At 44.1% G+C, this 115,536-nt stretch overlaps 1 protein-coding gene across 1 annotated transcript; it reads right to left on the minus strand.

Annotated features, from left to right (window-relative positions):
* Positions 1–51,678: 51,678 nt before the first annotated feature.
* Positions 51,679–100,678, minus strand: NOL6 (nucleolar protein 6). The gene is made up of 26 exons (XM_069963272.1): positions 100,593–100,678; positions 96,208–96,444; positions 93,897–94,013; positions 93,621–93,800; positions 93,204–93,372; positions 91,484–91,618; positions 90,456–90,625; positions 90,225–90,345; positions 89,507–89,565; positions 87,951–88,052; positions 87,696–87,811; positions 87,157–87,334; positions 86,313–86,435; positions 84,482–84,630; positions 84,006–84,081; positions 83,761–83,898; positions 83,314–83,431; positions 82,525–82,679; positions 81,728–81,891; positions 81,111–81,263; positions 80,419–80,516; positions 75,089–75,213; positions 67,727–67,816; positions 56,302–56,502; positions 53,468–53,569; positions 51,679–52,139 (listed from the first exon to the last, which is right to left on the minus strand). The coding sequence occupies exons 1-26, from the start codon at positions 100,617–100,619 to the stop codon at positions 51,990–51,992; spliced, it is 3,453 nt and encodes a 1,150-aa protein (XP_069819373.1). The 5' UTR covers positions 100,620–100,678; the 3' UTR covers positions 51,679–51,989.
* Positions 100,679–115,536: the final 14,858 nt, after the last annotated feature.

The following is a 115,536-nucleotide window of genomic DNA, read 5'->3' on the forward strand; positions in this document are numbered from 1 at the left end:
TCTTGTATATAGGAGGCAGTATTTTAGTAGTTATATTCTTGTATATAGGTGTCAGTATTATAGTAGTTATATTCTTGTATATAGGAGCAGTATTATAGTAGTTATATTCCTGTATATAGGAGCAGTATTATAGTAGTTATTGAGTGGTAGAGGAGAAAAACGCAGTAGCACTCACCCTTAGACTATTCAGCTAGCGGCTTTATTTCAATTCACATGCTGTGGGGAGGGAGAGGGTTCAGGTGTGTACGCGTCCTGGGACGGCCGTTTCGGGGACACGCCCCCTTTGTCGACCAGGTCACCTGGTCGACAAAGGGGGCGTGTCCCCGAAACGGCCGTCCCAGGACGCGTACACACCTGAACCCTCTCCCTCCCCACAGCATGTGAATTGAAATAAAGCCGCTAGCTGAATAGTCTAAGGGTGAGTGCTACTGCGTTTTTCTCCTCTACCACTCAAGTACTTCTCACCTCCGTAGTGTGCACCCCCTTTACAGCAGCCATATTCACAGCTTAAGTTCGGCTTCAAGACTGTTCCCTGGTGCTCATCTAGACAGTGCACAGTTCTGGAGCGGTGCAGGCTTCTATATCTCACTATTGACTATTATAGTAGTTATATTCTTGTATATAGGAGCAGTATTATAGTAGTTATACGAACTGGAGAGAATGGAACAGCTGCACATCCCATCCATGGCTGATACTAATGCCGCTAGGCCTATATTAAAAATCAACACCAGAGTGTCTGTATATGAATTGATCAAGCCATATTGCCCCGTGTACCACCGCGCAGGTCCTCTGGTCCACACGGGGTCCCTACGCTAACTCCACACCGTGTCGGTCGGCGACCGCCAACCCCGCAAAGCGTGCACATGCAGGGAAGGGAGGCCATGGAACGGCCCTGCAACCCCAATGTCACAGGACCAGACCCAAAAAGCCCCACCAAAACCCAGCCAGCTCCACCGGCGGGGAAGGCTGCCCCCAAACGACACAAGTATGGATATGGTATTACACTTACCATTGCTGCTCTCACAGAATGGGGAAGACATAGGGTCCAGACATGTGAGCACAGGCATCTCCTGCCAATTTTGGTCATGTGGGTCTTATAAAGGAGTGCTAGCTGTTCAGAGAGGGAGAATTGCAAAACACGAACTGGAGAGAAAGGAACGGCTGCACATCCCATCTATGGCTGATACTAATGCCGCTAGGCCTATATTAAAATTCAACACCAGAGTGTCTGTATATGAATTGATCAAGCCATATTGCCCCGTGTACCACCGCGCAGGTCCTCTGGTTCACACGGGTCCCTACGCTAATTCCACACCGTGTCGGTCAGCGACCGCCAACCCCGCAAAGCGTGCACATGCAGGGAAGGGAGGCCATGGAACGGCCCTGCAACCCCAATGTCACAGGACTGTGATCAAGTATGGCTTGATCAATTCATACACAAAATTCTGATGTGTTTTTTATTTAGCCTAGCGGCACTAGTATCAGCCATAGGTGTGAGGTGCAGCACTCTGTTTCTTCCCTGAACCGCATTATAGTAGTTATATTCTTGTACATAGGGAGCAGTATTATAGTAGTTATATTCTTGTACATGGGGGGCAGTATTATAGTAGTTATATTCTTGTATATAGGAGCAGTATTATAGTAGTTATAGTCTTGTATATAGGAGCAGTATTATAGTAGTTATATTCTTGTATATAGGAGGCAGTATTTTAGTAGTTATATTCTTGTATATAGGAGCAGTATTATAGTAGTTATATTCTTGTATATAGGAGGCAGTATTTTAGTAGTTATATTCTTGTATATAGGTGTCAGTATTATAGTAGTTATATTCTTGTATATAGGAGCAGTATTATAGTAGTTATATTCCTGTATATAGGGGCAGTATTATAGTAGTTATATTCTTGTACATGGGGGGCAGTATTATAGTAGTTATATTCTTGTATATAGGAGCAGTATTATAGTAGTTATAGTCTTGTATATAGGAGCAGTATTATAGTAGTTATATTCTTGTATATAGGAGGCAGTATTATAGTAGTTATATTCTTGTATATAGGAGCAGTATTATAGTAGTTATATACGAACTGGAGAGAATGGAACGGCTGCACATCCCATCTATGGCTGATACTAATGCCGCTAGGCCTATATTAAAAATCAACACCAGAGTGTCTGTATATGAATTGATCAAGCCATATTGCCCCGTGTACCACCGCGCAGGTCCTCTGGTCCACACGGGTCCCTACGCTAACTCCACACCGTGACGGTCAGCGACCGCCAACCCCGCAAAGCGTGCACATGCAGGGAAGGGAGGCCATGGAACGGCCCTGTAGTAGTTATATTCTTGTATATAAGAGCAGTATTATAGTAGGTATATTTTTGTATATAGGAGATATTTTCAAGATCTAATACATAACTATCAGTTTTACAAGCGAGAACCTCTCAGTGTATTTGCAGTGATCTTTCACTCCTCTCGGCCTATGTACACTACTTCAGTGGGGATGATTGTACAGGATAACATAAAGAGAATATAAAGTCTGTACTTTATCCTGTGGCCGGATGGGAAGAACATTCTATATAAAAAGCATTTATAACCTATATTTAAACACCCAGCATGAGATTTATTACTGTATCGTTGACTTTTATAACATGAGTGACTGGAGCTGCTACAACGCTCATATTATTAAGGCCGATGAGTGACAGACTGCGCCATTGTAACTGGATCAGAGTCCGAGATGAGTTTCCTGATGCTACAATGGATGTGTAACAAGTCAGAATTGTTCTATGTTTTTCTAGAGAATACTTGGCTCGAACCTGACTCGTCTTTGTCTGCACTTCCAGTTAATGTGTTTCTTTATGTTACGAGAAGTCTACTATTGGGAGAGCGATTGACTCACATAGGAATATGACCTGATCCCCTGATCTTGTCCCTTGATATAACTCTCTATGAGCGGTCCCGTGAGTGAAGCACACTTCATGCCGCCAGGTTTACTCAGAACAATGCAAACTATGGAGAAAATGTTGTGAAACTCCTGTAAAGAACAAACCACAGTATGTTGCAACCGCACAATGGTGCCATCTTTAATGAATTCACTCGTGTTTGGTTTGCTAGCTCTTCAGGCCAGGAATGTGCCTGTGACATCACTATAGGGGTTTCATCTATTTAGTTTGAGGTACTAATAGCATTATGTAAAAAAAAAAAATATATATATATATATATATATATATATATATATATATATATTGATACCTCTGTTTATTCTTGAACTTGGACTTTGTAATTTACTTCTATTTAAAAAATATCCAGTACTTATCAGCTGCTGTATGTCCTGCAGTAAGTGGTGGAGTTATTACAGTCTGACACAGTGCTCTCTGCTGCCACCTCTGTCCATGTCAGGAACTGTCCACAGGAGCAACAAATCCCCATAGAAAACCTCTCCTGCTCTGGACAGTTCCTGACATGGACAGAGGTGGCAGCAAAAAGCACTGTGTCAGACGGTGATAACTCCACCACTTACTGCAGGACATACAGCAGCTGATAAGTACTGGAAGACTGGAGATTTTTAAATAGAAGTAAATTACAAATCTATATAACTTTCTGAAACCGGTGGATTTGAAAGAAAAAGATTTTCACCGGAGTGCCCCTTTAGTTGGTTCAGGAAGGCAGTTAGAGAACCGAGCAGTGTTTTCCCATTGGAAATAATGTAAATGTGAATAATTGGTTCCAGCACCAACCGATAATTACCTACAGTATAATTTACCACATCAATAAGTACCCAGTATAATCACTGCAGTATAGTACAGAACAGCAATAGGCTAGGTTCACACTATGTAACTGTGCGGCTGTATTTTTTATGCGGCTGTAAATGTGCGGATGAAACTACGGCCGTGGGAAAAAATAGACATGCGGCTGAAAACATACGGTCATTTACTTGGAAATCTGGTTCAACTAAAAATAACAAATAAAATCTTAAGAAAGTGATGCAAACACCTCTGGATGCATCTGGGAAAGCAGGGAAACAGTTTACATGAATTGCTATTACCGGGGTTTGCGATCCTCTGCAGTAATGCCGATGTCTCTCATGGTTAATCTATTAAAATAATAAAACACATTTTCGTTGTAATAAAGTCCCTTTCGTTTGGTTTTTAACCCGGCTGGTTATAAAAATAGGGGGGACCCTATGCGTTTTTTTTTTTTAAAATAAATAAATAATTTTAAAAAAACACATAGGGTCCCCCCTATTTTTATAACCAGCCGGGTTAAAAACGAAACGACAGCAGTCTGGTAACACCAGGGTGGGAAGAGCCATTGGTTTAGGCCCTCCCCAGCCTAAATCTTACCAGCCTGCTGCCGCCCGGTCCAGGAGCGCCAATTTTGACGCTCCGGGACCACTGGCACCCGGCTCTTCCCAGTACCCCTGGTGGCATTGGGTACTGGGGTAATAATAGGGGGTTAGTGTTAGCCATTTTATACCGGCTAACACTAGGCCCCAACTTAGTAATGGATTCCGTCTATTAGACGGCTTCCACTACTAAGTCTATAAAGTAAAGAAATAAAGACAAGACACAAGTTAAAAAAATTTTTTATTCAAATAAAAACACCCCCACACCCCTCATTGACCATTTTATTAAAAAAAAAAAAAAAAACACGCTGGTCATCGACGTAGTCCACGGAATCCGACGTAATCCCCAGGATACCGATATCTGAAAAACAAAAAACACACAAACAGGAGCACAACACCCATCATTGTGAGCGGTGTTGTGCTCCTTACAGTATGCAGCATCTTTACAGATCGCTGCTTACAGTCTGGCCCCCAAGGGGTTAAGGGAGGATGTATTGCATCCCCCTTAACCCCTTGGGGGCCAGACTGATGTCAGACTGCACCCATCCCAGCAAGGAAGGGGTTAACTGACCCCCCCCTTCCTTGCTGGGAGGGGTGCAGTGCTGGGGAGGGGGTGGGGAGAGCTCTATACTCACCCCGATGTTGTCTCTTCGCTGGTCCGCAGCACAATGAAGTGACTGTACTGCGGACCGGCTCTTTATATGTGCGCTGAGCCGATCAGCCAATCAGCTGAGCGCACATATAATTCTAAATGTTTCTTCTAATAATGCTATTGTGATAACATAATTAGAAGAAACATTTGATGTTTTCATTAAAGTAAAGTGATGATTAGTACAGAATGCTCTATTGCCGGCAATATGAATTAACGGCTTATAGAGCTTCCTGTACTAATTAATATTTAATTAATAAAACACATTTTCGATGAAATAAATTCAGTTTCGTTGTTCAATAATTTAATTCTAACGAATCCATTATTGTGCAATTAAATATACTGTCAAAAAATAAATATATATATATAAATATACATTTATTTATATATCTATTTATTTTAACAGTATATTTAATTGCACAATGATGGATTTGTTAGAATTAAATTATTGACCAACGAAAGGGACTTTATTACAACGAAAATGTGTTTTATTAATTTAATATATTAACTATTAGAGGCATCGGTATTCGGCATCATTGCCGGCTATTTTTGAAGTACTCCGTACGGACCGCCTGTCAATCCACGGCCGCATGTCCAGCCGCAAACAACGGTCTTGTTCATTTTTTACGGGTCCGTTTACGATCAGGCCGTAGATTCATACATAGTGTGCACTGTGCAGCCGTATATCCTATACTTTCCAGCGTACGCATGAACCACCAAAAATACCGCCGCACAATTACAGCCGCAAATACAGCCGCACAGTTACATAGTCTGAACCTGGCCATATACTGCATAGGACATTATACACAAGACACGTTCAACAAGGCCAGCATTTATAGTACAGTAGGCACTAAAGGCCCTGTTCCACAGAGAGATTATCTGCCATTACGGCTGATAATCGTCTCGTGGAATAGGAGGCAACGATCAACGATGAATGATGTCAGCTGATTGTTGAAGTCGTTTGTCTTTCAACATGTTGAAAGACGAACGACTTTTATAGCAACGATCTGCTGCCCCCACTCCGTGGAATAGGAGCAGCGGCAGCAGACCACCGCTATATCCTATGGGCTGCCCGGACGATCTAGCGATCAACCAGGCAGCTCCCCGGACTCACCTGCTCGCTGCTGCCGTGCAGAGTAGCGGCGGCAGCGAGCGGGGAACGAGGAGCAAACTAGCTCTAATAGTGCTGGTTTGCTCCTCACTGTCGGCCCGTGTAATAGGGACTTAACTCCTCACTTATCCTTTACTGTATAGAGTCGCCCCCCTCCCCCTCCATCCCAGCACTGTAACTGATAGGAGATGGTGGTGCACTGACTGTACTACTACTGTACTGTATATGTACTCCAGCAATCTTATACAGTACAGGTTGGAAGATGGTGGTGCACTGACTGTACTACTACTGTATATGCACTCCAGCAATCTTATACAGTACAGGATGGGAGATGGTGGTGCACTGACTGTACTACTACTGTACTGTATATGCACTCCAGCAGTCTTATACAGTACAGGATGGGAGATGGTGGTGCACTGACTGTACTACTACTGTGCTGTATATACACTCCAGCAGTCTTATACAGTACAGGATGGGAGATGGTGGTGCACTGACTGTACTACTACTGTACTGTATATGCACTCCAGCAGTCTTATACAGTACTGTACAGGATGGGAGATGGTGGAGCACTGACTGTACTAATACTGTACTGTATATGCACTCCAGCAATCTTATACAGTACTGTACAGAGTGGGAGATGGTGGTGCACTGACTGTACTACTACTGTACTGTATATGCACTCCAGCAGTCTTATACAGTACAGGATGGGAGATGGCGGTGCACTGACTGTACTACTACTGTACTGTATATGCACTCCAGCAGTCTTATACAGTACAGGATGGGAGATGGTGGTGCACTGAATGTACTACTACTGTACTGTATATGCACTCCAGCAGTCTTATACAGTACAGGATGGGAGATGGTGGTGCACTGACTGTACTACTACTGTACTGTATATGCACTCCAGCAGTCTTATACAGTACAGGATGGGAGATGGTGGTGCACTGACTGTACTACTACTATACTGTATATACACTCCAGCAGTCTTATACAATACCGTATGGGAGATGGTGGTGCACTGACTGTACTACTACTGTACTGTATATACACTCCAGCAATCTTATACAGTACAGGATGGGAGATGGCGGTGCACTGACTGTACTACTACTGTGCTGTATATGCACTCCAGCAGTCTTATACAGTACAGGATGGAAGGTGGTGGTGCACTGACTGTACTACTACTGTACTGTATATACACTCCAGCAATCTTATACAGTACAGGATGGGAGATGGCGGTGCACTGACTGTACTACTACTGTACTGTATATGCACTCCAGCAGTCTTATTCAGTACTGTACAGGATGGCAGATGGTGGTGCACTGACTGTACTACTACTGTACTGTATATGCACTCCAGCAATCTTATACAGTACAGGATGGGAGATGGTGGTGCACTGACTGTACTACTACTGTACTGTATATGCACTCCAGCAATCTTATACAGTACAGGATGGGAGATGGTGGTGCACTGACTGTACTACTACTGTACTGTATATGCACTCCAGCAGTCTTATACAGTACAGGATGGGAGATGGTGGTGCACTGACTGTACTACTACTGTACTGTATATGCACTCCAGCAGTCTTATACTGTACAGGATGGGAGATGGTGGTGCACTGACTGCACTACTACTGTACTGTGTATACACTCGAGCAATCTTATACAGTACTGTACTGTATGTGAAGCCTGACCAGCGCTAAACTCACCAGTTCCAGGTACAACCCACTATCCTTTGGATACCAAGCAACCTTTGAATTACCAATGTTTCTTCCGGGCAAATTTTCGCTCATATACCAAACAGTTCGAGTATGAAAGTTTTCGAACACTATATAACACATTAGATATATATATATATAAATATGATGTCCTATGTGATCTGACATCTATCTCTTATATCCAGCACCCATTTTGGAATTGTCTTGACTCTATCATCTAGATCAGTGATTTTCAACCAGTGTTCCGGGGCACACTGGTGTGCCGCGACACATGGTCGGGTGTGCCGTGGGGAAAGTTCCCCAAACTATGGTGCCCCTGTGAAACAGGAGAAAACAATGGGGGAGAGAAACCTGGGGATGGGGGAAAAACAGGGGAGAGAAGCAGGGGGGAGAGAAACATGGGGATGGGGGAGAGAAACAGCGGAGAAAAGCAGGGGGGGGAGAGAAGTTTGGTGGAGAGAAGCATGGGGGAGAGAAGTATGGTGGAGAGAAGCATGGGGGAGAGAAGCACAGGAGAGAAGCAGGGGGGAGAAGTATGGTGGAGAGAAGCACAGGAGAGAAGCAGGGGGGAGAAGTATGGTGGAGAGAAGCAGGGGGGAGAAGTATGGTGGAGAGAAGCACAGGAGAGAAGCAGGGGGGAGAAGTATGGTGAAGAGAAGTATGGTGGAGAGAAGCACAGGAGAGAAGCAGGGGAGAGAAGCACAGGAGAGAAGCAGGGGGGAGAGAAGTATGGTGGAGAGAAGCAGGGGAGAGAAGCAGGGGAGAGAAGCACAGGAGAGAAGCAGGGGGGAGAAGTATGGTGGAGAGAAGCACAGGAGAGAAGCAGGGGGGAGAAGTATGGTGGAGAGAAGTAGGGGGAGAAGTATGGTGGAGAGAAGCACAGGGGGGAGAAGAAAACAGGCCCAGGTTTCACACTGAGTGAGTATAAATACATTTAGAATCTATATTATTAACTATATGTATAATATGTACTGTTTTAGTGTCATTTTGGTTGGTGGTGTGCCCCGGGATTTTTTTAAGTATAAAAAGTGTGCCTCGGCTCAAAAAAGGTTGAAAATCACTGATCTAGATGACCTAAATGACATTGTCCAGGGCCAGAATACCTGTCATTTTAGCTGTACTGACCCTTTAACACCACTTCCTGATGAGAGTAATTGTATAAGCCTGCCTGTAATGACTAATAATGAATATTTCTGTAACTGTACCTAGCACAATGCCCTGCTCACCAGTCACACCCCTGGCACCCTCAAGGATTAGTGATAGATACAAGATGATAAGACGCCTCACCGCACAATACCTGGCAGCTCACCCACAAGATACGCAAAACACATCGGTGACTCAGTGACCAACGTAAGATAACATAGATGAAATATTCATGATCCCGACAGTCATGTGATGCGGGTTTTAGCGCTGACACTCATGTTACCGACTAACAGGAGAAAAGGTAATTTCCATAGGAGATTCCGTAAGAGATGCTTCCGGAATTCCTCTTCGAGAATAGACTGGATGTTAGGATTGATGACTGTACTTTTAATTCCACATACAGTGGCACAGAATCTTGTTGGGTGCAGATACTTAGAGTGGTACAATAAACTTGACGGTTACAGAACATCAACATAAACGGTACGCTTGGTAGTTAGAACACACATGGTGGGCCAAGAACTAGAACAATGGTTCTCTTCTTGAGCGGATCTTTGCTAGGGCCAAGCACTGGGCAGATCTGTACTGGTCTGTCAAGAGTCAGGTTAGTTCTCATCCATCTGTTGGCCCTCACTGGGATGCCACCCCTATCGTCAGCCTTTCCCATCTGGATATCACTCATGGAGTCGCACCAGCCCCTCTTGATATGTCCTGTACTTCTGAAGAACCCACTGTGGAATTACTCCCAACTACCCTTGGCCCCCTAAACCAACTTGCAATATCAACACTGCAGAACAATTGAACTTCTCCAGATTAATATTCACAGACCAGAACTCCTGCTAGGCCAACTATTCAAGCCCAGTCCATCAGCTCCAAGATCGAGACACACACCATAGCCTAGAGTTAGGATCCCATTAGATTGGGCGCCATAATATAGATCGGCACTCGTTTACTGAGCCTATTACACGGGTCGATGTTCGTTTAGTGATGTACGTGCAGCCCTTGTCCTAAACTGTGAATACATTACGCCACCATGTTACCGGTGTTCTCCTGGCCTCTGCTTGCTTCCAGGATCCGTGGATGTAGCTTCAAAGTGGTCTCTGAGCTGACAGGCTGCTCAGCCAATCACTGGCCGGCTACGGGAAGCAAGAAGAGGGCAGGAGAAGACCGGGAACGTGGAAAGGTAATGTATAAATGTATAAAATTCAGTTTATTCAATCGTTGGCCATTGGCTGCACATGACTATTACATGTTGCAATGCGGTCGATGATATTAGATCCGCACCTAAAGACACAATCAACCAATGATCGTTGTCATCGGCTGATCATTATCTCTATTACACAGAGCGATAATTGGCCGAATCAGCCTCAATCAACCGATTATTGCTCCGTGTAATAGGGCCCTTAGTCTCCTCTAAGGAAAAAGCCTCCCCAAAGCTCAACATTACGTAGTATATATCCATTAACCAGCTCACCAGCTCTGTGACGTTACTGTACAGCACTGTCTCCAGTCCTCTATGTATCCCATGGTGGACATTCTTCTATAGATTTTAGTCCAGCCAATCCCCCCTACCAACCAGCCTCCTAACGTTATCTCGGTGGACAGAGCCAGAACTTCTCTCTTTACCTCACACCTCATGCATCACACTGCATCGGATAGCTTCCCTCTAGCCCCTTCTACCATCAATGTAGTGCAGCATCTAGCTCCTCATGGACCTTATACATGGAAGCCTGGTAAACTACAATCCCAGCCTATGGCTGTGTCCATGTTTTCCAGTACTACCTAGAGCTGCAACCTTTTCAGCCACCGGTAATTAGTGGGGTAGCTACCATAAAGGCAGACCATGCAACTGCTATGGGGCCCAGGCAGATAGAGGTGGACCCCTGCCCCAGCGTGGTAAAGGCTCACAACACATTGTATGGCACCACACTGTGGGTCTCTCAGCATTGCACCTCCAGCCACAAGAGCCCCCCAGGACAGCGTTCCTTAGTTCTCCCAGCTCCTTGGAGCACAAGTGACACCCCGAGCCTGGTGAGTATGTTGGGGGTAGGGCCATACAGTTTTTTGCTATGGGGCCCCATGAATCCTAGACCTTAATAGTTATCAGTATCGCAGCAGATTTCACTGCAAAAAAACGTCCTTAATCCGGTTCGTGTGAATGGACCCTTATAGCTCAAAATTTCCACCTCAAAAATTCTATCCGGAGATCCCTCGTGAACTTTTCTTACACAAATCTTACCATGTTAGATAACTAATGAGTCGGCATTGTGTAAGGGTGTTTGGCAGTAGCACAGGCTGAGCATTGCACAATCCAGGCCTACTAACCCACTTTGGCTCCAGGGAGAGTGAACACCTTGAAAGATTAATTAAAAGATACAATTCTACGGCGAATGGCTGAGGGAGTGAAATAAACAAGTCCCATCCCCGTGGGTTGCTGTGACTCTGAGAACGAGAGTGCCAGTTTAATAAGGGGCACACCCTGATGCACAAAAAAGAGTTAATGCAATAGTTCACGAACCTTTTATAACCAGTCATGTCAGGACTGGCACCTTATGGGCACTTGACACTAATGACTAGGTGGCACATTGGTCCAAGAGGCAGAAAAAGTTCACCTTGTTGAAGCTGGGACATGCTACAGAGAGTCTGATGATACTGGGACGCAGGTACTATCACGTGGAAAGGGTCAAGTTGAAACCCACAAAGTCACTCATTGTAGGCAACAGCAATACAGTTAACGGCCACATGTGCTTCATGGGAACATTAGATGCAAGGTGCCGAATCTGTCTAGCAACCCCCGATCCCCCACCCACCTATACACACATGTAATCACAGGTTCCTAACTGGTTGCCATGGTAACATAGGACCTTCTGAAGACCTCGGTGGCTGCCCAGTGGCACCGATGTACAGGAGTAGAGTCTTCTATTCACAGTGTCGGACTGGGGTACCTTGGGCCCACCAGGGAATATTTTATTCTAGGGGCCCACCCTACATACACCAGATATACCCAGCGCCAAACCTTTCACATTACTATAGCGACTTTGCACAATGATGTGTATGTGGCCGGCAATGCTCGCTCACTGTTAGTAACTGGGCAAACACTCTATGCCAGGGATAGGGAACCTTCGGCCTTTCAGCTGTTGCAAAACCACAATTCCCAACATGCCTGGACAGCCGAAGGCTGTCCAGGCATGATGGGAGTTGTAGTTTTGCAACAGCTGGAAGCCCGAAGATTCCCCATCCCTGTTCTAGTGTATAGGAGCTGTCCAGGCATGATGGGAGTTGTAGTTCTGCAACTGCTGGAAGGCCGAAGGTTCCCCATCCCTGCTCTATGCAAACAGCACAGCCGTCCACTTAAGTTTCTGGAAAGGTGAAGTCCCATGAAACTAACTGAGGGATTATATGTCATCCTGAAGCTGCTAAACAGGGATGCAGACCTCCTGCTCAGGGGCCCACCAATGGGTAGGGCCCACCGGGGGATTCCACTGCTCCCCTGTGGGCCAGTCCGAGCCTGTCTATTCATCTTAATATTCACAGAAGCTGCAGTACACCGCCGCCACTACACGGAACAGAGCCAACTGGGCACCAAACAGCTGATCGGCCGTAGGGACAGGTATTGGCACCCCACCGTCAACTTTATAAAGGATTCTGTCAAACACAAATTTTGCTTGGGTTTTTTTTTTCTGCCTGCTTTTTGGGTTTTATTTATTTATTTATTTATATTTATATATTTAGTTTTCATTTTAGTGTCTATTAGTCTAGGCATTTTTGCTGATGTTTTATCTTGCTCTTTTTTTTAAATTTCATTATAAGGCTAGGTTCACATCACGATTTTGCTAACCATTTAATGTATCCGCTCTATGAAAAAAACGGATGGTAAAAACGGATACTGTTGTATGCCATCCGTTTTGATCCGTTTTCCATTGACTTACATTATTAAAAAAAAGGATCAAAATGGATCCGTTTTTCTTTTTTACATTTTAAAACGTACACAAAAATATGGTTCACCACAATTTTCTGTATGTTTCGTAAAATGTACACAGTGAGACGGATTGCAAAATCGGGATGTGAACCTAGCCTAAGTGATATGGTTGTTGGAAAAAAGATGCCAGAAAAAAACACAAGCCATAACCGCTTAGGTCAACACATACACGGGTCAGAGTTGCCAATGCAAAGAAATTTTCAAAATGATTTTTATTCTCTAAAAAAATAAAATTGAATTTTATTACATCCCCCACCACTCTGTGCTGCAACAAGCTCACACACGCTACCTTCACAATCCCACACTCTCTAACAAGAAAAAACCATCATGACACAAAACCCCTTCTTGACACTTATATACAAGGTCAGGCGAAGTGGCAGCTGATCGCCATTCAAAACAGATAATCTCCCAACTTTTATTGGAGATCACAGGACTATGTTGGAAGAAAACATCTCCCCGAGGGACCTCTTTTACAAACTAAAGGCAACAAGACACCCAGCCCCAATGGATTCTCAAAGAAGTATAAGGCCTATTACACTGAGCGATTATCTGCCCATGTAATAGAGACAACAATCAGACAACATCAGCCGAGGAGCAACACCATTTCCACAATCCTTTTCCCCAAACCAAACAGAGACCCAGCTCTTCCTTCTTCTTACCACCCCATTGCCCTCATAAACCAGGATTACAAATTACATGCCAAGATTCTCAGAATGCAAGTGGAATTTCCTTGCAGACTTTCCGGTCGGAAATGTGGGAGGGAGACAAAGGGCCCTATTCCACCGGACGATTATCGTTCAGATTATCGTTAAAACGTTCGAATCTAAACCATAATCGTTCGGTTGAAATGCAGTTAACGATCGTTGATCGCTTTATAAGGGCCCTATTCCACCGGACGATTATCGTTTGCATAATCGTTAACGATTAACGATCTCAAACGACCGCTATTGCGAAAGACCTGAAAACGTTCAGTCATTTCCATGGAACGATAATCGTTATTTATGATTGTAATTGCGATCGTTTATTTTCCGCTATTTATTCGCTATTGCGTTCGTATCTATTGTGAACGACCGAACGATGTCTTATTCAATGCGAACGATTTGCGAACGAGCAACGATAAAAATAGGTCCAGGACTCTTAAAGCGATCAACGATTTCTCGTTCGGTCGTTAATCGTTAACTGCATTTCAACCGAACGATTATCGTTTAGATTTGAACGATTTAACGATAATCTGAACGATAATCGTCCGGTGGAATAGGGCCCTAATGGGCCTATTACACGGGTCGTTTAGAGGAGCAAACGAGCGCTCTCAGCGCTCGTTTTCTCCTTGTTCCCCCCTCGCTGCCACCGCTATTCAACGTTTCTATCCAACAGACTCTAACTTGTCCTTGTCCTGTATGTACACCCCGCACCACCATATCAGTCACAATTGAGGCCCTGAACGGCCACACTCCACCATCCATGTTACTGAGCCTTGACGTGATCAAGTGTCTTGGCCATTTTTATACATAAATTTGTTGGATAGGGGCTTTGGTGGCTTTTTGTAAATTTGTATAATTGACCCATGACCAGGCCCATACCCATACCATGCTCATAATCTATGGGAAAAATAAACCTCAAATAGATACTTTCTGATAACCTGATAGGGCCTCCACCACTCCCCATTATTTTTGAGTATTGCCATAGATCCCCTTCTAAGACATCGCCAACTCACCACCACCTTTTCGGGCATAGCATTGGGAACCTTCCCAGCCAAAGTCTTAGCCAATGATGTATTGCTAGCCTTCACTGACCCTTAAGCACATGCTTCCACATCTACTACAGGAAATCAAGAAATTACAGACACTGTCGGGATTCTCGATCAACATAGACTAAACCGAGGCCCCGTTACTCAAAGGCCCAGGCAAACCTTTGTGGTCTTCCCTGAATAGCCATCACATGGCAAATCAAGACCCTCACATATTTAGGAGTCAGCATCCCCAGACTGCCATCTACCTTATACAGACTCAACATTGACTGATATATTTCCCACGTGGAGACCTCTCTTCTTACCTCGTTCTTTCTTTCCATCATATGGGGGGGGGGGAATCTTCCAAATACCCCTTAACATTCTCCATCAACCCCGCTCTTTTGGGGTCTTAATCTCCCCGACATTAACACACATAACCACAGTCTAAGGACTGACAACTCTAAACCACCAGGTATGCAGACTACAATATAGAACAAGCATTTTCCATAAATGTCTTCCACACGACTCTACGCAAACCCTATAGTTCTCTTCCACCCACTGCTACTTCTAACCCACTTCTCCTGACCATTTGGAAGGCTTGGCAATTATTGAGACAAAAGAACCACCTATCGCCCACTTACTCGCTATCTTAAACATTTGTCCGTAACCCAGCCTTCCAGGGAGGTAAGGCAGACATAATCTACTCTGCACGGGGTAAACAAGAGATTTATCACCTTTGCCACCTGACAAACATAACACACAGATAACTTCTCACAATGGAGGAACTCAGGTCCAAACATACTCACATACTTTCAAATCCGCAGTTATGTCAATTCAGTGCTCCCAGTGTCATAAATGCATAATGAGACCAAGTCCTTCAAGGGACATATCACTCAACTATATAAACTCTTACTACCAAATCATGATTATGCAAAAACTAACTTGGGTCTAACTCGATGGTCTCACAACATCCCAGATCTGGATAATAAAACCATACTTCATATGTAGAATATACATATGAGGTGTGGCCCTCTGTCAGATGACTCTGAAAGTACCACATAGGGGATACCTAATGGACATTCATTTGACAGATGCATGGCGTGATGAACGTATTAAAAGCGGTAACACGCTGCCCCTGAGAGACCAGCATTTCCCAAAGCTGCAGATAACTAGTCACTACTGCCAGCCCATACAAGTTCCTACAACCTTCTTTAGTCCAGGGTTGGAGAATCGTGCTCAAAGGCCCCCTGGCATCTACTTTTCTCCTAGTAGGTTTCCAGTCAGTGGTGCTTATCTTCCACAGTGGTAATCCTACTCCTGCATGCGTCCCTCCAGGTATTGTGTATCAGATCTCCAGAGTTCTTCTGTGAGTATGAATATTCCTGATGAGTGCCACTGTTCATTATCTTTATGTATATGTTACATTTGACTGACTTTGCCACTATAGCTGAGCACCATCGATACCTTGCCAAGCAGCATTGACTTCCGGGTTCTAACTATATGGGCTCTATGGTAGCGCCACAGCTACCTTTCGTGTTTTTAAAAAAAAAAAAAACATATCATTCAAATTTAAGCGATAATCTTTCCGTATTTATTGGGGCAATGATCAAACGACTAACGAAAATTCTTTTGTGTGTTGTTGATCGCATCTTTTGCGCTGGGTCCGCTGCATTTATAATTTATCACTCTGGGTCCGCTGCATTTATCATTTTTTGCGACGAAAAATGATACTGAAACCTACACCAGCTCTGAGCTGGCATAGGTTTAAAAATTTTCGCAGGGAGAGGCTCCATGAAATCGGGATTTATGTAGAGGCAATGCGCCTTTACATAAATCCCCTGAGCTCCGGAGACATTTTTACGACCGGCGTTAAAAACGCTGGACTTAATAAATGTCCCCCAATGTTCCCAGTACGGAGAAATGTCTGCGACACCCATCACTTATGAAATTTGCTTTGGAACACTGGTTGTTCTTAATAAGTTATCCCCTATTCCATAATTTAGTAGGGGATAACTTCTAGTTCAGGGGGGCTCCAAACACTGGGAACCCCCAATAATCACTAGATTGGATGTACCAAGTGCTCATATTCTCTACTGCTTTGTTAGAACTCTAAGGAGCTGGCCAACCATTGTCCTCAACTAACATCAGCAGTCCTGCAGACCTTAAATGGAGGAGCAGCTTATTTGCTTGGATGGACAATCTTCACAGAGTGGGGCACAGGATTCCCATTTTAGCAATTAAGGCCACTTCACACGGAGCAAAAGCAGCAGAATCAGCGAGGAAAGTGTACCGCCCGGAATGAGTTCTCGCGGAATTCTGTGCTGGATTCTCAGAATGCAAGTGAAATTTCCTTGCAGACTTTCCGCGCGGAAATGTGGGAGGGAGACAAAGATATTTTTTTTTTGACAATTCTACGCGGAATCGCCGGAAATTCTGTGCCGATTCTGCACTTAAAAATCTCACAAAGGAAAATCAAAGCCCCATTGCTTTCTATAGGATTCCGCCAGCAGAAGAATGAACATGTTCAATCTTCTGGCAGAAAGCAGATTTGCCGCAAAAATTCCGCCCTGAGTGGAATTTCCAATGAATTCAATGAAAAATTGGCTCTGCAGCAATTTTATGGGCAGAATTTTCAGCGCGGATTCAACGCTGAAATTCTGCCACTCTTGCTCTGTGTGAACTGGCCCTTAATGGGGCTCCCATTGGTCAGACTCCATGATCTAGTAGTTATTCAGTGGAGAGGGGATATCAATATACAAATAAAAATCTGTGTGTGAGCTTTTCACTCCTTCTTTCTCTCCTCCCCCCTCCCTTCTGAGACAGCTGATGTAAACAAGTCCGTGGCAGGCTGTATCTGCAACAATGTAGCTTTTTTGTTATGCTGGGAGGATTAATCACAGTGAGTTCATCAGCAACTTGACCTCAGATTAACCCTCCCTGCATTACAAAGAAGCTACAAAGTTGCAGATAAAGCCTGCCATGGACTTGTTTACATCAGCCACCTCACAAGGGAGACGGAGAAAGAGAGAAAAACATACACACAGATTTTTATGTCTTCAGCAGAAAGCAGCAGCTTAGAACGGGGGGAAGGAGACTGAATAAATAATAACAAGTATGGAAGGAATTGTTAGTCTTACCATGGGCAGCAACATATCAAAAGTTATGTTTGCGTTGGAAAAATTAATTAAAACATTTATTAAAAAAAAGTTATGTTTGAGCAGAATACCCCTTTAAGGCGTTGACCCCAGTGCGGCCTATTCTGCACGTAACTACTGAGGCCTTCAGCTATATTCAGCTTGAAGCTATATTTACGTTAATCTTGCGAAATTCTACACGACTATCTTTCCTACTGTCATAATATTCAGATTTTCGTAACAATGAAATTTAGGTGATGCCCTTTAAGGCTTTCCTATTACCTCTTAGATATAGCCCTAAGAAACGTATTCATATAATAGACTGACTTGTAGCACACAAACATATTAACAGACACGTGAGGATGTTGCACTAACAAGCCGACACCTTCCCCGGGACGCACCCTTGAAATTAAAGTCACCCGACACCGCACTTATATTAATCTGTTATACAACCAGTAGTTACGGCAATAGAATAACACAGCATAATGCTGCACCTTCATGACTTCACTGGCGGGTTACAACATCTCAGTCATTTGCACAAATGAAAAGTTTTCTCATTAAATGTTTATTTCCATAGCATCATTACGAGGCTACTTCAAGGGATCTGATCATGGTCCAGAAAAGATTATCATCTCTGGGAAGCTCGGCTGGAGGTTCATTGTCTCGTGAAAACTGGGTCAGGATTGCTAGAATATATGGGTCACCGAGCAATAACATTTATGAATATAGGATGTATACATGTAAGAATAGATTAAAAATCCATCTAAAAATAATAAAGGGCAGGAAATGTAATGTAAGGAGTATATATTTATACCATAGAAAGCAGTAGGTGAATCATAGGGATGAGCTATGGATATGGGAACTGGGACTGCAGATCCCATCTCCCCTTTATAGCCCAACCTTAGGAGCAGAAGCAATACGGAGGACATTACAGAGCAATACTGAGCAGTGTAAACTGTAAATCCATGACTGGCGTAAGGTATAACACTGACTACAAGCCCCTAAAGTCTCTTTGTGGCTTTATCTGCTTGTTTCTCCAGCCACTCTCCCCCCTCTCAATAGACTTGTATGGGCATCTGTATCCTGATACTAATTAATAGGATGGTGTTGATGAATTTTGAAGGAAAGGAGTCGGATAAGGGAAAGAAGAGGCATTATTTCTCTTATAAGATATATAGCAATGTTTCGACTTAAAGTGCAATCTGTATTTAAATGTCACTTTTTTTTTTTATAAATGCTTAACTATTGACGATTTTAAGGAACTCTGTAGTAGGTTTTATTAAGCAAAAGAGTTTCCTTCTCTACTCAAAAGCTGTTTTGCAGCCTCCCCCCTCATTTCAGAAGAAGGGTTTCTGTGTCCATTATGGTCTATAGAAGGTGGGGCAGTGTGACCGGTGAATCCAGCGTTTTATGTGCCCAGACAGTCTCCAAACTGCACAGCTGCTTCTCTGCTCTTCCTGCTCATTCATCCCCCTCCGCCCCTCCATAGGTTATAATGGACTCAGCAAACCCGCCCCCCTCTGTAATAATACACAGATAAGAAGTGAGGGAAGGGGGCTGCAAAACAGCTTTTTGAGTATAGAAAGAGGCTTTTTTGCCAAATAAAACCTATTACATAGTTTCTTAAAATCGCTTTTACTAGTGATTTCTTCAAATTATTTTAAATGACAGTTACACTTTAAGCAAATTTTGTTGAAAGTGTATTGACTACACACCTTCATCCGTACACCACTGGCTGCAATAAAATTATAACCTAGATCCTATAACCTATAACCTTTCCTTGTCTGGTAATACTGTTTCCTAACCAGACTTCAATAACAACATAATAGCAGTAACTTCTTTCATTTCCATCCGTTGTGAGCGGTCAATGTCCCATCTCCTCTGCTTTCATCCTGCGGTGGAAGTGACATGGCGGCCCCCTTGATCAGAAAGACTATGGGTATTATTGAGCCGGGTGTCCCTGTGTCAGCACATTCCCGGATGAGCTCTATTCTTCATGTGTTTACTTTGGTTCCTGGGCATCTTTCAGTCCTCTGTATAGTGGGACTGTTCGTCTGTTCACCTTTAACCTGACTCAATCCAGCCGGAGAGCTTCCTGCAGCCTCTGAGCGGCCTCAAAACTGAGCAGCCTCAAAACTGCTACAACCAGGGTTTCATTCTGTCTGTAGAGTAAGATCTATTTACATGGAGGAGAACAGCGGCGTCAGCAGAGACATAGGGAAATCACTGTTATCCAAGGATGTGGAGGACACAAAGCTGAATAAAAACATGAATAATTGTCTCAATGATGCCAATAGTCCACAGCATCCGTCTGCAAAACCACAACTCCTATCATGAACTGTTATCAGGGCATGATGGGGATTGTAGTTTTAGGGATAATCTCACATGTCCAGCTTCCTGCTCTCCTCTGGGTGTTCTGGGCTCCTTTGTTTAGGTCTGGTTGCTGTGTGTGGGGGCGGAGCTAATCCCTTTGCTCCTCATTACACTGAGCAGAAGACATAAGGTAGGAGAGGGAGCCCTGGGCTCCTGCTAGCAGTATATTTAGCTGTATCAGCTGATATAACTAAATAGGAAGGTAGAGCAGCCTTCAGGCCTCCTCAGTGCAGTTCTCCCGCACCAACTGCCATTATCACAGCTGATTCAGGAGAACTGCAGACTGACAGGAAGTGGTGAGGGGGCTTATTTATACTTCTGACGTCAAAATCCGAGTGCTAGATAATTTGAACTGTCCCATTAAAGTGAATTTTACTAGAGATGTTGAGGCCCCGGCATCTAGAGATGAGCGAACCAGCCGGATTTCTGGTTCGTATGAATCAGAAATCTCGGTGGCTGACTCCCGCTGTCTGCTCGCTCCGTGCAGCGGGTGGATACATCGTAAGGAACGCCTGGAAAACTGTATCCCAGTTTTGCAGGCGTTCCTTATGATTTGAAGGGGACGTGACATTCCAAGCCCGCTCAGCAAATCAACGGCTGTGGCAGTGTCGCACCTCTGCTGCTGACTGGCAAAGGGGGCCTGACATGTCCCGTCTAGGACCAGGAACCGGAACTGGGGACAGCAGACATCAGGGCTGGAGACAGGGAGGTTAGTGCATGCTATTTTTTATAATTGGTTAAATCGGCGAACGACTGTTTACGCGGAACGATCTGCGAATTTTTTGCGAACGATGAACGACGATTTTAGAACAAGTTGTAAGATCAAAATGAATGATTTCTCGTTCGTCGCTTGATCATTCGCAGCGTTTACACATACGATTATCGTTCGAATTCAATCGTTATCGTGCGAATTCACACGATAATCGTTCCGTGTAAACGCAGCATCAGATACTAAAACGTGTTCTCTTATTCTAATCTGTTTCTATTTTCTGGCTGTAATTTTTATTATTTCACTTTTTGTACATTGTTATGGGGGCAGCCATCTTGCTTGGGCTGTTTATTTAGTAACATACTTTACAGCAAGACTCGTGGACATAGACGGCAATAGTCAGACTCTATACCCTTGAGATGGATGTGAAACATTACTGAGCAATCTGTGACCTGTGAAGAGGTAATTTCACAGGAAGCTGCTATTGTCTCCTTTATCTCCTGGTGTCACATGACGCTGCAATGCTGTACAGATCACTTTACAGCAGCCTCGTGTCCTGTCCAGCCTAGCCCAATCTAGTTTAGTATACACTCCAAAAGCTGTTTTCTTTTATTTGTCCTTGCTGACCTCACTAATGGCCTGCTGAGCACCAAGAGGGGCAACTACCATTTAAGAGTGGTCCCAACATGTCTACATTGAGGGGGGAAAGGAAGTCCTTTCTGCTGACCAATGACTACTTTATAGCAGTTGGAGAAGTTGCTTGTTCTGCCGATGTGCCCTGCTGACTACTGCTCGATCATCTTGGGTAATCTTGGGATTAGCTCTATCCGGTTGTACAATCCCGGGGCCCATATTCCTGGACCTGGCACTCTGTGATCTCTTCCAGCATTAGCCAGTTTCTCATTGTCAGAGTTCAGTCCTAATAGTTAGGCCCCTTCTTTGGTAGTAGCACCCCTAGCCTTTACTACATATCTTTTTGACTGTGGGGGTCCCAATCATTTTAACTCCTTGAGGTCAACCAGCATCCTTATGCATGCACTTACTAGGCATTGCTCCCACTAGCCACACTTACTCCACACTGATGAGGGGCAAATACCCTGAAACAGCTGTCTGTGGATGGATACCTTGCTTTGGTGGTTTCCTTGATTGGAGACATTCCTTGGCTTAGTTGTTCCTTCCCGGAGGAAGGTCTGGCTAGTTCACTGACGTCGAGACACGTGATGGTGTCTCTGCAATGTTCTTTCGCATATACAATCATTTTAACTGACTGCCTGAGTTCTCTTACCATCCTCTCGGTACTCAGTTCCGCGATCCTCTGATAGAGTCTGCCACAGGCAGGATCGCAGATAACACTGGTCAATGCTATGCTATGGCATAGCATTGATCAGTGTTAGTAATGTAACATATAAATGTAATAGTCTCCTAGAGTGACTTAAAAGTGTAAAATAATTTTAAAAAAAAAGTTTCAAAGTGTCCCTGTCGTTATAACTTTCAAAATCTAAATCAAATCAAAAGAAGATGTGATATAAAGCAATTTGTAATTTACATTATTATTAATTTGGAGGACACAGCACTTCCTGTTTTCTGACTTTTTTTCTCAAAAAAACAGGAAGCAGTCAGAAAACAGGAAGTCCTGTGTATCCCAGGTCATCTGAGCGCTCACAGAGAGAAGGCAGTCATGTGACTGATGGGCACATTGAGCCGTGACTCTCTGTATTGGCTGGAATTCCTGGGTTTAGTCTCTTTTTTTCAACCAGCACAAGTCAGAAAATCTGCCTTCAGGAGACTGGACCTGGATACAGTAAGTATAGCTGTTATATAGCAGCCTTCAGGAGACTAGACCTGGATACAGTAAGTATAACTGTTATATAGCTGCTTTCAGGAGACTGGACCTGGACACATTAAGTATAGCTGTTAAATAGCTGCCTTCTGGAGACTGGACCTGGATACAGTAAGTATAGCTATTATATAGCAGCCTTCAGGAGACTGGACCTGGATACAGTAAGTATAACTGTTATATAGCTGCCTTCAGGAGACTGGACCTGGACACATTAAGTATAGCTGTTATATAGCTGCCTTCAGGAGACTGGACCTGGATACAGTAAGTATAGCTGTTATATAGCTGCCTTCAGGAGACTGGACCTGGATACAGTAAGTATAGCTGTTATATAGCAGCCTTCAGGAGACTGGACCTGGATACAGTAAGTATAGCTATTATATACCAGCCTTCAGGAGACTGGACCTGGATACAGTAAGTATAGCTATTATATACCAGCCTTCAGGAGACTGGACCTGGATACAGTAAGTATAGCTGTTATATAGCAGCCTTCAGGAGACTGGACCTGGATACAGTAAGTATAGCTATTATATACCAGCCTTCAGGAGACTGGACCTGGATACAGTATGTATAGCTGTTATATAGCTGCCTTCAGGAGACTGGACCTGGACACAGTAAGTATAGCTGTTATATAGCTGCCCTCAGGAGACTGGACCTGGATACAGTAAGTATGGCTATTATATAGCTGCCCTCAGGAGACTGGACCTGGATACAGTAAGTATAGCTGTTATATAGCTGCCTTCAGGAGACTGGACCTGGATACAGTAAGTATGGCTGTTATATAGCTGCCTTCAGGAGACCGGACCTGGATTTCTGGTAAGTATACCTGTTATATAGCAGCCTTCAGGAGACCGGACCTGGATTTCTGGTAAGTATAGCTGTTATATAGCAGCCTTCAGGAGACCGGACCTGGATTTCTGGTAAGTATAGCTGTTATATAGCTGCCTTCAGGAGACTGGACCTGGATTTCTGGTAGGTCATCTTTGCTTTACAGTCTGATAACAACAACAAAAAAAAAAAATGTAAATTGCAAACTTGCTTTAAATGACATCTACTGCTGATTTAGAAAGTTATAACGACAGGGACACTTTAACTAATATAACATAGCCCTTCCCCTAATAAGCGTTAAAATCACCTCTCTTTCTTATTTAATATATTAAAAAAATAAATAAATAAAAATAAGCATATTATATATCGTACCACGTGTAATTGTCAGATCTAATAAAATATAACAACTGTGTTACTCTGCGGTGAACGGTGTAAATGGAAAAAGCAAAAAAGCGCCAGAATTGCTGATTTTTTTGTTACATTATATATCAAGAAAAAAATAATAAAGAGCGATGATAAATACCTCCCACCTACCTGAATATGGTACCAATGAAAACTATGAGATCGTGGCACAAAAATTAAAACCCCAAACAGTCCTTTAGGTTGAATAAAATAAAAGTGCTATGGCTCCTAAAAGGTGAGGAGGAAAAAACGAAAAGGCAAAAATGAAAATCAGACCTGGTTCTTTAAGGCTGCGTTCACACGTAACGGATCGTGTAGCGGATTTATCGCAATATCCGCTGCGGATCCCTGCCCTAGACACTTAAGGGCAGACAAACATGCACATCCCGCTGCAAGTTTGTCAGTAGCCTGCCTGTCAACCCCCCTACCGCCGGAGCGTATACATCACCTGCTCCCCGCTCTGGCTTGCTTCGGGGTCCCGGCGTCTTCACGTCCCACTCAGCCAATCAGTGGGCTGCGGCGGGGCAGCGCACTGATTGGACCGAGCGGGAGCCCCGAAGCAAGTGTCCCTGCGTTTTTGTCTGCCCATAAGTGTACAGGGCAGGGATCCGTAGCGGATCTTGCTGCGAATTCACGGCGAGAAATCCGGTACGTGTGAACGCACCCTAAAGGATTATCCAGTGCTAAAAAATATGGCTGCTTTCCTCCACAGACAGCACTGCTCTTGTCTCCAGGTCAGGTGTAGGTTTGCAATTAAGCTCCATTCCCTTTAACGGAACTGAGTTACAAAACCTGCACCCAAACTAGAGACAAAAGTGGTGCTGTCTCTGGAAGAAAGTAGCCATGTTTTTGTAACGCTGGAGAACCCCTTTAAAGCCAAAATCCACTGTGTCTTTAAGGTGTTAAAAAAAACTGCATGTAAACTTGCTATGGACTCTGCTTTACTTTCTTGGAATACACTGCCAGGACAACAGGGACCACCTATTAATGGGTGTGTGTTGGGACCTAGGGCTTATACCGCTCCGAGCCCAGTGACAAGTGCTGCAGCGGGAATGCAACACCAGTCCATGCTAACAACCCCTGGCACCCCAGGGTCATCACAAGGACATCAATCATGGAGGGGTAGCCTACCCCCACCCCTGCCGCCGCCAATGACCCTCCATGTATTACATCGCTACCTATTAGGGGAGATGCATAATGGCCGTGTGTGGCTTTCCTACCAATACCAGCTAACGGCCAGGGTTTAAAGGAGCCGGTCCTGTGCAATCAGTGGGTCACCATGCTGACCGGCCTCTAGTTTTTGCTGCATATATTATTTTATTGAGAGTATCATGGCGGACGTTCCCACACTTGCAGCATTTCGCAATTGTTTATCTAGCGCTTTATATAAGTTTTACGCTCGGCTTATACAACCACATGTTTCTCAATCCTCTCCCCATCCCCTTTGGCCTGATTCTTTCTGTCTGAGGTTGATGACATGACATTAATGTCTGGTAGGTGTGAATTCTGCCATTGGGCTTTTCATTACTGAGCCGGATGAGGGGAATTCTCTGCGCTGACTTGTCAATCAAAAAGTGATTCACTAATCCAGGGGTAGGGAACCTCGGCTCTCCCGCTGCTGCAAAACTACAACTCCCATCATGCCTGGACAGCCAAAGCTAAAGCTTTGGCTGTCCAGGCATGATGGGAGTTGTAGTTTTGCAACAGCTGGGGGGCCAAGGTTACCTATCCCTGCACTGAGCTCTGTATATGAGTGAAAAGAACAGATATGGGAGAATATGGTCGGAATAACTGGATATAATAAGGAAGGCCAGCTTAGTATAAGTCACAATAACACCACCGCCATTTTTATTTTTTTTTTACATGCAATGACATTAAGTAAATAAATAAACAGCGGCAAAACATACAAACCACAAGTAAACTGCACGTGATAGACAGCCGGGCTCAGTATAGTATATAATAGGGTTTTCCCATTGACAACAGGTATTATTTATATTGTGGTAGATCACCGATGTGGTTATTCCCTGAAAAATATTGTGCGTTTCAACAGGATGTATGATAATAAATATTTCATCCATAGCCAATCTATTTCTGTTATTAGATACCGTACTTTGATGTTAGTGGTTGGGCCAACGCTTGAGTTCCCCTTTAAAGGGGTAGTCCAGCGAATAAAATTTTCTTTTAAATAAACTGGTGCCAGAGATTTGTAATTTACTATTATTTAAAAAAAATCGCCAGTCTTCCAGTACTTATCAGCTGCTTTATGTCCTGCAGGAAGTGGTGTATTCTCTCGTCTGACACAGTGCTCTCTGCTGCCATCTCTGTCCATGTCGGGAACTGTCCAGAGCAGGAGAGGTTTCTATGAGGATTTGCTCCTGCTCTGGACAGTTCCTGACACGGACAGAGGTGGCAGCAGAGAACACTGTGTCTGACTGAAGAGAATACACCACTTCCTGCAGGACATACAGCAGCTGATAAGTACTGGAAGACTGAAGATTTTTTAATAAAAGTAAATTACAAATATCTGGCTCTTTCTGGCACCAGTTGATTGGAAAGATTTTTTTTTGCTGGAGTTCCCCTTTAAAACAAATGGTACAAGACAGAAAGTAAAAAGATTTTCTCACTTCCTCATCAAGATTTGTAATAGGGTTAACTACTTCTCTGGTGATCACAAGGGACACTTGAGGTCCAGTGAGGGTTCAGATGAGCAGCATGTATACTATGGAGGACATGGAATCAGCAAGTTCATTCCATGTTACTGATCCAACAGCTGATACTCACATGCCTGTAATATTTCATGCCGCCAGGTCAGCCTGTCAGTATTCAGGGTCATGTGTTCTGCTATAGTCCATAATGCATTCATGTATAGGCCTGTAGGATTCCTCTATATATAAGGGAACACTAGGGTAAGATACCAGACAATACAAGACATTAAAATGTGATAAATACAGAAAAAAGCTGTCAGAATAATCACATAATACCGACATGAATAACACAATACCGACATGAATAACCATATAATACCGACATGATAACCACACAATACCGACATGATAACCACATAATACCGACATGATAACCACATAATACCGACATGATAATCACATACTACCGACATGAATAACACAATACCGACATGATAACCACATAATACCGACATGATAATCACATAATACAGACATGATAACCACACAATACCGACATGATAACCACATAATACCGACATGATAACCACACAATACCGACATGATAACCACATAATACCGACATGATAATCACATAATACCGACATGATAACCACATACTACCGACATGATAACCACATAATACCGACATGATAATCACATACTACCGACATGAATAACACAATACCGACATGAATAACCATATAATACCGACATGATAACCACACAATACCGACATGATAACCACATAATACTGACATGAATGACCACATAATACCGACATGATAACCACACAATACCGACATTATAACCACACAATACCGACATGAATAACCATATAATACCGACATGATAACCACATAATACCGACATGATAACCACATAATACCGACATGATAACTACATAATATCGACATGATAACCATATAATACCGACATGAATGACCACATAATACCGACATGAATAACCACATAATACCGACATGAATGACCACATAATACTGACATAAATAACCAGGTAATACCGACATGAATGACCACATAATACCGACATGATAACCACACAATACCGACATGAATAACCACATAATACCGACATGAATAACCACATAATACCAACATGAATAACCACATAATACCGACATGATAACCACATAATACTGACATGAATGACCACATAATACCGACATGAATAACCACATAATACCAACATGAATGACCACATAATACCGACATGATAACCACACAATACCGACATTATAACCACACAATACCGACATGAATAACCATATAATACCGACATGATAACCACATAATACCGACATGATAACCACATAATACCGACATGATAACTACATAATATCGACATAACCATATAATACCGACATGAATGACCACATAATACCGACATGAATAACCACATAATACCGACATGAATGACCACATAATACCGACATGAATAACCACATAATACCGACATGATAACCACATAATACCAACAGGAATAACCAGGTAATACCGACATGAATGACCACACAATACCGACATGAATAACCATATAATACCGACATGAATAACAACACAATACCGACATGAATAACCATATAATACTGACATGATAACCACATAATACCGACATGAATGACCACATAATATCGACATGAATAACCAGGTAATACTGACATGAATGACCACATAATACCGACATGATAACCACACAATACCGACATGATAACCACATAATACCGACATGAATGACCACATAATACCGACATGATAACCATATAATACCAACATGATAACCATATAATACCGACATGAATAACAACACAATACCGACATGAATAACCATATAATACTGACATGATAACCACATAATACCGACATGAATGACCACATAATATCGACATGAATAACCAGGTAATACTGACATGAATGACCACATAATACCGACATGATAACCACACAATACCGACATGATAACCACATAATACCGACATGAATGACCACATAATACCGACATGATAACCATATAATACCAACATGATAACCATATAATACCGACATGATAACCACACAATACCGACATGATAACCACACAATACCGACATGATAACCACATAATACCGACATGATAACCACATAATATCGACATGAATGACCACATAATACCGACATGATAACCACATAATACCGACATGATAACCACATAATACCGACATGAATGACCACATAATACCGACATGATAACCACATAATATCGACATGATAACCACATAATACCGACATGATAACCACATAATACTGACATGATAACCACATAATACCGACATGATAACCACATAATACCGACATGATAACCACATAATACCGACATGAATAACCACCTAATACTGACATGATAACCACATAATACCGACATGATAACCACATAATACCGACATGATAACCACATAATACTGACATGATAACCACATAATATCGACATGAATAACCACATAATACCGACATGATAACCACATAATATCGACATGATAACCACATAATACCGACATGATAACCACATAATACTGACATGATAACCACATAATATCGACATGAATAACCACATAATACCGACATGAATAACAACACAATACCGACATGAATAACCATATAATACTGACATGATAACCACATAATACCGACATGAATGACCACATAATATCGACATGAATAACCACATAATACCGACATGAATAACCATATAATACCGACATGATAACCACACAATACTGACATGAATAACCATATAATACCGACATGATAACCACATAATATCGACATGAATAACCAGGTAATACCGACATGATAATCACATATTACCGACATGAATAACCACGTAATACCGACCACACAGCAGACAGGAAGCAATTTTTCTAATTATCGGTCTTAACTAAATTACATATTCCTAATGATTTTCTTTATATTTTTGCCTCTGGCCGTCTAGGACTACAATCTTGAAGAAACAATTACACACAAGTTTATTTACCCTGTGACCTTGTAGGTTATTATACTTATATACTATGCTCCTCGTAGCAGTGTCCATTACAAGAAATGTAAACCAGAGATGTGTGTCATTGCAGCAAGTGACCCAGTCACCCTATTTCGGTAGACAGAGTCAGTGGACGGTGCTGCTCCTCTGCCTGTCACCTCCTGCCACCTGGCGTTACATGACTCACCGCCTCACCTGTGCCTTGTCCTGCCACAAGGGCATCATATGTCTAATAACAAACTACAGCTACAGCAAAGACTTGTAAATTCTCTACTGAGCCCTCAGCAATATATGGGAGATAGCGTGTTCTGTAGCATGGTGTATGATAAGGAACGACAAATACCATGCTGTGCCCTATAGGACGGCATTAAGGGACTCTTTAGGGTAAGCTGTTCTGTGTGTGTACATAAGGGGCAGCACTATTGTCTGCCCATTATATTTATTTAATATGACATCGTTCAGCAGATTTGTGTTCTGCAAGTTGCCTTTTAGCTGTCGTTCTCTATCTGTGCAGTATGTGTGTGTTCCCAGGCACTCCCCCTCCCTTCTCCCCCTCTATAGACTTGTATTGCTTATAATCTGGTTCCTGAGTTGGGGAGAGGAGAGATGAGCGACTATATTGGGTACCCGAAAGCACTCGATATTGGAACAAATACCACATGGTGCCCGAAAAAAAATTGATAGGCTCCTCCCCACATGTTTGCCGGCTCCTCCCCACATGTTTACTTAGCCAATAAACATGCAAGGAAGGGACTGGCAGGTCCTGGTGCGTAGCAGCCATGTTGGCTGTTGTCATAGCAGTGATTAGACAGCTGCATCAGGTGACCTGGGTGTATATACAGCTCTCGTCCTCTAGAGGGTCATCATCCTGTCATCCACAATTTTTTTGAGGGTCACAACCAGCTCTCGTCCACATGATTTTTTTAGGGGGTCGCAATCAGCTCTCACCCACAATTTTTTTTGAGGCTCACAACCAGCTCTTATCCAGAGTTATAACGAGCGTCACAACTGCCTGTTATGCACAATTATAATAAGGGTCACAACCGCTTCTTATCCACAATTATAAGGGTCACAACCGCCTCTTATCCACAATTATAAGGGTCACAGCCGCCTCTTATCCACAATTATAATGAGTATTATAACCGCCTCTTATCCACAATTATAATAAGGGTCACAACCGCCTCTTATCCACAATTATAATTAGGGTCACAACCGCCTATTATCCACAATTATAATGAGGGTCACAACCGCCTCTTATCCACAATTATAAGGGTCACAGCTGCCTCTTATCCACAATTATAATGAGGGTTATAACCACCTCTTATCCACAATTATAATAAGGGTCACAACCGCCTCTTATCCACAATTACAATTAGGGTCACAACCGCCTCTTATCCACAATTATAATGAGGGTCACAACCGCCTCTTATCCACAATTATAAGGGTCACAGCTGCCTCTTATCCACAATTATGATAAGGGTCACAACCGCCTCTTATCCACAATTACAATTAGGGTCACAACCGCCTCTTATCCACAATTACAATTAGGGTCACAACCGCCTCTTATCCACAATTATAATGAGGGTCACAACCGCCTCTTATCCACAATTATAATGAGGGTTACAACCGCCTCTTATCCACAATTATAATAAGGGTCACAACCGCCTCTTATCCACAATTATAATAAGGGTCACAACCGCCTCTTATCCCCAATTATAATGAGGGTCACATCCAGTTCTTAGCCACAATTATAATAAGGGTAACAACCGCCTCTTATCCACAATTACAGTTAGGGTCACAAGCGCCTCCTTTTGACAGGGGTGGGTGTAATTTGAGTTCCCTCTCGTAACAGTATCTATGGTTGTTAGAGATGGTAGTAACTAAGAGATGGGCCAGCTTTTAAATGGTTTTTTCCTTTTTTGTTTGGTTTTTTGATTTTTTTTTTCCTTTTTGGTTTCTCTACAAGTAAATATACAGGAAATAGTGTTTTCTTACTTTTTCCCCACTTTAAATTGGACTTTATCTTGGGATGGGTGCACAATATTGTCAGACTGTAAAAGTGGCGTAATTCTATATAATTTCTGAAACCAGCTAATTTGAAAGAAAAAGATTTTTGCCAGTGTACCCCTTTAAATTAAACAATTTAGTCTCACTTTACCACTAGTCAGGCAGTTCAGGAGACAATCAGATTATATGAACTACAAAATGCAATCTGTGCTATAATCTCTAGAACGTGACGACTTTTCATGAATTAGATAGGAATCTTCATGTTCAGTCTCTGCCCTCTATACATACATTATCTATTCTAATTAATTAAGAGAAATTAATATAATTAACCAGTGACACTACCGTAATGTGACCTGTATACCTGACATGCCTACTGAGCTATAGAATAAGAATGGTACTACTCCAGTCCTGTCATCTACAGTATGTCTCCTCTTCATTTAGATATATATGTCTATTACTGTGCATAGGAGCAGTATTATAGTAGTTATATTCTTGTATATAGGAGCAGTATTATAGTAGTTATATTCTTGTATATAGGAGCAGTATTATAGTAGTTATATTCTTGTATATAGGAGCAGTATTATAGTAGTTATATTCTTGTATATAGGAGCAGTATTATAGTAGTTATATTCCTGTATATAGGAGCAGTATTATAGTAGTTATATTCTTGTATATAGGAGCAGTATTATAGTAGTTATATTCCTGTATATAGGGGGCAGTATTATAGTAGTATATTCTTGTATATAGGGGCAGTATTATAGTAGTTATATTCTTGTATATAGGAGCAGTATTATAGTAGTTATATTCCTGTATATAGGAGCAGTATTATAGTAGTTATACACGAACTGGAGAGAATGGAACGGCTGCACATCCCATCTATGGCTGATACTAATGCCGCTAGGCCTATATTAAAAATCAACACCAGAGTGTCTGTATATGAATTGATCAAGCCATATTGCCCCGTGTACCACCGCGCAGGTCCTCTGGTCCACACGGGTCCCTACGCTAACTCCACACCGTGTCGGTCAGCGACCGCCAACCCCGCAAAGCGTGCACGTGCAGGGAAGGGAGGCCATGGAACGGCCCCGCAACCCCAATGTCACAGGACCAGACCCAAAAAGCCCCACCAAAACCCAGCCAGCTCCACCGGCGGGGAAGGCTGCCCCCAAACGACACCAGTATGGATATGGTATTACACTTACCATTGCTGCTCTCACAGAATGGGGAAGACATAGGGTCCAGACATGTGAGCACAGGCATCTCCTGCTAATTTTGGTCATGTGGGTCTTATAAAGGAGTGCTAGCTGTTCAGAGAGGGAGAACTGTGAAACACGAACTGGAGAGAATGGAACGGCTGCACATCCCATCTATGGCTGATACTAATGCCGCTAGGCCTATATTAAAAATCAACTCTAGAGTGTCTGTATGTGAGTTGATCAAGCCATATTGCCCCGTGTACCACCGCGCAGGTCCTCTGGTCCACACGGGTCCCTACGCTAACTCCACACCGTGTCAGTCAGCGACCGCCAACCCCGCAAAGCGTGCACATGCAGGGAATTATAGTAGTTATATTCTTGTATATAGGAGCAGTATTATAGTACTGGTGCTGGCCGGGTTCTGGTGTGGTGTTTTTGGGTCTGGTCCTGTGGCATGGGGGTCGCAGGGCCGTCCCATGGCCCCCGTTCCCTGACTGTGCACGCCTGCGGGGTTGGTGGCCACTGACTGGCACGGTGTGGACTTAGTGTAGGGACCCATGTGTATCAGATACCGGCACGAGGTACATGGGGCAGTATGGCTTGATCAATTCATACACAAAATAAATGTGTTTTTTATTTAGCCTAGGGGCACTAGTATCAGCCATAGGTGTGAGGTGCAGCACTCTGTTTCTTCCCTGAACCGCATTATACCGCCTGACGAAACGTGCCTGCGTGCACGTGAAACAGCCTGTCGCCCGACGCACCTGCTTCTACCTCCCTCCCCCGATTCATGCTGAAGTGAACCCCGAATAAACTGGATTATTTTTTACAGCAGACGGTGAGTGCTAGCTCTTTTTCTCATTGGGCTGTATTATAGTAGTTATATTCTTGTATATAGGAGGCAGTATTATAGTAGTTATACTCTTGTACATAGGGGGCAGTATTATAGTAGTTATATTCTTGTATATAAGGAGCAGTATTATAGTAGTTATATTCTTATACATAGAGGGCAGTATTATAGTAGTTATATTCTTGTATATAGGAGCAGTATTATAGTAGTTATATTTTGTATATAGGAGCAGTATTATAGTAGTTATATTCTTGTATATAGGAGTAGTATTATAGTAGTTATATTCTTGTATACAGGAGCAGTATTATAGTAGTTATATTCTTGTATATAGGAGCAGTATTATAGTAGTTATATTTTGTATATAGGAGCAGTATTATAGTAGTTATATTCCTGTATATAGGGAGCAGTATTATAGTAGTTATATTCTTGTATATAGGGAGCAGTATTATAGTAGTTATATTCTTCTTGTATATAGGAGCAGTATTATAGTAGTTATATTCTTGTATATAGGAGCAGTATTACAGTAGTTATATTCCTGTATATAGGAGCAGTATTATAGTAGTTATATTCTTGTATATAGGAGCAGTATTATAGTAGTTATATTCCTGTATATAGGAGCAGTATTATAGTAGTTATATTCCTGTATATAGGGGGCAGTTTTATAGTAGTTATATTCTTGTATATAGGAGCAGTATTATAGTAGTTATATTCCTGTATATAGGGGGCAGTACTATAGTAGTTATATTCTTGTATATAGGAGCAGTATTATAGTAGTTATATTCTTGTATATAGGAGCAGTATTATAGTAGTTATATTCCTGTATATAGGAGCAGTATTATAGTAGTTATATTCCTGTATATAGGGGGCAGTATTATAGTAGTTATATTCTTGTATAAAGGAGCAGTATTATAGTAGTTATATTCTTGTATATAGGAGCAGTATTATAGTAGTTATATTCTTGTATATAGGGGCAGTATTATAGTAGTTATATTCTTGTATAAAGGAGCAGTATTATAGTAGTTATATTCTTGTATGTAGGAGCAGTATTATAGTAGTTATATTCTTGTGTATACGGGGCAGTATTATAGTAGTTATATTCCTGTATATAGGGGGCAGTATTATAGTAGTTATATTCTTGTATAAAGGAGCAGTATTATAGTAGTTATATTCTTGTATATAGGAGCAGTATTATAGTAGTTATATTCTAGTACTTAGGAGGTTAATTTATAGGTTATCGGTAATTGCTCACACAAATTTTTGGAGGGGTGAGAGACTGCCCTAGAAACCTCAATTGTACCCATAACCCAATGGGTTATATTTCCATGAAATCCAAGCTTTAAGGAGAAGACAAAAAAAAAAATAATGAATGAGATAACAAATAAGCCAAGTTCTGAGCTTAAAAATATCTTCAGAGCAGCCAGCTGTGGGCAAAAAGACGGGAATAACTTGCCATTCAATACTATATTGGTTTCTGCCCATTGGCATCACTGCCCATACACAGACCAGTTAATGACCATCCTAATTGTTACCACAAAGTTCTAAACCGTTGGACTAAATGAATAGGATGAATCAATAAAATCCTATAATTGTGGTGGCACTGCAAAGATGCCAAGGGGTGATATGATACGATGCAGCTGGCACCTGGATAACAACCTATACAGAGGATCTTGGCAATGTCCTAGAGGATGTAAGTGGAGCGGCCTACATACACAGTACTGTTGGGCATAGTTATTCATGGCAACCGAGGACTGGTGTTAGGGCTGTGCAGATGGCATTATTCATGTAGTTTTGTAATCCCTCCGGGTTTAGGTGTGGAGAGGCAGATAAGGTTTCCATCTTGATGAAACTTCATTCAGACGTTTCAGTCTTTATTATTTCATCTTATTTTCCGCTTATTATATCCTAATAGATCAGGTGATCGGTCTGATCTGCCCAATCTGTAGACTAGATCCATGACTTCCTGTATTGGTTACCACAATACCACGTAACATGATCACAATTAGTTATTCTGTGTGGCACAGCGGACCCATAAAACGGGTAAAATAGTAGTAAGGGGCACCAAGCTATTCATTGTATTAGGAGTTAGGAGGACAGGGGCCAAGATAGGCATGTGATATAAAATTAAATAATTATTATATTCAAAGGAGAACTCCGACCAATTGTAAAAATCCAGAGCGGGCAGAGGGGTGGTAGGAACATAATACAGAAGTTATACTTACCCATCCCGGTGCCCCTGAAGCTGTAGTGCCACAAGCTCCCTGTTTCCAGTTTCTCCCGGCTTTCTGTGCTGTCACTACCCGCTCAGCCAGTCAGTGACTGCAGAGGTGTCCCACCTTAGTGACTGACTGGCTGAGTGGGAATTTCAGAGCCCGATCATGACGTCACAGAACCAAGAGCTACAGGAGACCGTTGGGTGACTGCATGAGTACCAGGATAGGTAAGTATAACTTCCTTATTATATACCCGCCACCCATTGCTCTGCCCGTTTTTTTTTCATTAGTTCTTCTTCTTTGAAAAATTATTCCAATCTTATAATATAATGACATAATGCTACAATACTCCATAACATTAGGATTGGTTGTGGCTCAGGCTTTGAGACCACCCCAGTATAAAGGGATGGAGGACCATTAGGCCTGCTGTGCTGTGCAAAGTGAGTGGCCAAGAGCACCTGAGGATAGGTGTCGGTCTTCACAGTCAACCAATCTCGAGAATGGGGATGCAATCGCCCTACAATAAAAAGCCTCAACACCTAATCCTACAGGTTCCCAACATTACATTCACCTTCACACCTTTTCTTTACAAATACATTATGAGGCTATGTTCACACTGCGTATGAATCCGTCCGTAGTACGAACCGCGCATATACGCACGTAGTTTTGAGGTTGATGCGTTCGCTTGAAAGTATACGATATATGCCCGCACAACGCACACTACGTATGAGCTTACGGCCGGATCATATACTGCGCCGTGAAAAATGAACAAGACCATTGTTTGAGGACGGAAATGTTGAAACTCACGGCCGTGGATTTCCATGCGGTCCCATATGAAGTACTTATTTCAGTCAAATTGAACTTGATTTTTCGATCCAAAAGGTTCTGTGTGGTTTACGGGGCTGGGCGAAGATTTCCAAGTAAATGACCTGCCTCAGATCGCTTCGAAACAAGCTAGGGAAGCAGAACTGTACTACGGGCGTATGTTCGCAGTGCGTATGCATCCGGCGCCATGTCGATTTTCCACACGCCCGTAGTTTCAGCCGCACATGTACGGCGGCGTAAGAACTGCGGACGGAATCGTACGCAGTGTGAACATAGCCTCAAGAGGTATAGGTTTGGCTTTTCGAACATACACTGAACAACCTAAGCTATTTTTTTTGTCCAGAGGAGTTAAAACCTTCCGAATTTAGTAAAAAAAAATGTATTATTGTCTCCATGGTTGGGACACGAGTTGTTATGGCAGCTAATAGCAGTTTGTGTATCTCAGCACTGATCCAGGGGAGTTCAGAAAAGGATTTGTGGTTTTGCTTGTATTTACTTTTGGCTTCCATAGTAAATAGCTCGATATAATGTAATGGAGCTGGAAAAATACAAATGTAAAATACAATATAAACACCAGGCTTAAAAGAAGTCAGTGTCCCCATGCCCATGGGAGTGGTGATACGGAGAGGTTTGCCGGGACTTATTTTTACCATTTTTCAAAATGCAAAACATGACGTCTGTACTTTCTATGAAAAACTGAGGTTCCCTACAACTTAACCCTTTGACCAGGGATAAACGACCTGCGGCCCTTTAGCAAAACTACCATTCCCATCAAGCCTGGCTGGCCAAAGGCGGTCTTAGGGCCCTATTCCACGGGACGATTATCGTTCGCATAATCGTTAACGATAAACGATACAAACAACCTGACCTGAAATCGTTCGCCCATTTACATGAAAAGATAATCGTTACTTATGATCGTTCTTGCGGTCGTCTTGTCGTCGCTATTGCGTTCGTCACTACTACGAACGACCGAACAACGTCTTATTCAATGCGAACGGTTCGCGAACGAGCAACGATAAAAATAGGTCCAGGTCTTATTAAACAATCAACGATTTCGATCGTTTAGATCCGAACGACTTAATGATAATCTGAACCATAATCGTCCCGTGGAATAGGGCCCTTACTTTTATTTGTGGAACTCCTAAGTATGGGTGTTATTCTCCTCACTGATCCTCCACCATTGCCATTCTGGACTGCCCTGGACATTCCCCCTGCTAATCACATAATCATGCCTACAGTAGGGGGGAGGGATCAGCAACTGGAGGAGGGGTGTGGAAAGAATCCTATTCTCCTGCATATTAGGAGAACGGCTGAACAGAATGATAATACACCGATCTATTCAGCAATTCTGTCACTAGTTTATGCTGCCCTTATTTAAGAAGGAATAAACCTAGTAACAGATTCCCTATAAAGTGATACTGTCACCCCCCCCCCCCACACACACACACACACACACACACACACACACACACACACACACGCGCTTCATTTCATCGGTTAACAGTGTCACCTGGGCGGGGCTTCATGGTAGTTGGACCCCATCTTCCTGCTGGGTAGAGGAGGCCCAACTGCCACAAATCCCCGCCCAGATGACACTGTCCACTTATGAAATGAGGAGATTTTAGAACAGGAAAGAGAACAGGAAAGAGATAAGTTTTATACAGGGACCTGCAGCATCTAAGCCTGTGGATGGTGCGGAGAACTGCACACAGAGTAAGGGGGGGGAGTATGACTTTAAGGGAACAGTTGCCCACATACCTGCAGGGACAATGTGTATCTGTACTGTTGCAATGTATAGTATGTCTATTCTTACAGATTTTGCATTGGGATCCAGAAGGTTACACCGCTGATCACTTCCATAGTTGATGCCTTATAGCCAGCCATGTATGTGGTGCCCATGATTAGACAGGCCCTGTGAGCCACGATTTATAGATATCCATCTTGTTAGTACCGCACCCTGTCATTTATATAATAATCACTTGGTCTGAGGTGTCTTCTAGAAAACTACATTGTGGTAATAAATTGTATTGGAACATAAACTACAATCTGGGCTGATTTTTTTTTTTTTTTTTTTTTTTTTTTATTACAAGGTGGTATGGAAGATCTGGGTGTGCAGGAGTAATTACTCTCTTCGAGGAAATGCAACAAGATCTGGTTCACGATATGTAATTTAGTGTTTTGTCATCTTATAATTGTTGAGAAAAAGCATAATAAATTTGTATAAATGTATAAATCTCCAGATAGATAGATAAATAGATAAGAGATAGATAGATAGATAGATAGATAGATAGGAGATGATAGATAGATAGATAGATAGATAGATAGATAGATAGATAGATAGATAGATAGAAGATAGATAGATAAATAGATAAATAGATAGATAGATAAATAATAGATAGATAGATAGATAGATAGATAGATAGATAATAGATAGATAGGAGAGAGATAGAAAGATAGGAGTTAGATAGATAGATAGATAGATAGATAGATAGATAGATAGGAGATAGATAGATAGATAGATAGATAGATAGATAGATAGATAGATAGATAGATAGAAGATAGATAGATAGATAGATAGATAGATAGATAGATAGGAGATAGATAGATAGATAGATAGATAGATAGATAGATAGATAGATAGGAGATAGATAGATAGATAGATAGATAGAATCCCAGAAACTGACAATATACCAGAGGCTACAGAGGGAGTACAGACTGGCCCCATACCTGGAGAAACTACCCAACCACAGAGACCGGAAAACCCTGAGCCGCTACAGACTGAGCGCCCACAACCTGGCTATTGAAACAGGGCGGCACCGACAGACGTACAAGCCCAGGGAGAGCCGACTGTGCCAGCAGTGCGACCAGGAGGCCGTGGAGGATGAGACCCACTTCCTGCTACACTGTCCCAAATACTCAGCAGTGAGGGACACTCACTTCAGGAGACTCTCCAACCTCCTCCCAGGCTTCTCCACCATGGAGGAGGAAGAGAAACTACCCATCCTGCTGGGGGAAGAAGAGACCACAGCGACTAAAGTGGCACAATACGTCACTGCCTGCCATAAACTGAGAGGAGCGTGATACGCCATGGATTCCGACTACCTGACCCCGGTATCCCCCCCCATCCCACCACCTACGATATACCACAGACTTCCGTCCCTATCCCCCATCCTTACCCATCTTCCCCACCCATCCCCCAAATATCTCCTGTTTGCTTTGGCAATGCTAATATGTTATTTAGACCTGCCAATAAAGCTGATTTGATTTGATTTGATTTGATAGATAGATAGATAAATAATAGATATATAGATAGATAGATAGATAGATAGATAGATAGATAGGAGAGAGATAGATAGATAGGAGTTAGATAGATAGATAGATAGATAGATAGATAGATAGGAGATAGATAGATAGATAGATAGATAGATAGATAGATAGATAGATAAATAGATAGGAGATAGATAATAGATAGATAGATAGATAGATAGATAGAAGATAGATAGATAGATAGATAGATAAGAGATAGATAGATAGATAGATAGATAGATAGATAGATAGATAGATAGATAAGAGATAGATAGATAGATAGGAGATAGATAGGAGATAGATAGATAGATAGATAGATAGATAGATAGATAAGAGATAGATAGATAGATAGATAGATAGATAGATAGATAGATAGATAGGAGATAGATAGATAAATAGATAAGAGATAGATAGATAGGAGATAGATAGATAGGAGATAGATAGATAGATAGATAGATAGATAGATAGATAGATAGGAGATAGATAGATAGATAGATAGATAGATAGATAGATAGATAGGAGATAGATAGATAGATAGATAGATAGGAGATAGATAGATAGATAGATAGATAGATAGATAGATAGATAATAGATAGATAGATAGGAGATAGATAGATAGATAGATAGATAGATAGATAGATAGATAGGAGATAGATAGATAGATAGATAGGAGATAGATAGATAGATAGATAGATAGATAGATAGATAGGAGATAGATAGATAGATAGATAGATAGATAGATAGATAGATAGATAGATAGATAGGATGTCTTTTTTTTAGGGATTACGGTGCTGGCCCTTACTTTACTGTAGCCCATGTTACTAGTCCTGTTTGCTTTCTCCCTAAGCAGACTACAGTAGTACTACTGTAGTAGTTTTTTAATAACGCTAAAGCTCAGAAGCCGTCAAACACATCTCCGTGTCTTATTAGTACTGTAATTCAGTGGGTTGCAGATCTGAAGATTCATGACCTGGAAGCCATTCTGCACTAAACCTGCCTGGAAGCCCACTTTGTTCCTAGTTTGTAGTTATGGGGCCCTTGCTCAACTTCTTCACACAGGATGACCTTCTCCATTATTTTATGCTCCTGGGTTTTTTATGCTCCTCAGATTAGCACTAGGCTTGGCTTGAGCTTTCTTCCCCAGGCTGTCCAACCCAAACTCATCCATCAGGCGGCTAATTGGCGAAGTGTGAGGAGACATTTCCACTGTTCTAGGGTCCAATGGCGGCTGACCACTCAATCTAACTCCTGGCGTAATGTTTGGTGAAATAAGACTTGCATGCAGCTGCTCAGTCATGGGGATTCATGGAGTAAAGGTCCTTTTGGGGAACAGTTTTTGTTCAGATTTTGATGCCAGATGAGGTTTGGGTTCTGCAGTTATTAAAGGGGTAAACCTATCTGAGACACTTATGGCATTTCCACAGCATATTCCGTAAGTTTTCCCTACATGTGGGTCCCACATCTGAGACCCACACCTATCTTTACACCAAGGGCTCTCCAGCCTGTTTGTGGCTTCCAGAGGTGGTCGGGAAGTTGAAAACAGTAAGTTAAGCAGTTTGTGTAACTCCCTTTGACATTAACGGGAATTTTTTGTAACTCCTGTAATTTATTGGCTCCTGTATAAGTGAAAAATCAAATAACGTAAAAAGGACCGTTACTCTAATGGGAGGTTTGGTCCCCCCTATGGAAAGCTTGTATGGAACAATCCAGCTTTATCATAAAGAAAGTTTGTGCTGAGATGGTAACCACATTGAGAGCACAGAAACACGTGATTTCCAAGGAGGGTCACCATGAGATCACATGACTCAGCTGAAGAAAAGGATTCCAGGAATTTTCAGATGGAACGGAACAACTAATTGAGGTAATTCCGGCTGAATTATATATTGTTTGATTAGCTGCATAAAGAATGAGAAAATGGGAGTGCCCCCTTAATGGAACCAGGAGGGGCTGGTATTATGTCTCCTGTGTATAAGGAGATCAGAAGGCCCGGCACCCACACATTATATATTCTCTAGATAATGGAGCATTAACATAATATAAAACCGTTTTGCCTAGTTCTTCCACTTTGTCTACAGAGGATTCATATTTCCATCACTTAATTTGTAAGTCTGATATTCACAAATTTATTTATTTCACCCTGAGCCTGATGGAAGTGCCCAAACTATTGTAGCCCTCTGCATTGAAGCAGTGTCAAGCCGAGTCCTCAAACTCCAAGGGGATCCTGAAAGAAATAAAGCCTCAAACCAAACACCAGATCCCGAGGTGGGCAATTCTTGAGAACCAGCGGCCTCTGGAAATGGGTTGACAGGACCCTCTCGTGAAGGAATTTCTTTAGAGTCCTGAACTCCCACATCCCCAAACTGGTGAATTACCTTCAGAACCAAGGTAGAAACTAGGGATGGTCCGAACCTGCCAAGGTTCGTGTTCGTATGAACCCGAACGCTTGGCAGCAGATTCCCGCTGTCTACCTGCTCCGTGGAGCTGGCGGATCCAGCGGGAGTTACGCCTGTAAAACTGGGATACAGCCTATGGCTATGGCTGTATCCCAGTTTTCCAGGCGGTCCTCCCGCTGGATCCGTCCGCTCCGCGGAGCAGGCAGACAGCGGGAATCATTATCGAGGGTTCGGGTTTGTACGATCCCGAACCAAACTCTTTTCGGACCATCCCTACTAGAAACATAGAAACATATAGGATTGTCGACAGAAGACCACTAGGTCCATCTTGTCTGCCCTATTAGTATTTCCTTTCTCATTATCTTAGGTAGAATATGCCAGAAGATGCTCATGTGGTGTGCAAAGATCAAGAGACCAAGATGGTGACATTGTCAGCATATGCTACCACCAGTCCTGCTTCTTCCTTACCCTAGCCAACGGTCCATAATTAGTCCTCCTAAATGGATCAAACACAAACATGAACAACAGGGGTCTCATTGGACAACCAGAACCATCTTTCCCATTGAGCATGGTAGGCAGCTGCTCGGGGGCCCATGACTCATAGGAGGCCGGCCTCTGGCTGCGGTGATCACCTGTAGCTAGGGCCTCCACCTGTCACCGGGAAATACCACTACTTCCATTAGGAGTATGCACAGGGCGGAGTCATGGTGACAATTACAGACATTACGCCATTGGTTCAGGCCATTTTGCCAATGATAGAGTGGTGACATACCGGAGGTGGGGGAGGAATAAAACCGGGGTGTCCCAGTTCACAGCTCTGTCCAGGGGCCCATAATACTGTTAAGAAGGCCCTGTGGAAAACCCATCTTGGGGAGGTGGTATCTCTAACATTCAGTGAAAACAAAATTAAACAATGATCATTCAACTACCAAAAAGATGGCTTCCTCCTTTAAATAAAACCCATCTAGTCTAGACTCACAACTACCCCCAATGATAGGTAAATCCTGCATGACCTGGGGTGGGACATCCAGATGTAGACATCCCCCAGGAGATCTCAAATCTCCCCTTTATATACCTCATGCCATCACAATGGGATAACTTGGAGGGGATGGGATCCTGCTGACTTCCTTTTCAGCCTACCCATGACCCATGACCTCGCCATATATTCTCATCCACAAAAGAAAGTGACTTGTTTAAGGGTGAAAGCGGTCACTCTCTCTTGACTTCATTTTGATGAGACAATGCAAGGTCTCACCAGCCGGCCTCGTTCTTCATCAATTCTTAACAAAGGAAATAATATAATGGACTTTTACTTCTTACAATCCTATGTTTTTATGTCATAGCAATATGCCGTCCCTAGAGCCAGGAGACAAAGAGGCATCCTACCTACTTCCATTTGCATAACTTCTCCTAGGAGCTGTCACCATGGATGGTGTAACGCGACCAGTCCCTGCACCTACACTGCTGTGCTTCACACTAGCATCACCCCTAGTTATAGGACCACCTCCCCCAATAACATGACCTCTGGTCACATACCCACCACCACTAGCAACATTGTTCCTATTTACATCACCACCACCCCCAAATCATATTGTTCCCAATTCCATTACCCCTGACCCCCAACTACATTGTCCCCATTACTTCATCAATCATATACCCTGCACCCCTTTATTTACACTGGCTGGACATACAGATACATTGCAGGATGATGAGAATGATCTGTGCTTTGTTGACGGAATAGTTGTCCATTTAGCGTCTGCATCCTAGGTCACCAGGGTTGGGACAATCTCTGCTGGCCCTTTAAGAGACCAAGCAGCAAACGCAACCTTTAAAGGGATAGTGACTAAATATTTATTCATCTATGCAAAAGAATGTAACATCCTATGTCAGGCTAAACCACTATATTGTGTTGGGTTTGCACAATGAGCTTCAGTAAAAAAGTGAAGTTGTTTCATGGCATCCTAGCGTCCAGAGGTCTCATCCTTTACGTTGCATCACTGATTCAAAGATACACTGTGTATTCAAAAGAGGTGAGTTACCCAAACTCATTCCGAACTTTGCAAAAAGTTTGGTTTGGTGGCGAACTGAAATTTTTGCTAAATTCTTAACAAGATCTAAAAAAAAAACAAAAAAAACATCTCATCTATCCATGCTCCCTCGGTGTCCTCTTGTGCAGTGCTTCTCAATTCCAGTCCTCAGGCCTCACCAACAGGTGATGTTTTGAGGATTTCCTTAGTTTATCACAGGTGATATCATTATACTCATTAGGTATTATCACAGGTGATCTTTGTATGGGAAATCCTCAAAACATGACCTGTTGGTGAGGCCTGAGGACTGGAATTGAGAAGCACTGCTCTTGTGGGTCTCCACCATCTTTAGCCGCCTATAGAGTGACGGCCCGCTCAGCCAATCACGGCCACTTACTGGATTTTTCGGGTTTCCCAGTGACCTTCTTAAAGGAACAGCAACCTGGGCCTCACCCCTCTGGAAAACATGGTATGAATCCAGGATTTTTTTATACTTTGACCTAGTTGGACCTCTGACACTATAGCCACACAGCATTATACCCTCTTCTGCTGGCACAATGCAGTCATGTTCTCCTGGCAATCCCCAAACAGAGAATCATCCATCAGACGCCAGACAGAGGAGCGTGATCCATCACTCCACAAAACACGTTTCCACTGAGTCCGGTGGTGAGGTTCTGTAATCCGTTTCTCGGACACTTGGCATTGTGCCTAATGACATAAGGCTTGCATGCAGCTGCTCATCCATTGTAATTCATACCATGGAGCCCATGGAGTCCATATAATATACAGTGTAGAAAAACTGATAGTTATGAGATAGATAGATAGACAGACAGAGATAGATAGAGTGTAACTCCCTGAAGGTTAGCAGGAATAGGAATAACATGACATGCATCATGCCCGCTCGGCAGCTGTGAGAAGGAGACGTTTATGTAGAAAATGACATAAATGTTTCCATGTTGTGGTGACAGTAACAGCTGGGTGTGACGCTTGCGGCTCTTAATGGAACCAGGAGGGGCTGTTATTATGTCCCCTGTGTGCGAGGAGATCAGGAGGCCCGGCACCCACACATTATATATTCTCTAGATAATGGAGCATTAACGTCAAATATAATCACTTTTGCATATTTTTTAGTGTCTACAGATGAGTCTTATTCCCATCACTTAAAGTGTATGTCCATGTTGAACCTACAAAAACATTTGTCATTGTGTACAGTACTTTCCTTGCACTCATCCTGAATGTATATACTGACTATGTGCTACAGAACAGACTTCAGAACTCCAAGCATCATCATTCATCATCATGCTGGGAACTCTGACACTGTTTAAGTCTGAAAACCAGGAGAGGTTTTCTATAGGGATTTGCTGCTGCTCTGGACAGTTCCTGCCACGGACAGAGGTGGCAGCAGAGAGCACTGTGTCAGACTGGAGAGAATACACCACTTCCTGCAGGACATACAGCAGCTGATAAGTACTTAAAGACTTAATAGAAGTAAATTGCAAATCTCTGGCACTTGCATGGACCAGTTGATTTGAAAGAAAAAAATATATTTTGGGTGAACAACCCTTTTTAACACCCCAGCTTGCCCTGTAAAGTAAAAATCCATAAAAGTAATAAAAAAAAGTCATACTTACCTGTGCCCCCTCAGTGCAGCATCACCGTTCATGGACCCCCGCCAACTTCCAGGAGCTCCCAGTCCTTTAACTAACATATTCTCCCAGTCTGACTACCAGGTTATAGTCTTCATAGTAGTCACCAATTGGCAGTGAGATACATCACCAATATTGGAAAGAGAGAATAGTTAGATGATGCATGGGTCAGAAACAGAAGATAAATGCAGCTAAAGTACCAAATCCAGGAGAAGACAATAGATGGGCCATCCACTATGTGCCACACACTGTAACCATGACGACACATAGCCTGTGCATCTAATACATGATAAGCCAAATGTGTCATGGGGAGTCCTTTGGGGTTGTGCAAATTTAACCCAGTATGGGTAACCTCTGGGAAGCGAGGAGCAATATGGAGGACTTAGTTAGGTCTACCTAGCTGCTCAGATTGCAACTTCCTACCAGGACAAAGGAATCCAATGTGATTTGGATTGCCCTGCAGGCCTGTGAAGTGGGCTGGAGAGTTAAGGCCCTATTACACGAAGCAATTATTGGCCGCATTCGGCCAATACCGACCATTGGGGCCCTTAATCGCTTCGTGTAAAAGAAGACAACGATCAGACGACATGCACAATGTCAGCTGATTGATGTCTACCCACACGTTAAAAAAATCAACAATCAGGATAGCAGCAATTTGCTGCCATCGCTCTGTGGATTAGGAGCGGTGGCAGCTTGGGCTACCTGGACAATCTAGCAATCACCCGGGCAGCCCCCCCCCCCCCTCTGCCCGGCAGCGAGCGTGGAATGAGGAGCAAGCGAGCGCTGGCCTGACAGGTCGGCGCTCAATTGCTCCCTCTCGCTGCCCCATGTAGTAGAGGCTTTAGTTTTGTAAGTGTGGCCTATGTTGAGGGGCCTGCGTTGTACACCCAGTTGGGACGTCAGGACGTCTGAAACGCAATGGGCTGAGTTTGGTAGACAGTGGAAGTGGTAAAGTGGGGTCCCTGAGAGATGCTCTTGACTAACCCTTAGGGCCTTATTCCACGGGACGGTTATCATTCGCATAATCGTTAACGATAAACGATCCAAACGACCGCTATTGCGAAAGACCTGAAATCGTTCACCCATTTACATGGAAAGGTAATCGTTACTTATGAATCGTTCGTCAGAGATTATTTGACAGATTATCTGACAAAGATTTGAAGCCAAAGCTGTGAATGGATATGAAAAGAGGAGAAATCTCAGGCTTTCCTTTATGACCTGTTCTCTGTTTATAGTCTGTTTCTGGCTTTGGCTTCAAATCTTTGGCAGATAATCTGTCAGGTAATCTTTCTGTGTAAATGGACCCTTACACGAAATGATTATCGAATGATACGACGATAATTTGCACGATAATCTCCCTGTGTAAGAGGGTCTTATATCGATCATAAAAAATAGTCACCGGACAGCGCCAATCAGAAGTGGTCCTTTGTGAAGTAACAAACCAGAAAGCAGCTGCTGTAATAAGAGCAGGATCCTAAGGGCCCTATTAGACATAGAAATTTTTAACGATTATTGATTAACGATAAACAATAGCAAATGAGATTATCGTTAACCTGAACAATAGTCGTTACTATGATCGTTTACTCCATCTGATCCCAGCAAAAGAAGGAACGATGTGCAATTACACTGAACGATTAGTAAACGAATTCGAATTTTATAAATTTTAGGGTCAGATCTAAATGGACGATCAACAACACAAAAACGATTATTCGATCGTTGCCTGCAATTACACAAGACGATTATTGTTTAAATTTGAATGACATAACAATTTTCCGCATGATAATCGGCCCGTGTAATAGGGCCCTTAGCCTAAAAGAATGTTCTACCGCTATATGTAGAAAAGCTCAACATAAAGTACTCATCTGTCTGTAGTACATGGGTCCACCCCGGCACACAGACAGTATATCATCCATGTCCCATACTGTACAGTACTCGTCTGTCTGAAGTACATGGGTCCACCCCGGCACACAGACAGTATATCATCCATGCAGAACTTTCCATGTCCCATACTGTACAGTACTAGTCTGTCTGTAGTACATAGGTCCACCCCGGCACACAGACAGTATATCATCCATCTCCCATACTGTACAGGACAAGTCCACCCATAACCCTTAGAGTCACAGAATCAATTATGTGATTTCAGTGTTACTCTGTAATTAGCTAATCAGCCCACTTATAATGAAGGTTTCTTCCAGAATACATTGACCCATAAAGCTCGCCCTCTGGCCGTTGGTGACGTGATTCCAGCTGCAGCCTGTGTTTTCTTCTACGCGGCAAGTCTCATCCTGTCAGCCGGGTGTTTCACGATCCTCCCTGTGAAGCACACGCCTAAGAAGTGAGTGAAGCTCATCTCTGCTCCAGAATCAAAACTTAGTTGTCATCCACTATTAATGAACTGTAGAGGTATATATATAAAATAAATCCTTCTTTCTTCCAAAAACAGCGCCCTCCAGTCCGTCAGTTGTGTGTAGTATTAAAGAAGAACTCCAGCAAAAAAGTAAAAATCCAGGACCGGTAGGGAACATAATAAAGAAGTTATACTTACCTGTCCTCCATGCCCTAGCAGCACTGTGATCTCAGCCGCCGATTTCCCGTTTCTCCTAGTTCCTGTGTCGTCACAACCCGGGGAGAAGTACCTGCAGAGGTGTTAAGAGTTAGGAAGACAGCTTTTTGAGTACAGAAGGAAACTCTTTTGCTTAATAAAACCTGTTAAGGGTGCGTTCACACCTACCGCATCCGCAGCTTATTTTTCCGCGGAAATCCGCAGGTCTGGTAGTGCAGATTTCAACCTGCGAGAAATCCGCGTATGTGTGCGTTTTGCGGTTTTTCTGCAGCAAGTTTATCGCAACTGAAATGTCCGTTTAGAATGAGAGACATTTTAAACTGACATTTCAGTTGCGAAAAACGCACGCATACGCGGATTTCTCGCAGGTTGAAATCTGCACTACCAGACCTGCGGATTTCCGCAGAAAAATAAGCTGCGGATGCGGTAGGTGTGAACGCACCCTAAGAGAGTTTTTTCTAAAATCGCCTTTGCTATTGATTTCTGCAAAAACAAATAAATAAATAAGTTAGATAACAGTTACACTTTAAGAAGGGGTTTACACTACAATTACACTACACTACAATTTTCTTTTTTTGCATGTGTGCATTTGTTTTGATCAGTTTTTCCATAGACATATGCAATTTAATGCCTTTTTTTTTTTTTATAAACTCTTTCACGACCATTGATGCATCAATGCCCAGGTCGTTTTAGGACATCAGCTTAGGGGATCATAATGATCCCATAAGCTGATGTCCCTATGTCTGCCCCCTCTCCTCTGTCCCCTGCCGTTGTTACAATCTTGTGACAGCGGCAGGGGAGAGAGGGAAGGGGGCAGAGCTCACGGCCACGCGCCCCGCCCTCCGTAGCCAGGAAATCAGAAGCCTCAGGCTTCAGGTTTCCATGGCTATCATTGGGGCTCTGCAATCACTTTGCAGAGCCCCAATGGACAGCGAACAGAGAATTCTCCCTCTTTAGAGGAAAAATTCTCTGTCAGGAGCCCTAAAGATGTTGTGGTCGTGCGTACCGCAGTATCTATAGGGTTAACTTAACTAAGTTGCGGCAGGTCTCTGGCTATCTGGCTCTGCCGCGGAGGACACAGGCGCAGCTCCTGCGCCTGTGTCATCCTGCGGCGTAAATTAACGCCGCTGCAGCATCAGGCATAGGCTGCAGCGACGTTAATTTACAGTGCAGCGGCGGGAGAGAGTTAAATAATGGAAGTCAATGGAAAAACAGATGCACACTGTGTGTCACACCGCATGCACATCTTTATAGGAATCGGCTTTAGCGTCCGGTTCTTATGGAAAACAATGAAATCTATTGTTATGATCACAAACTGCTCCTGCGGAGGATAATAACCCCTGGAAATGGAGTTGTATGAAGTAAGGAGCAGTGACTAGGTCTTCTTAATGGAAGCATACAGTCATTATAGCAGGAGCTGGCACAGACACATCCCCCGGCTGCTGCACCCAAGATGCCAATCTCTGGCACCCATCCCACCTCAGATGCAAACTCAGGGCGTCTCCTGTGTGATCTGCTCTCACTGCACCTTGCTGGAAGGTTGAGGCTGATCCCGGCTACAGGATGATAGGAGTCACCGGGCCCCCTGTGCGCTTTTACTGGCAAATTGGTTGTGATAGAGACAGGTCTTATAATCAGGTCGGGAGCTTGCACAATTCTTCCAGACCGCTTGCGGCAATTTTATCAGCACCGCTTCAATCCGGTTTCTCACACTCTTCTGAATTATCAGAGAAATCACTTTGCGAGGCACGTCAGGACAGAGGGCTGCTTCTGCCAAGTGCCGTCATGCTATGCCGCTTCCCTTAAGGAGGCTTATAGTCGCAGCCCATTTGTCGCAGTAGGATCCTGGCAAGAGAAGCTTCACGCCTAACTTACCGGTCCTAAATAATGCAACAATTCACCTCCATTCACTTCAATGGAAAAGAGCTGCAAAACCACATCCAAACAGGGAAGGACAGCGCTGTTTCTGGAAAAAGGCGGCCATGTTTTTGCAAGCCTGGATAACCCCTTTAATAGAGAGGAGCGCAACTCAAGGATGATCAAGTCCGACCCAACCCAGAAGTCTCAACATTTGATTACCGGTGGCTAAAGAAGTTGGAGGCATGCCTAATGAGACATGGATACAGCCTATGGCCTATGGCTGTATCCATGTTTTCCAGGCAGCCTTGGGGTTGCATCTAATTTCTTCAGCCACCGGTAAGGCTGGGTTCACACTGCAATCCGTTTTTTTCATCTGTTTTTTGCAAAAAAAAACGGATGAAAAACTGATGAAAAAATGTGTGCATCCGTTTTTCCATTGACTTCTATCATAAAAAAAACGGATAAAAACGGATCCTTTTTTTTTTTTTCTAGGGACACAAAAACGTGGCTGACCTCATTTTTGTGTCCGTTTTGATCCGTTTTTTTTTTTTTTTTTTTTTATAATGGAAGTCAATGGAAAAACAGATGCACACAGTTGCAAAAAAAAAAAAAAAAAAACTAATTGCAAAAACGGAGAGGGGAGGCCATCACCATGCAGGAGCTCGGGGTCACCCCGAAATACCTGGCGGGGAGCCCCTCTCTGGCTGCCACCTGTCGATTTAGAGTGGGGATTCCTGTAGTTATGAGGGGAATCCTCGTCCTTTACAGTAAGTAGTAGTACAAGATAAATCTCTACTTACTGCTAGTCTTTATGCTAAGGATGTGAAACCTTCGGCCCTCCAGTTGTTGCAAAACAACAATTCCCATCATGCCTGGACAGCCAAAGCGAAGCTTTGGCTGTCCAGGCATGATGGGAATTGTAGTTTTGCTACAGCCGGAGGGCCGAAGGTTCCCCATCTCTGCACCTGAACCATAACTAATTAAACATATTTACATGGTTCCCTATGGGAGCACACACCTTTCCAGAACAGATTGTGTTAGGGTATTGCTGTATAATACAATACTGCCCCTAGTGGCTGATCTGATGATGAGCAATGTAAAAGCTACAGAGAAATCTATGTAAATCTCCCGGCAATGAAGTGGAGGAAGCGCACATTTATTATACAAAAATGTAGACGTTGCAGATATTTTCTTTTCCTCAGTGTGAATAGTTCAGTCTGGGGAGGAAATGATGAGAAAATGACGGACAAGACACAATATTACATAAAAAAAATAATAATACATCGTCATACTCTTCAAGTTACAGTCTTTAGATATATTGGAAAGTACAGGATCAGTAAGTCTCAGTGAATAACTCTCAGTGGTGTCCAGTGAGTCTCTGGTGTGTCCGGTGTAGTCCTGCACCTACACTGGTGCCCACTGCCTCCTGGTCCTAGTGCCCTCCATTTATATATTCCACCTCTCAGATTGACACGTGATGCTCTTGACCAGCCCTTCCCCTAAAATCTTGAAATCCTCCAATATGGCCTCCACGTTGGGGATCAGAAGCAAGCTGTTACTTTTTGCATCTACTATCCTCCCGTTCACGTTTGTTGTCTGCAAAAATAATGGTTAAATTAAAGTTATAAACATGGTTTTGGTTGTTTTTTTAATAGCAAAAATGCACAATGCCTTAAACGAGGACAGCATAAACTAGTGACAGAAATGCTGAACAGACCGGTGTATAATTCTGTTCAGCCGTTCTCCTAATATGCAGGAGAATAGGATTCTTGCCACACCCCCTTCCCTCCGCCCTCCAGCTGCTGAGTGACAGGTGAATGCCTATACACAGCATGGATAGATAACTGCCAATCAGCAGCCGGTGGGCGGAGTTTTCTACTCCTCATGAATATCCAGGACTACTGAGCTCATGCACATAATGGAAAGGACTACTTATTGTCCATGTTATTCAGGAGAATATCTCTGGATCAGCTGCACAGAACAATGTAAGTGATACATCATTCTGTTCAGCTTCTCTGCCACCAGTTTATGCTACCCTGAGATAGGACGCCATAATCCTGCTGACAGAGTCTCTTTAACCCTATGGAGATGCTGTGGCCTGACCTGCCCAGTGCTGTGCAAACAGGACGTCCCGGATCGATAGATAAACTGAAATCCACCACAGTGGATTATAGGAACTTTATAGTGTCTGCCCAAACTATACCAATACTAATTATTCTGCATGTCTGCGCTGTCCTATTTGCCCTTATAATTGATGACATATGACACATATGATCACATCAGGCAGGTTATAACTGATGACCGTGCACAGCCCTGGAGACATTCACAGAGAAGGTAATGATCCGTGCACGGAACCTGCTCCACCCGGCCTGCCGGAGCAGCGCTCTCCCGATACACCAGGCACAGATATTTGCCAACTTATATCTGGACTCCTTCTAGTGTCATTGATTTCAGGGCTCCCCCTACAGGCAGTTTTTATAGAATTAAAGGGGAACTCCGATGAAAATATTTTTCTTTCAAATCAACTAGTTTCAGAAAGTTATACAGATTTATAATTAACTTCTGTTTAAAATTCTCCAGTCTTCCAGTACTTATCAGCTGCTGTATGTCCTGCAGGAAGTGGTGCCACCTCTGTCCATGTCAGGAACTGTCCAGAGCAGTAGCAAATCTTCATAGAAAACCTCTCCTCCTCTGGACAGTTCCTGACTTGGACAGAGGTGGCAGCAGAGAGAACTGGGTCAGACTGGAAAGAATACACCACTTTCTGCAGGACATACAGCAGCTGATAAGTATGGAAAGATGTGAGATTTTTAAATAGAAGTCATTTAAAAATCTGTATAACTTTCTTAAACCAGTTCATTTCAAAGAAAAAAAAATGCCGGAGTACCCCTTTAACAATATTTAGTATTACAGCTAGTACTCACTTTAAAAGGCTGTGGAGTGAAGCTGGATGGATTCCAGATAACGCCGATCACTTCTCCTCCGTGAATGTCATAGAAGAACAAGGCAAATTCCCCATAAGACTCCTGAAACAGGACAAAGAAAACACATAAGTGGTGGACCACAAGTCCTATGAGGCCTATGAGTTGTCCTTTTGTGTTCAATTTCTCATGACCTTCCACTGACAGATGATGTCGGTGGAGATAGGTGGTCGGGCGTGATGGAAAATCCCCACACAACCTCTTTCTTCTGGGAGAGATGAGCCGCAGTCAGAGCTCTGTGGCTGCAGCTTCCCTCTTCCATCCCCATAAAGAACACAGTGCCGAGAGTTCCTGTATATGGGGAGGACGGGAGAAATGCATGTTGGCTGAACCATCGCCCATCAGTTATTGTAGCTTCTAAAGATAACCGATCAAGATATGTAGAATGTACACATGCCCTGTATGGATGCCATGTATAATGTATGTATGCCATGTATGATGTATGTATGCCATGTATGATGTATGTATGCCATGTATAATGTATGTATGCCATGTATAATGTATGTATGCCCTGTATGATGTATGCCCTGTATGATGTATGCCCTGTATGATGTATGTATGCCATATATAATGTATGTATGCCATGTATGATGTATGCATGCCATATATGATGTATGCCACGTATGATGAATGTCATGTATGTATGCCCTGTATGATGTATGCCCTGTATGATGTATGCCCTGTATGATGTATGCCACGTATGATGTATGCCATGTATAATGTATGTATGCCATATATAATGTATGTATGCCATGTATAATGTATGTATGCCATGTATGCCACGTATGATGTATGCCATGTATAATGTATGTATGCCATGTATAATGTATGTATGCCATGTATAATGTATGTATGCCACGTATGATGTATGTCATGTATGTATGCCCTGTATAATGTATACCATGTATGATGTATGCCCTGCATGTATGCCATGTATGTATGTCATGTATGATGTATGCCCTGCATGTATGCCATGTATGTATGCCGTGTATGATGTATGCCCTGTATGATGTGTGCCATGTATGTATGCCATGTTTGATGTATGTATGCCATGTATGATGTATGCCCTGTATGATGTATACCCTGCATGTATGCCATGTATATATGGCCTGTATGTATGCCATGTATGATGTATGCCCTGTATGTATGCCATGTATGTATGTCCTGTATGATGTGTGCCATGTATGTATGCCATGTATGATGTATGTATGCCATGTATGATGTATGCCCTGTATGATGTATGCATGCCATATATGATGTATGCCACATATGATGTATGCCATGTATGTATGCCCTGTATGATGCATACCATGTATGATGTATGCCCTGCATGTATGGCCTGTATGTATGCTGTGTATGATGTATGCCCTGTATGTATGCCCTGTATCATGTGTGCCATGTATGTATGCCATGTATGATGTATGCCCTGTATGCATGCCATGTATGATGTATGCTCTGTATGTATGCCCTGTATGTATTCCATGTATGATGTATGCCCTGTATGCATGCCATGTATGATGTATGCTCTGTATGTATGCCCAGTATGTATGTCATGTATGATGTATGCCAAGTATGATGTATGCCATGTATGATGTATTCCCTGTATGTATGCCATGTATGTGTGCCATGTATGTATGCCATATATGATGTGTGCCGTGCATGATGTGTGCCATGTATGTATGCCCTGTATGATGTATGCCATATATGATGTATGCCCTGTATGCATGCCATGTATGATTTATGCCCTGTATGCATGCCATGTATGATGTATGCACTGTATGTATGCCATGTATGATGTATGCCCTGTATGTATGCCATGTATGATGTATTTCCTGTATGTATGCCATATATGATGTGTGCCCTGTATGCATGCCATGTATGATTTATGCCCTGTATGCATGCCATGTATGATGTATTTCCTGTATGTATGCCATGTATGATGTATGCCCTGTATGTATGCCATGTATGATGTATTTCCTGTATGTATGTCATGTATTTATGCCATATATGATGTATGCCATATATGATGTGTGCCATCCATGATATGTGCCATGTATGTAGTGTGCCCTGCATGTAGGATGTATGCTCTGCATGTATGAAGTATGTATGCCATGTATGATGTATGTATGCCCTATATGTACTCCATGTATTATGTATGCTATGTATGATGGACGTATGCCCTATATGTACTCCATGTATGATGTATGCTATGTATGATCTGAGGCTAGGTTTAAGCTGGGTTCACACACTGTATACTTCAGGCAGTATTTGGTCCTCAAGTCAGGTCCTCATAGCAACCAAAACCAGGAGTGGATTGAAAACACAGAAAGGCTCTGTTCACACAATGTTGAAATTGAGTGGATGGCCGTCATATAACGGTAAATAACTGCCATTATTTCAATATAACAGCCGTTGTTTTAAAATAACAGCAAAAATTTGCCATTAAATGACGGCCATCCACTCAATTACAACATTATGTGAACAGAGCCTTTCTGTGTTTTCAATCCACTCCTGGTTTTGGTTGCTATACAGCCTCACAAATACAGCCTCAAATATACATAGTGTGAACCCAGCCCCCATCAGGATTATTCCTCCTTTTAGAAAATGATGCTGTGAAATACAAAGCAGAGATCTGGTTACTTGGATTTTGGCCCCATATTTGACTCTTTTATTACAGAGGGGGCAAATCTGTCTCATGGCAGTGAAAGGGTTAACATATAGTGGGGCAGATTAGTCTTGTGCAGTTGGAAATCTTTGGGATGTAAGTGTATACTCACCCTGAGTTCACTTAGATATAACTGGACAGGGTCATAATCCACAACTGGGAAGCGGGAGTCGCTGACTGGCGCTGTCTCCTTCAGAAGCCCACGGAGGAAGGACTTGGCCGGCTGATCCACGGCTTCCCTGTGCCGGGGGATGTGCTTGGGGTCCAGGTGGATGAGAACGTCATAAAGGTCCATAGGAGGGCGGAAAATCATCTGTGCCAGAAACAAAAGAAAAAGTGTCTCATAATAATGTTACTCTATGGACCGGATCGTCCTCATTTAAAGGGGTACTCCGATGCAAATATATATATATTTTTTTCAAACCAACTGGTTTCATAAAGTTTTACAGATTTGTATTTTACTTCTATTTAAAAATCTTTAGTCTTCCAGTACTTATCAGCTGCTGTATGTTCTGCAGTAAGTGGTGCGTTAGTTTCAGTCTGACACATTGCTCTTTGCTGCCACCGCTGTCCATGTCAAAGGATAAGTTTTCTGTTTCAATATTTTTTATTAAAGATTTCTTATATACTTAACAAATAATCATCCATAATACAATAAGTTTTCAAGTTTTCTATGGGGATTTGCTGCTGCTCTGGACAGTTCCTGACATGGACAGAGGTGGCAGCAGAGAGAACTGTGTCAGACTGGAAAGAATACACCACTTCCTGCAGGACATACAGCAGCTGATAAGTACTGGAAGACTGGAGTTTTTTAAAAAAGAAGTAAATTACAAATAACTTTCTGAAGTAGTAGTAGTAATAAGGGACTGCATTGTGTAATGCTAGAAACAAGGGGCGGAGCTGTGACAACTTCAATATGTCTTCTTGGATGAAACAGTGTTATGAGGATGCAGAAACCCCTCAAATATCTCACAGCAATGTAAAGACAACAGTAGTAATACACACGGGTGGTCCAACAAATTTGGACTTGGACACCTGAGGAGAATCCTAAGCCCAGGTAGCACCGGGTTCAGAGGCCAAAAAGTGCCAATAAACCAACCTATTGAATCCTGATTTACATTGCTGCATTCTTTCCAGTCTGGAGAGCAGGAGAGGTTTTCTATGGGGATTTGTTGCTGCTCTGGACAGTTCCTGTCATGGACAGAGGTGGCAGCAGAGAGCACTGTGTCAGACTGGAGAGAATATGTCACTTCCTGCAGGACATACAGCAGCTGATATTAACTGGAAGACAAGATTTTTTTTTTTTTATTTAATAGAAGTAAATCACAAATCTTAGTTGATTTGAAAGATTTTTTTTTTTTTGTGAACTACCCCTTTAAGTCCTTATTATAGTTACAGGTAAGTAAATGTAAGCGTGCTCCAATTAGTGGAAGAAACTACCCCATGGATATAGGACTATCAGCATCTGCTTCAGGTCTCGCTCAATCCTGACACCCAATCTCATCTACTTCTACGTACAGTCCAGGCCACAGTTGTCAAACCTCCCTCCAGCTGTTGCAAAACTACAATTCCCACCATGCCTTTGGCTGTTGCCCCTAGCAACTGGCTCAGCTGCCCCTAGCAACCAATCAGATTCCACTTTTTATTCTTCACAGATTACTTGGAAAATCAAAGCTGGAATCTGATTGGTTGCTAGGGGCAACACAGTAACCCCCTTTAATAAATCTCCCCCCTTATCTTTTCCCTGTGAGTTCCTTATAAATCGGTTGTACCTTGGTGCACTAGATATTTTATCCTGTGAATAGAGACACATTATAATCCCTTTAATACACTTGGAACGGCAAGACCCCCCACACATCAGACACACAGACGCACTGCAGGAGCCCACGCGTTTCATCGTGTACACGACCATTGTTATACATAATGTCAGTGAATGGCGCGGCCTCGGCTTTCACCCCCCTGATCAGGACACTCACTCACATTCACCTGGCTTTGTATAACAGGTATTGTGCAAGCTCAGGCGTGACAGCACGACACTGTGGTTAGTGCCCAGACACTAGTACAAACAGATGGATCCGGGGGTTGTGTAATCGGTGACTGCACTGCAGGTGTGAGCCGGGGATTCACAACAAACATGGTGAGGGGGGGGCAAGTAAGGGCCCTATTATACAGGGGGAGAGGGGGGCACAACACCCACACAGGGCAAAGTAAGGGCCCTATTATACAGGGGGAGAGGGGGGCACAACACCCACACAGGGCAAAGTAAGGGCCCTATAACACAGGGGGAGAGAGGGGGGGCACAAAACCCACACAGGGCAAAGTAATGGCCCTATTATACAGGGGGAAAGGGGGGCACAACACCCACACAGGGCAAAGTAAGGGCCCTATTATACAGGGGGAAAGGGGGGCACAACACCCACACAGGGCAAAGTAAGGGCCCTATTATACAGGGGGAGAGGGGGGCACAAAACCCACACAGGGCAAAGTAAGGGCCCTATTATACAGGGGAAGAGGGGGGCACAAAACCCACACAGGGCAAAGTAAGGGCCCTATAACACAGGGGGAGAGAGGGGGGCACAAAACCCACACAGGGCAAAGTAAGGGCCCTATTATACAGGGGGAGAGGGGGGCACAACACCCACACAGGGCAAAGTAATGGCCCTATTATACAGGGGGAAAGGGGGGCACAACACCCACACAGGGCAAAGTAAGGGCCCTATTATACAGGGGGAGAGGGGGGCACACCACCCACACAGGGCAAAGTAAGGGCCCTATAACACAGGGGGAGAGAGGGGGGGCACAAAACCCACACAGGGCAAAGTAATGGCCCTATTATACAGGGGGAGAGGGGGGCACAACACCCACACAGGGCAAAGTAAGGGCCCTATTATACAGGGGGAGAGGGGGGCACAACACCCACACAGGGCAAAGTAAGGGCCCTATAACACAGGGGGAGAGAGGGGGGGCACAAAACCCACACAGGGCAAAGTAAGGGCCCTATTATACAGGGGGAGAGGGGGGCACAACACCCACACAGGGCAAAGTAAGGGCCCTATTATACAGGGGGAGAGGGGGGCACGACACCCACACAGGGCAAAGTAAGGGCCCTATTATACAGGGGGAGAGGGGGGCACAACACCCACACAGGGCAAAGTAAGGGCCCTATTATACAGGGGGAGAGGGGGGGCACAAAACCCACACAGGGCAAAGTAAGAGCCCTATTATACAGGGGGAGAGAGGGGGGCACAACACCCACACAGGGCAAAGTAAGGGCCCTATTATACAGGGGGAGAGGGGGGCACAAAACCCCCACAGGGCAAAGTAAGAGCCCTATTACACTGGGGGAGAGGGGGGCACAACACCCACACAGGGCAAAGTAAGGGCCCTATTACACTGGGGGAGAGGGGGGCACAACACCCACACAGGGCAAAGTAAGGGCCCTATTACACTGGGGGAGAGGGGGGCACAACACCCACACAGGGCAAAGTAAGGGCCCTATTATACAGGGGGAGAGAGGGGGGCACAACACCCACACAGGGCAAAGTAAGGGCCCTATTACACTGGGGGAGAGGGGGGCACAACACCCACACAGGGCAAAGTAAGGGCCCTATTACACTGGGGGAGAGGGGGGCACAACACCCACACAGGGCAAAGTAAGGGCCCTATTATACAGGGGGAGAGGGGGGCACAACACCCACACAGGGCAAAGTAAGGGCCCTATTATACAGGGGGAGAGGGGGGAACAACACCCACACAGGGCAAAGTAAGGGCCCTATTATACAGGGGGAGAGAGGGGGGCACAAACCCCACACAGGGCAAAGTAAGGGCCCTATTATACAGGGGGAGAGAGGGGGGGCACAACACCCACACAGGGCAAAGTAAGGGCCCTATTACACTGGGGGAGAGGGGGGCACAACACCCACACAGGGCAAAGTAAGGGCCCTATTACACTGGGGGAGAGGGGGGCACAACACCCACACAGGGCAAAGTAAGGGCCCTATTATACAGGGGGAGAGGGGGGCACAACACCCACACAGGGCAAAGTAAGGGCCCTATTATACAGGGGGAGAGGGGGGAACAACACCCACACAGGGCAAAGTAAGGGCCCTATTATACAGGGGGAGAGAGGGGGGCACAAACCCCACACAGGGCAAAGTAAGGGCCCTATTATACAGGGGGAGAGAGGGGGGCACAAACCCCACACAGGGCAAAGTAAGGGCCCTATTATACAGGGGGAGAGAGGGGGGCACAAAACCCACACAGGGCAAAGTAAGGGCCCTATTATACAGGGGGAGAGGGGGGCACAAAACCCACACAGGGCAAAGTAAGGGCCCTATTATACAGGGGGAGAGAGGGGGGCACAACACCCACACAGGGCAAAGTAATGGCCCTATTACACAGGGGGGGGGGGGGGGCACAACACCCACACAGGGCAAAGTAAGGGCCCTATTATACAGGGGGACAGAGGGGGGCACAAACCCCACACAGGGCAAAGTAAGGGCCCTATTATACAGGGGGAGAGAGGGGGGCACAAACCCCACACAGGGCAAAGTAAGGGCCCTATTATACAGGGGGAGAGAGGGGGGCACAAAACCCACACAGGGCAAAGTAAGGGCCCTATTATACAGGGGGAGAGGGGGGCACAAAACCCACACAGGGCAAAGTAAGGGCCCTATTATACAGGGGGAGAGAGGGGGGCACAACACCCACACAGGGCAAAGTAATGGCCCTATTACACAGGGGGGGGGGGGGCACAACACCCACACAGGGCAAAGTAAGGAGATCGTTGATCGTTTGTTTGATGCCGACATCGAAATCATCGTTAATCGGTCACTAATCGTTCAGATTAGGGGTCAGATGGGGTAAACGATTGCAACTAACGACTATCAATCTTTGTAATATGGAGAACGATTCCAGGTTAACGATAAACAAACGATCTATGGATCAGGTGGGCACTCGCTTGGCTTACAGGTAGCGATACTAACCCACCAATGACATAGGGAATAACCCCTTTAAGGCACCCTGATGCCCTCTAAATAAGTCTATGTAGACACAAGGAGCTGCTACATGGCGTCTATGCACATTTCACTGACTATGAATGTCACCGTCACACCTGCCCCATACATCGTATCAAATGCAAGAAATAAAGGACGTCATTGTGACGTCCTGACGGGTCCTAAGCCTTGTAGGTTATCGCCCTCCACCCCGGGTCTGTGTGTCACATGGACCATCGATATGCACTGTCACTTAGTAGTTCCTCAAAAGCCGGGAAGGCACGGGCTGACCACAGCTATAACGTTATAATCCAAAAATAATCATTATAATGACATCATTGACCATCGGAAGGAATGGCGTACAACGGCCTCAGCAGTGACCACAAGGAGAAAGACGGAAACAGATGGCTGTTTAGTACGGTGATATACAGCAAGATGGTATTAGTCATGTATCAACCAGTAGTAGTGCTCCCCAACAATACGGACAGCCGCAGTGCTCCCCAATAATAGGGACAGCCGCAGTGCTCCCCAACAAAACGGACAGCCGCAGTGCCCCCCCAACAATACAGACAGCCACAGGGCTCCCCAACAATACGGACAGCCGCAGAGCTCCCCAACAATACGGACAGCCGCAGTGCTCCCCAACAATACGGACAGCCGCAGTGCTCCCCAACAATACGGACAGCCGCAGAGCTCCCCAACAATACGGAAAGCCGCAGAGCTCCCCAACAATATGGACAGCCGCAGTGCTCCCAAACAATACGGAAAGCCGCAGTGCTCCCCAATAATAGGGACAGCCGCAGTGCTCCCCAACAAATTGGACAGCCGCAGTGCTCCCCAACAATACGGACAGCCGCAGTGCTCCTCAACAATACGGACAGCCGCAGAGCTCCCCAACAATACGGACAGCCACAGTGCCCCCCAACAATATGGACAGTCACAGTGCTCCCTAACAAGATGGACAGCTGCAGTGCCCCCCAACAATATGGACAGTCACAGTACTCCTAAACAACAGGGCCAGAGCAGCACTCCACAACAACAGGGACAGCCACAGTGATCCCAACAATAGGGCCAGCGCAGCACTCCCCAACAAGATGGACAGCAGCAGTGCTTCCCAACAGTAGGACCAGCGCAGCACTCCCCAACAAGAAGGACAGCAGCAGTGCTTCCCAACAGTAGGACCAGCGCAGCACTCCCCAACAAGAAGGACAGCAGCAGTGCTTCCCAACAGTAGGACCAGCGCAGCACTCCCCAACAAGAAGGACAGCAGCAGTGCTTCCCAACAGTAGGGCCAGCGCAGCACTCCCCAACAAGAAGGACAGCAGCAGTGCTCCCCAACAGTAGGGCCAGCGCAGCATTCCCCAACAAGAAGGACAGCCACAGCACTCCAACAACAGGGACAGCCAAACAACTGGAACAGACAGTACTCCACAAAAACAGAGACAGCCAAAGTGTTCCCTAACAAGAAGGACAGCCACAGTGCTCCCCAAAAAGAAGGACAGCCACAGTGCTCCCCAAAAAGAAGGACAGCCACACTGCTCCCCAAAAAGAAGGACAGCCACAGTGCTCCCTAACAAGAGGGACAGCGGCAGTGCTCCCCAACAACAGGGACAGCGGCAGTGCTCACCAACAACAGGGACAGCGGCAGTGCTCACCAACAACAGGGACAGCAGCAGTGCTCACCAACAACACGGACAGCCACAGTGTTCCCCAACAACAGGGACAGGTACAGTGCTACTCCCTAACAAGGGGGACAACCGCAGCTAAAAATTTTCCTTCCTTCCCATTGTTATGATAAAATCTGTCCAGCCTTCTTCCAGCTAAGAGTCTGTTATACATGCATCTAGTCTAGACAGTCCCCTGTAAGCCAAGCCACAAGCAGGGTTTAGCTCACAGAAGACTGGAAACAACTGTAACAGAACCTCAGCTGTTCGAAGTCTATACAATTCTTTTTTGGCATACGGATACAATGACAGGAGCCGTTTCCTTTCCTAAAACCAGGTATGGTATCCATCTTCTATTACACAGAATACACACAACCATGACCTCACAGGCCGCATCACCGATAAGAACAGGAGTTTCCATTATCTGGAGCGATGAGATGGTAACATTAAAAACAAAGCGGACATATTTTTTAGGCTATGTGCACACACAGTATTCTGCGATAAGCCTCACACAGACACAGAGTGGTTTTGTCAGCCATTTTTAAGCAACTTCTTAGATTCATCATCATTTAAAGGGGCACTCCGGCATTTTTTTTATCTCAAGTCTTCCAGTACTTATCAGCTGCTGTATGTCCTGTGTGTTCTCTCCAGTCTGACACAGTGCTCTCTACTGCCACCTCTGTCCATGCAAGGAACTGTCCAAAGCAGGAGAGGATTTCTATGGGGATTTTCTACTGCTCTGGACAGTTCCTGACATGGACAAGTGCACACACTTCCTGCAGGACATACAGCAGCTGATAGGTACTGGAAGATTGGAGATTTTTAAATAGAAGCAAATTACAAATCTGTATAACCTTCTGACACCAGTTGATTTGATAAGTTTTTTTTTCTCTGGAGTGCCCCTTTAAAGCTGTGAGTGAAATACAAACTACAGAGGAGTTGCTCTTCTTAAATCCCCCATTTTCTTCACTCTCTGGTTCGTTGGTAATAAGGAGTAAGGGCCCTATAACATGGGACGATTATTGTGCGAAAAATCGGTATATCGTTCTAATTTAAACGATAATCGTTCTGTGTAATTGCAGGCAACGATCGAAAAATCGTTCATATGTCGTTGATTGTTGATTTAGATCTGAACCTAAAATTATCGTTAATCATTCGCCCATCATTCTGTGTAACGTGGTGAGCGATTTCATGTTAACGATAAACAATCTCGTTTGCGATCGTTTATCGTTAGTCGTTAATCGTTAAAAATTGCTTTGTGTAATAGGACCCTAACAGACTGTATCCCCCTGCACTAAAGTCAGCCCCAACCTAGTTAAAGGGGATGTCCTGGCTTAGAAAAACCATGTCTGCTTTATCCAGAAATGGCGCCTCTCCCGTCCTTAGTTTGGGTGTGTTAGCTATTGTACTGAGGTCCTACCAAGGTGCCAGACCAACGCCTAGCCATCCGTTCTGCTTCATTTACTATATAAAGATATACAAGATGCAGTATACAATGCAGGTTTGCATAGCACCCAGACACCCATCACAACATATGGGTGCTGGGGTGTAGAAGTAAGGGGTGATTGGCTGTAACCCCTAAGGTCCTATTATAAACCGATATTTAACTATTAACGATATAATTTTTTAAAAAAAAAAATCTCAAGTCTTCCAGTACTTATCAGCTGCTGTATGTCCTGCAAGAAGTGGTGTATTCTTTCCAGTCTGACACAGTGCTCTCTGCTGCCGCCTCTGTCCATGTCAGGAACTGTAATTTACTTCTATATTAAAATCTACAATCTTCCAGTACTTATCAGCTGCTGTGTGTCCTGCAGGAAGTGCTTTATTCTTTCCATTCTGACACAGTGCTCTCTGCTGCCACCTCTGTCCATGTCAGGAACTGTCCAGAGCAGGAAAGGTTTTCTGTTAGGATTTGCTGCTGCTCTGGATAGTTCCTGACATGGACAGAGGTGGCAGCAGAGAGCACTGTGTCAGACTGAAAAGAAATCAGCTGCTGCATGTCCTGCAGGAAGTGGTGTACTATCTCCAGTCTGACACAGTGCTCTCTGCTGCCACCTCTGTCCATGTCAGGAACTGTCCAGAGCAGCAGCAAATTCTCATAGAAAACCTCTCCTGCTCTCCAGACTGGAGAGAATACACCACTTACTGCAGGACATACAGCAGCTGATAAGTACTGGAAGACTGGAGATTTTTTAATAGAAGTAAATTACAAACCTCTGACACCAGTTCATTTAAAAGAAAAAAAATTGGTGAACTATCCACAATGATTTTGGTGTCAGCACCAAATGAACGATGAACCAAACGATTAACAAATAAACTTGAACGATATAACGATATTTTGCACGATAATCGTCCCGTGTAATTGGGCCCTTACCCTCTTACATATAGGGGCGCACAGCCTGTACAATGTGCTCCCCTGACTATATACTGTTTATGTCTGACTGGTGTAGTCCTATTGTGATTGTTCTCTCGCCCATGAAGAAGACGCGTGTCCTTACAATAATTCGTCTTGTACCTCCTATTTTCACGGCTGATTAATGGTGATGTTATTAACGCACACAGAAGCTTCAGTATACCAACTGCATAATGGGATTATCGCCTATGCACAGAGCTTTAAAGGGGTACTCCGACACAAAATCTTCTTCTTTCAGATCAACTGATTTCAGAAAGTTATATTGATTTGTAATTTACTTCTGTATAAAAATCTCCAGTCTTCCTGTACTTATCAGCTGCTGTATGCCCTGCATAAAGTGGTGTGTTCTTTCCAGTCTGACACAGTGCTCTCTGCTGCCACCTCTGTCCATGTTAGGAAGTGTCCAGAGCAGCAGCAAATCCTGATAGAAAACCTCTCCTGCTCTCCAGACTGGAAAGAATACACCACTTCCTGCAGGACATACAGCAGCTGATAAGTACTGGAAGATTTGAGATTTTTATATAGAAGTAAATTACAAATCTATATAACTTTCTTAAACTAGTTAAGTTAAAAGAAAATGATTTTCGCAGAGTACCCCTTTAAAGTGCTGGGTGAGGATCGCCGTGTTCACCATGTTTGGCGCCAAACCACTATGCTCTTCCATCGATCGACCTTCTTAGCATCTTCTTTAAAAGGTTCCATAAGGTTTCTTCCCTTTTTTTTCTTCATTGCTAATTGATCTGGCTCAATATCAAACCCTTACTACTGATAAGACTAATTTTCTTCGCTCATCACTGACTAATGGTATTAATTCCGGCAGTCACTGAATTAGTCAGCCAGATAAACTTTATAATCTAAACTTTTAACTGTGAAAAAATAGAGAGAATGCCCGATCTGGTCCTTAGATAACCCGTCAGTCCACTTTGCTATGGCAGGAGCAGAGCTTCATCACTATGGCCGGCAAATCTTCTCTAGAGCTGCACCCGCTCTCTGGAAAACTCCTTTCCTGTCACTGTCCCATTCCAGAAAACTGATGACAGGTTGGAGAGTGGGCAAAGGTTTTCATTGGTTGAGTGCCGAGACCCCCAAGATCATTGAAAAAAGCGGCTGAGTGCTGCACTCTAAAGCTACACTACGGTTTTCCAAAACCTGGTTACCATGTAGCTCTCTGCTGCCACCTCTGTCCATGTCAGGAACTGTCCAGAGCAGCAGTAAATCCCCATAGAAAACCTTTACTGCTCTGGACAGTTCCTGACATGGACAGAGGTGGCAGCAGAGAGCGCTGTGTCAGACTGGAAAGAATACATCACTTCCTGCAGGACATACAGCAGCAGATAAGTACTGGAAGACTTGAGATTTTTATATAGAAGTAAACTACGAACCTATATAACTTTGTTATTTGTAAAAATATTTTCGCTGGAGTACCCCTTTAATATCATAAATCCATCTATCAATTATAATATACTCATGACTAACCCTAAGACATCACAGAGCAGCGGGGTGGCCCCTGTATGCGAGAAACTAGATCTCTGCCATGTGAGAAGGGTTTATAGTAGACAGGACACATCTGTTTCTACTTAAAGGGGTTATCCAGCGCTACAAAAACATGACCACTTTTGCCCCGCTCTTGTCTCCAGGTCAGGTGTGGTTTGCAATTAAAGGGGTTATCCAGCGCTACAAAAACATGGCCACTTTTCCCCCTACTGTTGTCTCCAGTTCAGGTGCGGTTTGCAATTAAGCTCCATTTACTTCAATGGAACTGAGTCCCAAATCCCACCCAATCTGGAGACAAGAGAGGGGGGAAGTGGCCATGTTTTTGTAGCGCTGGATAACCCCTTTAAGCTCCATTTACTTCAATGGAACTGAGTTTCAAACTCCACCTAATCTGGAGACAAGAGAGGGGGGGAAAGTGGCCATGTTTCTGTAGCGCTGGATAACCCCTTTAATATGTTGTGAAGCTGCTGCGCCCCCTGCAGGAGGAAATGAGTCACATCTGCTCTTTTGACGCTACAATTCCCGGGAGTTATAGTGCTAAATACCAAAAACCTAAATTTAATTGAAAATCAATTTCCAAATGTGCCCGGATTACACAGCGCCCCCTGTCTTTTGCTGTTGTCTAAAGCAGGGATGGGGAACCTTTGCCCCTCTAGCTGTTGCAAAACTACAATTCCCATCATGCCTGGACAGCCAAAGCGAAGCTTTGGCTGTCCAGGCATGATGGGAATTGTAGTTTTGCAACAGCTAGAGGGGCAAAGGTTCCTTACCCCTGGTCTAAAGGAAAGAAGGTTTCACTATCATAGGCCGGGATTCTTTACTCTAAAAGTACAAGGCTTCTCGTTACAAGACACGGATCTGGGGAATTATTCTAAGTGCCACAATTGTAGTCAGGAAGGAACTTTTTTTTTTTCTTCTTCTTCTTCTGGATCTACACAGTATGGATCTGGATCTACACAATGTGTCCCGTACCTTAATGTCGCTGCTCTCTGACGGCTGCATCAGCTGCTTCTCCAGGATCACCAGAGACTCCGAGGCGAGGATGATGAGACGCTGCAGGAACTGGGAACAGATGCAAAAGGCTTTATTGACAGCTCAAACCAAAGTGCGCAGAAGAGATCTTAGAAAGCCCCCCCCCCCCCCTCACACCAACCGCTACACCCCCAACAATTTCAATCAAGGGCTCCCCTATCACCCATATGCATGGATGTGCAGTTAAAGGGGTATTCCACTCAAATGTAACTTTTGATATATTGCTGCCCATGATGAGACTTACAATTCCTTCTATTCTTATTATCTATTCAGTCTCCTTCCCCCAGTTCTCAGCTGCTGCTTTCTGCTGAAGACACAAAAATCTGTGTGTGAGCTTTCATCTCTGTCTCCCCCTCCCTTCTGAGGCGGCTGATGCAAACAAGTCCCTATCTACAGCTTTGTAATGCTGGGAGAGATTAATAGGCAACTTGACCTTAGATTAAGGGCCCTATTCCACCGGACGATTATTGTTTGCATAATCGTTAACGATTAACGATCTCAAACGACCGCTATTGCGAAAGACCTGAAAACGTTCACTCATTTCCATGGAACGATAATCGTTACTTATGATCGTAATTGCAATAGTTTCTTCTTCGCTATTTATTCGCTATTGCGTTCGTATCTATTGCGAACGACCGAACGACGTCTTATTCAATGCGAACGATTTGCGAACGTTTTGCGAACAAGCAACGATAAAAATAGTTTCAGGTCTTAAAAAGCGATCAGCGATTTCTCGTTCGGTCGTTAATCGTTAACTGCATTTCAACCGAACGATTATCGTTAAGATTCGAACGATTTAACGATAATCTGAACGATAATCGTCCGGTGGAATAGGGCCCTAACCCTCCCAGCATTACAAAGAAGCTACAATGTTACAGATAAAGCCAGGGACTTATTCAGCTGTCTCAGAAGGGAGGGGAGGAGGAGGGGGAGATGGAGAGAAAGGCTCACACACAGATTTTTGTGTCTTCAGCAGAAAGCAGCAGCTGAGAACTGGGAGAAGGAGACTGAATAGATAATAACAATTATGGAAGGAAATGTTAGTCTCACCATGGGCAGCAACATATCAAAAGTTATGCTTGAGTGGAATACCCCTTTAAAGGATTGTCCAGGCTTAGGGTCCTATTACACGGCCCGATCAATACAGTAAATGAGTGTGGATCTGCTAGATTGGCACTCATTTACTAGGCTTATTACACAGTCTGACAAGTTTAGCATGGGCTGCATGGACATCGTTATTGATGTCGGTGCAGTCCTTGCCCAAACAGTAAATACTTTACTGTTTGGGCAATTGTCAGCAGTCAACCACCCATCGCTGTTACATGTAGCTATTACACATAGCGGCCAGTGACCGATGACTTTAGGTCTGGGCCTAAAAAAAAATGATCAGTCGATGATCATTTTATCGGCTGATCATTGTCTCTATGTCACGGAACAATTCGGCCGATTATCGCTCTGGGTAATAGGGCCCTTAAAAAAAACAAGTCTCCTTTACTCCAGAAATAGCACCTCTCCGGTCCTCGGTTTGGGTGTAGGGGTTTTGCAGCTCCGTTCCACTGAAGTAAATGGAGGTGAGCTGTAATACCACACACAACCTGAGGACGAAGGTGGCGCTGTTTTTGCAACAAAAAAAATGCTTTAACCCCTTCGTGCTGCAGCTAGTTTGGGCCTTAATGACCAGGCTCATTTTTCAAAATCTGACCTGTCTCACTTTATGCTCTTATAGCTCAGTGATGCTTTAACGTATGCTAGCGATTCTGAGATAGTTTTTTCGTCACATATGGCACTTTATGTTAGTGGCAAAATTTGGTCACTACTGTGTGTTTTTTGTGAAAAACATCAAAATATCATGAAAAATTTAAAAAATTTGCATTTTATGAACTTTGAAATTCTCTGCTTCTAAAAAAAGAAAGTCGTAGCACATAAATTAGTTACTAAGTCACATTACTGATATGTCCTCTTTATTCTGGCTTCATTTCATAAACATATTTTACTTTTTTAGGGTGTTACGGGGCTTAGAAATTTATCAGCAAATTACCACATTTTCGTGAAAGTTTCCAAAACTGATTTTTTTAGGGACCAGTTCTTTTTTTAAATGAATTTAGAAGTCTGGTATCCTGAAAACCCACATAAGTGACCCCATTTTGGAAACTACACACCTTAAAGAATAAATCTAGGGGTATAATGAGCATTTTAACCCTACAGGGGCTGGAGGAAAGTATTCACAATTAGGCAGTAAAAAAATGGAAAATTAAAATTTTCCAATAATATATACGTTTAGATTAAAGTTTCTAATTTTCAAAAGGAACATGAGAGAAAAATCACCCCAAAATTTGTAACGCAGGTTCTCTTGAGTACAACGGTACCCCATATGTGGGCGTAAACCACTGTATGGGCACACAGCCGGGCTCAGAAGGAAGGGAGCGCCAATTAGCTTTTCCATTGCAGATTTTGCTGAAGAAGTTTCCGAGCACCAGGTGCGTTTGCAGTGCCCCTGTAGTGTCAGCAGAGAGAGAAACCCCCATAAGTCACCCCATTTTGTAAAGTGCACCCCTCAAAGAATTCATCTTGGTGTGTGGTGACCATTTTGACCCCACAGGTATTACAGGAAAGTATTCAAAAGAAGACAGTAAAAATGAAAAACTCGAATTCTTCGAATAAGATGTTCGTTTAGTTTGAAATTTCTCAATTTCACGAGGAACAGGAGAGAAATGTCACCCCAATATATTTAACGCAGGTTCTCCTGAGTACAATGGTACCCCATATGTGGGCATAAACCACTGTATGGGCACACAGGAGGGCTCAGAAGGGAAGGAGTGCCAAGTAGCATTTTCAGTGCAGATTTTTCTGAAGAAGTTTCTGAGCGCCAGGTGCGTTTGCAGAGCCCCTGTAGTGTCAGCAGAATAGATTCCCCCCCAAAAGTCACCCTAATTTTGGAAAGTGCACCCCTCAAAGAATTCATCTTGGGGTGTGGTGACCATTTTGACCCCACAGGTATTAGAGGAAAGTATTCAAAATTGGCCAGTAAAAATGAAAAACTCGAATTTTTCCAATAATATGTTGGTTTAGTTTGAAATTTCTCAATTTGAAGAGGAACAGGAGAGAAAACGTACCCAAAAATTTGTAACGCAGGTTCTTCTGAGTAAAACGGTACCCCATATGTGGGCATAAACCACTGTATGGGCACACAGCAGGGCTCAGAAGGGAAGGAGTGCCAATTTACTGGAGCAAAACCGCAGCTAGTAATGGTTATTAGAATAGCACAGTTACTAAAATAAAATAAAAAAAATGAGATTACAGGTAATGTGGTGGTTACGGGCAACCTGAGGTAGTTACAGGTAATCTGGGGTGGTTACGGACAACATGGGGTGGTCACGGGCAACCTCCTGTGGTTACGGCAACCTGGGGTGGTTACAGGCAACGTGGGGTGGTTACGGGCAACGTGTGGTGGTTACGGGCAACGTGTGGTGGTCACAGGCAACCTGCTGTGGTCACGGGCAACCTACAGTGGTTTCGGCAACGTGGGGTGGTTACAGGCAACGTGGGCTGGTTACGGGCAACGTGGGGTGGTTACGGGCAACGTGGGCTGGTTACAGGCAACGTGGGGTGGTTACAGGCAACGTGGGGTGGTTACAGGCAACGTGGGGTGGTTACAGGCAACGTGGGGTGGTTACGGGCAATGTGGGCTGGTTACGGGCAACCTGCAGTGCTTACAGACAATCTGGGCTGGTTACGGGCAACGTGGGCTGGTTACGGGCAACGTGGGGTGGTTACAGGCAACGTGGGGTGGTTACAGGCAACGTGGGGTGGTTACAGGCAACGTGGGCTGGTTACAGGCAACGTGGGGTGGTTACAGGCAACGTGGGGTGGTTACGGGCAATGTGGGCTGGTTACGGGCAACCTGCAGTGCTTACAGACAATCTGGGCTGGTTACGGGCAACGTGGGCTGGTTACGGGCAACCTGCAGTGCTTACAGACAATCTGGGGTGGTTACGGGCAACGTGGGGTGGTTACGGGCAACCTGCAGTGCTTACAGACAATCTGGGGTGGTTACGGGCAACGTGGGGTGGTTACGGGCAACGTGTGGTGGTTACAGGCAACGTGGGGTGGTTACAGGCAACGTGTGGTGGTTACAGGCAACGTGGGGTGGTTACAGGCAACGTGTGGTGGTTACAGGCAACGTGGGGTGGTTACGGGCAACGTGGGGTGGTTAAGGGCAACCTGCAGTGCTTACAGACAATCTGGGGTGGTTACGGGCAATGTGGGGTGGTTACGGATAAACTGAAGTTCTTATAGGCAATCTGGGGTGGGTACCTGTAATCTGGCATGGGCACCGCAATCTGGAGGGGGCCATTGGCAATTTGGCGTGGTCAGAGGTGACGTGCGGTGGTCAGAGGCGACGTGCGGTGGTCAGAGGCGACGTGCGGTGGTCAGAGGCAACGTGCGGTGGTCAGAGGCGACGTGCGGTGGTCAGAGGCGACGTGCGGTGGGGGGTTTGGGGGTTACATGTAATCTGGCATGATTACGGGGAACCTGGGGGGGTTATGTGCAACCTGGAAGGGTTACAGACAATCTGGGATTGTTACTGATAAACTGAAGTGCTTATAGGTAATCTGGGGTGGGTACATGTAATTTGGGGTGGTTACGGGCAATCTGGAGGGGGTCACTGGCAATTTGGGGTGGTTACGGGCAACGTGCGGTGGTTACGGGCAACGTGCGGTGGTTACGGGCAACGTGCGGTGGTTACGGGCAACGTGTGGTGGTTACGGGTAATCTGGGGAGGGGTTAGGGGTAATTTGGGAGTAAACTGCAATTATTACTATAGTTAAAAGTGTGTGTTTTATTTTTTTGTATGTTTGTCACTTTTTGTACTTTATACATTCATTTTCACTGTATTACTATGATTACTGTGATATTTTCTATCACAGTAATCATAGTTCAGTGACAGAGACCAAATTGGTCTCTGTCACTTTAAATTTTCAGAGTTGGCTGGTTGTGGAGCGCATGCGCACTTCATAACCAGCCTGGACGCCGAGGAGGAAGGAGCTCCAGGATCAGGTAACGTATAAGGGGTAGGGGGGGGTGACTGGGGGACGGGGGTGACAGGGGGGGTGGGGGGCGACTTTGGGGGGACATCACTTTTTATCCCCTGTCACCAATCATTCATGGTGACAGGGGATAAAAAGTGCCGGGATGCACGTGGCACAAGCGATCAGCGGTATATAGTATATACCGCTGATCGCTTGTACCGGGACCCCACAGGGGGGTCCCCGATCACTGCCCCATGCTCTCCGCTACCTCCGGTGGCGGAGAGCATGGGGCTTTCATTCATTGTAACTTTTCCATCGCTGTGAACCGACATTAGTCGGTTCACAGCGATGGCGGCGGCCATCTTGGAAATGATGGCCGCCGGGGGAGGGGGGTTAGTGATCGCCCTACTAGGGGGGGCTATCTGAGGTCTGGGGGACACTTATTTCATCTCCCCCCGCCGTAGATTCACGGCGGGGGGAGATGAAAGGCGGCGGCACCGGTAATCCCCTTTACCGACTAAGGACCCTTAGTGACCGCCGTAAAAAGCCGTATCGGCGGTCACTAAGGGGTTAAGCATGCACGCTGCTGCATCATTGACTTGGTATGGAAAATAAAAAAAGGTAGAAAACCGCAGCACTCAAAGTAGAGAATGGAGCTAGAGAAGGATGCAAAAGCTACAGTAAACAGGGGAGGATGCAAAGCTACAGTAACAGGGGGGAACAGGAGACCCCATTCTTGTAAATGCTGGGGGTCCTAATGGTCACACCCCCTCCATTAACATACTTAGCAGGACATAATCTTGGGATATCCACAATATACATTTTTTTACTTTAGGAAAAGTTTTTTAACTTTATTATTCAAACTTTATTACTCCCTTCGGCCATTGCGGCATGATGGGAGTTGTAGTTTTGTAAGCGCCAGAGAGATTAGGGACTACGGGATTAGATTGCGGTTCAGTCCTGCCGGCCCCGACACGATGGGCTCCACAGGACAGGGCTGGTATGCCTGGCAGCGCCCTCCCTCCCCTGCACAGACTTGCTATCCTCTCAATGACTGATCCGCGCTTAATTATCATCAGCCAGAATAGCTTCACACCTCGCATGTCAGCGTGCCAACATAGATTCGTGCCCCTGGCTTCAATTCTTTACTTCAAAGCTCAATGCTTTACACCTATGCCAGGTTGGCGGACCAAGATCTGGCATGCCCGGGTGTCGTCTGGAAACTTCACCAGGGGCGGCCAGCGCCTCTCACCCCGACACGTGAGAACAGATGGAAGCTGCTTCCCATTACATGACATGCCCGATGTTATCAGACTTATCAGGTATATAGATCTGTGAATAATACCGCCATAGGGGGTCACACCGAGGTGACTAACATCTGTCTGCTGACTAAACGCTACCATTACTTCTGACGTTGCATTTACAGTAAGGATTTACATACTGAGTAACTCTGCTTAGTTATCAGTATCTTGAATTACGTCATTGTTCACACTATGGTCAAATCTCTTCTGGCTTCTGCTCTTAGGATTTCCATGCAGCCACCTATTAAAGGGGTACTCCAGCGAAAATATTTTCTTGTAAATCAACTGGTTTCAGAAAGTTATATAGATTTGTAATTTACTTCTATTTAAAAATCTCAAGTCTTCCAGTACTTATCAGCCGCTGTATGTCCTGCAGTAAGTGGTGTATTCTTTCCAGTCTGACACAGTGCTCTCTGCTGCCACCTCTGTCCATGTCAGGAACTGTCCAGAGCAGCAGCAAATCCCCATAGAAAACCTCTCCTGTTCTGGACAGAGGTGGCAGCAGAGAGCACTGTGTCAGACTGGAAAGAATACATCACTTCCTGCAGGACATACAGCAGCTGATTAGTATGGGAAGACTGGAGATTTTTAAATAGAAGTAAATTACAAATCTATATAACTTTCTGAAACCAGTTGATTTGAAAGAATAAGATTTTAACTGGATAACCCTTTAAGCTCCTAGACTTTCATCAGTGCCTGGAATAGAGCTAACTCATGCAAGAGGCTTAATGCAGACACTGAATAAGTAGGGGGTGCTAGGACAGCTCTGACGTCTGCAGATAAGGCTGGGTAACAAGTTGCAAACATGGAGGAGTAGTGCTCCATATGGCGATGCTACAGGTGAATGAGCGGGGAGCAGCGTGCTTCACTTCTCTGCTGTCAATCATCTCTGTCCAGGCGGCCCCCATAGACTTACATTGCAGCTGCCTGGATGGAGATCGCTGAAGGACGCAGAAGGAGTCCTCCCTTACCTGTGCACTTGGCTTCTCTTTGGTCCACACTGACACTTTCCTGTCCTTTGGGGTAGCGATGAACATTACCGGGAGCTCGGCCCGCGCTGAGGTAAAGTAGTTCTGAATCTCGGTGAGGTCGGCATCTGAGCGAAACACAAGGGAAGCCATAAAACTATGCATCCTATGTCCAGCTTGTTTCTGGCACAATTCTACTGCCTAAATCTTAACCCCTTAGGGACCAAGCCTGTTTGGGCCTTAATGACCAGGCTCATTTTTCAAAATCTGACCTGTCTCACTTTATGCGCTTATAGCTCAGTGATGCTTTAACGTATGCTAGCGATTCTGAGATTGTTTTTTCGTAACATATGGTACTTTATGTTAGTGGCAAAGTTTGGTCACTGTCTTGTGTGTTTTTTGTGAAAAACATCAAAATATAATGAAAAATGTGAAAATTTTGCACTTTACGAACTTTGAAATTCTTTGCTTCTAAAAAAAAAAGGCACATGACAAAAATTAGTTAGTAAGTCACATTATCAATATGTCCTCTTTATTCTGGCTTCATTTCGTAAACATATTTCACTTTTTTAGGGTGTTACGGGGCTTAGAAATGTATCAGCAAATTATCAAATTTTCATGAAATTTCCAAAACTGATTTCTTTAGGGACCAGTTCTTTTTTTAAGTTGATTTAGGAGGCTTGTATACTGGAAACCCCCATAAGTGACCCCATTTTGGAAACTAGACACCTTAAAGAATTAATCTAGGGGTATAATGAGCATTTTAACCCTACAGGGGCTGGAGGAAAGTATTCACAATTAGGACGGAAAAAAATGGAAAATAGAAATTTTCCAATAATATATTTGTTAAGATTAAAGTATCTCATTTTCATAATAAACATGAGAGAAAATGCACCCCAAATTTTGTAATGCAGGTTCTCCTGAGTAGAACGGTACCCCATATGTGGGCGTAAACCACTGTATGGGCACACAGCAGGCCTCAGAAGGAAGGGAGCACCTATTAGCATTTCCAGTTCAGATTTTGCTGAAGAAATTTCTGAGCGCCAGGTGCGTTTGCAGAGCCCCTGTAGTGTCAGCAGAATAGAACCCCCCCAAAAGTCACCCCATTTTGGAAAGTACACCCATCAAAGAATACATCTTGGGGTGTGGTGACCATTTTGACCCCACAGGTATTAGAGGAAAGTATTCAAAAGAAGACAGTAAAAATGAAAAAATAGAATTTTTCCAATAATATGTTTGTTTAGTTTGAAATTTCTCAATTTAACGAGGAACAGGGGAGAAAACTCACCCCAATATATGTAAGGCAGGTACTCCTGAGTAGAACGATACCCCATATGTGGGCATAAACCACTGTGTGGGCACACAGCGGGGCTCAGAAGGGAAGGAGCGCCAATTAGCATTTCCAGTTCAGATTTTGCTGAAGAAATTTCTGAGCGCCAGGTGCGTTTGCAGAGCCCCTGTAGTGTCAGCAGAATAGAACCCCCCCAAAAGTCACCCCATTTTGGAAAGTGCACCCATCAAAGAATTCATCTTGGTATGTGGTGACCATTTTGACCCCACAGGTATTAGAGGAAAGTATTCAAAAGAAGACAGTAAAAATGAAAAAATAGAATTTTTCCAATAACATGTTTGTTTAGTTTGAAATTTCTCAATTTCACGAGAAACAGGGGAGAAAACTCACCCCAATATATGTAAGGCAGGTACTCCTGAGTAGAACAGTACCCCATATGTGGGCATAAACCACTGTGTGGGCACACAGCAGGGCTCAGTAGGGAGGGAGCGCCAAGCATTTTCAGTGCATGATTTTCCTGAAGAAGTTTCTGAGCGCCAGGTGCGTTTGCAGTGCCCCTGTAATGTCTACAGAATAGAACCCTCCCCCCCAAAATCACCCCATTTTGGAAAGTACACCCCTCAAGGAATTTATCTTGGGGTGTGGTGACCATTTTGACCCCACAGGTATTGGAGGAAAGTATTCAAAACTAGACCGTAAAAATGAAAAAAATTGAATTTTTTCAATAACATGTTTGTTTAGTTTGAAATTTCTCAATTTCACTAGGAACAAGGGAGAAAAAGTACCCCAAAACTTGTAACGGAGGTTCTCCTGAGTACAATGGTACCCCATATGTGGGCATAAACCACTGTATGGGCACACAGCAGGGCTCAGAAGAGAAGGAGTGTCATTTTAGTTACAGGCAATATGTGGGTGTTTACTGGTTATCTGGGGTGGTAATAGACAATCTCAGGGTGTTTACTGGCTATCTGAGGTGGCAGCAGGCAATCTGGTGGGGTTATGGGCAATCTGGGGTGGTTACGAGCAGTCTGTGCCAATCTGGGGTGGTTACGGTCAATCTGGGGTGGTCACAGGCAATCTGGGGTGGTCACAGGCAATCTGGGGTGGTTACGGGCAATCTGGGGTGGTTACTGGCTGTATGGGGTGGTTATGGGCAATCTTGGGGTGTTTACTGGCTATCTAGGGGTGGTTACTGGCTATCTGGGGAGGTGACGGGCAATCTGGTGGTGTTCACTGACTATCTGGGGATGCAACTGGCAATCTGGGGTGGTGACGGAAAATCTGGGGTGTTGACGGGAAATCTGGGGTGGTTGCGAGCAATCTGTGGTGGTTACAGGCAATTTGGGGTAGTTACAGGCAGTCTGTGGCAATCTGGGGTGGTTACGGGCTGTCTGGAATGGTTATGGGCTATGGGGGGGGGATACGGGCAATCTGGGGAGATTACGGGCAATCTGTGGAGATTACTGGCATTCTGGGGTGGTGACAGGCAATCTGGGGTGGTTATGGGCTGTCTGGGATGGTTATGGGATGTCTGGGATGGTTATGGGCTGTCTGGGATGGTTATGGGCTGTCTGGGATGGTTATGGGCTGTCTGGGATGGTTATGGGCTGTCTGGGATGGTTATGGGCTGTCTGGGATGGTTATGGGCTGTCTGGGATGGTTATGGGCTGTCTGGGGTGGATACGGGCAATCTGGGGTGGATACGGGCAATCTGGGGTGGATACGGGCAATCTGGGGTGGATACGGAGAATCTGGGGTGGATACGGACAATCTGGGGAGGTTACAGACAATCTGGGGAGGTTACAGGCAATCTAGGGTGGTTACAGGCAATCTGGGGTGGTTACGGGCAATCTGGGGTGGTTACGGGCAATCTGGGGTGGTTACGGGTAATCTGGGGTGGTTACGGGTAATCTGGGGTGGTGATGGGTAATCTGGGGTGGTTACAGGTAATCTGGGGTGGTTACAAGTAATCCAGGGTGGTTACAGGTAATCCAGGGCACTTGACTTTGGTGACAGGCGTAAAAAAGTGCCAGCACCATTTGGAACAAGCGATCAGTGGTATATAGTATATACCGCTGATCACTTGTACTAGGACCACACCGGGTGGTCACCGATCATTGCCCCATGCTCTCCGCCACCTCCTGTGGTGGAAAGAATGAAGCTTGGATCATTTTTAGGAATCCATCACTGTGAACAGAGTCTGTTCACAGTGATGACGGCGGCCATCTTGGATCAGATGGCCGCCCAGGGAGGGGAGGGTCAGTGGCCAGGTCACTAGGGTTAATTCTGGGGATGGGGGGACATGTTTTCATCTCCTCTCACTGTGGATTCACGGTGAGAAGAGATGAAAGCGTTCAGCTGCGCTGGCAATGCCCGTTACCGGTAGCCGCCTTTATACTGATAATAACGGCGATCACCGGTGAGGGGACTGGCCGGGACTGACCCCACACTCTCCCCCAACCCCTCAGCTACCTCCGATAGCTGAGAGGAGGAGGCTGCGGGCATTACCGGCGCCGCTGCACTATTCTGCACCATCGCCATAAAGAGCTGATGGCAGAAGAATAGAGCCCATTAGTGATCGCCGTAAAAATCCGTATCGGTGGTCACTAATAACATAATACACGTATTCTCTGAGTCGCTACGGTTACGGCGATACCACATTTGTATAGTTTTTTTTAACTATTACCGCTTTGGCGCAATAGAAACTATCTTCCTAGCCAAAACCCACAAAAACTGTCCCTGCATTGCAAGATCCATAGCGTTCTCATCTTTTGCGCGACAGAGCTGGTTTTGGGCTTATATTTTGCGGGAAGATCTGTAGTTTCTATTGATACCAAGTTTTATATGTATATGACTTTTTGATCTCTTTTATGACGTATTTTCTAAAGTGGATTGATAAAATACAGCTATTCTAGTACTGTTTTTTTTATTTTTTTTTTACAGCGTGTGTCGTGCGATATAATTATTGATATAGTTTTATAGATTGGGTTGTTACGGACGTAACGATACCAAATATGTATAGGATTTGTGTTTTTGATCACTTTTATGTAATGTTTTATAGTGTATGGGGAATGTAATGCATCTTTATTATTGGGGGGGCTGGGGGGGGGGGGGGGGGGGGCTGTGTTGTGTTTGGTGCACACTTTTTTTCACTTTTTTTTACTTTTACACTAGTGTACATTACTGTACACTAGTGTAAAATACTTAGATCACTGATACAATACATTGCAGTACCTGATGTACTGCAATGTATTGTATCATGCCTCATGCTGACAGGCAATAGCCGCGGCCACCCCTGTCAGCATCAGGCATCTCCATGGTGACCCCGGGGACCTTCATTAGGACCCCGGAATCACCATGGAGACATCGGGACCCCGGACGGCGCCGCGGGACATCGCGATCATGTAAGTGAACCACGGCGCCGTCCGGGATCCACCGGGACCCGTTAGATGCCGCTGTCATGGTTTGACAGCGGCATTTAACGGGTTAAACTGCCCGGAGCGGAGAATCCTCCGCTCCGGGCAGTTACAGGAGGGTGTCAGCGGTCACACTGACCGCTGATCACCCGTCCTGCAGCCGCCGCCGGGCGGTAATTTATTCCGTTGCGCCCGCCGTTAAAAGGCGTACGCATCGGAATAAAGCCCATTAGTGGCCGCCGTGAAAAGGCAGCATGGCGGTCACTAAGGGGTTAAAGGGGTATTCCGCTCAAACACAACTTTTGATATGTTGCTGCCCATGGTGAGACTAACAATTCCTTCCATACTTGTTATTATCTATTTAGTCTCCTTCCCCCAGTTCAGAGCTGCTGCTTTCTGCTGAAGACACAAAACTCTACGTGTGAGCTTTTCTCTCTGTCTCCCCCTCCCTTCTGAGACGGCTGATGTAAACAAGTCCCAGGCAGGCTTTATCTGTAACACTGTAGCTTCACATGACTGGAGGGGCTGTTCTATATGATTGTGCAGGAAATCTCCAAGGTCTCCTGAATATAAGTGCTACCCTGAAAACAACAGGCTATATATGCTTTGCCATAATACACACTCACCTGTCAGCTCTCCATTGAGGTTTACAATGAGGGGGCTGTTTCTCCAGTCATGTGACGCCAAGAGAGTGAGGAATCGGAGGAAGCCCACCTGGGGAGAACTGAAGAAGAAGGAAAAAACTGTGATATATAGGACTCACATGAAAACATCTGTGGATGGGACATCACCACTTATAAGATAATATTGCAAATTATTAAAGGGGTATTCTGGCAAAAATTATTATTTTTTTAAATCAATTGGTTTCAGAAAGTTATATAGATTCGTAATTTACCTCTATTTAAAAAAAAAAATCAAACCAATCTTCCAGTACATTTCAGCTGCTGTATGCTCAGCAGGAAGTGGTGTATTCTCTCCAGCCTGACACAGTGCTCTCTGCTGCCACCTCTGTCCGTGTCAGGAACTATCCAGAGCAGCAGCAAATCCCCATAGAAAACCTCTCCTACTCTGGACAGTTCCTGACACGGACAGAGGTGGCAGCAGAGAGCACTGTGTCAGACTAGAGAGAATACACCACTTCCTGCAGGATATACAGCAGCTGATAAGTACTGGAAGAATAGAGATTTTTAAATAGAAGTAAGTTACAAATCTATATAACTTTCTGAAACCAGGTGATTTGAATGAAAAGAATTTCGTCAGAGTTCCCCTTTAAGATGTAACGCAGGCAGTAGTGATCTGTATAAGCTGCAGCCCATACCTTGGAGCAGTGAAGGGCATAGGATGCAGGAAGAGATAAGCCACCAGGAGATCCACACACTCATCCGAGATGCAGTCGGTAAGGAGCTGAGAGCTGATCCAGCGCTTGGCCAGGCGCGACGTCCCCCCGAAAGCTGGAAGCTGCTGATGGAGGCTGAGGAGACAAACCATGACATGAGAACACACCTCAAGCTACCATTAAAGGGGTTGTTCACAATTTTTTTTCTTTTAAATCAACTGGTGCCAGAAAGTGCCAAAGATTTGTAATTTACTATAAAAAAAAAAACCTCCAGTCTTTCAGTACTTATCAGCTGCTGTATGTCCTGTAAGAAGTGGTGTATTCTTTCCAGTCTGGAGAGCAGAAGAGGTTTTCTATGGAGATTTGCTGCTGCTATGGACAGTTCCTGACATGGACAGAGGTGGCAGCAGAGAGCACTGTGTCAGATTGGGAAGAATACACCACTTCCTGCAGGACATACAGCAGCTGATAAGTACTGGAAGACTGGAGATTTTTTTTTTAATAGAAGTAAAAAAACAAATCTCAGGCGAGTTCTTTCTGGAAAAAAACAATTTTGGTGAACAACCCCTTTAAAAGGCGTATCACTTATTAGTGCTCACCCATGTAAAGTGCTTGTCAAATGAGGCAGGTGAATGGTTTCCAGCTCGAGACGGAGCGATTCTTCAGTGTCACATGACTTCAGCATCTTGTCTGGAGCGATAAACTCCTTCATGAACTGCGGCTCTCTGTGATACGCCACTTGAAGGCGGAAAACGTAACCGTCCTAGTGAGAATTAAAGGGGCCACATATTAAAAGCCATAACCAGTGTTAAAGGGGTTGTTCACAAAAAAATCAACTGGTGCCAGAAAATTGTAATTTATTTCAATTAAAAAAATCTCAAGTCTTCCAGTCCTTATCTGCTGCTGTATGTCCTGCAGGAAGTGGTGTATTCTTTCCCATCTGGAGAGCAGGAGTGGTTTTCTATGGGGATTTGCTACTGCTCTGGACAGAGGTGGCAGCAGAGAGCACTGTGTCAGACTGGAAAGAATATACCACTTCCTGCAGGACATACAGCAGCTGATAAGTATTGGAAGACTTAAGAATTTTTAAAAGAAGTAAATTACAAATTTCTGGCACTTTCTGGCACCAGTTGATTGGAAAGAAAAAAATTTTGGTGACCTATCCCAGGTTCACTTAACACTGGCCATAACCCCTCTAAAGTAAGGTATATGCCAGGGGTAGGGAACATTGGCTCTCCAGCTGTTGCAAAACTACAACTCCCACCATGCCTGGACAGCCAAAGCTAAAGCTTTGGCTGTCCAGGCATAATGGGAGTTGTAGTTTTGCAACAGCTGGAGAGCCACGGTTCCCTCCCCCTGGTATATATACACTGATATAAGGGAGGAAGTCACTGACCTTGTAGACATCAGTATGGGTGGTGGTGGTTTTGCATAGTAAGTCATGCTGATCTTTCAGTAGTTCTGCCAGACGTATCTGGAAGGCGGCCTTCACACGTTTAATGGCGTCTTTATCTTGAGGCCATTTCCCACTTCCTTCAATGTGACAAATCACTGCCGGAGAAAAGGGAGAAATCAATAATGGATCAATAATATAATGTTGCCTTATCTTTAAAGGGGTACTCTGGTGATATATTTTAATTTTTTTTTTCAAATGAACTGGTTTTAGAAAGTTATATAGATTTAAAATTTATTTCTATTTAAAAATTTCCAGTCTTCCAGTACTTATCAGCTGCTGTATGTCCTGCAGGAAGTAGTGTATTCTTTCCAGTCTGATACAGTGCTCTCTGCTGCCACCTCTGTCCATGTCAGGAACTGTCCAGAGCAGTTGTAAATCCTGATAGAAAACCTCTCCTGCCTTCAGACTAGAAAGAATACACCACTTTCTGCAGAACATACAGCAGCCTATACAGGTACAGGAAGTACAGGAAGAATGGAGATTTTTTTTTTACCGAATTAAATTACAAATCTTTGGCACTTTGGGGGGGTGAACCACCCCTTTAAAGCGTCAGTCATTGACAAAAACTTTTGACAAGTCATAAAGACCTGTCAAAAGTTTTAGCTGGGGGCTAGATGCAGAGAAGAGAAGCGCTCAACTGGGCGCTTCTTCTCCCTATAGTTCTGTAGAAAGTCTATGGCCCCCATCTCCTACAGAAGCAGGCAGTGTTTCCTACAGCCGACCACTTACCTTTCACAGGGGATACATAGGCTGGGCATGGCTTGACTAGAGAAGGGACGAGACACTTCTTGTCAGATGATTTCTTATGGAAAGACCACTGCGGCTTCACTGGGACAGGAGGAAACACCTAGAAGACAGAGGATATTGTATGAGTTAATGCTCCATAGACATTAGGGGAGACCCCTTGGTTTCCTAAGAGATCAGAAGCAACGTGAGAAAATATTACTTTACTGAAAGAGTAGTAGATGCTGGTAACGAACTTCCAGCAGAGGTGGTAGGTAAATCTACAATAACAGAATATAAACATATATAAGAAGGGAAATAATATAAGGGCGGACTAGATGGAGTATAGGGGTGTTTTATATGCCGACAACCTTCTATGTCTCTATGTCTGGGGCGTTTAGCCCCCCCACCGATCCATGGACAGAGCTGGGAGGATCTATAGCTGGAGCTTACATCTGTGTATCGCAGCGCTGGGTGCGTTCCCTGTACTGCGGTGACCGTGAGCGGCAAATCGTCCAGGCTCCACAGCTTCCGGCTTAGGTCGTCGTAAGACTGGATGAGACTGACCATCCGCTCCTCTCCTGTCCCCACCTGAAACAGGCAAGAAAACTATCAGACCTGTCCAGGCATGATGGGAATTGTAGTTTTGCAACAGCTGGAGGGCCGGAGGTTCCCCCATGCCTGGAATAGATGGTCACCTTCTTCCCCTTGTTTAGTACACAGTCCAGGAGGTTGCCGGCGTAGCTGATGGCACATTCCGGAAGATCAGCGTGTCTAGGAGAGTGGGAAAAATAGTGTTACTCTTCTTTATATACAGGAGCCATGGTAAATATCTAGTGGGCTAAAGACTGGGGACCCTATATGTTACAGAGTTATCCGTCTGGACCCCAGGCATAAGATCAAGGCAATGTCTAGGACTATCATATACTAGGATGAGCCACTGTTTGGACCCACCATTAAAGGGGTTATCCAGGCTTAGAAAAACATGTCCGCTTTCTTCCAGAAACAGCGCCTCTCATGTCCTTGGTTTGGGTGTGGTATTGCAGCTCAGATCCATTGATGTGATAGAGATGAATTGCAATACCACACACAACCTGAGGACATGGGTGGCGCTATATATGTTTTTCTAATCCTGGATATCCTTTGTCCATAGAGATGAACGTGCAGCACTCACAGATGGAGGAGGTGTCTGATGAGGAGTTCAGGGATACGGCGTTTCTCCTCCAGGCTCTCCGCCGGCCAGACCACGGCCTCACATATAGACGCGTCCTGAAAGCGGCGCAGCTCTGACTTATCACCCCAGAAACTTCGGAAATCTGCAGCCTGGTAACAATGAAAGGAGAGAGATGACGATGATCTATAGTTCTGATCGGTACCAAGTTTGTATAGATGTAACGTTTCGGATCATGTTGATTATTCTATATTTTTATGGGATGTCATGTGACCATGGGATGTCATGTGTTTTTTTTTTTTATGCTTGCACTATTTACCGTGCGAAACAAGAAATCTGATTATTTAATAGTTCGGGCGATTACGCATGCGATGCCACCAAATATTTTACCAATGGTTTGGTTTTTTAGATTTTGTTAGTTGAAAAAAAAAATGGGAAACGTGATTAGAACTTTTATTATAGGAGGTGGATTAAAAAAAACATTTAAACATTTAGGGGGAGATTTATCAGACATGGAGTAAAGTGAAACTGGCTCAGTTGCCCCTAGCAACCAATCAGATGCCACCTTTCATTCCTTACAGACTCTTTGGGAAATGAAAGGTGGAATCTGATTGGTTGCTAGGGGCAACTGAGCCAGTTTCACTTTACACCATGTCTGATAAATCTCCTCTATGGTGTAAAGTGAAACAGACTCAGTTGCCTCTAGCAACCAATAAGATTCCACCTTTCATTTTCCAAAGTGTCTGTGAGGAATGAAAGGTGGAATCTGATTGGTTGCTAGGGGCAACTAGGCCAGTCTCACTTTACACCATGTCTGATAAATCCCCCCTTACTGTATTTTCCTGCATATAAGACTACTTTTTAACACAGGAAAATCATCTGAAATATCAGGAGTTGTCTTATAGGGCGGGTGCTGAAAAACTTCGGAACAGGACCGGAGAATCAGTGGTCGTCATATACAGTGGGGGGATGCTCAAAAACAGCCGCCATATGCGGCGACGGTATGACGGGCAGAGCGAGCTGCAGGCATCCGAGTGACCAGAAAAATACACTTCTTTCACCCGTCTGGCCCTTGTATCCTACCAGTATTAGGGTATGTTCACACTGAGCAAATACAGAGGTATTCCGCGGCGGAGCTCTCCGCCGCACTCAGTGTCCTACAGTGAGTGATTGACAGCTCAAAGAAGTGACATGTGAAATTCCGCCTGATTTGCTCAGTGTGAACGCACCCTTACTGTCCCTCCTTCTCTGCCTCTCAGATCTCGCTGCTCTCTGATGTTTTTTATTAAGTTTTATTTGGTGTACGATGGAAGAGGGGTAGTCTTATACAGCAAGTATATGCCAAACGCTAAATTAAAACTGGAAGAGTTGGGGGTCGTCTTATACGCCAGAAAATATGGTTGTTGTTTTTTTTTAAACTCCTACGTAATACGCAAGGAAATTCCACCTGTCCCGTTACCTCAATGAATTTTTCAAGCTCAATACGCTTACCGCCCAATTGGCGGACTGAGCTTGAGAAATTTCCTCACGTTCACATCAGCCATCTCGGAAGGGAGGGGGGAGACGGAGAGAAAGGCTTACAAACAGATTTTTGTGTCTTCAGCAGAAAGCAGCAGCTCAGAACTGGGGGAAGGAGACTGAATAGATAATAATAAGTATGGAAGGAATTGTTAGTCTCACTATGGGCAGCAACATATCATAAGTTATGTTTGAGTGGAATACCCTTTTAACATATCACTACTATCTGATATCACATTGTATTATAGTATGGACAGTCATATCGATATTTCGGTGGTTCCTACTATGCAGTAGTACTATTAACTCTTCCCCCCACCTCAGGACTGTCTGCTGCCGGTCCTTTCTCCAGGATGCTGGAAAAGAAGTCTGGAGTGAGCATCAGCCCCAGAGTCAGGGAGCCAATATCCTTGTGCTTTGCTGGTTCTTGTGCTATATCCCACTAGAAGGAGAGGAAGAGAAAGCAAAGAATGGTCACTATACACCCAGCGACTATCACAGGGTTTGTGTATAGGTCACAATGTCATAAAGGTTAGATAAATCCAAGTGGGCATGGGGTGCTGAGGAGGACGGTATGTCTGTTACCTTCATCCTCAGCCGCTTGGAGCACTGGGGGTGTGGCTACCAATTCGGCACACCCCCTCCATTGACAATGCTTAGGGAAGGGGGGAGCCCATCCCCTCTAATGAATATCAACGGAGGTGGGTGGGCCGGATAGTTGCTCAGAGAGGCAGTAGCCACACCCCCAGTACTACAAGCGGCTTACCGGGCACAACTTAATGCACGGGAATGGCGCTGAGGATGAAGGTAAGAGACATAACTTCATCCTCAGCTCCCCGTGTCCACTAGGGAACTAGAGTCATCTAACCTGCTGATAGTTCCCCTTTAAGTCAAGAAGCTTTATTTACACTAAACTGGAACATCCCTTTAAAACAGACATAGGAAACCTTCAGCTTTCCAGCTGTTGCAAAACTACAATTCCCATCATGCTTGGACAGCCGAAGGCTGTCCAGGCATGATGGGAGTTGTAGTTTTGCAGCAGCTGGAGGGCCGCAGGTTCCCCACCCCTGCTTTAACATGGCAACATTGCCTTAATACATCCCTGGCCATCATATTCACCCCCAACCCCCTTCACAACCACCCCTTCCTTCCAGTCAGCTCACCTCAGGCTTCTGCGGCAGTGCGTGTGACACAAGGAGCGCCCGCTGGTTCTGGCCTTTCTTGAGCACAGACAGGATGAAGGGCAGAGCGGTGGACACGTAATCTCCTCCTCTATCCAGGAGTTCATTCCCTAACTTCATCTTCTTGCAGGCTTTCTGCAGTTTGGCCACTTGTGTGATGCTGAAACAAAACACAAGGTATTTAAAAAAAAATAATAATCTCCAGTCTTCCTGTACTTATCAGCTGCTGTATGTCCTGCAGGAAGTGGTGTATTCTTTCCAGTGTGACACAGTGCTCTCTGCTGCCACCTCTGTCCATGTCAGGAACTGTCCAGAGCAGCAGCAGATCTCTTGCTCTCCAACCTGGAAAAAAAACACTACTTTCTGCTGGGCATACAGCAGCTGACAAGTATTGGAAGTTTTTTTTTTAAAGTTTTTTTTAGTTTTTTTTTAAGTAAATTACAAATCTCCTCTATCCATAGGGGGCAATACAGATCTTGTAGACTGCACATCGGGATAAAACAGGCGATTGCTATACTTACTGGAAAACATGATCAAAGGTTCTCACAAAAGGCTTGGGCTCCATGAGGATGAGAAGAAAACCATTGGTGTTGGTGTCATTGAGGACCCTGAGCGATTCTTTGGCCTCAAACTGAACCTATATGGATAAAGACATTTCCCATTATATAAGGCCTCTTGAGGGCTACGGAACTACAAATCTCAGCAAGCATTACATTTCTCTATAGGAGAAAAAAAAAACAGAGAGCTAAGGACTAAGCAGATTCCTGATCTCTGACCTGTTTGTACTTGGCAGCCGTCATATCCGCGCAGAGATTTACAACTCCCAGAGGATCCACAAAGACAACCTCGAATGCTTGATGAAAATCTTCTATGGAGGGCTAGAATGAAGAACAGATTATGGACAATTAAAGGAGAACTCTTAATTTACAGGTTGTTCACCAAAAAAAAAAAAAAAAAATTCTTTCAAATCAACTGGTGCCAGAAATCGCCATTGTCATTTACTTCTATTACAAAAATCTTAAATCTTGCAGTACTTATCAGCTGCTGTATGTCCTGCAGGAAGTGGTGTATTCTGCAAAGAAACTGCAAAGAAGCCGCAAGCAGCTTGCAGACACATGCGACAATGATGACACAGCTGCATGCAACTTACGACCACAAAAATCCATCAAAGTTGGATTTTTGTGATGGTCGGGTTATAGTGTAAATTGCAACATGACCAGATTGGCAATTATTAGATGCTACTTCACAATGCAACATTGCAACCTTCACGTAGCCCTAAAGTGATAGCAATTTATTAAAGTCAGTGCAACAGCTGCTCTCCACCACTAGATGTCACTGTTGTAGTCTCTGGCAAAGCAAAGTACGTAACACCAGCGCAACAGCTGCTCTCCACCACTAGATGTCACTGTTGTAGTCTCTGGCTATGGAAAATACATAACACCAGCGCAACAGCTGCTCTCCACCACTAGATGTCACTGTTGTAGTCTCTGGCTAAGGAAAATACATAACACCAGCGCAACAGCTGCTCTCCACCACTAGATGTCACTGTTGTAGTCTCTGGCTAAGGAAAGTACATAACACCAGCGCAACAGCTGCTCTCCACCACTAGATGTCACTGTTGTAGTCTCTGGCTATGGAAAATAAATAACACCAGCGCAACAGCTGCTCTCCACCACTAGATGTCACTGTTGTAGTCTCTGGCTATGGAAAATACATAACACCAGCGCAACAGCTGCTCTCCACCACTAGATGTCACTGTTGTAGTGTCTGGCAATGGAAAGTACATAACACCAGCAATCTATTGTACTTACTTCTTTCCAGTACAAACATAAAAAAAAAAGTGGAAAACAATAGTTACCACCCAAACTTTATTCATACTCTATTACTCTATTACCAAAAACTAAGACAAACTAATGGGTGTAAAAATAGGTTCTCATTTAAAGGGAACTGGCTGCCTATTTTTTTTTCCAAGTAAACCAGATACTAAAAAAAAATATATATATTTTTACCAATCAGTTTCTATTTCTGATCGCAATCTTTTTTTTTAATGCTACTATGGAAGCAGCCATCGTGCCTGAGCTGTAAAGTCAGTGCAATAGCAATAATCCTCCACTAGGTGTCACTGTTGTAATGGTTTTCTATAGAAAATCAATATCTTATTCCTTGCCAGTACAAACATTATAAACCTCTCTTTATGCCCCATGATCGCCCTCACCTTCTGCATGACTGATTCTGACCATTACTTAATATTATTACGAATCAGCAGGTACAGGAATGACGCCACATCAGTTCTCCTATGGGACAATCTGGACCTTACTGCAGAAATACTTACCAAGGAGGTGTCTGTGGATTTGCCCATTGTAATTCCATTGTCTGTCAGATCTGTGCTGGCTGCAGGAACACAAAACATATTTTATTTTTTTTTATAAAGTAACAAATAGAATCAATATGTGGTAGAGCCATGTAAGAGCAAGCATCGTCTTTTTGTCTATGAATCATTTACCATGTGATAAAATTTACTTCTATTTAAAAATCTCAAGTCTTCCAGTACTTATCAGCTGCTGTATGTCTTGCAGGAAGTTGTGTTTTCTTTCCAGCTCTCTGCTGCCACCTCTGTCCATGTCAGGAACTGTCCAGAGCAGGAGAGGTTTTCTATGGGGATTGGCTTCTGCTCTGGACAGTTCCTGACATGGACAGAGGCGGCAGCAGAGAGCTCTGTGTCAGACTGGAAAGAATTCAACACTTCTTGCAGGGCATACAGCAGCTGATAAGTACTGGAAGACTGGAGATTTTTAAATAGAAGTAAATTACAAATCTATATAACTTTCTGAAACCAGCTGATGTGAAAGAAAAAAGATTTTCCACCAAATTGCCCCTTTAAGAGCCCTCAAAGATACTACAATACAATAGCAGGGACAGGAGAACACCCCCAAGAACAGGTGTTCACAACCTCCTGCCCTCCAGCTGTTGCTGAACTACAACTTCCATCATGCAAAAAGGTGTCCAGACATGATGGGCACCGTAGAGCTGGCTGTGCACCCCTGTCTTACCTAAGAACTGCAGGGCGTTCCTCAGGACCTGGTGTCCATTCATGGCTTTGTTAATCTTATTCCTGGACAGCAGATAGGCCACCAGCATGGACACCACAAAGCCATTAAAGCCGCCGTAACCCTGAAGAAAAGAAGATGAAGGAAAAATTATTCCCATATGTGGAACATGGAACGATAAAGTCCGCAGCTTACATCACGCCTCCCCCTCCACCGGTGACATCATCACGGTACCTTGTCGAGCTGCCGCTGTCGTAGCCAGACCTTCAGGACTGAGATTCCATCTTTCATGCCGGGAAAGTCAGACATGCAGGCGGACAGATGGTGAAAGTGCTGCTCCATGGCCAGGTCACACAGGACGCTGTTGTTATAGTGAGGGGTGGGAGGATCGCCGGCTCCCTCTGCTGGAGACACAAGGAGACAACAGGAACTGTTACAACTGGGAGGCGTGACAGTGTGTGGGTGTAATACACGGGGCGTGGAACTATTTCATCTATGAACTGTCTATATCGCAGGTGTCAAGACTAGAATTCCCATCATGCCTAGAGAGACAAGGCTAAAGCCAGGCATGATGGGAATTGTAATTTTGCAACAGCTGGAGGGTCTGAGTTTGACAGCACTGGTCTATATAATGCATTGATATATACAGGTGAACCCTTCATCATAGGGGTTGTCCTCAGTTCAGCTAAGGCTGGGGTCACACTTTTTGCCATCTGTTTTTATTTTCCCTGTCAGTTTTTTGCATAAAAAAAAAGATGAAAAATTGATGCATTGGTGTGCATCCGTTTTTCCATTGTCTTCCATTATTTAAAAAAAAAAAAACGGACCAAAATGCATCCTGTTTTTTAGCGTACACAAAAACGTGGACAACAGCTTTTGTTTGACACTCAACAACAATGGCCGTTGTATTCAGTGTCAAACAACGGCTGTTGCTGCATTAAAAATTGCATTGAAATCGAGGCACGACGGCCGGAAATAATTGACATAAACGACGGCCATTGTTTGCACTGACTTCAATGACTATGAAAAGTCCTTTTAATAAACAGTACGTTGTGTGAACATAGCCTTATAATAGAAGTAAATGGAAAAAATTTATAAAAATGGATGCACACAAATGCATCAGTTTTTTCAGCCATTTTTTTCCCCATCCGTTTTATGCGAAAAACGGTTTGCGAAAACAAAGTGTGACCCCGGCCTAATATAATTATACTTGTAGGAGACGTCACATTAAATATTTTTGCACATACAATCTGGATTCTTACCCTCCGTGACACTGGGATCCTCCAGGTACCAGGCGCTCCGCACGTTGTTCTTGTTGGGGGAGAATCGGCTGACTTTAAACATCCCAGGAGGAAGACAGACATGAATGCGGACAGTCACCATCTTCTCGTCCTTACCTGGCGGAAGAAGAGAGGGTTAAACACTCAGAAAACCTGGGACACAAGGGGGTCATTGACTATACTCTATAAACATAACATTCTGCAGCTTCCCAGTGTATAAGATCTCTGCTTGCTATCAGTGAATGGCGAAAATCCTGTTTACAGCCAGATGAGAAAAACTAGAACAAATCTGATGTACTCGTGTTCTTATAGTTAAAGTGTCACTGTTTTTTTTTTTTTTTAAATTGACGTCATAGAGACATGTCAAAAGTTTTGATGGGTCTGGGCCTGAGTGTTCACGCCCGTACTGATTGGGAGAAGAAACCGGGAGGAGACGCGCTGCAGCGCATCCTCTCCCTGCTCTGTGTCAAGAGTAAAGAGTGTAAAGAGTCGGGCTCCATAGACTAACATTAGCCTGACTCATCACATGACACAGAGCCGGGAGAGGATCACAATTAGTGCTGTCTTCTAATGGCTTATTCTCAGGATCGGTACGGGTTTGAACACTTAGATCTGGACTAATTAAAACCTTTGACTCTATGGGGGAGATTTATCAAACATGCTGTAAAGTGAAACTGGCTCAGTTGCCCCTAGCAACCAATCAGATTCCACCTTTCATTTTCCAAAGAGTCTGTGAGGAATGAAAGGTGGAATCTGATTGGTTGCTAGGGGCAACTGAGCCAGTTCTACTTTACACCATTTGACACTTTTAACAGGTTACACTTTAAATAGTCACTGTCATTTACATTTTTTTCCAGAAATCAATAGTACAGGCGATTTTAAGAAACTTTGTAATCGGGTTTATTAGCTGAAAAATGCATTTTTATCATGAAAAAGCAGTGTGAAGCTCTCCCCACTGTTTTCATGGTTCTCTTATGGAGAGGGGAGGGGTGGAGGGAGATGAGGCACCAAAACAGGACAACAAAGAGTTAATTTACAGCTACATCACCGGGCTATCTCCTCTAACGTCAGCACTGACCTCTCTGACATCTGAATACCGGCTTTCACACAGCTCCCACTGTGTAATCCTTTGTTCTCTGCTCTCTGCTGGCGACTAATCTCCCTCCTCCCCTCTCCATAGGTTACACAGGGCCCGACTGATGTAAAAGAGTCGAGATTTCCTGATAATGAGCACTGAATGAGAGAGGAGGGGGGGGGGAGTCTTTTTGAATGCAGATAATGGCAGATTTGCCTAATAAACCCAATTACAAAGTTTCTTAAAAATCGCCTGGACTATTGATTTCTGAAAAAAAAAATAATAATAAATAAATAAATGACAGTGACACTTTAAGTAATTGTGTTTTTTCCCATTCTGGTATTATTAAAGGGCTATTCCTCCTGCAAAATGTGACGGTATATTGTTAGGAAATGCTATCAGTGTGGCCGAACCAGTAGGACCCCCCACACACACATCAAAAAAAGGAGATGACACGGCCATTTCAGAGTAACCAGATGCTGCTGTAAGAGAATAAACAATCACAGTGAATCCTCAGAATATAATAATGTACTAATATACAGATCACAGGATACCCCTTTACATCTATAATGTGGCGCTCAGGGCTGGGGGTCTCTCAACTACAGACCCAGGTCTCTTCCTACTCACCTTGTGGCCTCAGCAGCAGCACCGGCTTCATGTGGTTGCCGTTCATATAAGCAAACCTGACGGTGCTGAAGATCTCGCTCTGTGCGAGCCGTGCGGCCACGTGGGCCAGGTACAGCGCCCTCTTCCTCAGGTAACGCTGGTTCAGGTTATCTTTGGCTTGGAGAATTTCCTGTGTAACACGAAGAAAAGGTTATTAAAAATCATCCAATGGCCTGGAAAATCTGATAATCCGGCACACACCACTATATGGTACCATCTAACACCGCTAAGGAGCTGCCTCTATGAGCCAAAGGAGGCCGCAGGCTACTACCGGGTTCGCTCATCTCTAGAGAAAACCTCTTCAGTATAGAGGTATTAGCAATCAGATGACTCCTTTAGTTCAGGCCTCTATAATAAATGCAGCAGAGGTTTCCTTACCTGAGGCATGGTGACCGCAACGTCCACATTGATCTCTGGCTTAATGCACGTCCCCATCAGGTAGCTCCCCACCACCTTGATGGAGGTCGGAGGTGCGAAGTGAAATTTGCCCTTTACTTGGTATGGGACCTGCAGGAATGGGACCTTCACGGATCTGGGGAGCCAGGACTGATCCATTATCTACAGGGGGGGGGGGGAATAAACCATTAAAAAACAATAATTCAAATGGGTAATGAACAACAGGGAGAACAATGGCGCCATCCCTCCAGTACTTACATCTGTCTCCGAGGTCTGGGGGATCTTCTCAATGAGGTTGCTGACCTCCTGTAAGTACTCATCTATGGCTTTCCTCCTCTTGTCCTTCAGTCGCACTTCTTGCAGCAGCTCATCAATCTGCATAGGAACAATAAGTATTCAGAAGTATTACGTTCTCCTCATTTTATATAGGTTATGGGAATTTCCCTTTAATTTTAAAGGTACTCTTTTATAAAATATTTTGTTAGTAAGGGACGACATGGTCCCTCTGCTGCCACCAATAGCTGTATCGGGAACTGCAGAGTTGCTCCTCCCCGGATGTCTATATTATACATGTTACCTTTAGAATAGACATTACACTGGGGGAAGCTGTCTGTGTCACTAGTGCCGCAGCCTCCCCTGATATCTATAAAATACATGTTACCATTAGAACAGACATTACACTGGGGGGAGCTGTCTGTGTCACTAGTGCTACAGCCTCCCCTGTTGTCTATATATTACATATTACCATTAGAACAGACATTACACTGGGATGAGCTGTCTGTGTCACTAGTGCTGCTGCCTCCCCTGATGTCTATATATTACGTTACCATTAGAATAGATTTACACTGGGGAAAGCTGTCTGAGCCATGAGTGCTGCAGCTTCCCTTGATGTCTAAATATTACATGTTACCATTACAATAGACATTACACTGGGGGCAGCTGCCTGTATCACTAGTGCTGCAGCCTTCCCTGATGTCTATATATTATATGTTACCATTAGAACAGACATTACACTGGGATGAGCTGTCTGTGTCACTAGTGCTACAGCCTCCCCTGTTGTCTATATATTACATATTACCATTAGAACAGACTATATATTACATATTACCATTAGAACAGACATTACACTGGGATGAGCTGTCTGTGTCACTAGTGCTACAGCCTCCCCTGTTGTCTATATATTACATATTACCATTAGAACAGACATTACACTGGGATGAGCTGTCTGTGTCACTAGTGCTGCTGCCTCCCCTGATGTCTATATATTACATATTACCATTAGAACAGACATTACACTGGGGGAGCTGTCTGTATCACTAGTGCTGCAGCCTTCCCTGATGTCTATATAATACATGTTACCATTAGAATAGACATTACACTGGGGGGAGCTGTCTGTGTCACTAGTGCTGCAGCCTCCCCTGATGTCTATGTAATACATGTTACCATTAGAATAGACATTACACTGGGATGAGCTGTCTGTGTCACTAGTGCTACTGCCTCCCCTGATGTCTATATATTACATGTTACCATTAGAATAGATTTACACTGGGGAAAGCTGTCTGAGCCATGAGTGCTGCAGCCTGCCCTGATGTCTATATAATACATGTTACCATTAGAATAGACATTACACTGGGATGAGCTGTCTGTGTCACTAGTGCTGCAGCCTCCCTTGATGTCTAAATATTACATGTTACCATTACAATAGACATTACACTGGGGGCAGCTGCCTGTATCACTAGTGCTGAAGCCTTCCCTGATGTCTATATAATACATGTTACCATTAAAATAGACATTACACTGGGGAAGCTGTCTGTGTCACTAGTGCTGCTGCCTCCCCTGATGTCTATATATTACATGTTACCATTAGAATAGACATTACACTGGGGGACGCTGTCTGTGCCATGAGTGCTGCAGACATGGCAGTTACTGACAGTACAGGCTGCCACAGGTCTAATGTCTATTCTAATGCTAACATGCACTTGAATAGACACAAGGGGAAGCTGCATGGAATTGGTTTAAGTAAATATGGTTTGATCTGATTAGTTCTGTCTGTCTGACATGGGTAGACATTAGTTCTGTCTGTCTGACATGGGTAGACATTAGTTCTGTCTGTCTGACATCCTCAGTCTGTTTCAATAGGGATCTGTCACCTCCACATCATGGTCAGAGTCGCAGACATAGGCAGATAGCCGATAAGACTGTAAAACAAATGATACCAGTTTCTTAACTGATGGCTGTGTGCAAAGTTATAAAATCATGTTTCCTTTCTAAGCTCAAGAGTGGTAGAGGTTGTGCTGAGCTACAGCATGCATGCCTCCTCCCTACCCTACCCCTGCCTCCTTCCCTGCTCTACACGACTGGAAATCAAGCAAGGAGAGTGGGGGAGAGAGGAGGCATGCATGCTGCAGCTCACAACAACCTCTTCAGCTTAGAAAGAAAACATGATTTTATTGGCACCATCAGCTAAGTGACAGGTACTGTCCGTTTTACCGTCTCACAAGCTATCTGTCCACGTCTGCAGCTCTGAATTAAAGGTCGCCACTGGTAGCGTTACTGGGGGGGGGGTTACCTGCATGCGCAGGAGGCTGGTGTGGTACTGCTGCTCGGTCTCCTTCAGCTGGATCAGCTCCTCAGTACTCAGGGGTTTGCTCTCATCAGACTCCTTCTTCTTCTTCTTTGCAGGTTTCTGGGGATTCGGCTTTGAGGGTCTCTTTGTTGCTTTCTTAGCTTTTGGCTTGGAAGCCGGAGGGTGAACGGGCTCCTCAGCCGCATCGGACATAACGCCGTCCTCAGCATGGTCGTCCTCCTGTACAACAACATAAAACTATATCTGACATCTTTGTCATATGATTAGAGGCCGGTGCACATAGGCAGGACACTATAGTGGGGGGCTCCATGATGGGGTGCACATAGGCAGGACACTATAGTGGGGGGCTCCATGATGGGGTGCACATAGGCAGGACACTATAGTGGGGGCTCCATGATGGGGTACACAGTGCACATAGGCAGGACACTATAGTGGGGGGCTCCATGATGGGGTGTACAGTGTACATAGGCAGGACACTATAGTGGGGGCTCCATGGTGGGGTGCACATAGGCAGGACACTATAGTGGGGGCTCCATGATGGGGGATGACAGAGTGCACATAGGCAGGACACTATAGTGGGGGGCTCCATGATGGGGTGCACATAGGCAGGACACTATAGTGGGGGGCTCCATGATGGGGTGCACATAGGCAGGACACTATAGTGGGGGGCTCCATGTTGGGTGCACAGTGCACATAGGCAGGACACTATAGTGGGGGGCTCCATGATGGGGGTGCACATAGGCAGGACACTATAGTGGGGGGCTCCATGATGAGGTGCACATAGGCAGGACACTATAGTGGGGGCTCCATGATGGGGTGCACAGTGCACATAGGCAGGACACTATAGTGGGGGGCTCCATGATGGGATGCACAGTGCACATAGGCAGGACACTATAGTGGGGGGCTCCATGATGGGGAGATGACACAGTGCACATAGGCAGGACACTATAGTGGGGGGCTCCATGATGGGGGATGACAGTGCACATAGGCAGGACACTATAGTGGGGGGCTCCATGATGGGGTGCTGACACAGTGCACATAGGCAGGACACTATAGTGGGGGGCTCCATGATGGGGTGCTGACACAGTGCACATAGGCAGGACACTATAGTGGGGGGCTCCATGGTGGGGTGCACATAGGCAGGACACTATAGTGGGGGCTCCATGGTGGGGTGCACATAGGCAGGACACTATAGTGGGGGCTCCATGGTGGGGTGCACATAGGCAAGACACTATAGTGGGGGGCTCCATGGTGGGGTGTACATAGGCAGGACACTATAGTGGGGGCTCCATGATGGGGTGCACAGTACACATAGGCAGGACACTATAGTGGGGGCTCCATGATGGGGTGCACATAGGCAGGACACTATAGTGGGGGGCTCCATGATGGGGTGCACATAGGCAGGACACTATAGTGGGGGCTCCATGATGGGGTGCACATAGGCAGGACACTATAGTGGGGGCTCCATGATGGGGTGCACATAGGCAGGACACTATAGTGGGGGCTCCATGATGGGGGATGACACAGTACACATAGGCAGGACACTATAGTGGGGGGCTCCATGATGGGGTGCACATAGGCAGGACACTATAGTGGGGGGGCTCCAGGATGGGGTGCACATAGGCAGGACACTATAGTGGGGGGCTCCATGATGGGGTACACAGTACACATAGGCAGGACACTATAGTGGGGGGCTCCATGATGGGGTACACAGTACACATAGGCAGGACACTATAGTGGGGGGCTCCATGGTGGGGTGCACATAGGCAAGACACTATAGTGGGGGGCTCCATGGTGGGGTGTACATAGGCAGGACACTATAGTGGGGGCTCCATGATGGGGTGCACAGTACACATAGGCAGGACACTATAGTGGGGGCTCCATGATGGGGTGCACATAGGCAGGACACTATAGTGGGGGCTCCATGATGGGGTGCACATAGGCAGGACACTATAGTGGGGGCTCCATGATGGGGTGCACATAGGCAGGACACTATAGTGGGGGCTCCATGATGGGTGGTGACACAGTACACATAGGCAGGACACTACAGTGGGGGCTCCATGATGGGGTACACAGTACACATAGGCAGGACACTATAGTGGGGGGCTCCATGATGGGGTGCACAGTGCACACAGGCAGGACACTATAGTGGGGGGCTCCATGATGGGGTACACAGTACACATAGGCAGGACACTATAGTGGGGGGCTCCATGATGGGGTACACAGTACACATAGGCAGGACACTATAGTGGGGGCTCCATGATGGGGTGTACAGTGCACATAGGCAGGACACTATAGTGGGGGGCTCCATGATGGGGTGCACATAGGCAGGACACTATAGTGGGGGCTCCATGATGGGGTGTACAGTGCACATAGGCAGGACACTATAGTGGGGGGCTCCATGATGGGGTGCACATAGCATAGGCAGGACACTATATTGGGGGGGCTCCAGGATGGGGTGCACATAGGCAGGACACTATAGTGGGGGGCTCCATGATGGGGTACACAGTACACATAGGCAGGACACTATAGTGGGGGCTCCATGATGGGGTGTAAAGTGCACATAGGCAGGACACTATAGTGGGGGGCTCCATGGTGGGGTGCACATAGGCAGGACACTATAGTGGGGGCTCCATGATGGGGTGTAAAGTGCACATAGGCAAGACACTATAGTGGGGGGCTCCATGATGGGGGGCACATAGGCAGGACACTATAGTGGGGGGCTCCATGATGGGGTACACAGTACACATAGGCAGGACACTATAGTGGGGGCTCCATGATGGGGTGCACAGTGCACATAGGCAGGACACTATAGTGGGGGGCTCCATGATGGGGTATACAGTGCACATAGGCAGGACACTATAGTGGGGGCTCCATGGTGGGGTGTACATAGGCAGGACACTATAGTGGGGGGCTCCATGATGGGTGCACAGTGCACATAGGCAGGACACTATAGTGGGGGGCTCCATGATGGGGGTGCACATAGGCAGGACACTATAGTGGGGGGCTCCATGATGGGGGTGCACATAGGCAGGACACTATAGTGGGGGGCTCCATGATGGGGTGCACATAGGCAGGACACTATAGTGGGGGCTCCATGATGGGGAGATGACACAGTGCACATAGGCAGGACACTATAGTGGGGGGCTCCATGATGGGGTGTACATAGGCAGGACACTATAGTGGGGGCTCCATGTGGGGTACACATAGGCAGGACACTATAGTGGGGGGCTCCATGATGGGGTACACAGTACACATAGGCAGGACACTATATTGGGGGGCTCCATGATGGGGTATACAGTGCACATAGGCAGGACACTATAGTGGGGGGCTCCATGATGGGGTGCACATAGGCAGAACACTATAGTGGGGGCTCCATGATGGGGGGCACATAGGCAGGACACTATAGTGGGGGCTCCATGGTGGGGTGCACATAGGCAGGACACTATAGTGGGGGCTCCATGATGGGGTGTACAGTACACATAGGCAGGACACTATAGTGGGGGGCTCCATGATGGGGTGCACATAGGCAGGACACTATATTGGGGGGCTCCATGTGGGGTGCACATAGGCAGGACACTATATTGGGGGGCTCCATGTGGGGTGCACATAGGCAGGACACTATAGTGGGGGCTCCATGATGGGGTGTACATAGGCAGGACTCTATAGTGGGGGGCTCCATGATGGGGTGTACATAGGCAGGACACTATATTGGGGGGCTCCATGTGGGGTGCACATAGGCAGGACACTATATTGGGGGGCTCCATGTGGGGTGCACATAGGCAGGACACTATAGTGGGGGCTCCATGATGGGGTGTACATAGGCAGGACACTATATTGGGGGGCTCCATGTGGGGTGCACATAGGCAGGACACTATATTGGGGGGCTCCATGTGGGGTGTACATAGGCAGGACACTATAGTGGGGGGCTCCATGATGGGGTGTACATAGGCAGGACACTATATTGGGGGGCTCCATGATGGGGTGTACATAGGCAGGACACTATAGTGGGGGCTCCATGTGGGGTGTACATAGGCAGGACACTATATTGGGGGGCTCCATGTGGGGGGCTGACAGTACTATGACAGTACCAGAGCAGGCAATGTACTGTGCACCACTACTTCTCAGGTTGGAGGCATCACATCCTGTGTCTCTCCAGCTGATGCAATACTACAACTCCCATCATGCCCTAACAGTCTTTTGCTGCCGTGGCATGATGGGAGTTGTAGTTGTATAACACCTTATGGGGAGCACTGCTACACTGTATATCCTACACCGCTGCATATAATATACACTGATGAGAGGTCACATGATGAATATTCATGAGCTCCCCGTCACGGGACACGCCTCATAACCCGCCAATGTACCTGCACTTCGCTCCGTTTCGCCTTCATCTCCTCTCCGCCAGAACACGTGGGTTACCGATTCCTGGACTTTCAAACCACGCCCATCGGAGCTCCTGATTGGACAAGGCATTCGGCGCACAAAGCACGTCCTATCTCGGGCGCTCCGGAAGTGACGTGCGTCAGGGGGGCGGTTCTGCGAGTGCTAGAGCAGCCATGATAGTTACTGGCAATGGTGCCCTTTTACTTGAGGTTGGAAGTGGGGTGAAGGGAGCTGGTGGATTAATCTCGGAGATTTTATTTTTCCTATATAGAGCTTAAAGCAAGTTAACAAGATGTTCTAGTCAGAATCGCATTAAACAGTACGACATGACATAAGTAAGAGAATGTGCCATTCAGAATCTTGGAAAAGCTGAGTTATCATCCTCAGAGGCTCTGTCATAGTGGTTGTAAAGGTTGAGTTAAGGGGATAGTTCACAAAAAAAACATTCAGAAATCAACTGTAATTTACTTCTATTTAAAAAATCTCGTCTTCCTGTACTTATCAGCTTCTGTATGTCATACAGGAAAAGGACTGACACCGTGCTCTCTATGAGAGGTGAGATGTTTTCTATGGGAATTTATTACTGCTTTGGACAGTTCCTGAAATGGACAGGGGTGGCAGCAGGACATACAGCAGCTGATAAGTACTGGAAGACTTGAGATTTCTTTAAAAGAAGTAAATTACAAATCTCTGGCACTTTCTGGGACCAGTTGATTAGAGAGAACCTATTTGGTAAACATCCCCTTTACAAATGGCTTTTGGTCGGACTTCTCCTTTAAAAAATAAAAATCACCAGAGTTCCTCTTTAAAGGGACCCTAAACCATTACCAGAATCTGCATGTTAATCATAAGCACAGACAGGTGAGCAGTTCTGTACATATCCCCAGTCACCTGCAGTATTTCCAAATAGACACTAGATGGCAATGATGAGCTATAAAGTGACAGGTTTAGATACACCAGCTCAGCAAATCGTGTCACACATGGTAGGCTCAGATACACCAGCTCAGCAGAGACATTCACAATTGTCTCAAATGCAAAAGCTCAGCAGTCAGTATCGTGCCTTACAGTATGCACAGTGTCACACATTGATGAGCGCCGATACATCAGTTTAGTAACACACATTTTAGGATTAGATACACTGGATCAAAAAACAGTATCACACATGGTAGAATTAGATACACTAGCATATCAGATACTATGATACATTTGGGATTAGATACACTGGCTCAGCAGATATTATGATACATTTGGGATTAGATACACTGGCTCAGCAGATATTATGATACATTTAGGATTAGATACACTGGATCAGCAGACAGTGTCACACATAATTGAATTAGATACACTAGCATAGCAGGCAGTATTACATCTAATAGCCTTAGATATACTAGCTCAGCAGACAGTGTTACACATGTTAGGATTAGATACTCAGGCTCAGCAGACAGTATCACACATAATATGCTTAGATACACTGGCTCAGCAGTCATTATCACACATGATATGCTTAGATACACTGGTCAGCAGTCAGTATCACACATGATATGGTTAAATACACTGGCTCCGCAGACAGTATCACACATAATATGCTTAGATACACTGGCTCCGCAGACAGTATCACATATAATATGCTTAGATACACTGGCTCAACAGTCAGTATCACACATAATATGCTTAGATACTCTGGCTCAGAAAACAGTATCGCACATGATATGCTTAGATACACTGGCTCAGCAGTCAGTATCACACATAATATGCTTAGATACACTGGCTCAGCAGTTAGTATAACACATAATATGCTTAGATACTCTGGCTCAGAATACAGTATCACACATAATATCCTTAGATACACTGGCTCAGCAGTTAGTATCACACATAATATGCTTAGATACACTGGCTCAGCAGTTAGTATCACACATAATATGCTTAGATACACTGGCTCAGCAGTTAGTATAACACATAATATGCTTAGATACTCTGGCTCAGAATACAGTATCACACATAATATCCTTAGATACACTGGCTCAGCAGTTAGTATCACACATAATATGCTTAGATACACTGGCTCAGCAGTTAGTATCACACATAATATGCTTAGATACACTGGCTCAGCAGTCAGTATCACACATGATATGCTTAGATACACTGGTTCAGCAGTCAATATCCCACATGATATGCTTAGATACACTGGCTCAGTAGTCAGTATCACACATAGTATGCTTAGATACACTGGCTCAGCAGTCAGTATTATACATGATATGCTTAGATACACTGGCTCAGCAGTCAGTATAACACATAGTATGCTTAGGTACACTGGCTCAGCAGTCAGTATCACACATGGTATGCTTAGATACACTGGCTCAGCAGTCAGTATCACACATAGTATGCTTAGATATGCTGGCTCAGCAGTCAGTATCACACATAGTATGCTTAGATACACTGGCTCAGCAGTTCACTGATTGATTCACTATTGATGAACCCGAGCGGATGTTTCTGGAGGAGTCTGTGCAGGTGTGATGTGTGAGATGGATTATTCTTCATGACATTTATAATTGTCCCATTAACAACATTAATTCTCCTTGTGCTGCAGGAAATCCTGGCGGAGATGAACGAGCGGCAGCGCAGGTTCTGTATAGAGCAGCGGCTGCAGCACAGGGGTCAGACAGGCTCTCCTGCTGTCAGAAAACTACAATTCCCATCATGCCTGGGCAGCCAAAGCTAAAGCTTTATATAGATAGTAAAATGACGTCGATCACTGTAGACGTAGAGTCCAAAAGGGCGAGGAAATAGTTGTAGTCATATTGTCGGCTGTAGTGAAGTGTTGTGACGGGGAAGATCACAGACATGACACATGCCGCTTGTCTCCTATCTCCTCTGTTAACCATTGACCCTTTTGTGGTTTGGCATCTCGTCTTTCACAATAAGAGGATAACAATGTACCCTGAGTCAGTGGGTGCCTGGGTCCTGGGAGCAGCTTCCAATACTCCTCCAGGGCGGAGCGGCTGAGGTTTCCCAGAAATGTTTATGTTTCTTGCACTCCTCACTACAGCTCCCTATTGGGATGTCATCTGTGGGGAGAGCTCCTGTAGTGCCCCCTGTGGGGAATCATCTGGTGGAAGAGCTCCTGTACTGCTCCCAATGGGGTTGTCACCTGTGGGGAGAGCTCCTGTACTGCTCCCTGTGGGGAGTCATCTGTGGGGAGAGCTCCTGTACTGCTCCCTATGGGGGGTGGGGAGAGCTCCTGTACTGCTCCCTATGGGGGGTGGGGAGAGCTCCTGTACTGCTCCCTGTGGGGAGTCATCTGTGGGGAGAGCTCCTGTACTGCTCCCTATGGGGTTGTCATCTGTGGGGAGAGCTCCTGTACTGCTCTCTATGGGGAGAAATCTGTGGGGAGAGCTCCTGTACTGCTCCCTGTGGGGAGTCATCTGTGGGGAGAGCTCCTGTACTGCTCCCTGTGGGGAGTCATCTGTGGGAGGAGCTCCTGTACTGCTCCCTGTGGGGAGTCATCTGTGGGAGGAGCTCCTGTACTGCTCCCTGTGGGGAGTCATCTGTGGGGAGAGCTCCTGTACTGCTCCCTATGGGGAGTCAAGTGGGGAGAGCTCCTGTACTGCTCCCTGTGGGGAGTCATCTGTGGGGGGAGCTCCTGTACTGCTCCCTGTGGGGAGTCATCTGTGGGGGGAGCTCCTGTACTGCTCCCTGTGGGGAGTCATCTGTGGGGAGAGCTCCTGTACTGCTCCCTATGGGGAGTCACCTGTGGGGAGAGCTCCTGTACTGCTCCCTATGGGGAGTCACCTGTGGGGAGAGCTCCTGTACTGCTCCCTGTGGGGAGTCATCTGTGGGGGGAGCTCCTGTACTGCTCCCTGTGGGGAGTCATCTGTGGGGGGAGCTCCTGTACTGCTCCCTGTGGGGAGTCATCTGTGGGGAGAGCTCCTGTACTGCTCCCTATGGGGAGTCACCTGTGGGGAGAGCTCCTGTACTGCTCCCTGTGGGGAGTCACCTGTGGGGAGAGCTCCTGTACTGCTCCCTGTGGGGAGTCATCTGTGGGGAGAGCTCCTGTACTGCTCCCTGTGGGGAGTCATCTGTGGGGAGAGCTCCTGTACTGCTCCCTGTGGGGAGTCATCTGTGGGGAGAGCTCCTGTACTGCTCCCTATGGGGAGTCACCTGTGGGGAGAGCTCCTGTACTGCTCCCTGTGGGGAGTCACCTGTGGGGAGAGCTCCTGTACTGCTCCCTGTGGGGAGTGATCTGTGGGGAGAGCTCCTGTACTGCTCCTGTGGGGAGTCATCTGTGGAGAGAGCTCCTAAACTGCTCCCTATGGGGAGTCACCTGTGGGGAGAGCTCCTGTACTGCTCCCTATGGGGTTGTCACTGTTTCAGGCTATTGCAGCCTATCTTGTGGCAAGATTTCGGTACTCTTGGCCAGAAGACAGGCTGCAGTAGCCTGAAACCGTCGTTGCCACTAGGGGCGCATTGAGGACCCTACTCCATCCCCTCCCTGATATAAGTAAAAGCTCTGCCTGTTTGCATCAGATAGTGAGTGTTGGAAATGTTCATCTATATATCTTTATCCCAGGCGCTTTTATATTTCTGAGGCTTCCTAGTGTAGTGTCTTAGCACAGGTGTGCCACTAAGTTCTTTGTGCCCCTGGTCAAAGTAACTCACTGTGGGATACCATGACAAGTTCCCAAGTGACCTCACACCCACAGAGCTGCGAAAACACCACACAAGCTTCCCCGGCATACAGCGCTAACATTGAATTTGGTCCACCTCCAGTCACAGTGGGAATTTCTGTATCCAGGGCCGTATTATCAGCTGGTGCTGCCCTAGGCACTAGACCTGAAGACGCCCCATCTTGGGGAGCGGGGGAGGGGGCGTGATTTTGGCCACATGCATTTCTCCACACGTAGGAACATTGTCTGAATCGCATTTTTCATGGTTTTTAACGGCTTAAAACATAAACAAATTTCTACATTGAATCAATGATTAGAGCATACTGTGACTGGATAACACCGCCATACCAGGCCTGAACAATTCCACCATACACCCCCACCCCCCTCAAAAAGACACCAGATTTACTGGCAAGTCTGAACTGGAGGTAGGAGACTAAAAAAAAAAAAAAGTAGTTTTCTGTCCCCCTGCTCCCTGTTGCTGCCCCCCTGCAAGGTGCTGCCCTAGGCACCGGACCACGGGTGCCTAGTGGTAAATACGGCCCTGTCTGTATCTAGAGTGCTGGTTTATCTGTCCCTACCCTTTACATTATAGTGGTTATACTCTTGTACATACTAGCAGTATTATAGTAGTTATATTCTTGTATATAGGAGCAGTATTATAGTAGTTATATTCTTGTATATAGGAGCAGTATTATAGTAGTTATATTCTTGTATATAGGAGCAGTATTATAGTAGTTATATTCTTGTATATAGGAGCAGTATTATAGTAGTTATATTCTTGTATATAGGAGCAGTATTATAGTAGTTATATTCCTGTATATAGGGAGCAGTATTATAGTAGTTATATTCTTGTATATAGGAGCAGTATTATAGTAGTTATATTCTTGTATATAGGAGCAGTATTATAGTAGTTATATTCCTGTATATAGGAGCAGTATTATAGTAGTTATATTCTTGTATATAGGAGCAGTATTATAGTAGTTATATTCTTGTATATAGGAGCAGTATTATAGTATTTATATTATTGTATATAGGGAGCAGTATTATAGTAGTTATAGTCCTGTATATAGGAGTAGTATTATAGTAGTTATATTCCTGTATATAGGGAGCAGTATTATAGTAGTTATATTCCTGTATATAGGAGCAGTATTATAGTAGTTATATTCTTGTATATAGGAGGCAGTATTATAGTAGTTATATTCCTGTATATAGGAGCAGTATTATAGTAGTTATATTCTTGTATATAGGGGCAGTATTATAGTAGTTATATTCTTGTATATAGGAGCAGTATTATAGTATTTATATTATTGTATATAGGGAGCAGTATTATAGTAGTTATATTCCTGTATATAGGAGCAGTATTATAGTAGTTATATTCTTGTATATAGGAGCAGTATTATAGTAGTTATATTCTTGTATATAGGAGTAGTATTATAGTAGTTATATTCTTGTATATAGGAGCAGTATTATAGTAGTTATATCCCTGTATATAGGAGCAGTATTATAGTAGTTATATCCCTGTATATGGGGAGCAGTATTATAGTAGTTATATTCTTGTATATAGGGAGCAGTATTATAGAAGTTATATTCTTGTATATAGGAGCAGTATTATAGCAGTTATATTCTTGTATATAGGAGGCAGTATTATAGTAGTTATATTCTTGTATATAGGAGCAGTATTATAGTAGTTATACTCTTGTATATAGGGAGCAGTATTGTAGTACTTATATTACCAACATCTATGTACCACACATGATGTATCAGTTGTGGCTGGAATTGCCCTCTAAAGTGGTTTCCTCTAAGCGTCAGCAGGATGTTGTCGTATATTGTGCACTTCCCATCAGTCTAGAGCTGCAGCTATATAGATGTATTCTCAGTTTATGTTTCTATCCAGGAACAGCTCAGATATAAACCAGTTCCCACCAGTCCTGTACTACAGAAAATTGCTTTAGTGTTGGCTCTCGCCAAACAGATAAATATTGGTCTCACTCCAAGTAATAATGTGAGCGGTCAACTCTCCCCCATTAGCTCAGGACAGATAAGTAGGGCACAAAGCTGCACAGTCCGAGGTCAGAGGCTGATCTCATGCAAAACTGAACATCTGAGCTCAAGGTAAATACACATAGTTAATGGATTATTCATTATGTGACTGAATAAATTATAAAATTTCAATGAGCATGTAGGTTCACTTTTTATTTCAGCCATTATTTCCAGTTTGAAAAATTGGCATTTTTATTTCTTTAGAACACCTATTTAGTTGTTTTCTGCATAAAAACAATGACTAAGGTATGAATAAAATCACTATATGGGCACACAGCCTAACAGTCCGTTCCTGGCTTTGTATTCAGTAATTGCAGTTGAAAACCTAAACCTGAACATACTCTTTGGCCATGTTCACAAACCATATTTTTGGGCCATGTGCAATCCCAAATACCAGTATGCACCTGGTGCAGACAGCAGCTATAGCTTTTGATTTACTGATAATTGTGAAATTTCAAGCCCTCCAGTACTTATCAGCTGCTGTATGTCCTGCAGGAAATGTTGTATTCTTTCCACTCTGACACAATGCTCTCTGCTGCCACCTCTGTCCATGTCAGGAACTGTCCAGGGCAGGAGAGGTTTTCTATGGGGATTTTCTACTGCTCTGGACAGTTCCTGACATGGACAGAGGTGGCAGCAGAGAGCGCTGTGTCAGACTGAAAAGAATACACCACTTCCGGCAGGACATGCAGCAGCTGATAAGTACTGGAAGACTGGAGATTTTTAAATAATAATAAATTACAAATCTATATACCTTTCTTACACCAGTTGATTTAAAAAAAAAAATCTCCAAAGTACCTCTTTAAAGCGGAGTGTCCAGGTGCTGGCTGCAAGCAAGGCAGGAACATGGCAGCAGCGTACAGTACTACCCCTAAATGAAAACTTGAGACTCTTGGATTTCTAGTCAATAATTGTATTGGAAAAACCTGAATGTGTGAACACACCCTGACAGTTAGAATAGCTGCTTCCTTCTGTGTCAGGCGCTCCATTCCCTCTTGTCACATAATAACAGCTGTCACCTTACAGACACTTTACCTAGAATATGCAAAAGAGGAGTCCGTGGAGCCTCATTGAAGAGTCTCAAAACACAGGACTAGCCAGATATCCCTCCGGGAAGGACCCAGCCAAGGAGCAGCTCCTGTTAGGAAACCATTAAATCCACCATATTAAGTGGCCCTATAAGTCAGTGTAATGACAAGGGATAAACCAAGGCCAGGTAACCATCCACACACAGCTGTTTGGGGGTGTTGCCCCTCATCAGTGTGGAGCAGGATACCTAGAAGGCTGTGTTCTCATATTGCAGTTGCATATTGCATTTTTATTTTTATTTTTTATTTTTTTGTGCATCATAAAGTTTTCCTAAAATACAAACAGATCTGCAATATACTAATAGCTCTTCTTCTTATTATATTAATTATGATTATTATTGTGATTATTATTTTATTTATCTGTATTATTATTATTTATTATTATTATAATTATTATTATTACTTTATATTTTTTATGGTTATTATTTTATTTATTTTTATTATGTTTATTATTATTGTTATTATTATGATTTTAAATTATTTATTATAATTATTTTATTTATTTTTATTATTTTTATTAATATTATTATTATCATTAATAAAAAGGGCAGGGCAGGCGACTGATATTTTTTATTATTATTATTATTATTATGATTATTATTATCATCATTAATAAAAAAAAAAAAAAAGGATCAGGGCAGGCGACTGATATTTTCTATTATTATTACAAATTATTATTATTATTATTATCATTATTATTATTATTTAGAGTAATTTAGTAGATTATATGGTCTACGTATACAGGGCCAAAGGGCAAGCAACTGATATTTATTATTATTACAAATTATTATTATTATTATTATTATTATTATTATTATCATTATTATTTAGGGTAATTTAGTAGATTATATGGTCTACGTATACAGGGCAGGTGACTAATATTTTTTTTTATTATTATTATTATTATTATTATTATTATTATTTAGGGTAATATAGTAGATGATATGGTATATGTATACAGGGGCACACAGGGCAGGCAGCTGATATTTTTTTTTATTATATTACAATTTATTATTATTATGATTGTTATTATTATTATTATTTAGAGTAATTTAGTAGATGATATGGTCTACGTATACCAGGCCACACAGGGCAGGCGACTAATATTTATTATTATTATTATTATTATTATTCTTTAGAGTAATTTAGTAGATGCTATGGTCTATGTATACCGGTCCACACAGGGCAGGCGACTAATATTTTTTATTATTATTATTATTATTATTATTATTATTATTATTATTATTATTATTTAGAGTAATTTAGTAGATGATATGGTCTATGTATACCGGTCCACACAGGGCAGGCGACTAATATTTTTTTTTTATTATTATTATTATTATTATTATTTAGAGTAATTTAGTAGATGATATGGTCTATGTATACCGGGCCACACAGGGCAGGCGACTAATATTTATTATTATTATTATTATTATTATTATTATTATTATTATTATTTAGGGTAATTTAGTAGATTATATGGTCTACGTATACAGGGCAGGTGACTAATATTTTTTATTATTATTATTATTATTATTATTATTATTATTATTATTATTATTTAGGGTAATATAGTAGATGATATGGTATATGTATACAGGGCCACACAGGGCAGGCAGCTGATATTTTTTTTATTATATTACAATTTATTATTATTATTATTATTGTTGTTATTATTATTATTATTTAGAGTAATTTAGTAGATGATATGGTCTCAAATACCAGGACACACAGGGCAGGCGACTAATATTTATTATTATTATTATTATTATTATTATTATTATTATTATTATTTAGAGTAATTTAGTAGATGATATGGTCTATGTATACCGGTCCACACAGGGCAGGCGACTAATATTTTTTTTTTATTATTATTATTATTATTATTTAGAGTAATTTAGTAGATGATATGGTCTATGTATACCGGGCCACACAGGGCAGGCGACTAATATTTATTTATTATTATTATTATTATTATTATTATTATTATTATTTAGGGTAATTTAGTAGATTATATGGTCTACGTATACAGGGCAGGTGACTAATATTTTTTATTATTATTATTATTATTATTATTATTATTATTTAGGGTAATATAGTTGATGATATGGTATATGTATACAGGGCCACACAGGGCAGGCAGCTGATATTTTTTTTATTATATTACAATTTATTATTATTATTATTATTGTTGTTATTATTATTATTATTTAGAGTAATTTAGTAGATGATATGGTCTCAAATACCAGGACACACAGGGCAGGCGACTAATATTTATTATTATTATTATTATTATTATTATTATTATTATTTAGAGTAATTTAGTAGATGATATGGTCTATGTATACCGGGCCACACAGGGCAGGCGACTAATATTTTTTATTATTATTATTATTATTATTATTATTATTTTAGTAGATGATATGGTCTATGTATACCGGGCCACACAGGGCAGGCGACTGATCAGTGACCAACCACTCGATATCCTAATTACTGTTAATAATGAACGGCTGTCAAACTCGGGCAGATAAATATTTGATCAGGGACATCCAGCTTCCCCTGTCAGGAGAGCGCAGCCTGGGAGAGGACTGAATTATACATGACAGCTTTCTTATAGAGCTGCTGTTGGATGTCATTGCTCATTTCATTCTTCGGTTCCTCCGCTGCCAGGAGTAATTATAGAAGGTCGCACATTAAAAATGACACAGGCTTCTTCTAATGCTGCCGTGGCTGAAGGCGCTGTAAAGTGACTGCTACCAGGGACTGTCAGCGACTACACACAGCATGGAGGCGTCCTACAGTACAGGGGGCATGTACAACAATGCATCTGATTGTGCAGGGATAAATAGGAGTGACACCCTATAGGCCTCTGCCATCTCAGGCTTGGGTTCTTTGCTCCAGAGAATTTGTAATTTACTTCTATTAAAAAAAATCTCCACTCTTCCAGTACTTATAAGCTGCTGTATGTCCTGCAGGAGAGGTTTTCTGTTTCAATCTTTTGTGGGTGTGAGCGCACCCTTATACATTGTTATATGAGATTAGCGCCTGTTATGTTCTTTTTCTTATTCTTGTTTTCTTTTATTGTAATGATTACTATGTTCTATGCTGATGAACACTATTTTAGATATATAAATCTGCTATTCTATATGTGTTGTTTCTGACTTTTTTTGTATATCATATAGATCAGGAGAGGTTTTCTATGGGGATTTACTACTACTTTGGACAGGTTCTGACATGGACAGAGGTGGCAGCAGAGAGCACTGTGTCAGACTGGAAAGAATACACCACTTCCTGCAGGACATACAGCAGCTGATAAGTACTGGAAAACTTGAGGGTTTTTTTTATATAGAAATAATTTACTAATCCATACAATTTCCTGACCCCAGTTGATAATTGGGGGTGGTCCCAGTCAATAGGGGATAACTTTTAACTTATACAGTTGTTTATAGCTAGTATTCATTGTGAAAAAGGTGTAAGGTAATTCCTGCAGCAATCTAGGTCCCGGTAATGTCTACTATGTGGCGGATTCATTACCCTGAGCTCAATGGCACCCAGTGTATCCAGTCACCCTGCTTCATGCAGCAGCCTCTACAATGTAATGTATAGATCCCCAGCTGTGCCGCGTCCCGTGAACCAGACATGTGAGTTCACATTCATCTGCACTAATAACAGCCTAATGCTGAATAATAGCTACTGTACAGAACAGATCCGCTTAGGAAGATTTATACAGCACCCACATTCACCGCTTCCTGGTAAAACCCGCTAAACTTGAATCCTGATTTACAATATCCCATCCCTCCGCAATGCATAAGGCTGCACAGTAGCAATGCTACACATAACAAACATTTTTTTAAAGGGGTACTCTTTTTTTTATTTTAAATCAAGTTATACAGATTTGTAATTTACTTCTATTTAAAAAATCTCAAGTCTTCCATTACTTATCAGCTGCTGTATGTCCTGCAGGAAGTGATGTGTTCTCTCCAGTCTGACACAGTGCTCTCTGCTGCCACCTCTGTCCATGTCAGGAACTGTCAAGAGCAGTAGCAACCACATTAGTCACCACAATAGCAGAATAAACAAACACTTCCTGATGGATATATACAGCAGCTGATAAGTACTGGAAGATTCCTAAATAGAAGTCAATTACAATTTTCTGGCCATAGAAAACCTCTCCCGCTCTGGACAGTTCCTGACATGGACAGAGGTGGCAGCAGAGAGCACTGTGTCAGACTGGAAAGAATACACCACTTCCTGCAGGACATACGGCAGCTGATAAGTACTGGAAGACAATATTCTTAAATAGAAGTCAATTACAAATCTCTGGTCATAGAAAACCTCTGATGCTCTGGACAGTTCCTGACATGGACAGAGATGGCAGCAGAGAGCACTGTGTCAGACTGGAAAGAATACACCACTTCCTGCAGGACATACGGCAGCTGATAAGTACTGGAAGACAAGATCCTTAAATAGAAGTAAATTACAATTCTCTGGTCATAGAAAACCTCTCATGCTCTGGACAGTTCCTGACATGGACAGAGGTGGCAGCAGAGAGCACCGTGCCAGACTGGAAAAAAATACACCACTTCCTGCAGGACAGACAGCAGCTGATAAGTACTGGAAGACGTGAGATTTTTAAATACCAGTAAATTACAAATCTATATAACTTTCTGACACCAGTTGATTTAAAAGAAAAAGATTTTCAGCATGTATAGGATGCAGTCCTGGTTATGTAAACTATAGAACAAACCTGCAACGTGTGAATAATAGCAATAACCACAGTACATATTATCCATGTGGATCCAGGGGCCTCCTATAAACATATAAAGTTATATAACACAGGATAAGTGTTATGAGGTGTGATGATCTGGATCAGGTCACCTCCTCCTGACTCCACATTAGGTGACTCCGACCTCAGTTATGATGAAATATATAGAAACTGTATAATGGCAATAGCTGCACATGTCCAATACATTCTGTGTTTTGCATACGTTTCCTATGTTTAAATCAATGTTATACTAGTGACCACTAGGTGTCTTCCTTCACTGCGCTTGTGTACAGCTGCTGCATGTCCATATTCAGTAACATAGAATCCTGGGGGTTGCTCGCACTGTATGGTCAGCTCTCCTGTCCTACTGCACGAAAGCTCTGTAACCACACAGTGACATTATACGGACTGAATTGTTGCATAACAAAGCGCATTGTCTCCTGGTAAGCTGCAGAGCTGATAATAGAATTACTCTAAAATAATTGCCCTCAGTTGATATACAACCTACATGACGGACAGGTGTCTTTCCTTATGTGAGCGCACAAAGGACTGGGATTTCCTGTATTTGGTCTCTTTTTTTAAAACAGATTAAAAAAAATATGAACACAGAGGGAGCATGGAGCACACTTTAGCTGTATGTATAACATTGATTTAAAGGGGTATTCCACTCAAACCCTTTTGATATGTTGCTGCCCATGGTGAGACTAACAATGCCTTCCATGCTTGTTATCTATTCAGTCTCCTCCCCTAGTACTGAGCTGCTCCTTAGTACTTAAGACACAAAAATCTGTGTGTGATTTTTTCTCTCTGTCTCCCCCTCCTCCCCCTCCCTTCTGAGACGGCTGATGTAAAGTCCCTGGCAGGCTTTATTTGCAAATTTGTAGCTTGTTTGTAATACTGGGAGGGTTGATCACAGTGAGTTTATCAGCTACTTGACCTCAGATTAACCATCCCACCATTACAATGAATGGCAGATACAGCCTGTCAGGGACTTGTTTACATCAGCTGTCTCAAAAGGGAAGCGGGAGGAGGGAGAGACAGAGAGAAAAGCTCACACCCACTTTTTTGTGTCTTCAGCAGAAAGCAGTAGCTCAGAATTGGGGAAAGTAGACTGAATAGATAATAACAAGTATGGAAGGAATTGTGGGTGTCAACATGGACAGCAACATATCAAAAGTTATGTTTTAGTGGAATAGACTGCCCCAGTCATTTTCTATGGACGTCGGACTCATCTCTGTTGATTTGCATAACGCGGGCCCACAGCTTTGGGTGGCGATTTCTCCTCCCTGGGACCGGGTCAAGAAGCGGGACTTCCAGGGAGGGTTAAGTATGCCAGGCTCCACCCGAGGGGGTCGGACGGGCTCCGCCATGGCAGCCGGGGTGACAGGTTCCCTTTAAATTTTATGGGGTAGATTTATCATAGGGGTGTAAAGTAGAGATGGCTCAGTTGCCCCTAGCAACCAATCAGATTCCACTTTTCTTTCCTCACAGATTCCCTGGAAAATGAAAGATGGAATCTGATTGGTTGCTAGGGGCAACTGAGCCAGATCTGAGCCAGACCCCTGTAATAAATTTCTCACTATATACAGGAACCTGTGTATGACAGATACCATTAAGGGTTATATATACACCACACCTATACATTAGGGAATGTATATATATATATATATATATCTGTTAGACACTGTTTACCAGTGTGACCGCCGCCTTAGTGACACCTGACGTATAGACTGGGCTGAGATCCGTCCTTCCCGCCGTTAGATGTGTTACACGCGGTTGTCATAGGACGCCTGATGATATACGCTGCTGTTTCTCCTCAGGGAACCTTCTCATAGTCTGATACCAGTAAACGCTCTGCTTGTGTAACCGCCGTCTCCTCGCCCTCAGGCCGCTGTGTCAGGAATGTTCAAACTGCCTGAAAGGGTTAACGCAGATTTCATGAATGTTTGCACATCCATAGACGCCAGGCAGAACAGAGGTCACTATTGCTCTGCTAGGGCTGAGTTTACACCGGGCCGTGACAGTCATTGCTGGAGATTCATCCATAGTGAGAAAAGTTACCCCAAATTTATCAAAATGGCGCTTGAGAAATGATATCCATCATGAAGCTCATTACAATACAGACCTCAGCTGCTGCAGAACCTCATAATACACCTTAGCTGCTGCAGAACCTCACAATACACCTCAGCTGCTGCAGAACCTCATCATCCACCTGAGCTGCTGCAGAACCTCACAATACACCTCAGCTGCTGCAGAACCTCATCATACACCTCAGCTGCTGCAGAACCTCATCATCCACCTGAGCTGCTGCAGAACCTCACAATACACCTCAGCTGCTGCAGAACCTCACAATACACCTCAGCTGCTG

The sequence above is a fragment of the Dendropsophus ebraccatus genome, chromosome 3, assembly GCF_027789765.1.
Source record: "Dendropsophus ebraccatus isolate aDenEbr1 chromosome 3, aDenEbr1.pat, whole genome shotgun sequence".
Lineage (NCBI taxonomy): Eukaryota > Metazoa > Chordata > Amphibia > Anura > Hylidae > Dendropsophus > Dendropsophus ebraccatus.

Coding starts and splice junctions, on each gene's coding strand:
- NOL6 (XM_069963272.1), bottom strand. CDS start 100,619: ATGAAGGCGAAACGGAGCGAAGTGCAG. Junction 94,014..96,207: donor CCAGCCTCCTGCGCATGCAG/GTAACCCCCCCC, acceptor GTTCCTATGCAG/ATTGATGAGCTGCTGCAAGA. Junction 90,346..90,455: donor GACAGCGGCAGCTCGACAAG/GTACCGTGATGA, acceptor TCTTTTCTTCAG/GGTTACGGCGGCTTTAATGG.